Raw genomic sequence first — 140160 nt, forward strand, 5'->3', positions numbered from 1 at the left:
TTTAGCCAACACACACACACGTGGTTACGTTTAGCCAACACACACACGTGATTACGTTTAGCCAACACACACACTTGGTTACATTTAGCCAACACACACGTGGTTACGTTTCGCCAACACACACATGTGGTTGGGTTTAGCCAACACACACACACGTGATTACGTTTAGCCAACACACACACACGTGATTACTTTTAGCCAACACACACACGTGATTATGTTTAGCCAACACACACACGTGGTTACGTTTAGCCAACACATACATGTGGTTACGTTTAGCCAACACACACACGTGAATACGTTTAGCCAACACACACACGTGAATACGTTTAGCCAACACACACACGTGGTTACGTTTAGCCAACACACACACACGTGGTTACGTTTAGCCAACACACACACACGTGGTTACGTTTAGCCAACACACACACGTGATTACGTTTAGCCAACACACACACTTGGTTACATTTAGCCAACACACACGTGGTTACGTTTCGCCAACACACACATGTGGTTGGGTTTAGCCAACACACACACACGTGATTACGTTTAGCCAACACACACACACGTGATTACTTTTAGCCAACACACACACGTGATTATGTTTAGCCAACACACACACGTGGTTACGTTTCGCCAACACACACATGTGGTTGGGTTTAGCCAACACACACACACGTGATTACGTTTAGCCAACACACACACACGTGATTACTTTTAGCCAACACACACACGTGATTATGTTTAGCCAACACACACACGTGGTTACATTTAGCCAACACATACACACGTGATTACTTTTAGCCAACACACACACGTGATTATGTTTAGCCAACACACACACGTGGTTACGTTTAGCCAACACATACATGTGGTTACGTTTAGCCAACAAAAGCATGTAGTAACATTTAGCTAACTAAAGCACGTGTTAACATTTAGCTAACAAAAGCATGTGATACCATTTATCTAACTAATGCACGTGTTAACATTTAGCTAACAAAAGCATGTGATAACATTTAGCTAACTAATGCACATGTTAACATTTAGCTAACAAAAGCATGTGATAACATTTAGCTAACTAATGCACATGTTAACATTTAGCTAACAAAAGCATGTGATAACATTTAGCTAACTAATGCACATGTTAACATTTAGCTAACAAAAGCATGTGATAAGATTTAGCTAACTAATGCACATGTTAACATTTGGCTAACCAAAGCATGTGATAACATTAGGCTAACAAAAGGATGTAATCAAGTTTAGCTAACAAAAGCTTGTGGTTATGTTAAGCTAACCCACACATGTGGTTTGGTTAAGCTAACAAAAGCATGTGTTGACATTTAGCTAACACATGTGGTTAAGTTAAGCTAACAAAAGCATGTGGTTACGTTTAGCCAACAAAAGCACGTGGTTACATCTAGCCAAAGGCAAGTGGTCACATTTAGCTAACCCAGGTGGGCCCTGGGTTCCTCCTCCTTCCTCATCAAGATCTGAAATGGGATTGCAGAGTGGAGCAGTGTATTTCCAGCTGGTTACATAATCACCGGTGTTGGCTACTCATGAGGTTCCTCAGGGTTCTATGCTCGGTACTTTTTATTTCTGTAGGTTAAAGCTGTCTTCATTGTTTTGGGGGACAGCAGAGAGCCTGATTGTCCTTGACTGTCTGTACCCTGATATGGTGGTGTGTATTTGTGATGTTTAGATAATCTAAAGTTCTTTTGTCCTGTTGTGTCGCAGAGCTCCGTCTGAAGAAGCTGTTTGAAGAGAGGGAGAGTCTACAGGACCAGGTGAGGTTTGCTTTGGTTTCACAGACTCAGAGTTTTATTTAAATCCATGAAACCAGGATCTGTGACGTCATTGGTAACCACAAGTCACTCCTCTCTGTGCAGGTGAGGCTGCTCAAGTCCCAGCTGGACCAGAGACAGAAGAACAGGACGGACGGAGACCAGGATCCAGAGGGGGACGGTTTAGAGAACGGGATGGACTCTCATCTTCTGGACCTACAAAGTGGGCCTTCTTCTTTTGCGGTCATGTTTATCTATGGTTGTTGTTCCTCTTTGTCTTACTTGTCTTCTTTTTCATCTCCACAGCTTTGCTGATTTGTTTTTCTTCGTCATCTTCTTCGTCTCCCTCTTAGTCTTTGTTGATTTCTTGTCTTTGTCTCCTTGTCTTCTTTTTCATCTCCTTTTTGTCCTCATCTCGTCTTCGTCGCGGTTTCGCTCATTATTACTGTCTTTGTATTCTTCTTTGTTGTTCTTCGTCTTCTAAGCCTTCATCCTGAGCTTTATTTGTTGTTGTAATCTTCACTTTGTTTCTCCTTCTTCTTCTCACCTTGGTCTGGTTGGTCTTTGTTGATCCGTTTGTATTTTTCATCGTATCTTTTTCTTTGTCTTTGTCGTCTTAGTCGCCGCCTTGTTTTCTGTGGCTTCATCCTGACCTTTATATACCGTCGTCTTCTTCACTGTTTTGTCTTCATGTTTTCTTCTTCATCTCATCTTGGTCTTCTTCTTGATGTCAGTTTTTGAATCTTTTTCTCTGTCAGCGTTTTTGTCTTTGTCGTTGTTCATCTTCTGCCACTTTATCCCGACCCTTTGTTTATCGTCTTTATCTTGGTCCCTTCCTCGTCTTTGTTGTTTTTCATCGTATCTTTTTCTTCTTCTTCTTTGTTGTTGTTGTTTTATTTGACGTTTTATATGACGTCGTCTTCTCCATCTCATGTCGGTATTCTTTGATTGTTTTGTTGTCACCTTTGCTTTAACGTTCTACGTCTTTACATCTATGTTACTGCATCTTCATCTTATGTTCTTCTCCATTATCATTGTATCTTCTTTTTCATCTTCATGCTAACCTTTTTCTTCTTGGTCTGATTTTGTCTTCGTCTTTATTTCCGTCTTTTTCCTTCTTAATCTTCGTTGTCCTCCCCAGCTCCTTCTGAAACTCTCATTCTTTACCTTTCTCGTCTTCTTTTCATCATGTGACCTGTTTGATTGTGTCTTTTTCAGTCAGCGTCGGTACAGTGTGAAGTGACGTCGATATAAATGTAAAATGTAAAACCTCTGTGTTTTTTATTTTGGTGTTGATGTATTTTCAGGAGACGCCAACCGACAAATCAGTGACCTCAAGTTCAAACTGGTGAAATCTGAACAGGAAGTCACCACTCTGGAACAAAATGTAAGTGTCTGCGCTCAGCTTTGGTAGAAACGCAGGATAAAGTCAAATAAATTAAAATAATCAGAGTCAATAAAAGCGTACTTTGTCTTCAAGAATAAAACAGTGTCGTCGGTGTAAAACGAATGTTTTTGTTTATTCCACTGTATTTTCTCTGACTCAGGTGATCCGTCTGGAAGGTCAGGTGACTCGATACAAGGCGGCGTCTGAAAACGCGGAGAAGGTGGAAGATGAGCTGAAAGTGGAAAAGAGACGACTTCAGAGAGAAGTGAGGGGACGACCAGCGTCTGTCTAATGTTTTATTTTTACTGTTGTGTATCTCTTTAAATTAATGTATCTTTATTTAATTTATTTTATTTTTCATAATTTACACTTTCTGTCTTTAAATTGTGCTGGTAGAGATTTTTTTTTCTATTTTAATATTTTTTAATTGTATTTTTTGTATCTATTTAAATTGATAGATTTTTTTTAAATATTCATTTTCTGGTTTTTAAATCTAGCTGGTAAAGATGTTTGTTTATAAATGTATTTCGATTTAAATATTTTCATTTATTTATTTATTTATTTATTTTTCATTTTCTGTCTTTAAACCGCCCTGGTAGAGATATTTGTCTATTTTATTTTCTATTTTAATATTTTTTTAATTGTGGTTTTTGTAGCTTTTTGAGTGTAAACATCTTCTTTTTTAATTTCGATTTTCTGATTTTTACATCTGGCCGGTGAAGATTTTGGTTTACATACTCTTTTTCTATTTTAATATTTTTTTAATTGTATTTTCTTTTTTTAATTTATTTTTTAATTTACACTTGCTGTGTTTAAATTGCGCTGGTAGAGATTTTTGTCTGTATTTTTTTTCTATTTAAATACTTTTTAGATATATGTTTTGTATCTTTTTAAATTTATTTATTTTTTTAATATCTAATATCTAAATTGCGTTGGTAGAGATTTTTTTTTTTTTCTGTTTCAAAATTTTTTAATTGTATTTTTCCAACGTCTCTTTATTTTATGTTAAATTTTTAGTGTGTCACTTTTTGAAGACGTCTGCAGCAGAGGTCGACTGATTTTAACGGCCGATATAGTGACAGTGGTTTGGAGCAGGAAACCGCTGATTACCGATAACGTTGACTCTCGCAGATACTAAACAAACTGAATTTGTTATTCTCTCACCATTGACGATACGTTTTTAAGAGAAAGTGTTGCTCATTGCAGCCGTGTGCTGTAACCTTTAACAAGTCGCCACACACGCTTTTTCTCCCGGCGGTGCTTCAGTGGTGTAGTTGGCTCGTCAGTACGGCGGGACGAAGCCGACACATCGAGGCTTAACCTGACATTGTTTTCAATCGGTCTCAGACTTCACTCTTACCTTGACTTTACACATGTGGCGCTCCGTGCAGTCGCTCCCACGTGACCAGAGGTGGTTACAGCCACCGTCACTGTCCAAGCCTCGTAAAGTCTGATTAGTGCCAATTAAACTGATAAATCAGTCGACCTCTGGTTTGCAGCAAACGTCTTGTCCGTGGTTTTGTCCTGTGATGATCTCTGTTTGGTCTTTGTTGTCCTCGACGTTGACTCAAGTCTGTCTGTCCCTGTGGATGTAAACAAACATGTTGACGTATGTGCTCCATCTCCTGCAGCTCCGCTCCGCTCTGGATCGCATCGACGAGCTGGAGGTCAGCAACAACCACCTCTCCAAACGCCTGGAGAAGATGAAGGCCAACCGTAACGCCCTGCTGGCCCAGCAGTGACGCTCCGTCCCCCCTGGCGTCCCCAGAGGTCAAAGCGTCCCCTCGGTGGAACTGTTTGTGCCATGTTTTCATCTCCAGCCTGACGCACAGCACAGAGAGACAATCAGCGCTTGTTTCTGCTCCGCATGCAGCACCGGACGGGCGGAGTTAACCTGAGACCAACCAAAACCAGATGGCGTGTGACATATCAGTCAACATATCTATCAATCAATCAATCCGTCTATCAATCAATCATGGACAGTGTGTAATGTAGCTCTAAAGATCCCGGTGCCATGAACACAGCTCCCCATTGGGTGGAGTTCACCACCATCACTTCCTGTTTCATTTATGGTTTGTTTTGTTCTGTGTCGGAGGAGAAATCTCCCAGAATTCATCTCTGTCTCTTATCGGGTCTGAAAAGTTCTGTGGGAAGACTTATTACAGAAGAACGGCCGCACTCGTGCTAATTTAAAAAATGATAACAATTATTTTGTCATCTCGAGATAATTACGGAAAATGTGTTAAATTAATGTCGATTCTCCTGAAAACAAAAAGCTGATGCCTCGAGATAACGAAATGCTTTCCTCATAATTTCAACATGACAACGCTTATTTCCCTGAAATAACAAAATAAACCGATGTCGACATTATGAAGCTTGTTCTCCAAAGAACAGTTAGGAAAATAACAACATGACAAAGCTTATTTACTTTTTTTGGCAAAACAAAATAAGAAAAAAATAAACTCAAAACCTCAAGATAACAAAACTTTAACTCTCGATTTGTTTTCTCACAGTAACTAAAAGATTTCTTAGTATTACGAGATAAAGTTTGTTTCCCCGAAGAAACAAAACCATAATGACATTAACTCATGATCTCAAGATAAAGCTTGTTTCAAGATAACAAAGCTTTTTTCCTACAAATTACAAAATAAACGGGTAATCTCGAGATAGTAACTCTTGTTTTCTCGACATAATAAAATTAACGTGATCTTGAGCTGGCTCTTTTCAAAATTTTAAAATAATAACTCATAATGTCGAGATAACAAAGTTTTTTTCTCGAAATGATTTCCTCGTGATTTCAAAATAACAAGCTAATTTCCCCAAAGTGGAAAAAATACTTAACTGGTGATCTCGAGATAACGATGTTGTTGTTGTTGTTTTTTGGCAAAAAAACCTCAAAATCTCTTCGTCTCATCAGAGTGACGAAATAATAAAATCATTATCTGAAGATTGCGACATTAAAAGAATAAATTTTAAAAAATGGAAGCGTCGCTGTTGTCGGCCTCCGTACTGAAGTCCTCGCAGCGTTCATAATGAGTGGGCGATGAAGAGCGTGTGATGTCATCGACTGTAACGAGGCTGTGTAATGTCATCGACTGTAACGAAGCTGTGTGATGTCATAGACGATAACGAAAATCAGGATGAATCAGGTCGTTGTTTCAAGAGGACGAGCTAACGAGAACTCTTCGTCTGCAGACACTGTTCACATGACTGATGATGTCAGAGCCGCAGGTCAGCCGGACGACGTCACGTAAAGAACGGAGGATGACGTATACGCCCGCCACAGTGTCTTAGCATGTCCTGTCCTGCTGTGGTAAACTCCGCCTGCCTGGCCCGCCCAGGTGTGTCTAAACAAACACTACATCTGCCTCATCCACATTTAGCTCCTCCCATCTGTGTGAAGCGTGGCGCTACCTCCTCTCCGACACCTCAAAGTCTGGACCGGCGGAGAGTCGGCGTTTTTTAACTTTATTTGGGTTCTTGGTTTGTTTTTTTGTTTCGTCGTTCCTCAGTCGATTTTTTATGTTTTCACGTGGGACAGGTTTTTTCTCTCCGAGCCGAACTCCTCGTCGGCTCGTCTGTCGGACTCTGTGTGGTTTTAGGGTTAGGGGCCAATCATGTGTTTATGGTGGCGGTCAGGTGACAGAGGGGGGCGTGGCCTCGTGTGTTGGGCAGGTGGACATGTGCCTGAATCAGGAACATGAATCTCTTCATGGCACTCGGGATGTAAAAATCACCAGCTTGTAAATGTTTGAATATTCACGTCTGTACCGATTCATCATGAACGAATGAAAGTGCGACGAGTTTGAATCCAAAGCTACAAACATTTTGCTGTTTTAAAGGACAGACGGAAGTAAAGGCGCCGTCGTCAGCTCGCCAGAAAAAAATGTTGACTTTGTTTCTGAACACTCGGATACGTTATGTTTGCCGGTACGTTGCAACTTTACGTGTGGTTAGATTTAGGCGCCAAAATAAACACTTGGTTTGGTGACAGAAGAGCAGCTGGAGAACAACCGGGCGAAGGGTCCCTAAATCCACCTTTGTTGGTGACAGAAAAGCAGCTGGAAACACGGTGACAGGTCCCTGAAAGCCACCCGTGCGTGGTGGCAGAAGTGCAGCTGGAGAACAACCCGTTTGGTGACTCAAAAAGGGCTGGACTGGTGATGGGTCCCTAAAAACCATCAATGTTTGGTGACACGAAAGCATCCAAACATGTAGAAACGGTTGTCCCTAAAAAGCACCCACGTTCCGTGGCAGGTGGTTCACAACGGGACGAAGCGTCCTTAAATCCTTCTTCGTTGGTGACAGAAAAAAGCACCTGGAAACTCAACGAGTTGCTAAAAACACCAAAAAAAAAAAAAAAAATTGGTATTGAAATGTGGTGACAGGTCCCTGAGAACCATCAGTGTCCGTTGAACATGTTGAACAGCTCGTCACCTCAGAGACGCTGACACGTGAACCTTAGAAACCTAACGTGTCCGTGGTCAACAGAAATGTATGTACCGTGTCCCCCTGGCGGCGGGGCCAATGTGCGTCATTGATGTTTAAAGTTTTGGATTCAAACTCTTCACTGAAAAAAAAAGTTCTGCAATAACTGAATGTACGAGCCGTCGCTCAGCAGCGACCGGCAGTGACGTCTTATTTCCTCTACGTTCCAGAAGTCTGTCCGGGTGGTGGCTTTTATTTTGGCAAGGTGTGATGTCATCGATCAGCTGTTATTGATCAGGAGGAGCTCCTCATTAAACTCATGCTACATGTCACCACGACTCGTCTCTGTCTGACAGGATGTAGATTAAATTAAAGTCTCTGACATTAATCCTCAAATAATTATTGTTTGTTTCAGTTTGATCAAATCACTTTTTTTAGATCTCAGTTTTAGCCGATCAGTTGCAGAATAAAATATAAATATTTAAGGAGATATATTAATTATTCACCCTTTCTTTTCATTAATATTGTTATTTATTAAGAATATTTATTTTATACATTTAAATTAGAAAAATATTAAATCAGTTCAGCTCCTGAAATTGAAAATAATTTATGATTGACTTTTTAAATTTATGTTAGTCTGATTGTATTATAATATTTCACTGTATTCATCTTATATTACGTAATATTATTATTGTTGTTATTATTATTTAACATTTAAAATATATTTATTTAATGGGCCTACAGTATTTATATATTATCTTTTTATTTCATCACAAGAGCACATGATGTAATGAAGTGATTTAACTCTGATCATTTGTCTGCTTAAATTAATTCTGCACTCACTTCTTTCTTAAACATATGAAGTTGAATGTACCTCCACCACAGTGAGCTTTAATTAGGTACTAAATAATACAAATATTATTAATATATGATCAATATCAATGATGTCATCATCCATTGATTTATTTGATTATTTATGTTTAAAACATTTAAACTAAAATAATAAACCTTCTTTGATGTGTTTTAGATTCAAAATAAACAGCAGTGTTTATTCTGGTGAAATGTCCACCAGCGTCACACGGACTCACACAAAGCCTTGTGGGTATTGTAGTAGTCCGGTGGTGGTGGTCGGAGGGTCTGTCCCGCCCTCCTCTCCCTCCCTCGGCCCGGACACCAGCAGCAGCAGCAGCAGCAGCAGCAGGCGGACCGTCGGGAGGATGTAAGCCGCTCGCAGCGCTCCTCTCTCGGCTTCACTCTCTGTCACACTCCGCTCCACCGGCTCCACACCTCCCTCGGACTCACTCGGCTTTCTTCGGCTCTTCGGGTTCGTGCCTCGGATCAATGACCCGATGATGAAGGTGATCACAGATGAAGGTCTTCATCACTCCGTCTTTTCTTCCTCACACTTTACACAGCTGAATCCTTAATGAGGGATGACGTCATGGGTTTAAATGTTTTCAGGCTGGGAGAGTTTGGGCTGTTGTTGTTTGTGTTGTGTGTTGCCATGGTGACGTGAATCAGTCCAGAACTGTGTGAGACTGTTAATAAGGCGAAGCTCATTAATATTCAGACACTGCTGTGACGTGCTTCAACTTCACTCAGGTTATTGATATGTGATGATGTCATACTGTGGGTTCAACTGAGGAGGAAGGAAGGAAGGAAGGACAAGTGGAGTTTAAGGAGGAAGGAAGGAGGAGGGGAGAACAAGGAAGGAAGGACAAGTGGTGTTTAAGGAGGAAGGAAGGAGGAGGGGAGAACAAGGAAGGAAGGAAGGAAGGACAAGTGGTGTTTAAGGAGGAAGGAAGGAGGAGGGGAGAACAAGGAAGGAAGGAAGGAAGGACAAGTGGTGTTTAAGGAGGAAGGGAGGAGGAGGGGAGAACAAGGAAGAGGAAGGAAGGAAGTGAGTGAACAGTTGATTCAGGTAAAGTGTCGGAATCAGTACGGGGGACAGTTAGGGCCAAGATAACGATAAAAAGTCGTAAATCTATGAAAATAAATTTGAAATCTACGAGAATAAAGTCGAAATCTACGAGAATAAAGTTGTAAATCTACGAGAATATAGTTGTAAATCTATGAGAATAAAGTCGTAAATCTACGTGAATAAAGTCGAACTCTACGAGAATATAGTTGTAAATCTACGAGAATAAAGTCGTAAATCTATGAGAATAAAGTCGAAATCTACGAGAATAAAGTCGAAATCTACAAGAATAAAGTTGTAAATCTACGAGAATAAAGTCGAAATCTACGAGAATAAAGTCGAAATCTACGAGAATTAAGTTGTAAATCTACGAGAATAAAGTCGTAAATCTACGTGAATAAAGTCGAAATCTACGAGAATAAAGTCGAAATCTACGAGAATAAAGATGTAAATCTACGAGAATAAAGTTGTTAATCTACGAGAATAAAGTTGTAAATCTACGTGAATATAGTTGTTAATCTACGAGAATAAAGATGTAAATCTACGAGAATAAAGTTGTAAATCTACGTGAATAAAGTCGAAATCTACGAGAATAAAGATGTAAATCTACGAGAATATAGTTGTTAATCTACGAGAATAAAGTTGTTAATCTACGAGAATATAGTTGTAAATCTACGAGAATAAACTCGTAAATCTAATTTACATCTTTATTCTTGGAAGGACAGTAGGAAGGAAGGACAAAAGTAAGGACAGAAAGAAGGAAGGACAAAAGTAAGGACAGAAGGAGTGAAGGACAAAAGTAAGGACAGAAAGAAGGAAGGACAAAAGTAAGGACAGAAGGAGTGAAGGACAAAAGTAAGGACAGAAAGAAGGAAGGACAGAAGGAAGTACAGAAGGACAGAAGGAAGGAAGGACAAAAGTAAGGACAGAAGGAGTGAAGGACAAAAATAAGGACAGAAAGAAGGAAAGACAAACGTAAGGACAGGAGGAAGGAAGGACAAAAGTAAGGACAGAAGGAAGGACAAAAGTAAGGACAGAAAGAAGGAAGGACAGAAAAAAGGAAGGAAGGACAAAAGTAAGGACAGAAAGAAGGAAAGACAAAAGTAAGGACAGGAGGAAGGAAGGACAGAAGGAAGGACAGAAGGACAAAAGTAAGGACAGAAAGAAGGAAGGACAAAAGTAAGGACAGAAGGAAGGACAAAAGTAAGGACAGAAAGAAGGAAGGACAAAAGTAAGGACAGAAGGAAGGAAGGACAGAAGGAAGTACAGAAGGACAGAAGGAAGGAAGGACAAAAATAAGGACAGAAGGAAGGACAGAAGGAAGGAAGGTCAAAAGTAAGGACAGAAGGAAGTACAGAAGGACAGAAGGAAGGACTAAAGTAAGGACAGAAAGAAGGAAGGACAAAAGTAAGGACAGAAGGAAGGAAGGACAAAAGTAAGGACAGAAGTAAGGAAGAACAGAAGGAAGGACAGAAGTAAGGAAGTACAGAAGGAAGTACAGAAGGAAGGTAGGACAAAAGTAAGGACAGAAGTAAGGAAGTACAGAAGGAAGTACAGAAGGAAGGTAGGACAAAAGTAAGGACAGAAGGAAGGACAGAAGTAAGGAAGAACAGAAGGAAGTACAGAAGGACAGAAAGAAGGAAGGACAAAAGTAAGGACAGAAAGAAGGAAAGACAAAAGTAAGGACAGAAGGAAGGACAGAAGGAAGGAAGGTCAAAAGTAAGGACAGAAGGAAGTACAGAAGGACAGAAGGAAGGACTAAAGTAAGGACAGAAAGAAGGAAGGACAAAAGTGAGGACAGAAGGAAGGAAGTACAAAAGTAAGGACAGAAGTAAGGAAGTACAGAAGGAAGGTAGGACAAAAGTAAGGACAGAAGGAAGGACAGAAGAAAGGAAGGACAAAAGTAAGGACAGAAGTAAGGAAGAACAGAAGGAAGGTAGGACAAAAGTAAGGACAGAAGGAAGGAAGGACAAAAGTAAGAACAGAAGGAAGGACAGAAGAAAGGAAGGACTAAAGTAAGGACAGAAAGAAGGAAGGACAAAAGTAAGGACAGAAGGAAGGAAGAACAGAAGGAAGGACAGAAGTAAGGAAGTACAGAAGGAAGTACAGAAGGAAGGTAGGACAAAAGTAAGGACAGAAGTAAGGAAGTACAGAAGGAAGGTAGGACAAAAGTAAGGACAGAAGGAAGGAAGGACAAAAGTAAGGACAGAAGAAAGGAAGAACAGAGGGAAGTACAGAAGGACAGAAGGAAGGAAGGACAGAAGGAAGTACAGAAGGAAGGTAGGACAAAAGTAAGGACAGAAGGAAGGAAGGACAAAAGTAAGGACAGAAGGAAGGACAGAAGAAAGGAAGGACAAAAGTAAGGACAGAAGTAAGGAAGTACAGAAGGAAGGTAGGACAAAAGTAAGGACAGAAGGAAGGAAGGACTAAAGTAAGGACAGAAAGAAGGAAGGACAAAAGTAAGGACAGAAGGAAGGACAGAAGGAAGGACAGAAGTAAGGAAGTACAGAAGGAAGTACAGAAGGAAGGTAGGACAAAAGTAAGGACAGAAGTAAGGAAGTACAGAAGGAAGATAGGACAAAAGTAAGGACAGAAGGAAGGAAGGACAAAAGTAAGGACAGAAGGAAGGACAGAAGAAAGGAAGGACAAAAGTAAGGACAGAAGTAAGGAAGTACAGAAGGAAGGTAGGACAAAAGTAAGGACAGAAGGAAGGAAGGACAGAAGGAAGTACAGAAGGAAGGTAGGACAAAAGTAAGGACAGAAGGAAGGAAGGACAAAAGTAAGGACAGAAGGAAGGACAGAAGGAAGGAAGGACAAAAGTAAGGACAGAAGTAAGGACAGAAGAAAGGAAGGACTAAAGTAAGGACAGAAAGAAGGAAGGACAAAAGTAAGGACAGAAGGAAGGAAGAACAGAAGGAAGGACAGAAGTAAGGAAGTACAGAAGGAAGTACAGAAGGAAGGTAGGACAAAAGTAAGGACAGAAGTAAGGAAGTACAGAAGGAAGGTAGGACAAAAGTAAGGACAGAAGGAAGGAAGGACAAAAGTAAGGACAGAAGGAAGGACAGAAGAAAGGAAGGACAAAAGTAAGGACAGAAGTAAGGAAGAACAGAAGGAAGTACAGAAGGACAGAAAGAAGGAAGGACAGAAGGAAGTACAGAAGGAAGGTAGGACAAAAGTAAGGACAGAAGGAAGGAAGGACAAAAGTAACGACAGAAGAAAGGACAGAAGAAAGGAAGGACAAAAGTAAGGACAGAAGGAAGGAAGAACAGAAGGAAGTACAGAAGGACAGAAAGAAGGAAGGACAGATGGAAGGAAGGAAGGTAATGAGGAACTGACTCCACCTCCTTCTGCTCTGTGGTCCAGTATGAAGTCAGACAGGAAATGGCTCCTACTGGTCCTGCTGGCCTGGCTTCTCCTCTTCCTGTCCCTGCTCTGTCATTTCCTGGACCTCAGATCCTCCTTGCTGCCTCAATCCAGATCTGCCGCAGAGTCCCAACCCACCAGGTCCGAAACCCGCCGGCTGGCCTCTGTTCAGGGGGGGCTGAGGACCCAGAGATCAGCGGGGGAGTCAGTGGCGGACTGGAGGAGGAGGAGGAGGAGGAGGACTGAGTACAGGTCCAGGTCTCAGGACGTCCACATTTCCAGGTCTGAGGATGACTACAGGGCCAGGTCTGAGGAGTACTACAGGTCCAGGTCTCTGGAGCTGCTGCAGAGACTGTGGAGCGGGAACCTGACGGCGGGGATGCTGAGTCCTCGTCTCCAGAAAGTCCTGAAGGTGCAACTGAGCTCCAACAGGCACCAGGTGGTGCAGCGGGGTTCCAGGGGGGTCCGCAGGTCCGGCCCGCAGCTGTACTGTGAGCTGAAGAGGAGGACCAGGGTCCGGACTGTGGACGGGACCGAGGAGCCGTTTGCCAGTCTGGGCTGGGACCGCTTGGTGCCTTCACTGTCCCTGCAGGAGCTCCGGACATCTCAGTACCAGCGCTGCGCCGTAGTGACATCAGCCGGAGCCGTCCTCAACTCGTCTCTAGGGACGGAGATCGGTGAGTCCAGGTCTGGGTCCCTACTGTCCTTCATTCTTTCCTTCCTACTCTCCTTCCTTTTGTCCTTCCTTCCTACTCTCCTTCCTTTTGTCCTTCCTTCCTACTCTCCTTCCTTTTGTCCTTCCTTCCTACTTTCCTTCCTACTCTCCTTCCTTTTGTCCTTCTTAGTCTCCTTCCTTTTGTCCTTCCTTCCTACTCTCCTTCCTTTTGTCCTTCCTTCCTACTTTCCTTCCTACTCTCCTTCCTTTTGTCCTTCTTAGTCTCCTTCCTTTTGTCCTTCCTTCCTACTTTCCTTCCTACTCTCCTTCCTTTTGTCCTTCTTAGTCTCCTTCCTTTTGTCCTTCCTCCCTTCCTCCCTAGTCTCCCCCCATTTGTCTTTCCCTCTAACCTTCCCTCTTTTTCCTTATTTCGTCCTTTCCTGCTTTTTGTCCTCCCTCCCTACTGTCCCTTGTTTTGTCCTTCCCTTCTGCCTCCTTTCTTTTGTCTTTCCCGGTAACTTTCCTTCCTTCCTAACTTTCTTCCTTTTGTCCTTGCTTGCTTATGTCCTCACCACTTGTCCGTCTTCTTTCCTTCCTACCAACCTTAATGTCATTCTTCCTTCCCTCCTACCATCCTTTGGTAGTACCTACCTTCAGACCTTCCTTCCTTGTGTCCTCCCTTCCTACCCTCTTATCCTGGATGTGTGATGACCTTTAATGACCCCGTCAGGTGCAGTTTGTTTTTTCTGAACGCCAGAGGGAGCTGCTGTGTTGAAACTGTTCCTCTCCTCTTGGACTCAGACTCCCATGATGCAGTTCTTCGCTTCAACGCGGCGCCCACCAGAGGCTTCGAGAGAGACGTAGGGAACAAGACCACCATCCGCATCATCAACTCCCAGGTACAGACTCCGCCCACTCGCCTCACAACTGTGCCTCTAATTTGATTTCATATGAAGTCAACTCAAATTTATCGTTTCGCAGTTTGACATTTATCAACATTTATTTCATTAATTAAAAAACGTAAAATGTTCATGAAAATTAAAAATTAATATAAATTTTAAATATGAATTATAAAGTATTTGAAGATGTGACAAAATTAATGTCATTAAGTTCCAACGCCATGTAAATAACATTAAATTGTACAAATATGTTTTATTAATTATCATAAAATAACTAAAAATAATTATTTGTGTTTGTTAAAGCAAATTAAACTAAAATGAAAAACATATATTACATTAATATCAAATGTTAAGAAAAATTAAATAAAACCCAACTAAATTCTCCAAAATGTTTATTGTTAATTGACAAAATAAATAATTAAATAACTAATGAAATAAATAAATGAAAATAGGATGAAAAGAGACATTTAAAGAAATAAAACATTTACATATAACGAAAAGGACAAAAATAAAAAATGCACGTCAAAATATGTAAATACTCTATAAATAAATTGCGAATATTAAAAAATACAAAATAAATTAAAAAAACAATTAAAATTAAATGATTGAAGGTAAGAATAAATATAAATAAACAAACAAACAAAGTGACGTTGTGATTGTTGTGTGTTTATCAGATCGTGGCTCGGCCCAAATATAACTTCAGCAGCAGCTTGTTGTATGAAGACGTCATCCTGCTGGTCTGGGACCCGGCTCAGTACGACGCCAACCTCACACAGGTCACCGCCATTTTGTTATTCAACTTTGTTCTGCCGTTAAAGCTTCACTGAGACCGAGCATCATCACCGTCATCATCATCATCATCACCATCATCATCACCATCACCATCATCATCATCGTCATCAGCTGTTGTTGTTGTTTGGTGCTCAGTGGTTCCAGAGGCCGGACTTCGATCTGTTCTCGGCGTACATTGAGCGCCGTCGCCTCCGACCTGAGCAGCCATTTTACATCCTGCACCCACAGTTCATCTGGAGCCTTTGGGACCTGATCCAGGACAACACAGAGGACCCCATCCAACCCAACCCACCCTCCTCTGGGTTCACAGGTACCCTCTGTAGCACTAATCAGGGTCCACAGGTACCCTCTGCAGCACTAATCTAGACCCTCAACATTAAATGTAATTTAAATATTTAATTTATTTTTTAAATATTTAATAAATAAAAATATTTATAAAGTTTTGAGTGTTTATTAAACATAAATAAATGTTGAAAACATTACACCACAGTTATTGTTTCATTCAGTGAAATAAAATAAAAACAGAAAATGTGACTTTTAAATTTAATAAAGTGCAAATTTTAAAAGTTTTACTATGAATTTTTTTGTTGAAATATTAGGACACAAGAAATAAAGTCAACAACAGTCAACAACACTTTAACTCTAAAAAACAATTACATTTTCTGACTACATTTAATATTTACTTTGTGTATTCATGTCATGTAAACTTTAAAACATCTGCACATTAGTTTTTATATCATAAAACATATTGTATTTTTTTAAATAACATTGGTTGATTTAGTTATAATTACAAAAACGACTATTAAAACTAAAAATTCCATAAAACAGTTGGTTTTGTCGAGAAAATAAAAAATATTAAGTAAAATTTTTAGATTTAAATAAATTGTCAAAAACATTTTTAATTTAAAAGTAAAAAATGTAAAATTTAAAGAATAAAATCATATTATAAATATTACATTTATTTATTAATTTATTTAAATATTCTCCTCTGCAAGTAGTTGCAGAGGAGAATGTGATTTATTGTTTATAAACGAAGCAGAGAAAGTAATTAAACTTGTGTTTATCTCTGTTGTAACGAAGCTTCTTGGCAATAAATCTCAGACCGTTGGAAAGTCTGTTTATTTCCCACACATACTCAGCTCTGCTGCTCATCCCACAAATGCCTGTTCCTTACAAATGTGTCACCATTTAAAAGGGAAATAAACAGACTCTCCAACAGTCTGAGATTTATTGCCAAGAAGCTTCGTTACAACAAAGAGATAAACACAAGTTTCATTACTTTCTCTGCTTCATTTAGATAAATATATAAAATAAACTCGGTGAAGACGAGAGCGGAGAGCATCACACAAATTTATTTATTCAACTCAACAGAACATTTTTACAGCAACAGACGGACCAGAGAGCATAGAAAAATATTCACATTTTATTCAGTCAATCAATCAATCAATCAATCAATCAATCAGTTACAGAGATGTCCAGCTCTCGGCTGCGGTGACGTGTGATCAGGATATGAAGGGTTGAGTTAGGAAGTTTTGTGAGGTCAGTTACCTTGACCTTTGACCACCAAATTCTTATCAGTTTATTGTTGAGTCCAAATGAATGTTTGTGCCAAATTTCAGGAACTCACCTCAAGGCCTTCTTGAGATATCACATTTACAAGAATGAGATGGACAAGGTCACAGTGACCTTCAACCTCTAACTTCTAATTAGTTTATCGTTGAGTCAAGATGGCCGTTGGTGCCAAATCTGAAGAAATTCAAGGCCCTCTTGAGATATGGCACCCAAAAGAACAAGATGGATGACCTTGACCTTTGACCACCAAATTCTAATCAGTTTATCATTTAGTCCAAGTGGACGTTCTTGTCAAAATTTAAGGAACTTACCTCAAGGCCTTCTTGAGATATTGCACTCACAAAAATGAAACAGATGCAAGGTCACAATGACCTTCGACCACCAAATTCTGATTTATTCATTGTTGCGTCCGCGTGGATGTTTGTGCCAAATCTGAGGATATTGCCCTGGTGCGCTCTGTAGCGATCACGTTGATGAGGACGGACTCTCTGAAAATGCCTTCGTTAATAGCGAAGCATTTATTCTTATGTTTAAACATCAGGATGATTTTAATGTTTTATTTATTGTTTGTTGTTGTGTTCATGTTAATAAATGTAAACATGTCTGTGGCACATGTTTACATACGTGTCCACATGTCCGCACACGTCAGTGTGTTCATATTGTGGATGTTAACGTGTTTTCATCGCTGACTCACAGGGTGACATCGCGCTTACATCACAGTGGAGGCGGGGTCAGATGGTTTGGCGGGGTCTGTTTTGACGGCGCTGGTTCCCTCCATGTGGATGCTGCCCTGTGTGGTGAGCGGCGCCGGCTCAGCGGCGGTGGCGTGTCTGGAGCTGCTGTCACACGGTCGGCGGTTGAGCTGGACCACGGTGGTCTTTGAGGGCACGGCGGAGTGAGCGCTCTCCGTCAGCGGGTGTTTACAGCCGAGCAGGATCAGGAAGCAGCGGTAGAACTGAGGGACAAACGGGAGAAGGTTAATGATGCGTACAGAGACGTCGCCGCCGCACGCCACAAACCTGATCATTAAAGTTTCAAACCTTTAATAACATTTTAAATTCATATTTTAAAATAAAAAAATAAAATAAAAAACAAATATTTAAAGGTCATAAAAACATGTTCATCTCTTCACCAAAACATTCACGTTATTTTAAGCTATTTATCTTTTTGCAGATATTTTTATTTATTTACTGTATTTAAATTTAAACACCCATTATCCAAAGTATGTTTTATTTATTTTTGCAAATATTGTTATAGTTATTCATTTTTTAATTTAATTTGTGTGTATTTGTTGACGATGATGTCACTTCCTGTTTGTATTGACTTGATTTTATGGAGGCTAATTTTTTTCAATTTATTTATTTGTTTGTTTATTCATTTATTTATAAACATTTAGTCGAACATTTAATAATTTAACTTTTTATAATATTTATTTATTTATATTGTAATTTTCATAATCATGATTTATTTACTGAATATTTACATCATTTATTTTTGTCCTCTTGTTTCATTTCTATCTTTGTTCACTTTTTTATGCTCATTCTTTCTGTGTCATTTTATTTTCGTTACACTTTAATTTAATTTAAGTATTTTATAGTTTTCATGTTTTATTGAATTTTTTATTTGTAGTTTTAATTTATGTTTACTTCTCTTATTGTTATATTCTGTTTCTTTACATTTCTATTTCTCTCCTATCTTTATTTACAATTTCTATTTATTTTATTTTATTTTATTTTATTTTATTTCAAGCTCATTCTTTTTTAAATTTATTTATATAATACGTACCATTAATAAAATGTAATATTTTAATGTATTTTTTAAATTTTCCTGATTTATTTATAGATTAATTAAATGTTTAGTTTTCTTGTTTTTCCTCTGTCCCAGGTATCTTGCTGATGATGTCACTGTGTCGTGAGGTCAGCGTGTACGAGTTCATCCCGTCTCTGCGTCGCACCGACCTGTGTCATTACTATGAGCGTTACCATGACGCCGCCTGTACGCTGGGAGCGTACCACCCTCTGATGTACGAGAAGCTGCTGGTCCAGAGGATCAACATGGCAGACCAAGACCAGCTCAGGAGGAGGGGCAGGGTCACGCTGAGGGGGTTCAGTACGGTCCACTGTGGGTCATGATCCAGGTTTAACATCTTTTTATTTTATAACTTCTTAAATAAATTAAATCAACTTTAGTTTTTATTTTTGTCCCTGAACGCCTCATTAATCGTCACTGTGGTAACACTAATGAGACAGTGCGTTCACTGTCGGTTCACACCTGCTGTGTTTGTGACAGACACCATTCCATGCGTTGGTTAACCAGGACTGACAGGACCTTTGTGCGCTGGTTATTGTGACAAATTTAATGAGCGTCTCTGTGGAGACACTCAGCTTTGATAAATAACCCGCGGGCCCCTGAATGCATCACAAAGTCTGGAGCTTCGGACTGGTTCAGGCTCACACACTGGAAATAAAAACTTGGTTCATTAAAGTTTGTTTGGTCGAATAATAAAAATATTAGTTGACAGAAAAAAGAAGAGTCAGGAGGCTGGTGTCGGAGCTGAGGTTTCCGTTTGTCATTGAATCCATCACGTCTGCTTTGGTTGTCGTGTCATTAAAGGAGCTAAAAACAAACTGGAGTCTGTGTCTGACTTCACCTGTCAACACTTCCTGTTTACCTTAGCATCTCCGTCACCTACGGTAAACAATAATCTATAGTTTGTTTGTTTTCTAAACATTTTGTCTTTATTTTATCATGTTTTCTTTTTTCCTTATTTTCACAATTTTTATATTTTTTCTTATTTTAACATTTTTTTTAAAAATATTTTTTCTTATTTTGACATTTTTAAATATTTTTTCTTATTTTGACTTTTTTAAAAAATATTTTTCTTATCTCGACATGTTGCTAAGTTTTCTAAGTTTTTGTTTAAATATGACTTTTTTCTGTTGTTACATTGTTCTAAATTTAATCTGACCTTTTTTGATTTTTCAGTTTTTATTAAATTATTATTTTATTACATTTCTTTAACTCTCATCATTTCTCTGTTTCTCAGTTTTTTTCTTCATTTAATTTGTATTTATTTTATCAACTCAAAATGTTTGTCGTTTTCTCATTTTTCGTGTGGTGACGTCAGACCTGACGGTGCTGATACACATTCACCTGTTTGTTCATGAGGATGTAGATGACGGGGTTAATGACGGTGCTGCTCTTGGCGAGGATCGATGGGACAACGGCGGCGACGGGGCTGACGACTCCTTGCCGGCCGAAGGTGGCCATCATGGCGACGACACCATACGGCATCCAGCAGAGCAGGTAACACACCACCGTGGTGACGATCATGAACAGGATGTGGAACTCTCTGCGACGAGCTGCCGTGCGCCTGATATGACCCACCTGACAGGCGAAACACAGGTGAGAACCCAACAGGCTGAAGTTGAGGGATGAGGAAAACGAGTAAACATGAATAAAAATAATAAAATAAATATATAAATATTAGAGGAAATTTATAAAAGAAAAACATGTAAAAAAAAATAGGACACAAAATAAATAAAAATAAAAACAGGACATTTAAATAAAACCAAAAAAATTAATTAGAAAATACACATTTTAAATTCACAAAAATTATAAACTTATTAAAAATATTTAAGATTTTTTTTGACATATATAAAAAGAAAACAACAAAAAGATGCAACAAAGAGTAAACAATAGAAAAAATAAGAGATGAATAAAATAGAATGGAAATACAATAACAAATATAATAATAATAAAACACATAATAAACTTAATAATAAAGTGTAAACAATCAAATATCATTAAAAAGATCTACATTAAGTATGAAAAGAAAATGATAAAAGAATAGGATATACATAAAAAAATAAGTAAACAAACAGAAAAGAAATAACTGGAGTATTAAAGTAAACAAAATAATAAAAATTTAAAATAATAACAAATATATAATATTAAAATAATTATATATATTAAAATATGAGAAGAAAAAGAAAAAATAGATGAAGGCAAATTTAAAAAAACAAAATGGAAACAACCTGAGGAACTATAATGTAAATATAATAAATAATCTATTAGATGCTGTATTCTGATCGGTCAGTCGTGGCATTCAGCGGTCCGATATTACTGTGTAATGACCGTCCCTATCCCTTACGTAAAAGACAGAACAAAAACAACATAAATATAGAAAAATAAACACATTAAAGAAACAGAACATAAAAATAAAACAAACACAGAGAAATACACCTACAGGTATAACATGACCTCACCTGTTTGACGGCGTGCAGCAGGCGTCCGTAGCAGTACACCATGACGAGGACGGGGAGGCCAAGACAGAAGACGAACAGACAGACGATGTACGAGTGAGAGGCGGACGACCTCTCCGTCCACGTCACCGAGCAGCTGGTCCCCGCCCCCTCCAGACCGTAGCTGCTCCAGCCCAGCAGGGGGGGCACCGTCCAGCCCACTGAGTACAGCCACGCCGCGCCCACCGCCAGCAGCGGCTTCCTGTAGTCCGACACCCGCTTGTTGTACACCATCAGGGTGCTGTAGCGGTCGTAGGACAGGACGGCCAGGGAGACCAGTGACACAATTCCTGATGGAGACCGGACAGGAGGACATGTCTTTTTCTTTAAAGACAAACACAACAAACTAAATAACGTATTTAACGTCAAAATGAAAAACCTGAAAGTGTCTCGCAGACGGCAAGAGAGAGGACAAACTCAGGACGCAACTATGGTGATGAAGACAGGACGTGAGTGAGACAACAGGATGTAGGTGACGAGGACAGGACGTATGTGACAACAGGACGTGAGTGAGACAACAGGATGTAGGTGACGAGGACAGGACATGAGTGAGACAACAGGACTTAGGTAACAACAACAGGACGTAGGTGGCGAGGACAGGACCACAACAGGAAATAGGTAACGACAACAGGACAAAGGTGACTAGGAGAGGATGTAGGTGACTAGGGGAGGATATAAGTGATTGAGAGAGGATGAAGGTGACTGGCACAGGACGTAGGGAATGACAACAGTACATAGGTGACAACAATAGCATGTGGGTGACGAGAACATGATGTAGGTGAGGACAACAGGACTTAGATGACAACGACAGGATGTAGGTGTCGACAGAACGCAGGTGACGAGGACAGGTGACAACAGTACATAGGTGACAACAACAGAACGTAGGTGACAACAGTACGTAAGTGACATTAACAGGACGTAGGTGACAACGACAGGATGTAGGTGACAATGACAGGACGTAGGTGACAATGACAGGATGTAGGTGACAACAGGATGTAGGTGACAACAGGATGTAGGTGACGACGACAGGATGTAGGTGACAATGACAGGACGTAGGTGACAATGACAGGATGTAGGTGACGACAGGATGTAGGTGACAACAGGACGTAAGTGACATTAACAGAACTTAGGTGAGAATAACAGGATGTAGGTGACAACAGGACTTAGGTGACAACAGGATGTAGGTGACAATGACAGGATGTAGGTGACAATGACAGGACGTAGGTGACAATGACAGGATGTAGGTGACAACAGGACTTAGGTGACAATGACAGGATGTAGGTGACAATGACAGGACGTAGGTGACAACAGGATGTAGGTGACAATTACAGGATGTAGGTGACAACAGGATGTAGGTGACAATTACAGGATGTAGGTGACAACAGGACTTAGGTGACAATGACAGGATGTAGGTGACAATGACAGGACGTAGGTGACAATGACAGGATGTAGGTGACAACAGGACTTAGGTGACAATAACAGGATGTAGGTGACAATGACAGGATGTAGGTGACAATGACAAGACATAGGTGACAACAGGACGTAGGTGACAATTACAGGATGTAGGTGACAACAGGACTTAGGTGACAATGACAGGATGTAGGTGACAATGACAGGACGTAGGTGACAATGACAGGATGTAGGTGACAACAGGACTTAGGTGACAATAACAGGACTTAGGTGACAATGACAGGATGTAGGTGACAATTACAGGATGTAGGTGACAACAGGACTTAGGTGACAATGACAGGACGTAGGTGACAATGACAGGATGTAGGTGACAACAGGACTTAGGTGACAACAGGACGTAGGTGACAATGACAGGACGTAGGTGACAATGACAGGATGTTGGTGACAACAACAGGACTTAGGTGACAACAGGATGTAGGTGACAACAGGACTTAGGTGACAACGACAGGATGTAGATGACAACAGGACGTAGGTGACAACGACAGGATGTAGGTGACGAGGATAGGATGTAGATGACAATGACAGGATGTAGGTGACAATGACAGGATGTAGGTGACAACGACAGGATGTAGATGACAACGACAGGACGTAGGTGACAACGACAGGATGTAGGTGACAATGACAGGATGTAGATGACAACGACAGGACGTAGGTGACAACGACAGGATGTAGGTGACAATGACAGGATGTAGGTGACAATAACAGGACGTAGGTGACAATGACAGGATGTAGGTGACAATAACAGGACGTAGGTGACAATGACAGGATGTAGGTGACAATAACAGGACGTAGGTGACAATGACAGGATGTAGGTGACAACAGGATGTAGGTGACAATGACAGGATGTAGGTGACAATGACAGGACGTAGGTGACAATGACAGGATGTAGGTGACAACAGGATGTAGGTGACAACAGGACTTAGGTGACAATGACAGGATGTAGGTGACAACAGGACTTAGGTGACAATGACAGGATGTAGGTGACAATGACAGGATGTAGGTGACAATAACAGGATGTAGGTGACAACAGGATGTAGGTGACAACAGGATGTAGGTGACAACAGGACTTAGGTGACAATGACAGGATGTAGGGGACAACAAGACGTAGGTGACAACAGGACTCAGGTGACAATGACAGGAGGTGACAACAGGACTCAGGTGACAATGACAGGATGTAGGTGACAACAGGACTTAGGTGACAATAACATAATGTAGGTGACAACAGGACTTAGGTGACAATAACATAATGTAGGTGACAACAGAACTTAGGTGACAATGACAGGATGTAGGTGACAACAGGACTTAGGTGACAATGACAGGATGTAGGTGACAACGACAGGATGTAGGTGACAATGACAGGATGTAGGTGACAACGACAGGACGTAGGTGACAACGACAGGTTGTAGGTGACAATGACAGGATGTAGGTGACAATAACAGGACGTAGGTGACAATGACAGGATGTAGGTGACAATAACAGGACGTAGGTGACAATGACAGGATGTAGGTGACAATAACAGGACGTAGGTGACAATGACAGGATGTAGGTGACAATAACAGGACGTAGGTGACAATGACAGGATGTAGGTGACAATAACAGGACGTAGGTGACAATGACAGGATGTAGGTGACAACAGGATGTAGGTGACAATGACAGGATGTAGGTGACAATGACAGGACGTAGGTGACAATGACAGGATGTAGGTGACAATGGCAGGATGTAGGTGACAACAGGATGTAGGTGACAACAGGACTTAGGTGACAATGACAGGATGTAGGTGACAACAGGATGTAGGTGACAACAGGACTTAGGTGACAATGACAGGATGTAGGTGACAATGACAGGATGTAGGTGACAACAGGACTTAGGTGACAATGACAGGATGTAGGTGACAACAGGACTTAGGTGACAATGACAGGATGTAGGTGACAACAGGACTTAGGTGACAATGACAGGATGTAGGTGACAACAGGACTTAGGTGACAATGACAGGATGTAGGTGACAATGACAGGATGTAGGTGACAACAGGACGTAGGTGACAACAGGACTTAGGTGACATTAGTGTTGCACGGTATACTGTTACCAACGGTAGACCGCGGTACTTAAACATAACGGTACATATGATACCATAATGCTGGAGTACTGTAGTACTACGGTACCTCATGGAACCACTACTGTGGGATAAGTTCAAAGTCCAATCGCAAGAGGGTGAGTGTCCATGCGCCATCCAATAACGGTGCGCGCTGGCCACCTGGTACTCAATATGCAGCTGCAGTGATTTGTTTTCCACAGAGCTCTACAGTGCAAGCATTTTACTCGCATTTGCGACTAACAATAGTTTTGTGCAAGGAAAAGAAATCATTCAGGAGCACAATGTGCGAGTACAGATTTCAACCAGCAGCAGAAACAAAAGGTGAGTCCTGCCAGTTGTGGGTTGAACGAGGGTCACAGACAGGAATACGGCGGAGCACTATGGCCACCGCTGCAACGGTTTACCAGCAACCGAGAAGCCCGGCTCCAGGTCCAATAATTTCCTCTTCTTGGTGTCATGACTGCCCAGAACCTGAACAGCCGAGCCGTGGCGGCGCACAGGTATGTGACGTGTCAGAGGAGAAACGAGCCGTATTGGTACCGTGACAACACTAGATGACAATGACAGGATGTAGGTGAGTCAGAGTAGAAACAGCAGTTGTTTAGTAAACAGGAGGTCAAAGATGACAGCAGAGGGAGGTGTCATCCTGATCTCTGACCTCTGACTAACAGGAAGTAGAAACTCTGTGATGACACATAGAGTTCTACTGTCTTCTACTGTACCTCATGTTGTTAATGATCATTAATTATTCATTTAACCTGCTGACAGACAGACACACACACACACACACTCTCACACACACACACACACACAGTCACACACACACACACACAGTCTTCGTCCCACCTGCGGACGTCACCACGGCAGGTGTGACCGGGACTCACCGAAGCAGGAGTTGACGAAGCCGTACCACATGCAGCCGGTGCGGCCGTACAGCCAGCGGCTCCGCAGGCTGGAGGCGAAGCTGAGCGTCGTGCCGCACGCGCACACCAGCATGTCGCTGACGCTGATGTTGAGCAGCAGCATGTTGACGGGAGTCCGCAGAGACCGGAAGCGGCAGAACAGAACCAGAACCAGCAGGTTGTTGAGGAACCCGAACACCATGATGGAGCCCAGACACACCGACACCACGCGGTGCCCGCTCAGCGACAGACGCTCGTGCGGCGCGTCGCTCCAGTCCTGCTCCAGATGGGACAGCGGCGCGCCCAGGTTGAACGTCAGGTCGACGTCACTCACCTCGGAGAACATGACGGGCTGCTAAAAGGGCTGCTAAAGTCGGAGCCGCTTTTACGCACGGCACGGCGCAGTGTGGAGCGGAGCGCGCGGGTACGTCCTCTGTGGAGAGAGTGAAAAGCCAAGAGGAGCTACATGATGAAGAGGAGCTACATGATGAAGAGGAGCTACATGATGAAGAGGAGTCAGACTACCGCAGGAGAAGCGTCCTGCCGCTCCGTCCGTCTCCTGCTGTCCGCTCCATCCTCCGCCGCAGCAGCGGCGGCGGCAACAGACACCAGCTCTGATCGATATCAGGTAATCGATCACAGGATCGATAATCCGCTAATAAATTACTTCTTCTGTGATAAACGAGCCGCGCTCACTCTTCTTCTTCTCTGCTCTCACAGAACGGAAGTCTCTGTCCTCCTGCGTGCCGCCCAACTGTCGCTCCGCTCCACGCGCTCACATATAAGTAACCCCAACACTGAGCACGTGACGTCATCCGAGGAAGAAGAGGAGGGAGGAGACGATGAAGGGAACTAGGTAAGAAAAAAGAAGGCAACGGAAGAAAAGAGGAGGAGTGATGTAAGAAGGAAGGAGAGATAGAAAGAAAGAAAGAAAGAAAGAAAGAAGGGAAGGATGGATGGAAGGAAGGAGATGAAAAAGGAAGAAAGGAAACTAAAAGGGAAAGAGGTAATAAAGTAAGAAAAAAGTAAAGAAAGAAGGAAAGAAGGGAAGGGAAGAAGAAGAGATAGAAAGAAGGTAAGGAGACAATGAAAGGAAGAAAGGAAACCAGAAAAGAAGGGTGGAAAAAGAAGGAAGGAAAGAGGGAGGAAAGATGGAAAGATAGAAATTAAGAAAGTAAGGAGGTAGAAAAGAAGGAAAGAAATAAAGACAGGAAGCAAGGAAGCCAGAAAGTAAAGAATAGATAGAAAGTAGGAAAAGAAAGAGTAAATAATGATGAAGAGATAGGAAGGAAGAAATGAAACCAGAAGGGAAAGAGGGAGGAAAGAAGAAAGGATATAATAAAGGAAGGAAGGAGATATAGAGGAACGAAGGAAGGAGAGATAGAAAAGAAGCATGGAAGGAGGCTGGAAAGCAGGAAGGAGAGAAAAGAAGAAAGGAAGCAAGGAAACCAGAAAGTAAGGAAGGATAGATAGAAAGTAGGAAACAAAAGGAATTAGTAAATAAGGACAGAGAGATAGAAAGGAAGGAAGGAAACCAAAAGGGAAAGAGGGAGGAAAGAAGGGAGGAGGTAAGAAAGGAAGGAAGGAGTAAAGAAGGAAGGAGAGATACAAAGTAAGGAAGGAAAGCAATCAGGAATAATGGAGGAAAGAAGGAAGTATTTAGGAAAGGAAGAAAGGAAGGATAGAGGCAGAAAGGAAGGAAGGAGAGATAGAGAGGAAGAAACTCCGTACACACCGTACAAGAGGACCAAGGATTGATCCCTGAGGGACCCCATGTAACAGAACAACAGTCACTGACACATAAACACAAGCAGATAAATATAAATATATCAGGAAACACTTAAATCACACATCCCAGATCTGGATGAATTAAATATTCTGGATGAAAATCTTTATTGATTACATCATGTAATTCGTTGAGAACAAAATAATGTGAGAACAATCCATGGAAACCAAAATCATGAACTCATTCAGGACTGGATTCAGGAAAAATCACAGGCTGATCCAACTTGTGTGAATTTTCACAAGACAACTAATGATGTGGCTCAATAGTGTGTGTGGCCTCCACCTGCCTGGATACACTCCCTACAACATCTGGGCTCCTGAGGCCGGGTCCTGCACCAGGAGGAACCCAGGGCCCTCTGCATCAGGAGGAACCCAGGGCCCTCTGCACCAGGAGGAACCCAGGGCCCTCTGCATCAGGAGGAACCCAGGGCCCTCTGCACCAGGAGGAACCCAGGGCCCTCTGCACCAGGAGGAACCCAGGGCCTTCTGCACCAGGAGGAACCCAGGGCCCTCTGCACCACCATATGGTCTGACAGTGGGTCTGAGGATCTCATCATGGTACCTAACAGCAGTCAGGGTACCTCTGGCTAGCACGTGGAGGTCTGTGTGACCCTCCAAGGATCTGCCTCTCCAGACTATCACTGACCCACCAAACCGGTCATGCTGGATGATGTCACAGGCAGCATAACGTTCACCACGGTGCTCCAGACTCAGGGTGCCAGTGGTGGACCTGCCAGTTCTGGTGTTCTCTGGTGAATGATGGAGCTGCACGGTGCTGGGCTGTGAGCACAGGTCCCACTAGAGGACGTGGGGCCCTCATGCCACCCTCATGGAGTCTGTTTCTGACAGTGTGGTCAGAAACATGCACACCAGTAGCCTGCTGGAGGTCATGTTGTAGGGCTCTGGCAGTGCTCCTCCTGTTCCTCCTCACACAAAGGAGCAGATAGCGGTCCTGCTGCTGGGTTGATGCCCTTCTACGGCCCTGTGCAGCTCTCCTGGTGTAACGGCCCGTCTCCTGGTGTCTCCTCTTGACACAGTAAACCTTCTGGCCACTGTGCGTATGGATGTGCCATCCTGGAGTAGCAAAATATTTCAAAATAGGGGTTGTCTTGGTAACTGCCTCTCCTTTCCACCTGTTGTCTGTCCAGTGTGCACAACAGCAACACAATCGGTGTTGCTTCCTAACAGTACATGTTGACATCCAGGAGTTTGAGTGACTTTGAGTCACACTGTGATCATCATGCGTTCCCAAAGTGTGGCACCGAGTCTGAGACGAGTCACAGACTGAATGGAAGCATTAGAAAGTTTTTTCTTTGGTTTCAAACGTCACCGTGTTTCCTGCGTCTTCATCATGGATCAGTGGACAGGGGACAGGTGAGACCAGTAGGACATGTCCTCACCTTCATCATCATCATCATCATCATCAACACCATCAGTGTTAGCTTCATAGTACATTAATAAAAATTCACGTTAAAGCCGCTACAAGGAACTTTTAACTGGATATGCAAAAGTCTCTTGTTTCTGCTGATGTCTGTGCGTGACCTACAACAGCAAATGAGACCATCGGTGTGAAGATAAGCTATTTCTATATAGTGTATATCCATACCTTTAGGAAACTGTCTCCAGGTCCGCCCCAGGTCGCTTCCAGGACAAAACGATTTACGGCACTCAGACGGCACACGTCATCTTACCTAACTGCTTAAATTTATAGTGACTCTTATAAATAGTCGCTTTTCCTCCTCCTCGACCCGACGTCTGCGGGGAGTTAAAATAGCAGCAATTATCGGGTAAAAGTTCTGTGAAAGCACTGGACTCACCAACAGTCAGCCACGTCTCAGTCACACAGAGAAAATCCAATCCTCAGGAAGTCAGGAAATCCTTCAGGATAAACGTTTTGTTCGCTAGCGATCTAGCATTTACCAGCCCAATCCTGGCAGGAGCCGGCGGGTCCACGGCGTTAGCTGTCCGGGGAGCCACACACAGAGGCCGCAGGTCTCGGGGACGAGGAGAGCAGGGGCCGCGGGGCTGGAACACCTCATCCAGGCCGACGACAGGTACCAGCCAGGCGTCGACAGGGTCCAGCGAGTGCCGAGAAATAAAGAGGCGAGGCACCGCTCCATACTCAGTCCAAGAAGCCATGGAAGTGCTTGCCAAACAGGCCTTCAGCCTTACCAGCCGACCGCTGTGTTTACCCCGGCGGCGGTGGCGCTTACGCCGGAGAGGTGGAGCTGGGGCGCGGCAGAGGTGAGCTGGGATCCCCGATAGGAGCGGGGACAAAGTTTTCCCGTCTTGTTGTTTCATTCATCCCCAAAACAAACACATGTGCGAGCCAGGTAAGCGTCTTTACGACAATATGCGCTAGAGCTCATGGGAAATGTAGGCTTCATTCCAGCAAAACACTACCGCTTTTGTCCACAGGGTCGCCAAAATCAACTCAAAATGAAAGTTCCTTGTAGGAGCTTTAAATAATTGATGTTAAACCTCAGTAAATAAACAAACGTGGTGGTGACAGTGAACCCACCGTGACCTCGACACTCCTGTCAGTGCTGCGGGCCAGTGTGACACTGTTGCAGCCCAACGCCTGCAAGGCATCATGGGAGACGGGGGGACAACAAGGCAGCTGGCGTCAGACATGAAGAGGAAGAGTGTGATGAGTGAACATGAAACAGAGTCAAGTCTTCATTTCGACAGAAACCTCATCACATCATTTAAATAATAATAATAATAATAATAATATAAAAATACTAAACATAAAAAATACCAAAAAATATAATATAATGGAAAACACTGTTACCTCAATAAAGGAATGCAGAGCAGCGACTTGTACTCATTTCAAAGTCGAGGCAAGAGGTTGAAACGCTGCCGTTAACTCCGTAATATAAGGAGGCAGGAGGGGTGGATGGTTGCAACAAACCCGACGTTCACCCGGGAGCCCGCTGTTCACTTCCTGTGTGTAATTTTATTTATAAAGCCCAATATCACAAATCACAATTTGCCTCACAGGGCTTTACAGCATACGACATCCCTCTGTCCTTATGACCCTCACAGCTGATCAGGAAAAACTCCCCAAAAAACCCTTTAACGGGGAAAAAAACGGTAGAAACCTCAGGAAGAGCAACTGAGGAGGGATCCCTCTTCCAGGACGGACAGACGTGCAATAGATGTTAAAGGGTTTTTTGGGGAGTTTTTCCTGATCAGCTGTGAGGGTCTTAAGGACAGAGGGATGTCGTATGCTGTAAAGCCCTGTGAGGCAACTTGTGATTTGTGATATTGGGCTTTATAAATAAAATTGATTGATTGATTGATTGATAGAGCAGCACAGAGATGCTTTCACAGAAACACCGGAAATGACACAACACGCTTACCGCAGCACGTCAGCACGTCTGTCCTCCCAAGCCAAGCAAGACTTAGACAGTCGTAGTTACAGTGCAGCGTAACTTTGATTGAGACTTCACAATAACAAAGACACTGTGTGCATTTAGACACGAGAAACAGCGAAACTCCATCATATCAGAAGCTAAAAGTTCAGTTCTGTTTCCTCTGTCATGTTTATAACAACAATTTTCTGTTTTAATATTTGTTGCAGTGACATTCTGTAAAATATGAACAGAGCAGAGCTGCTGTCTGACTCCACATTCAAGCTAAAAGTTTAGTTTCTTTTGTAAAGTTTTTAACTGAAGTTTTTAGTTTTAATATCTGTGACAGTGGCATTCAGTAAAATGTGAACGTGGCAGAGATCAGAGCCGCTGTCCGATTCCACATTTAAGATAAAAGTTTTGTTCTGTTTCCACCATCAAGTTTGTCAATGCAGTTTTTAGTTTTGATATTTGCCACACTGACATTCTGTGAATTGTGAACGTAGCAGAGAGCAGAGCAGAGCTGCTTTTATTTGCTGAATCCCATGTGTACATAGCAGTGTGCTTTTAAAGGGAATGGGAAATGACACTCCTGATTGGTTGAATTGGTTGGTTGAAACACACCTATGATTAATGAAGAGACTAAATATAATCCCTTTGCCCCGTGCACCTCCAGATTATGCGCCATTTAAGAAGCAACATGGATTTGGCCACGCCCTAAATTCACATTGTTCAGTGAAAAAAAAAAGTTTTATTCTATAAAAACTTTAAACGAAAACAGAGCAACAATCTAAAAACCCAGCCCGTGTCTGTTCCCTGAAGTATCCGTGGTGTCTCTGGTCTCAGGACTCAGTAAAGGAGAAAACACTCAACATGGCCGACGTCCCCAAGGAGCTCCATCTGGAGACCACAGCTGTCACCACCTCCAGCTTCAGACCACAGCTGGAGGTCAAACAGTCATTCCACTTATTTTCCTCCTACTTTAATACTTGTCCCTGCAACACGTCCTCACTCCGACCTCGTGCTGTGTCCACGTTTGGTCATGGACGTGGTTTGGTTTAGGCAACAAAAACACATGTTCAGGTTTAAATAACAAACATCAAAGGAAGTGAGCCGCGGGCTGCTGGGTGAACGTACAGGGTTTGTTGGACCCGTCCCCTTCCCCTCCCGCCCCTTATGGACTTCCTATTTCCTTATATCACAGTTTTACTGGCAGCATGTCTAACTGATGCCGTCCAGCAGCGTATCTTGTTGCCAAACAGGTGCCGATCAGCGGCGTCTCATAACACTGTGAAAGGTGGTTTTTGGCATCACTGTCTGATGCCGAAATCACCGACGGTATTTGACGACTTCAGAATGAGAACAGGGTGTCCGTCTGTGGTTAACGGAATCAAACACACACTCCATTCGTTTTAATGTGCCCACTTTTATTTCTTTGACTTTACCTTTGCAGGGTGATCGGTGCGAACAGGAGAACGACACATTAACCTGAATGCAGAAACAGAGTTGGAGTGTGAGCGTGGTGGAGTGTGACAGTTAGAGAAGACGACACGTGACTCAGTGTGGCTGCAGGGAAACATTTCACACCAGAGACAAATTAAAATGGGAAACAGCTGATGTTCAGACAGATCGCTGCTGCTCCACACGGTTATTAATAAATGAAACGTATTTAACCCTGCACACGCTGCAGTCAGCTTCATGATGACCAGGGACTGTCAAACGTAACATCTAATGCTGTCCATGTTTTAAATTTTATATCAGCAGCTGCAGCACAAACAGGACAAAGCGACACTCTTCCTCTTCTTCTTCTTCTTCTTCTTCTTCTTCTTCTTCTTCATGTTTGTTACGGCGTCTTTTATCAAAGTCAAGTGAAAGACGAGCTGCTCTCTCAGATCAGCCTGCAGGAAGATCACACTTTATGTTTTCGCACTTCCTGTGATGAGTGGCGCCTCAGCTGCCTGACAAGCACAACATCTGCTTTTAGATCAGCTGATTTTTAATATAACTGAACATGTTTGATATAACTGAACTATATACTATACTATACTATATATAACTGTTCAGTTATTTTTTTTCACTTTGAAGCTGCTGTGTGTCTCAATGTACGAAAACAGACACAAATTAAATTCTCTACGTACAAAAGTCAAAATATTTAAATTAAAATTAAAAAATCAAGCCAAATTTATTTAAACAGTCCAGAAAAAAGTCAATTAAATTCTTTTTTATATAGTTCGAAAGCATAAGACCTAATATTTTTTTAAAAAGGCCAAAAGTTTTAATCAAGAAAAGTCAGATCATGTTTTTATGTAGCTCAGAATCACAAGTCAAAATATATAAAAAAAAAAAAAACAACAACAAAATTTGTAATTTAGAGATAGTTTTTGTTTGGGCATTTTGTCTTTAATGGACAGGACAGCTAAGTGAGAAAGGGGGAGAGAGAGAGGGGATGACATGCAGCAAAGGGCCACAGGCTGGAGTCGAACCCAAGCCGCTGCAGCAACAGCCTTGGCTTTAAATAAAGGCCCCATGTCCTCAAGACGTCACTGCGTTTCCTGTTGGGACAGTGACGTCAAAGCAGGATTTTTAGGCTCAACATGATCTTTCCCAAACGATAATAAAGTTATTGTTAACCACAGCGTTGTTGTTGTTGTTGTTGTTGTTGAAGTGTAAAGTTTTAATGTATCTGCCACACAGTAACGCACAAATGTAACATATAAAATTCATATATTTATACTACACAAAAAGCTAAATATCGACACAGTGTTGACCTCGGTGAAGCCGACACACCTGACCGTCCTCTCTGTCTTACAGAGCTGTAACGATGGAGGCAAAAGGAGGTGCAGATCCTTCAGGTCTAGATATGATAGAAACTCGGCCGTCATCACGATGTCCTGGAATAATTAAAGACAGCTCCCCTTCTGATGGATTACACGGTATGTGTGAGTTTGTCGTGGTGATTTGACTTTTCTTGGAGCTACAGATGTAGAGTTTGTCCTGTGGGTGGCGCCAGAGGAAAGGTCACGGGGTTGTTAATATGAAAACAGTTGATCCTCTCAGGAGCAGGAGTGTGATCAGGAACATTTACGACAGTCTCACTGTAGATATTTGATATTTTAACCATGACTCATCACAGTTTTGTCTCCTCAGGTGATTCCTCACTTGAGCTTCGTCCCAACAAGGAGCCTGAAATCTCAGAGTCTGAAGTTATCGTCGCTGTGAAACCACGCCGGCAGATAATCTTCATCTGATCCCCCTGAGATGGTGTTTATCATCTCTGCAGAATCCGTGGGCCGCTGATTCAACCCACTGATTCATGCACATATAATCTGTGGAGAAATAACGGAAGTGAAGAGCAAAGAAGTACAAAAATACCGTGAAACTTCACTTAATAGCTTCACTGACTGAAGTCAACAGGCCTGTATTTGAGACAGGCCTTTAATTGCTGTCACACAAACTGCTGCTCAGCAAAGATCAGGAAATACAGTCAAAGTGTTTTTAAACCAGTCTGAATATTAGTTCTTTAAGAATTAGGCTCCAGATAACATATAAATTATGAGTCATTAATTTGGTCTAACTCTGACAGACGGAGCATCAGAGAGAGTTACAGCACTGGGAACACTGACACAAAACCACTTTGTCCTGTTAAAACAATCCTCACAACTTGGATTCATTTTTATGGATGAACCTTTTGACCTGAGGACCCCGACAGACTGAAGGAATATGAATAACCTACAGGGTAATCCAGGAATGGACACATCATTTGAGGTAGACAACAACCCGGGTTTAAACATCCAAAGAACTTGTATAAAGAAAATGAACTGCTTGGCAACCAGACCAGGCCTCTAATTGAGACGGGCCTTTATTTGTCAACATGTGTCTGGTTAAAGGGACTGGGTGTTAAACTGGGACGAGGCTTTTAATGGAAATTTTACAGTAATCAGTGAAATAATGGAAGTGCAGTTAGGAACAAAAATAATCAGGGTTTAAAGGGTTTTATTTAGTCTGTGCACTACTTCCTGGTTCTGTGGGTTCCTTTAAAATATAATGTTTGGAATCAGCTGTTCCATCGATGTTTTTTCTGGATTTCTTCAGTAATGACTCATTTTATTTTATTTTTCTTAAAAAAAGAAGAATCTGAATCAGACTCTAAATGTGTTATTTGGATTTGAAATAGTTTTTGGCCCCAGAAGAAGAAGAATGAAATGAGTGGATGTCCCCACAGTGTCTCATGACAGGGGACAATACTGTGTGAACATGGACGTTGAATTTGTCCTCCAGTCCAGACCCTGGATCATTGTTGAACCACATCAGTGTGACAGGACTCATCAGTCAGGAGGAACTCTGTAAAACCTAAAAGCATCAAAGAGCGTTCACACATCAAGAGTCGTCCTCTCAGACAGAAGCTTCTGTGGCAGCAGACTCCAAACTTTGACACCATGTTTTCTTTTTCATTTTACCTGCCGACTTTAAATGTGCACGGCTTAAATGTTACCTAATGAATGCAGAGTGACAGGAAGTCAAAAGAAGTTTCAGCTGAAATCCTGATGTGAATGTGAACATCCAAATGTTGATTGTTAGAAGTTTGAAGAAACTGCAAATGAAGACTGTCGGTTAAATTCCACTGACACATGTTGTTGTACCTTATCCTTAATAAATTAATAAACACACAGCAGCCTCAGTCATTCAGCTTGTATTATGTGTGTGTGTGTGTGTGTGTGTGTGTAATGCAGCTCCTCTATGTCAGGGGTTCTCCACCTTTTGTAAATCAAGGCCCACTTCTGATTGTTAAAAACCATTCGAGGAGCACCTTCCAATATAAACGTAGAAAGAAAGAAAGAAAGAAAGCTACCAGTTTACTGTTCTGTCCATAGTTAAAGCACAGAGTCAAATCAGGATGGAGAGGTTTAAAGTTTTCAAAGGATCCAGATTTAGAAGAAATTTCAACCTGAAGCACTTTTTTTTCTCTGCTCACATTTAAAGGAAATACTTCACCACTTTTCAACCAGCTCTCCAGACAGTGAGGGTCGTATGTGGAGATGAAGTGTGGTAAAGTTTCCTCCATCTAACCAGTGCTTAGATACACCACCGTGGACACAGAGAGTATAGAAGAGTTGTATGCTGTAAAGCCCTGTGAGGCAAATTGTGATTTGTGATATTGGGCTTTATAAATAAAATTGATTGATTGAATTGAAGAGTAAAGAGACAGATCAAGAAACAGACCCTCCCTGTTTTTTGTTTGATTTAACATACTACACTATGACTTCTTTTTGCCACAGATGTTTTTAATACAATATACGATATTTCTTTAACAGTTTTTTTTCATGCTATACAATAACTTCTTTTGCACATGATTGATTGATTGATTGATTGATTTTATTTCTTTAAGTGTCTTGCACCAAGTGGTGCCCAGCCCATAAGGGCTTATAAGACACTGAACAGAACAACAGCCTGGATGGCCACATGACAGATCAATAACAAAAGTCCACAAAAGGAAAAGCAAACATTTGAGGACAGCCAAATTCCACAACAGAAACATCTTATAATGTTGGGTACAACGTTCACTGTCTCAAGCACCAAGCATTTTCTATAAATCTAAAGGTCTCCTCATCAAAAAGCCAACGCAACATCTCACCTTCAGACAACCAAAATAAATCAGCGTTTTTCCACTGATTTTTTTCAAAAAGGTGGTTTCTTAAATCACAGTATGATGGGCAATGAAACAGAAAGTGATATTCATCTTCGACAACATCAACATCACAAAGAACACAATTCTTTCGACATGGCATGTAACGACTTTGATCAACATAACATATAAATTTTTTTTAAAACTTTTTCGACGTAGTATTCTATGAGGTTTTGTTTACATTTGTCAGTATAACTTTTTATTAGTGTTTTTTTAAATTACTATGTAACGATATTGCACGATTATGGTATGACTTTTTTTCATGATTTTGGACGACATGCTATACTATGACTTTTTTTTCCACGATTTTAGATGACATGCTATTCTATGACTTTTTTTTTCCACGATTTTGGACGACATGCTATACTATGACTTTTTTTCATGATTTTGGACGACATACTAGACTATGACTTTTTTTCATGATTTTGGATGACATGTTATACTATGACGTTTTTCCATGATTTTGGACGACATGCTATACTATGACTTTTTTTCATGATTTTGGACGACATGCTATACTATGACTTTTTTTTCCACGATTTTAGATGACATGCTATACTATGACTTTTTTTTTCCACGATTTTGGACGACATGCTATACTATGACTTTTTTTCATGATTTTGGACGACATACTAGACTATGACTTTTTTTCATGATTTTGGATGACATGTTATACTATGACGTTTTTTCATGATTTTGGACGACATGCAATACTATGACGTTTTTTCATGATTTTGGACGACATACTAGACTATGACTTTTTTTCATGATTTTGGACGACATGCCATACTATGACTTTTTTTCATGATTTTGGACGACATGCTATACTATGACTTTTTTTCATGATTTTGGACGACATACCATACTGTGATGTTTTTTCATGATTTTGGACGACATGGACAAACATCATAGTATAGCATGTCGTCCAGAATCATGGAAAAGTAGTCATAGTATAACATGTCATCCAAAATCATGAAAATACGTCATAGCATAGCATGTCATCCAAAATCATGAAAAAAAAACGTCATGGTATAGCATGTCATCCAAAATCATGAAAAAAAGTCATAGTATAGCATGTCGTCCCAAATTAAGAAAATACGTCATAGTATTGCATGTTGTCCAAAATCATGGAAAAAACGTCATAATATTGCATCTCGTTGAAAATCATGAAAATACGTCATAGTATAGCATGTCGTCCAAAATCATGTAAATACATCATAGTATGGCATGTCGTCCCAAATTAAGAAAAGACGTCATAGTACAGCATGTTGATGAAAATCATGAAAAAAAATGTCATAGTATTGCATGTCGTCCCAAATTAAGAAAATACGTCATAATACAGCATGCCGTCCAAAATCATGAAAAAAAGCCATAGTATACCATATTATCCAAAATCATGGAAAAAACGTCATAGTATAGCATGTCGTCCAAAATCATGAAAATACGTCATAGTATAGCATGTCGTCCAAAATCATGGAAAAGGAGTCATAGTATAGCATGTGGTCCAAAATCATGAAAATACGTCATAGTATAGCATGTCGTCCATAATAAAGGAAAAAATGTCATAGTATAGCATGTCGTCCATAATAAAGGAAAAAAACGTCATAGTATAGTATGTCGTCCAAAATCATGGAAAAGTGGTCATAGTATAGCATGTGGTCCAAAATCATGAAAATACGTCATAGTATAGCATGTTGTCAAAAATCATGGAAAAGTAGTCATAGTATAGCATGTCGTCCAAAATCATGAAAATACGTCATAGTATAGCATGTTGTCAAAAATCATGGAAAAGTAGTCATAGTATAGCATGTCGTCCAAAATCATGAAAATACGTCATAGTATAGCATGTTGTCAAAAATCATGGAAAACTAGTCACAGTTTAGCATGTCGTCAAAAATCATGAAAATACGTCATAGTATAGCATGTCGTCCAAAATCGTGAAAAAATGTCATAGTATAGCATGTCGTCCAAAATCATTGAAAAGTAGTCATAGTATAGCATGTGGTCCAAAATCATGAAAATACGTCATAGTATAGTATGTCGTCAAAAATCATGGAAAAGTAGTCATAGTATAGCATGTCGTCCATAATAAAGGAAAAAACATCATAGTATAGCATGTCGTCCAAAATCATGAAAATGCGTCATAGTATAGCATGTCGTCCAAAATCATGGAAGAGTAGTCATAGTATAACATGTCGTCCAAAATCATGAAAATACGTCATAGTATAGTATGTCGTCCAAAATCATGGAAAAGTAGTCATAGTATAGCATGTCGTCCAAAATCATGGAAGAGTAGTCATAGTATAACATGTGGTCCAAAATCATGAAAATACATCATAGTATAGTATGTCGTCCAAATCATGGAAAAGTAGTCATAGTATAACATGTCGTCCAAAATCATGGAAGAGGAGTCATAGTATAACATGTCGTCCAAAATCATGAAAAGGAGTCATAGTATAGCATGTGGTCCAAAATCATGAAAATACGTCATAGTATAGTATGTCGTCCAAAATCATGGAAAAGTAGTCATAGTATAGCATGTCGTCCAAAATCATTGAAAAGTAGTCATAGTATAGCATGTGGTCCAAATCATGAAAATACGTCATAGTATAGTATGTCGTCAAAAATCATGGAAAGTAGTCATAGTATAGCATGTCGTCCATAATAAAGGAAAAAACATCATAGTATAGCATGTCGTCCAAAATCATGAAAATGCGTCATAGTATAGCATGTCGTCCAAAATCATGGAAGAGTAGTCATAGTATAACATGTCGTCCAAAATCATGAAAATACGTCATAGTATAGTATGTCGTCCAAAATCATGGAAAAGTAGTCATAGTATAACATGTGGTCCAAAATCATGAAAATACATCATAGTATAGTATGTCGTCCAAAATCATGGAAAAGTAGTCATAGTATAGCATGTCGTCCATAATAAAGGAAAAAACATCATAGTATAACATGTCGTCCAAAATCATGGAAGAGGAGTCATAGTATAACATGTCGTCCAAAATCATGAAAATACGTCATAGTATAGTATGTCGTCCAAAATCATGGAAAGTAGTCATAGTATAGCATGTCGTCCATAATAAAGGAAAAAACATCATAGTATAACATGTCGTCCAAAATCATGGAAGAGCAGTCATAGTATAGCATGTCGTCCAAAATCATGAAAATACGTCATAGTTTAGCATGTCTTCCATAATAAACGAAAAAACGTCATAGTATAGCATGTCGTCCAAAATCATGGAAAAGTAGTCATAGTTTAGCATGTCATCCATAATAAAGGAAAAAACGTCATAGTATAGCATGTCGTCCATAATAAAGGAAAAAACATCACAGTATAGCACATCGTCCAAAATCATGGAAAAGTAGTCATAGTTTAGCATGTCCTCCATAATAAAGGAAAAAACGTCATAGCATAGCATGTCGTCCATAATAATGAAAAAACGTCATAGTATTGCATGTCGTCCAAATTCATGAGAAAACGTCATAGTATAGCATGTCATCCATAATAAAGGAAAAAACGTCATAGTATAGCATGTCGTCCAAATTCATGAGAAAACGTCATAGTATAGCATGTCGTCCATAATAAAGGAAAATACGTCATAGTATAGCATGTCGTACAAAATCATGAAAAAAGTCATAGTATAGTATATCGTCAAAAATCATGAAAAAAAAGTCATAGTATAGCATGTGGTCCAAAATCATGAAAAAAAATCATAGTATAGCATGTGGTCCAAAATCATGGAATAAAGTCATAGTATAGTATGTCGTCCAAAATCATGAAAAAAAAGTCATAGTATAGCATGTGGTCCAAAATCATGAAAAAAAAAGTCATAGTATAGCATGTGGTCCAAAATCATGAAAATACGTCATAGTATAGCATGTCGTCCAAAATAATGAAAATACGTCATAGTATAGCATGTCGTCCAAAATCCTGAAAATACGTCATAGTATAGTATGTCGTCCAAAATCATGGAAACGTAGTCTTAGTATACCATGTCGTCCATAATAATGGAAAAAAAGTCATAGTATAGTATATCGTCCAAAATCATGAAAATACGTCACATTATATCATGTCGTCCAAAATCATGGAAATGTAGTCATAGTTTAGCATGTCGTCCATAATAAAGTCAACAACGTCATAGTATAACATGTCGTCAAAAATCATGAAAATACGTCATAGTATAGCATGTTGTCCAAAATCATGGAAAAGTAGTCATAGTATAGCATGTCGTCCAAATTCATGAGAAAACGTCATAGTATAGCATGTCGTCCATAATAAAGGAAAATACGTCATAGTATAGCATGTCGTCCAAAATCATATAAAAAAAAGGCCACAGTATAGCATGTCGTCCAAAATCATTTAAATATGTCATAGTATAGCATGTCGTCGAGAATCATGAAAATACGTCATAGTATAGCATGTCGTCCAAAATCATGAAAAAAGTCATAGTATAGCTTGTCGTCGAAAATCATGGAAAAGTAGTCATAGTATAGCATGTCGTCCAAAATCATGAAAAAAGTAATAGTATAGCATGTCGTGGAAAATCATAAAAATACGTCATAGTACAGCTTGTCGTCGAAAATCTTGGAAAAGTAGTCATTGTATAGCATGTCGTCCAAAATCATGAAAAAATATTCATAGTATAGCATGTCGTCCAAAATCATGAAAATACGTCATAGTAAAGCATGTCGTCCAAAATCATGGAAAAGTAGTCTTAGTATAGCACGTCGTCCGAAATCATGAAAATACGTCATAGTATAGCATGTCGTCCAAAATCATGAAAAAAAGTCATAGTATAGCATGTCGTCGAAAATCATGGAAACACGTCATAGTATAGTATGTCGACCAAAGTCATGTAAAAAGTCATAGTATAGTATGTCGTTCAAAATCATGAAAAAAAAGTCATAGTATAGCATGTGGTCCAAAATCATGGAAAAAAAAGTCATAGTATAGCATGTCGTCCAAAATCATGGAAAAAAAGGTCATAGTATAGCATGTCATCCAAAATCATGAAAAAAAAGTCATAGTATAGCATGTGGTCCAAAATCATGAAAAAAAAAGTCATAGTATAGTATGTCGTTCAAAATCATGAAAAAAAAGTCATAGTATAGCATGTGGTCCAAAATCATGAAAAAAAAGTCATAGTATAGCATGTGGTCCAAAATCATGAAAAAAAAGTCATAGTATAGCATGTGGTCCAAAATCATGGAAAAAAGTCATAGTATAGTATGTTGTCCAAAATAATGAAAATACGTCACAGTATATCATGTCGTCCAAAATCATGAAAATACGTCATAGTATAGTGTGTCGTCCAAAATCATGGAAACGTAGTCATAGTTTAGCATGTCGTCCACAATAAAGGAAAAAACGTCACAGTATATCATGTAGTCCAAAATCCTGAAAATACGTCATAGTATAGTTTGTCGTCCAAAGTCATGGAAACGTAGTCTTAGTATAGCATGTCGTCCATAATAATGGAAAAAAAGTCATAGTATAGTATGTCGTCCAAAATCATGAAAATACGTCACATTATATCATGTCGTCCAAAATCATGGAAATGTAGTCATAGTTTAGCATGTTGTCCATAATAAAGTCAACAACGTCATAGTATAACAAGTCGTCCAAAATCATGAAAATACGTCATAATATAGCATGTTGTCCAAAATCATGGAAAAGTAGTCATAGTATAGCATGTCATCCAAATTCATGAAAATACGACATAGTATAGCATGTGGTCCAAAATCATGAAAAAAAGTCATAGTATAGCATGTGGTCCAAAATCATGAAAAAAAAGTCATAGTGTAGTATGTCGTCCAAAATCATGAAAAAAAGTAATAGTATAGTATGTCGTCCAAAATCATGAAAAAAAGTCATAGTATAGCATGTGGTCCAAAATCATGAAAAAAAAGTCATAGTGTAGTATGTCGTCCAAAATCATGAAAAAAAGTCATAGTATAGTATGTCGTCCAAAATCATGAAAAAAAAAGTCATAGTATAGCATGTGGTCCAAAATCATGGAAAAAACGTCATGGTATAGTATGTCGTCCAAAATCATGAAAAAAAATCATAGTATAGTAGGTCATCTAAAATCATGAAAAAAAAGTCATAGTATAGTATGTCGTCAAAAATCATAAAAAAAAAAATAATATAGCATGTCTTCCAAAATCATGAAAAAAAGTCATAGTATAGTATGTCGTCCAAAATCATGAAAAAAAAGTCATAGTATAGCACGTCGTCCAAAATCATGAAAATACATCATAGTATTGCATGTGGTCCAAAATCATGAAAATACGTCATAGTATAGCATGTCCTCCAAAATCATGGAAAAGGAGTCATAGTATAGCATGTCGTCCATAATAAAGGAAAAAAACGTCATAGTATAGCATGTCGTCCAAAATCATGAAAATACGTCATAGTATAGCATGTCGTCTATAATAAAGGAAAATACGTCATAGTATAGCATGTTGTCGAAAATCATGGAAAACTAGTCATAGTTTAGCATGTCGTCCATAATAAAGGAAAAAACGTCATAGTCTAGCATGTCGTCCAAAATCATGAAAAAATGTCATAGTATAGCATGTCGTCCAAAATCATGGAAAAGTAGTCATAGTATAGCATGTCGTCCAAAATCATGAAAATACGTCATAGTATAGCATGTCGTCCAAAATCATGGAAAAGTAGTCATAATATAGCATGTCGTCCATAATAAAGGAAAAAACATCATAGTATAGCATGTTGTCCAAAATCATGAAAATGCGTCATAGTGTAGCATGTCGTCCAAAATCATGGAAAAGTAGTCATAGTATAGCATGTCGTCCAAAATCATGAAAATACGTCATAGTATAGCATGTCGTCCATAATAAAGGAAAATACGTCATAGTATAGCATGTTGTCGAAAATCATGGAAAACTAGTTATAGTTTAGCATGTCGTCCATAATAAAGGAAAAAACGTCATAGTCTAGCATGTCGTCCAAAATCATGAAAAAATGTCATAGTATAGCATGTCGTCCAAAATCATGGAAAAGTAGTCATAGTATAGCATGTCGTCCAAAATCATGAAAATACGTCATAGTATAGCATGTCGTCCAAAATCATGGAAAAGTAGTCATAATATAGCATGTCGTCCATAATAAAGGAAAAAACATCATAGTATAGCATGTCGTCCAAAATCATGAAAATGCGAAATAGTATAGCATGTCGTCCAAAATCATGGAAAAGTAGTCATAGTATAGCATGTCGTCCAAAATCATGAAAATAAGTCATAGTATAGCACGTCGTCCAAAATCATGAAAAATAGTCAGAGTATAGTATGTGGTCCAAAATCATGGAAAAAAAGTCATAGTATAGTATGTGGTCCAAAATCGTGGAAAAAAGTCATAGTATAGTATGTCGACCAAAATCATGAAAAAAGTCATAGTATAGCATGTCATTCAAAATCATGGAAAAGTAGTCATAGTATAGCATGTCGTCCAAAATCATGGAAAAGTAGTCATAGTATAGCATGTGGTCCAAAATCATGAAAATACGTCATAGTATAGCACGTCGTCCAAAATCATGAAAAAAAGTCAGAGTATAGTATGTGGTCCAAAATCATGGAAAAAAAGTCATAGTATAGTATGTGGTCCAAAATCATGGAAAAAAGTCATAGTATAGTATGTCGACCAAAATCATGATAAAAAAGTCATAGTATAGTATGTGGTCCAAAATCATGAAAAAAAAGTTATAGTATAGTATGTTGTCCAAAATAATGAAAAAAAGTCATAGTATAGTATGTCGTCCAAAATCATGAAAAAAAAGTCATAGTATAGTATGTAGTCCAAAATCATATAAAATAGTCATAGTATAGCATGTGGTACAAAATCATGAAAAAAAGTCATAGTAAAGCATGTCGTCCAAAATCATATAAAAAAGTCATAGTATAGCTTGTGGTACAAAATCATGAAAAAAAGTCATAGTATAGTATGTCGTCCAAAATCATGAAAAAAAACTTATTTTATAGTATGTCATCCAAAATCATGAAAAAAAACTCATAGTATAGTATGTCGTCCAAAATCATGAAAAAAAGTCATAATATAGTATGTCGTCCAAAATCATGAAAAAAAAGTCATAGAATACCATGTGGTCCAAAATCATGAAAAAAAATAGTATAGTATGTCGTCCAAAATCATGAAAAAATAGTCATAGTATAGTATGTCGTCCAAGATCATGAAAAAAAAAAGTCATAGTATAGCATGTGGTCTGAAATCATGAAAAAAAGTCATAGTATAGCATGTGGTCCAAAATCATGAAAAAAAGTCATAGAATACCATGTGGTCCAAAATCATGAAAAAAAATAGTATAGTATGTCGTCCAAAATCATGAAAAAATAGTCATAGTATAGTATGTCGTCCAAGATCATGAAAAAAAAAAGTCATAGTATAGCATGTCGTCCAAAATCATGAAAAAAAGTCATAGTATAGCATGTGGTCCAAAATCATGAAAAAAAAGTCATAGTGTAGTATGTCGTCCAAAATCATGAAAAAAAGTCATAGTATAATATGTCGTCCAAAATCATGAAAAAAAAGTCATAGTATAGTATGTCGTCCAAAATCATAAAAAAAAAAATAGTATAGCATGTCGTCCAAAATCATGAAAAAAAGTCATAGTATAGTATGTCGTCCAAAATCATGAAAAAAAAGTCATAGTGTAGCACGTTGTCCAAAATCATGAAAATACATCATAGTATTGCATATGGTCCAAAATCATAAAAATATGTAATAGTATAGCATGTCATCCAAAATCATGGAAAAGGAGTCATAGTATAGTATGTCGTCCAAAATCATGTTAAAAAAGTCATAGTGTAGCACGTTGTCCAAAATCATGAAAATACATCATAGTATTGCATATAGTCCAAAATCATAAAAATATGTCATAGTATAGCATGTCATCCATAATAAAGGAAAAAATGTCATAGTATAGCATGTCGTCCATAATAAAGGAAAAAAACATCATAGTATAGTATGTCGTCCAAAATCATGGAAAAGTGGTCATAGTATAGCATGTCGTCCATAATAAAGGAAAATACGTCATAGTATAGCATGTCGTCCAAAATCATGAAAAAATGTAATAGTATAGCTTGTCGTCCAAAATCATGGAAAAGTAGTCATAGTATAGCATGTCGTCCAAAATCATGAAAATACGTCATACTATAGCATGTCGTCCAAAATCATGGAAAAGTAGTCATAGTATAGCATGTCATCCATAATAAAGGAAAAAACATCATAGTATAGCTTGTGGTCCAAAATCATGGAAAAGTAGTCATAGTATAGCATGCCGTCCAAAATCATGAAAAAACGTCATAGTATAGCATGTGGTCCAAAATCATGGAAAAAAGTCATAGTATAGTATGTCGTCCAAAATCATGAAAAAAGTCATAGTATAGTAGGTCATCCAAAATCATGAAAAAAAAGTCATAGTATAGCATGTCGTACAAAATCATGAAAAAAAGTCATAGTATAGTATGTCGTCCAAAATCATGAAAAAAAAATCATAGTATAGCATGTCGTCCAAAATCATGAAAATACGTTATAGTATAGCAGGTCGTCCAAAATCATGAAAATACATCATAGTATAGCATGTCGTACAAAATCATGGAAAAGGAGTCATAGTATAGCATGTCGTCCATAATAAAGGAAAAAACATCATAGTATAGCATGTCGTCCATAATAAAGGAAAAAAACGTCATAGTATAGTATGTCGTCCAAAATCATGGAAAAGTGGTCATAGCATAGCATGTCGTCCAAAATCATGAAAATGCGTCATAGTATAGCATGTCGTCCAAAATCATGGAAAAGTAGTCATAGTATAGTATGTCGTCCAAAATCATGAAAAAAAGTCATAGTATAGTAGGTCATCCAAAATCATGAAAAAAAAGTCATAGTATAGCATGTCGTACAAAATCATGAAAAAAAGTCATAGTATAGTATGTCGTCAAAAATCATGAAAAAAAAATCATAGTATAGCATGTCGTCCAAAATCATGAAAATACGTTATAGTATAGCACGTCGTCCAAAATCATGAAAATACATCATAGTATAGCATGTCGTACAAAATCATGGAAAAGGAGTCATAGTATAGCATGTCGTCCATAATAAAGGAAAAAACATCATAGTATAGCATGTCGTCCATAATAAAGGAAAAAAACGTCATAGTATAGTATGTCGTCCAAAATCATGGAAAAGTGGTCATAGCATAGCATGTCGTCCAAAATCATGAAAATGCGTCATAGTATAGCATGTCGTCCAAAATCATGGAAAAGTAGTCATAGTATAGTATGTCGTCCAAAATCATGAAAAAAAAGTTATAGTATAGTATGTCATCCAAAATAATTTAAAAAAGTCATAGTATAGCATGTCGTCCAAAATCATGAAAAAAAGTCATAGTATAGTATGTCGTCCAAAATCATGAAAAAAAAGTCATAGTATAGCATGTCGTCCAAAATCATATAAAAAAGTCATAGTATAGCATGGGGTACAAAATCATGAAAAAAAGTCATAGTATAGTATGTCGTCCAAAATCATGAAAAAAAAGTCATAGTATAGCATGTCGTCCAAAATCATGAAAAAAAGTCATAGTATAGTATATCGTCCAAAATCATGAAAAAAAAGTCATAGAATACCATGTGGTCCAAAATCATGGAAAGAAATCATAGTATAGTATGTCGTCCAAGATCATGAAAAAAAAGTCATAGTATAGCATGTGGTCCAAAATCATGAAAAAAAAGTCATAGTATAGTATGTCGTCAAAAATCATAAAAAAAAATAATATAGCATGTCGTCCAACATCATGAAAAAAAGTCATAGTATAGTATGTCGTCCAAAATCATGAAAAAAAAGTCATAGTATAGCATGTCGTCCAAAATCATGAAAATACGTCATAGTATAGCACGTCGTCCAAAATCATGAAAATACATCATAGTATTGCATGTGGTCCAAAATCATGAAAATACGTCATAGTATAGCATGTCCTCCAAAATCATGGAAAAGGAGTCATAGTATAGCATGTCGTCCATAATACAGGAAAAAATGTGATAGTATAGCATGTCGTCCATAATAAAGGAAAAAAACGTCATAGTATAGTATGTCGTCCAAAATCATGGAAAAGTGGTCATAGTATAGCATGTCGTCCAAAATCATGAAAATACGTCATAGTATAGCATGTCGTCCATAATAAAGGAAAATACGTCATAGTATAGCATGTTGTCGAAAATCATGGAAAACTAGTCATAGTTTAGCATGTCGTCCATAATAAAGGAAAAAACGTCATAGTCTAGCATGTCGTCCAAAATCATGGAAATACGTCATAGTATAGCATGTCGTCCAAAATCATGGAAAAGTAGTCACAATATAGCATGTCGTCCATAATAAAGGAAAAAACATCATAGTATAGCATGTCGTCCAAAATCATGAAAATGCGTCATAGTATAGCATGTCGTCCAAAATCATGGAAAAGTAGTCATAGTATAGCATGTCGTCCAAAATCATGGAAAAGTAGTCATAGTATAGCACGTCGTCCAAAATCATGAAAAATAGTCAGAGTATAGCATGTCGTCCAAAATCATGGAAAAGTAGTCATAGTATAGCATGTCGACCAAAATCATGAAAATAAGTCATAGTATAGCACGTCGTCCAAAATCATGAAAAAAAGTCAGAGTATAGTATGTCGTCCAAAATCATGGAAAAAAAAGTCATAGTATAGTATGTCGACCAAAATCATGATAAAAAAGTCATAGTATAGTATGTCGTCCAAAATCATGAAAAAAAAGTTATAGTATAGTATGTTGTCCAAAATAATGAAAAAAAGTCATAGTATAGTATGTCGTCCAAAATCATGAAAAAAAAGTCATAGTATAGTATGTCGTCCAAAATCATATAAAATAGTCATAGTATAGTATGTCATCCAAAATATTTTAAAAAAGTCATAGTAAAGCATGTCGTCCAAAATCATATAAAAAAGTCATAGTATAGCTTGTGGTACAAAATCATGAAAAAAAGTCATAGTATAGTATGTCGTCCAAAATCATGAAAAAAAACTTATTTTATAGTATGTCGTCCAAAATCATGGAAAAAAACTCATAGTATAGTATGTCGTCCAAAATCATGAAAAAAAGTCATAATATAGTATGTCGTCCAAAATCATGAAAAAAAAGTCATAGAATACCATGTGGTCCAAAATCATGAAAAAAAATAGTATAGTATGTCGTCCAAAATCATGAAAAAAAAGTCATAGTATAGTATGTCGTCCAAGATCATGACAAAAAATAGTCATAGCATGTGGTCTGAAATCATGAAAAAAATTCATAGTATAGCATGTGGTCCAAAATCATGAAAAAAAGTCATAGTATAGCATGTGGTCCAAAATCATGAAAAAAAAGTCATAGTGTAGTATGTCGTCCAAAATCATGAAAAAAAGTCATAGTATAATATGTCGTTCAAAATCATGAAAAAAAAGTCATAGTACAGTATGTCGTACAAACTCATAAAAAAAAAAATAGTATAGCATGTCGTCCAAAATCATGGAAAAAAGTCATAGTATAGTATGTCGTCCAAAATCATGAAAAAAAGTCATTGTATAGCATGTCGTCCAAAATGATGAAAATACGTCATAGTATAGCACGTCGTCCAAAATCATGAAAATACATCATAGTATTGCATATGGTCCAAAATCATAAAAATATGTCATAGTATAGCATGTCATCCAAAATCATGGAAAAGGAGTCATAGTATAGCATGTCATCCATAATAAAGGAAAAAATGTCATAGTATAGCATGTCGTCCATAATAAAGGAAAAAAACGTCATAGTATAGCATGTCGTCCAAAATCATGGAAAAGTGGTCATAGTATAGCATGTCGTCCATAATAAAGGAAAATACGTCATAGTATAGCATGTTGTCGAAAATCATGGAAAACTAGTCATAGTTTAGCATGTCGTCCATAATAAAGTAACAAACGTCATAGTCTAGCATGTCGTACAAAATCATGAAAAAATGTAATAGTATAGCTTGTCGTCCAAAATCATGGAAAAGTAGTCATAGTATAGCATGTCGTCCAAAATCATGAAAATACGTCATACTATAGCATGTCATCCAAAATCATGGAAAAGTAGTCATAGTATAGCATGTCGTCCATAATAAAGGAAAAAACATCATAGTATAGCTTGTGGTCTCAAAATCATGGAAAAGTAGTCATAGTATAGCATGCCGTCCAAAATCATGAAAAAACGTCATAGTATAGCATGTGGTCCAAAATCATGGAAAAAAGTCATAGTATAGTATGTCGTCCAAAATCATGAAAAAAAGTCATAGTATAGTAGGTCATCCAAAATCATGAAAAAAAAGGCATAGTATAGTATGTAGTCCAAAATCATGAAAAAAAAAATAGTATAGCATGTCGTCCAAAATCATAAAAAAAAGTCATAGTATAGTATGTCGTCCAAAATCATGAAAAAAAAGTCATAGTATAGCATGTCGTCCAAAATCATGAAAATACGTCATAGTATAGCACGTCGTCCAAAATCATGAAAATACATCATAGTATAGCATGTGGTCCAAAATCATGAAAATACGTCATAGTATAGCATGTCATCCAAAATCATGGAAAAGGAGTCATAGTATAGCATGTCGTCCATAATAAAGGAAAAAAACGTCATAGTATAGTATGTCGTCCAAAATCATGGAAAAGTGGTCATAGCATAGCATGTCGTCCAAAATCATGAAAATGCGTCATAGTATAGCATGTCGTCCAAAATCATGGAAAAGTAGTCATAGTATAGTATGTCGTCCAAAATCATGAAAAAAAAGTCATAGTATAGCATGTGGTCCAAAATCATGAAAAAAAAGTCATAGTATAGTATGTCGTCCAAAATCATGAAAAAAAATAGTATAGTATGTTGTCCAAAATCATGACAAAAAAGTCATAGTATAGTATGTCGTCCAAGATCATGAAAAAAAAAGTCATAGTATAGCATGTGGTCCAAAATCGTGAAAATACATCATAGTATAGCATGTCGTCCATAACAAAGGAAAATAGGTCATAGTATAGCATGTCGTCCAACATCATGAAAATACGTCATAGTATAGCATGTCGTCCAAAATCATGGAAAAGTAGTTATAGTTTAGCATGTCGTCCATAATAAAAGAAAAAACGTCATACTATATCATGTCGTCCAAAATCATGAAAATACGTCATAGTATAGCATGTCTTCCAAAATAATGAAAATACATCATAGTATAGCATGTCGTCCAAAATCATGAAAATACGTCATAGTATAGTATGTCGTCCAAAATCATGGAAACGTAGTCATAGTTTAGCATGTCGTCCATAATAAAGGAAAAAACTTCACAGTATATCATGTCGTCCAAAATCCTGAAAATACGTCATAGTATAGTATGTCGTCCAAAATCATGGAAATACGTCACAGTATATCATGTCGTCCAAAATCATGGAAATGTAGTCATAGTTTAGTATATCGTCCATAATAAAGTCAACAACGTCATAGTATAACATGTCGTCCAAAATCATGAAAATACGTCATAGTATAGAATGTTGTCCAAAATCATGGAAAAGTAGTCATAGTATAGCATGTCGTCCAAATTAATGAGAAAAAGTGATAGTATAGCATGTCGTCCATAATAAAGTAAAAAACATCATAGTATAGCATGTCGTCCAAAATCATGAAAATACGTCATAGTATAGTATGTCGTCCAAAATCATGGAAAAGTAGTCATAGTTTAGCATGTCATCCATAATAAAGGAAAAAACGTCATACTATAGCATTTCGTCCATAATAATGAAAAAACGTCATAGTATAGCATGTCGTCCAAAATCATGAAAAAACGTCATAGTTTAGCATGTCGTCCAAATTCATGAGAAAACGTCAGAGTATAGCATGTCGTCCATAATAAAGGAAAATACGTCATAGTATAGCCTGTCGATTATAATAAAGGAAAAAACGTCATAGTATAGCATGTCATCCAAAATCATGACAATACGTCAGAGTATAGCATGTCGTCCAAAATCATGAAAAAAAGTCATAGTATAGCATGTCGTCCATAACAAAGGAAAAAAGGTCATAGTATTGCATGTCGTCCAAATTCAGGTGAAAACATCATAGTATAGTATGTCGTCCAAAATCATGGAAAAGTAGTCATAGTATAGCATGTCGTCCAAAATCATGAAAATACGTCATAGTATAGCATGTCGTCCAAAATCATGGAAAAGTAGTCATAGTATAGCATGTCGTCCAAAATCATGAAAAAAGTCATAATATAGCATGTCGTTGAAAATCGTAAAAATACGTCATAGTACAGCTTGTCGTCGAAAATCATGGAAAAGTAATCATGAAAAAATATTCATAGTATAGCATGTCGTCCATAATCATGAAAATACGTCATAGTATAGTATGTCGTCCAAAATCATGGAAAAGTAGTCATAGTATAGCATGTCGTCCGAAATCATGAAAATACATCCTAGTATAGCATGTGGTCCAAAATCATGAAAATATGTCATAGTATAGCATGTGGTCCAAAATCATAAAAAAAAATAGTATAGTATGTCGTCCAAAATCATGAAAAAAAGTCATAGTTTAGTATGTCGTCCAAAATCATGAAAAAAAAGTCATAGTATAGCATGTCGTCCAAAATCATGAAAAAAAAGTCATAGTATAGTATGTTGTCCAAAATCATGGAAAAAAGTCATAGTGTAGTATTTCGTCCAAAATCATGAAAAAAAAGTCATAGTATAGCATGTCGTCCAAAATTATGAAAAAAAAGTCAAAGTATAGTATGTTGTCCAAAATCATGGAAAGAAAGTCATAGTATAGCATGTCGTCCAAAATCATGACAAAAAAGTCATAGTATAGTATGTCGTCCAAAATCATGAAAAAAAGTCATAGTATAGTATGTCCTCCAAAATCATGAAAAAAAGTCATAGTATAGTATGTCATCCAAAATCATGAAAAATAAGTCATAGTATAGTATGTCGTCCAAAATCATGAAAAACAGTCATAATATAGTATGTCGTCCATAATCATGGAAAAAAAGTCATAGTATAGTATGTCGTCCAAAATCATGAAAAAAAATAGTATAGTATGTCGTCCAAAATCATGAAAAAAAAGTCATAGTATAGCATGTCGTCTAAAATCATGGAAAAAAAGTCATAGTATAGTATGTCGTCCAAAATCATGAAAAAAAAGTCACAGTATAGCATGTCATTGAAAAAAATTGAAACACGTCATAGTATAGTATGTCGACCAAAATCATGAAAAAAGTCATAGTATAGTATGTTGTCCAAAATCATGAAAAAAAGTCATAGTATAGCATTTCGTCCAAAATCATGAAAAAAAGTTATAGTATAGCATGTCGTCCAAAATCATGAAAAAAAAGTCATAGTATAGCATGTCGTCCAAAATCATGAAAAAAAGTCATAGTATAGTATGTTGTCCAAAATCATGAAAAAAAGTCATAGTATAGCATTTCGTCCAAAATCATGAAAAAAAATCATAGTATAGCATGTCGTCCAAAATCATGAAAAAAAGTTATAGTATAGCATGTCGTCCAAAATCATGAAAAAAAAGTCATAGTATAGCATGTCGTCCAAAATCATGAAAAAACGTCATAGTATAGTATGTCGTCCAAAATCATGAAAAAAAGTCATAGTATAGTATGTCATCCACAATCATGAAAAAAGTCATAGTATAGCATGTCGTCCACAATCATGAAAAAAAAGTCATAGTATAGCATGTCGTCCAAAATCATGAAAAAAAGTCATGGTATAACATGTCGTCCAAAATCTTGAAAAGAAGTCATAGTATAGCATATCGTCCACAATCATGAAAAAAAAGTCATAGTATAGCATGTCGTCCAAAATCATGAAAAAAAGTCATAGTATAGCATGTCGTCCAAAATCTTGAAAAGAAGTCATAGTATAGTATGTCGTCCAAAATCATGAAAGAATGTCATAGTATAGTATGTCGTCCAAAATCTTGAAAAAAAAGTCATAGTATAGTATGTCATCCACAATCATGAAAAAAGTCATAGTATAGCATGTCGTCCACAATCATGAAAAAAAAGTCATAGTATAGCATGTGTTCCAAAATCATGAAAAAAAGTCATAGTATAGTATGTCGTCCAAAATCATGAAAAAAAGTCAAAGTATAACATGTGGTCCAAAATCATGAAAAAAAAGTCATAGTGTAGTATGTCGTCCAAAATCATGAAAAAAAGTCATAGTATAGTATGTCGTCTAAAATCATGAAAAAAAAGTCATAGTATACCATGTGGTCCAAAATCATGAAAAAAATCATAGTATAGTATGTCGTCCAAAATCATGAAAAAAAGTCATAGTATAGTAGGTCATCCAAATTCATGAAAAAAAAGTCATAGTATAGTATGTCGTCCAAAATCATAAAAAAAATTAGTATAGCATGTCGTCCAAAATCATGAAAAAAGTCATAGTATAGTATGTCATCCAAAATCATGGAAAAGGAGTCATAGTATAGTATGTCGTCCATATCAAAGGAAAAAACGTCATAGTATTGCATGTCGTCCAAATTCAGGAGAAAACATCATAGTATAGCATGTGGTCCAAAATCATGAAAAAAAAGTCATAGTATAGTATGTCGTCCAAAATCATGAAAAAAAGTCATAATATAGTATGTCGTCCAAAATCATGGAAAAAAAAGTCATAGTATAGTATGTTGTCCAAAATCATGAAAAAAAAGTCATAGTGTAGTATGTCGTCCAAAATCATGAAAAAAGGTCATAGTATAGCATGTCGTCCAAAATCATGAAAAAGAAGTCATAGTATAGCATGTGGTCCAAAATCATGAAAAAAACGTCATAGTATAGCATGTGGTCCAAAATCATGGAAAAAAGTCATAGTATAGTATGTCGTCCAAAATCATGAAAAAAAAGTCATAGTATACCATGTGGTCCAAAATCATGGAAAAAAGTCATAGCATAGCATGTCGTCCAAAATCATGGAAAAACTTCATAGTATAGTATGTCGTCCAAAATCATGAAAAAAAGTCATAGTATAGTATGTCGCCCAAAATCATGAAAAAAAAATAGGATAGCATGTCGTCCAAAATCATGAAAAAAAGTCATAGTATAGTATGTCGTCCAAAATCATAAAAAAAAAGTAGTATAGTATGTCGTCCAAAATCATGAAAAAAGTCATAGTATACCATGTCGTCCATAATAATGAAAAAAAAGTCATAGTATAGTATGTCGTCCAAAATCATGGAAAAAAAGTCATAGCATAGTATGTCGTCCAAAATCATGATAAAAATGTCATAGTATAGCATGTCCTTCCAAAATCATGAAAAAAAAGTCATAGTATAGCATGTCGTGCAAATTCTTGAAAAAAAGCCATAGTATATTATGTCGTCCAAAATCATGAAAAAAAGTCATAGCATAGTATGTGGTCCAAAATCATGAAAAAAAGTCATAGTATAGCATGTCGTCTAAAATCATGAACAAAAAGTCATAGTATAGCATGTCATCCAAAATCATGAAAAAAAAAATAGTACAGTATGTCGTCCAAAATCATGAAAAAAAAGTCATAGAATAGCATGTGGTCCAAAATCATGAAAAAAAAGTCATAGTATAGCATGTGGTCCAAAATCATGGAAAAAAGTCATAGTATAGTATGTCGTCCCAGATCATGAAAAAAAGTCATAGTATAGCATGTGGTCCAAAATCATGAAAAAAAAAGTCATAGTATAGCATGTCGTCCAAAATCATGAAAAAGTCATAGTATAGTATGTCGTCCAAAATCATGAAAAAAAAGTCATAGTATAGTATGTTGTCCAAAATCATGGAAAAAAGTCATAGTGTAGTATGTTGTCCAAAATCATGGAAAACAGTCATAGTATAGTATGTCGTCCAAAATCATGAAAAAAAAGTCATAGTATAGCATGTGTTCCAAAATCTTAAAAAAAAAGTCATAGTATAGCATGTGGTCCAAAATCATGAAAAAAGTCATAGTATAGCATATGGTCCAAAATCATGAAAAAAAAGTCATAGTATAGCATGTGGTCCAAAATCATGAAAAAAAAGTCATAGTATAGCATGTGGTCCAAAATCACGAAAAAAAAGTCATAGTATAGCATGTCGTCCAAAATCATGGAAAAAAGTCATAGTATAGTATGTCGTCCAAAATCATGAAAAAAAAGTCATAGAATAGCATGTGGTCCAAAATCATGAAAAAAAAGTCATAGTATAGCATGTGGTCCAAAATCACGAAAAAAAAAGTCATAGTATAGCATATCATCCAAAATCATGAAAAAAAAATAGTATAGTATGTCATCCAAAATCATGAAAAAAAGTCATAGTATAGCATGTGGTTCAAAATCATGAAAAAAAACGTTATAGTAGAGTATGTCGTCCAAAATCATGAAAAAAAAGTCATAGTATAGTATGTTGTCCAAAATCATGAAAAAAAAGTCATAGAATAGCATGTGGTCCAAAATCATGAAAAAAAAGTCATAGTATAGCATGTCGTCCAAAATCATGAAAAAGTCATAGTATAGTATGTCGTCCAAAATCATGAAAAAAAAATAGGATAGCATGTCGTCCAAAATCATGAAAAAAAGTCATAGTATAGTATGTCGTCCAAAATCATTAAAAAAAAAATTAGTATAGTATGTCGTCCAAAATCATGAAAAAAGTCATAGTATAGTATGTCGTCCAAAATCATGAAAAAAAAGTCATAGTATAGTATGTTGTCCAAAATCATGAAAAAAAAGTCATAGCATAGTATGTCGTCCAAAATCATGATAAAAAAGTCATAGTATAGCATGTCGCCCAAAATCATGAAAAAAAAGTCATAGTATAGCATGTCGTGCAAATTCTTGAAAAAAAGCCATAGTATATTATGTCGTCCAAAATCATGAAAAAAAGTCATAGCATAGTATGTGGTCCAAAATCATGAAAAAAAGTCATAGTATAGCATGTCGTCTAAAATCATGAACAAAAAGTCATAGTATAGCATGTCATCCAAAATCATGAAAAAAAAAATAGTACAGTATGTCGTCCAAAATCATGAAAAAAAAGTCATAGAATAGCATGTGGTCCAAAATCATGAAAAAAAAGTCATAGTATAGCATGTGGTCCAAAATCATGGAAAAAAGTCATAGTATAGTATGTCGTCCCAGATCATGAAAAAAAGTCATAGTATAGTATGTGGTCCAAAATCATGAAAAAAAGTCATAGTATAGCATGTCGTCCAAAATCATGAAAAAGTCATAGTATAGTATGTCGTCCAAAATCATGAAAAAAAAGTCATAGTATAGTATGTTGTCCAAAATCATGGAAAAAAGTCATAGTGTAGTATGTTGTCCAAAATCATGGAAAACAGTCATAGTATAGTATGTCGTCCAAAATCATGAAAAAAAAGTCATAGTATAGCATGTGTTCCAAAATCTTAAAAAAAAAGTCATAGTATAGCATGTGGTCCAAAATCATGAAAAAAGTCATAGTATAGCATATGGTCCAAAATCATGAAAAAAAAGTCATAGTATAGCATGTGGTCCAAAATCATGAAAAAAAAGTCATAGTATAGCATGTGGTCCAAAATCACGAAAAAAAAGTCATAGTATAGCATGTCGTCCAAAATCATGAAAAAAAAGTCATAGTATAGCATGTCGTCCAAAATCATGAAAAAACGTCATAGTATAGTATGTCGTCCAAAATCATGAAAAAAAGTCATAGTATAGTATGTCATCCACAATCATGAAAAAAGTCATAGTATAGCATGTCGTCCACAATCATGAAAAAAAAGTCATAGTATAGCATGTCGTCCAAAATCATGAAAAAAAGTCATGGTATAACATGTCGTCCAAAATCTTGAAAAGAAGTCATAGTATAGCATATCGTCCACAATCATGAAAAAAAAGTCATAGTATAGCATGTCGTCCAAAATCATGAAAAAAAGTCATAGTATAGCATGTCGTCCAAAATCTTGAAAAGAAGTCATAGTATAGTATGTCGTCCAAAATCATGAAAGAATGTCATAGTATAGTATGTCGTCCAAAATCTTGAAAAAAAAGTCATAGTATAGTATGTCATCCACAATCATGAAAAAAGTCATAGTATAGCATGTCGTCCACAATCATGAAAAAAAAGTCATAGTATAGCATGTGTTCCAAAATCATGAAAAAAAGTCATAGTATAGTATGTCGTCCAAAATCATGAAAAAAAGTCAAAGTATAACATGTGGTCCAAAATCATGAAAAAAAAGTCATAGTGTAGTATGTCGTCCAAAATCATGAAAAAAAGTCATAGTATAGTATGTCGTCTAAAATCATGAAAAAAAAGTCATAGTATACCATGTGGTCCAAAATCATGAAAAAAATCATAGTATAGTATGTCGTCCAAAATCATGAAAAAAAGTCATAGTATAGTAGGTCATCCAAAATCATGAAAAAAAAGTCATAGTATAGTATGTCGTCCAAAATCATAAAAAAAATTAGTATAGCATGTCGTCCAAAATCATGAAAAAAGTCATAGTATAGTATGTCATCCAAAATCATGGAAAAGGAGTCATAGTATAGTATGTCGTCCATATCAAAGGAAAAAACGTCATAGTATTGCATGTCGTCCAAATTCAGGAGAAAACATCATAGTATAGCATGTGGTCCAAAATCATGAAAAAAAAGTCATAGTATAGTATGTCGTCCAAAATCATGAAAAAAAGTCATAATATAGTATGTCGTCCAAAATCATGGAAAAAAAAGTCATAGTATAGTATGTTGTCCAAAATCATGAAAAAAAAGTCATAGTGTAGTATGTCGTCCAAAATCATGAAAAAAGGTCATAGTATAGCATGTCGTCCAAAATCATGAAAAAGAAGTCATAGTATAGCATGTGGTCCAAAATCATGAAAAAAACGTCATAGTATAGCATGTGGTCCAAAATCATGGAAAAAAGTCATAGTATAGTATGTCGTCCAAAATCATGAAAAAAAAGTCATAGTATACCATGTGGTCCAAAATCATGGAAAAAAGTCATAGCATAGCATGTCGTCCAAAATCATGGAAAAACTTCATAGTATAGTATGTCGTCCAAAATCATGAAAAAAAGTCATAGTATAGTATGTCGCCCAAAATCATGAAAAAAAAATAGGATAGCATGTCGTCCAAAATCATGAAAAAAAGTCATAGTATAGTATGTCGTCCAAAATCATAAAAAAAAAGTAGTATAGTATGTCGTCCAAAATCATGAAAAAAGTCATAGTATACCATGTCGTCCATAATAATGAAAAAAAAGTCATAGTATAGTATGTCGTCCAAAATCATGGAAAAAAAGTCATAGCATAGTATGTCGTCCAAAATCATGATAAAAATGTCATAGTATAGCATGTCGCCCAAAATCATGAAAAAAAAGTCATAGTATAGCATGTCGTGCAAATTCTTGAAAAAAAGCCATAGTATATTATGTCGTCCAAAATCATGAAAAAAAGTCATAGCATAGTATGTGGTCCAAAATCATGAAAAAAAGTCATAGTATAGCATGTCGTCTAAAATCATGAACAAAAAGTCATAGTATAGCATGTCATCCAAAATCATGAAAAAAAAAATAGTACAGTATGTCGTCCAAAATCATGAAAAAAAAGTCATAGAATAGCATGTGGTCCAAAATCATGAAAAAAAAGTCATAGTATAGCATGTGGTCCAAAATCATGGAAAAAAGTCATAGTATAGTATGTCGTCCCAGATCATGAAAAAAAGTCATAGTATAGCATGTGGTCCAAAATCATGAAAAAAAAAGTCATAGTATAGCATGTCGTCCAAAATCATGAAAAAGTCATAGTATAGTATGTCGTCCAAAATCATGAAAAAAAAGTCATAGTATAGTATGTTGTCCAAAATCATGGAAAAAAGTCATAGTGTAGTATGTTGTCCAAAATCATGGAAAACAGTCATAGTATAGTATGTCGTCCAAAATCATGAAAAAAAAGTCATAGTATAGCATGTGTTCCAAAATCTTAAAAAAAAAGTCATAGTATAGCATGTGGTCCAAAATCATGAAAAAAGTCATAGTATAGCATATGGTCCAAAATCATGAAAAAAAAGTCATAGTATAGCATGTGGTCCAAAATCATGAAAAAAAAGTCATAGTATAGCATGTGGTCCAAAATCACGAAAAAAAAGTCATAGTATAGCATGTCGTCCAAAATCATGGAAAAAAGTCATAGTATAGTATGTCGTCCAAAATCATGAAAAAAAAGTCATAGAATAGCATGTGGTCCAAAATCATGAAAAAAAAGTCATAGTATAGCATGTGGTCCAAAATCACGAAAAAAAAAGTCATAGTATAGCATATCATCCAAAATCATGAAAAAAAAATAGTATAGTATGTCATCCAAAATCATGAAAAAAAGTCATAGTATAGCATGTGGTTCAAAATCATGAAAAAAAACGTTATAGTAGAGTATGTCGTCCAAAATCATGAAAAAAAAGTCATAGTATAGTATGTTGTCCAAAATCATGAAAAAAAAGTCATAGAATAGCATGTGGTCCAAAATCATGAAAAAAAAGTCATAGTATAGCATGTCGTCCAAAATCATGAAAAAGTCATAGTATAGTATGTCGTCCAAAATCATGAAAAAAAAATAGGATAGCATGTCGTCCAAAATCATGAAAAAAAGTCATAGTATAGTATGTCGTCCAAAATCATTAAAAAAAAAATTAGTATAGTATGTCGTCCAAAATCATGAAAAAAGTCATAGTATAGTATGTCGTCCAAAATCATGAAAAAAAAGTCATAGTATAGTATGTTGTCCAAAATCATGAAAAAAAAGTCATAGCATAGTATGTCGTCCAAAATCATGATAAAAAAGTCATAGTATAGCATGTCGCCCAAAATCATGAAAAAAAAGTCATAGTATAGCATGTCGTGCAAATTCTTGAAAAAAAGCCATAGTATATTATGTCGTCCAAAATCATGAAAAAAAGTCATAGCATAGTATGTGGTCCAAAATCATGAAAAAAAGTCATAGTATAGCATGTCGTCTAAAATCATGAACAAAAAGTCATAGTATAGCATGTCATCCAAAATCATGAAAAAAAAAATAGTACAGTATGTCGTCCAAAATCATGAAAAAAAAGTCATAGAATAGCATGTGGTCCAAAATCATGAAAAAAAAGTCATAGTATAGCATGTGGTCCAAAATCATGGAAAAAAGTCATAGTATAGTATGTCGTCCCAGATCATGAAAAAAAGTCATAGTATAGTATGTGGTCCAAAATCATGAAAAAAAGTCATAGTATAGCATGTCGTCCAAAATCATGAAAAAGTCATAGTATAGTATGTCGTCCAAAATCATGAAAAAAAAGTCATAGTATAGTATGTTGTCCAAAATCATGGAAAAAAGTCATAGTGTAGTATGTTGTCCAAAATCATGGAAAACAGTCATAGTATAGTATGTCGTCCAAAATCATGAAAAAAAAGTCATAGTATAGCATGTGTTCCAAAATCTTAAAAAAAAAGTCATAGTATAGCATGTGGTCCAAAATCATGAAAAAAGTCATAGTATAGCATATGGTCCAAAATCATGAAAAAAAAGTCATAGTATAGCATGTGGTCCAAAATCATGAAAAAAAAGTCATAGTATAGCATGTGGTCCAAAATCACGAAAAAAAAGTCATAGTATAGCATGTCGTCCAAAATCATGAAAAAAAAGTCATAGTATAGCATGTCGTGCAAATTCTTGAAAAAAAGCCATAGTATATTATGTCGTCCAAAATCATGAAAAAAAGTCATAGCATAGTATGTGGTCCAAAATCATGAAAAAAAAGTCATAGTATAGCATGTGGTCCAAAATCATGAAAAAAAAAGTCATAGTATAGCATGTCATCCAAAATCATGAAAAAAAAATAGTATAGTATGTCATCCAAAATCATGAAAAAAAGTCATAGTATAGCATGTGGTTCAAAATCATGAAAAAAAACGTTATAGTAGAGTATGTTGTCCAAAATCATGAAAAAAAAGTCATAGTGTAGCATGTGGTCCAAAATCATGAAAAAAAAGGTCATAGTATAGTATGTCGTCCAAAATCATGAAAAAAAAGTCATAGTATAGCATGTCGTCCAAAATCATGAAAAAAAGGTCATAGTATAGCATGTCGTCCAAAATCATGAAAAAAAAAGTCATAGTATAGTATGTCGTCCAAAATCATGAAAAAAAAGTCATAGTATAGCATGTCGTCCAAAATCATGAAAAAAAAAGTCATAGTATAGTATGTCGTCCAAAATCATGAAAAAAGGTCATATTATAGCATGTCGTCCAAAATCATGAAAAAAAATCATAGTATAGCATGTGGTCCAAAATCATGGAAAAAAGTCATAGTATAGCATGTGGTCCAAAATTATGAAAAAAAAGTCATAGTACAGCATGTCGTCCAAAATCATGAAAAAAAAATCATAGTATTCCATGTCGTTCAAGATCATGAAAAAAAAGTCATAGTATAGTATGTTGTCCAAAATCATGAAAATACGTCATAGTATAGCATGTCGTCTAAACTCATGAAAAAAAGTCATAGTATAGCATGTCATCCAAAATCATGAAAAAAAAATAGTACAGTATGTCGTCCAAAATCATGAAAAAAAAGTCATAGAATAGCATGTTGTCCAAAATCATGGAAAAAAGTCATAGTATAGTATGTTGTCCAAAATCATGAAAAAAAAGTCATAGTATAGTATGTTGTCCAAAATCATGAAAAAGTCATAGTATAGTATGTCGTTCAAAATCATGAAAAAAAAGTCATAGTATAGCATGTGGTCCAAAATCATGAAAAAGTCATAGTATAGTATGTCGTTCAAAATCATGAAAAAAAAGTCATAGTATAGTATGTTGTCCAAAATCATGAAAAAAGTCATAGTATAGCATGTGGTCCAAAATCATGAAAAAAAAGTCATAGTATAGCATGTGGTCCAAAATCACGAAAAAAAAAGTCATAGTATAGCATGTCGTCCAAAATCATGGAAAAAAGTCATAGTATAGTATGTCGTCCAAAATCATGAAAAAAAGTCATAGTATAATATGTCGTCCAAAATCATGAAAAAAAAAAAATAGTATAGTATGTCGTCCAAAATCATGAAAAAAAAGTCATAGTATAGCATGTCGTCCAAAATCATGGAAAAAAGTCATAGTATAGCATGTGGTCCAAAATCATGAAAAAAAAAGTCATAGTATAGCATGACATCCAAAATCATGAAAAAAAAATAGTATAGTATGTCGTCCAAAATCATGAAAAAAAGTCATAGTATAGTATGTTGTCCAAAATCATGGAAAAAAGTCATAGTGTAGTATGTTGTCCAAGATCATGAAAAAAAAGTCATAGTATAGCATGTGGTCCAAAATCATGAAAAAAAAGTCATAGTACAGCATGTCGTCCAAAATCATGAAAAAAAAGGTAATAGTATAGTATGTCGTCCAAAATCATGAAAAAAAAGTCATAGTATAGCATGTGGTCCAAAATCATTGAAAAAAGTCATAGTATAATATGTCATCCAAAATCATGAAAAAAAGTCATAGTATAGCATGTCGTCCAAAATCATGAAAAAAAAGTCATAGTATAGCATGTCGTCCAAAATCATGAAAAAAAGTCATAGTATAGTATGTTGTCCAAAATCATGGAAAAACGTCATAGTGTAGTATGTGGTCCAAAATCATGGAAAAAAGTCATAGTATAGCATGTCGTCCAAAACCATGAAAAAAAGTCATAGTATTGTATGTTGTCCAAAATCATGGAAAAACGTCATAGTGTAGTATGTTGTCCAAAATCATGGAAAAAAGTCATAGTATAGCATGTCGTCCAAGATCATGAAAAAAAAGTCATAGTATAGCATGTGGTTCAAAATCATGAAAAAAAAAGTCATAGTATAGCATGTGGTTCAAAATCATGAAAAAAAAGTCATAGTATAGCATGTCATCCAAAATCATGAAAAAAAAATAGTATAGTATGTCGTCCAAAATCATGAAAAAAAGTCATAGTATTGTATGTTGTCCAAAATCATGGAAAAACGTCATAGTATAGTATGTTGTCCAAAATCATGGAAAAACGTCACAGTGTAGTATGTCGTACAAAACCATGAAAAAAAGTCATAGTATTGTATGTTGTCCAAAATCATGGAAAAACGTCATAGTATAGTATGTTGTCCAAAATCATGGAAAAACGTCACAGTGTAGTATGTCGTCCAAAACCATGAAAAAAAGTCATAGTATTGTATGTTGTCCAAAATCATGGAAAAAAGTCATAGTATAGTATGTTGTCCAAAATCATGGAAAAACGTCATAGTGTAGTATGTCGTCCAAAACCATGAAAAAAAGTCATAGTATTGTATGTTGTCCAAAATCATGGAAAAAAGTCATAGTATAGTATGTCGTCCAAGATCATGAAAAAAAAGTCATAGTATAGCATGTGGTTCAAAATCATGAAAAAAAAAGTCATAGTATAGCATGTGGTTCAAAATCATGAAAAAAAAAGTCATAGTATAGCATGTCATCCAAAATCATGAAAAAAAAATAGTATAGTATGTCGTCCAAAATCATGAAAAAAAGTCATAGTATTGTATGTTGTCCAAAATCATGGAAAAACGTCATAGTGTAGTATGTCGTCCAAAATCATGGAAAAAAGTCATAGTATAGTATGTCGTCCAAGATCATGAAAAAAAAGTCATAGTATAGCATGTCGTCCAAAATCATGAAAAAAAGTCATAGTATAGCATGTGCTCCAAAATCATGAAAAAAAGTCATAGTATAGTATGTTGTCCAAAATCATGAAAAAAAAGTCATAGTATAGCATGTCGTCCAAAATCATGAAAAAAAAGTCATAGTATAGTATGTCGTCCAAAATCATGAAAAAAAAAGTCATAGTATATTATGTCGTCCAAAATATTGGGCTTCACAACTAAAATTGAAAATGGAAATGGTGCTGTGTGTGACCCTACGCTGGTTTGTTTTCTGACTCCTCTCTCCTGAAATAAGAAGTGAACCACAACTACAAACATCACAGAGCAAGAAACAAACCCTAAAGAGACTAAAGACAAACTTTTTGTTAAAGTATCAAACAAAGCCAACTCACAGCTTCTTCAAACAGTCCAAAGTGTTGAAGACGAAGAGAGAAAAGGCTCCGACACAGGTGAGCTGTTACCTGGAGTGAGTCATGAAGCAGGACAGGCAGGAAGGGCGGGAACAGGAGTAGACTTTCACAATAAGATGTTGTTGAGATCTACAGTGTGACAGAGTATTTCAGTGACGTATGGCTCAACAATATTTCATCCATGTGATGCAGCAGAGTTTGGACACATCCTGTCTTCTTTCAGTGTTTAGTCAGACACTAGTTGTCTCTATAAGGAATCACAACTTTCCACTCTGGTTGACTCCTTTTTCCGCTCACTTGTTTAAAGCTCTTTTTCCTCTTTAGATGAGTGACATGTGTCTAATGTAAATATGTTGTGTATATGTTGTGTGTGTGTCTCTGTGTCTCTGTGTGTGTGTGTGTGTGTGTGCATTGTGAAGGAGCTACAGCTCACATTTCATTGTGCTGTAAAACAACAAATAAATGAAGCTGGTCACCTTGTTTTATCAGACTCAGTAGAAAAAGTAGAGTCAGTCTGAAGTTTGTAAAGTTTGACATCAGTGAGACACAACAAACAATGATGAGTCAGCAGTATAAAGTCTTTATTCACACACAGTCAGGGACAATGTGTTCAGAAGTTCAGTGTCATAAACAATGATTGATTTGATCATCCATCATTTACATGTTGCCTTTACAGATATGTCGGGGCTGCAGACAGCAAACATGGACACAGAGAGAGACAGAGAGGGGTGGGACATAAAGCAAAGGTCCCCCACCAGAATCTAACCAGGGACACATGGTGGGACAGAACTAACATCAGCTGTGTGACATCCTGTACACACTCAACTGATGTGTTCAGCAGTGAGAAGGTTTCTCTAACAGGAGGAGACTCTCACTCCTACAGAGAACACAGAGACACTGAGGAACCAGGCCAGAAGAACCCAAACCCAGGATAAAGAGGTTCAGTGAATGTGGTGTTGAAGGTGTGGAGGTGGATCAGTGTGTCAGAGGAGACTCTGAAGAAGGACAGAGTGCCAGCTGGACAGTCCACATACACTGCTACTCTACCAGAGGAGGAGGACGAGGAGGAGGAGGAGGAGGAGGAGGAGGAGAGCTCTGTTCCTCTGTCATTGTGCCTGACAGAGTAACGACCATCATCAGAGCAGTTCAGACTCCAGGACTGATGATTCCATCCAAACACACAGTCATCACTGTCTCCTCTCCTCCTGATTCCTCTGTAACTCACTGATAAACGAGCCTCTCCCGTCCACTCGACCTCCCAGTAACAGCGACCAGTCAGACCAGTTCTACACAGCAGCTGAGGCCACCAATCAAATCTGTCTGGATGATCAGGATATGACTGAACCTCCTCCACACGTGTCACCTTCCTGTTGTTGTCAGACAGTTTGAGCTTTCTGTGTACTGTGTTTGTGTTGATGGTGAGTTCACAGGAATCTGATGGAGAGAAGAAGACACAATACAGCTGCAGTTATTCATCTATCATCTGTTCATTGATCACTTCCTCCAGGAGGTTGCCATCACAACACTGAACTCAAATTCATCCAATCACCACAACTTTACCACAAATGTGACTTTTTAAAAACAGGTCAGATCTCATTTCATTGTGGAGCTGCGTGCAGCGTATTGATTCTGTCTCTCTGTTATCATGAGACTCCTGCTGCAGGTCTGCAGTAGAAAGACACAAACACATTTAAACTTGGTGCTACATGACCAGAGAGAACAGGGGAAAGGACTGTGGGATTTGCTTTTGCTCTGTTGTTGTTTCTTTGTTCCATGGCCCCGGTGGTGGAGCTTTACCCTGACTTTTTTTGAGAGCGACATATATTCATTTAACTTAATAAAAAATGGAACTGGAAAACCAGGATATCCAAATTATTTTTTAGCACTGAATAATTTTATTACAAATAATATGAATCAAATTGCTGATGATTTTAATGACTACTTTCTCAGCGTTGGTCCTGGTTTGGCGAAAGAAATTGCAAAAACTGAAGGTGGAAAAATCTTTGAAAAAATCCTTGAAAATACAACCAAGAGTATTACCAAGTCAATGTTTATAAGGGGAACAGATGAGAGAGAAATCTTGGACACTGTCAAATCATTTCAGAGCAAGAAATCCACAGACTGCAACAAAATTGATATGGATCTGATTAAAGAAATCATCGAGTGTGTGGTGAAACGGTTTACATATATCTGTAACCTGTCTCTAAAAAATGGAGTTTTCCCTGACAAAATGAAAACAGCAAAAGTCATACCAATATACAAAACTGGAGATAAACACCTACTCACAAACTATAGACCCATATCATTACTCCCACAGTTCTCCAAGATACTGGAAAAAATATTTTATACAAGACTAAATGAATTCATCACAAAAAATAATATACTATGTGAACAGCAATATGGTTTCAGATCCAAAAGAACAACTGCCCATGCAATAATTGTATTTGTTGATTCAATAACAACACCAATTGAAAATAAAGAATATGCAGTAGGTGTATTTCTTGACCTGAAAAAAGCTTTCGACACTGTTGATCACAACTTATTATTAAAAAAGTTATTCAAATATGGAATTAGAGGGGTTGCTTTAACATGGGTAAGTAGTTACCTGAAAAACAGAAGTCAGTATGTTCATATTTATAACGTCAACTCTAATCTGATGGATGTCACATGTGGTTCCACAGGGATCTGTTCTGGGACCATTGCTGTTTATATTATACATCAATGACATATGTGTAATCTCCAAAATAATGAAAACAATATTATTTGTAGATGACACCAACTTATTGTGCTGTGGTAACAACTTGGAACGGCTTCTGGATGATGTGGAAAATGATTTAAAAAAACTAAAGAGTTGGTTTGACTACAATAAACTAACTCTGAACTTAAGCAAAACTAAATTCATAATATTTGGAAATCGTGCAACCTCCACAAGCAAAAAACTCACAATAAATGATATAGAAATAGAAAGAGTATCTGAAATAAAATTTCTTGGAGTAATAATTGATAATAAACTATGTTGGAAACCACACATCAATTATATTAAAAATAAAATATCAAAATCAGTCGCAATCCATTACAAAGTTAAAGATCTCGTGTGTCAAGAGTCATTGTACCTTCTGTACTGCTCATTTGTACTTCCATACATAACTTACTGTGTGGAGGTGTGGGGAACACGTACAGTACCAACACCAAATCAATATTTACACTACAAAAAAAAGCGATAAGAATAGTAAACAAAACTACCTACAGTGAACCATCAAACCCACTCTTTATCAAACTAAAAACACTCAAATTTAAGGATTTAGACGACCTCAAAACTGCACAGATTATGTATAAAGCTAAAAATCAGTCATTGCCACAAAATATTCAGAATTTGTTCCGAGCAAGAGACAAGCACCATAACTTGAGAGGATCTGACATGTTCAATAAACCCCCGGTAAGAACTTATTCCAAATATCACAGCATCACAGTCAAAGGAGTCAAAACATGGAATGAATGTACAGACGAAATGAAAAACAGCCGCGCTATAAACAAATTTAAAAGATTGTTCAAAAACAGTAGACTGCATGAATGTGAAGCACAGCTGGCATACTAAGTACCTTCCTTCCATGGGTATCCAATCCACATTACAACTAGGTTTTCTCATATCACTTACAGTACATATAGCCTAGTTAGAACCAGAAGTATTCCAACTCGCATTTGTGATTGTATTTCTTTGATTCTGTATGTATGCATACTATTATGCATCTCTGAATCTATATTTATCTGTAGCAACATTACTTGAAATAAGGCGTAGGTCAAGATAAGTGCATCACTTCTACCTACTCCTTTTCGAACACTAAATATTTACCTCTGTTACTAGGATTGATTTTTTGTTTGTTTGTTTTTTGTTTTTCTTGTATGACTGATTACGTTATTGATCACCTACGTTTTGTTCTATTTTAACTATGTTCGAAATAAAGATTAAAAAAAAAATTCACTTTTTATTCTGTTTTCTTTCCCTCAAAACATCTCTCGCTCTCTCGCTCTCTCTCTCTCTCTCTATATATATATATATATATATATATATTTATGTGTATATATTGATATACTGTAAATATATACAGTACAGGCCAAAAGTTTGGACACACCTTCTCATTCAATGCGTTTTCTTTATTTTCATGACTATTTACATTGTAGATTCTCACTGAAGGCATCAAAACTATGAATGAACACATGTGGAGTTATGTACTTAACAAAAAAAGGTGAAATAACTGAAAACATGTTTTATATTCTAGTTTCTTCAAAATAGCCACCCTTTGCTCTGATTACTGCTTTGCACACTCTTGGCATTCTCTCCATGAGCTTCAAGAGGTAGTCACCTGAAATGGTTTCCACTTCACAGGTGTGCCTTATCAGGGTTAATTAGTGGAATTTCTTGCTTTATCAATGGGGTTGGGACCATCAGTTGTGTTGTGCAGAAGTCAGGTTAATACACAGCCGACAGCCCTATTGGACAACTGTTAAAATTCATATTATGGCAAGAACCAATCAGCTAACTAAAGAAAAACCAGTGGCCATCATTACTTTAAGAAATGAAGGTCAGTCAGTCCAGAAAATTGCAAAAACTTTAAATGTGTCCCCAAGTGGAGTCGCAAAAACCATCAAGCGCTACAACGAAACTGGCACACATGAGGACCGACCCAGGAAAGGAAGACCAAGAGTCACCTCTGCTTCTGAGGATAAGTTCATCCGAGTCACCAGCCTCAGAAATGGCAAGTTAACAGCAGCTCAGATCAGAGACCAGATGAATGCCACACAGAGTTCTAGCAGCAGACCCATCTCTAGAACAACTGTTAAGAGGAGACTGCGCCAATCAGGCCTTCATGGTCAAATAGCTGCTAGGAAACCACTGCTAAGGAGAGGCAACAAGCAGAAGAGATTTGTTTGGGCCAAGAAACACAAGGAATGGACATTAGACCAGTGGAAATCTGTGCTTTGGTCTGATGAGTCCAAATTTGAGATCTTTGGTTCCAACCGCCGTGTCTTTGTGAGACGCAGAAAAGGTGAACGGATGGATTCCACATGCCTGGTTCCCACTGTGAAGCATGGAGGAGGAGGTGTGATGGTGTGGGGGTGTTTTGCTGGTGACACTGTTGGGGATTTATTCAAAATTGAAGGCACACTGAACCAGCATGGCTACCACAGCATCCTGCAGCGACATGCCATCCCATCCGGTTTGCGTTTAGTTGGACCATCATTTATTTTTCAACAGGACAATGACCCCAAACACACCTCCAGGCTGTGTAAGGGCTATTTGACCAAGAAGGAGAGTGATGGAGTGCTGCGGCAGATGACCTGGCCTCCACAGTCACCGGACCTGAACCCAATCCAGATGGTTTGGGGTGAGCTGGACCGCAGAGTGAAGGCAAAGGGGCCAACAAGTGCTAAACACCTCTGGGAACTCCTTCAAGACTGTTGGAAAACCATTTCAGGTGACTACCTCTTGAAGCTCATGGAGAGAATGCCAAGAGTGTGCAAAGCAGTAATCAGAGCAAAGGGTGGCTATTTTGAAGAAACTAGAATATAAAACATGTTTTCAGTTATTTCACCTTTTTTTGTTAAGTACATAACTCCACATGTGTTCATCCATAGTTTTGATGCCTTCAGTGAGAATCTACAATGTAAATAGTCATGAAAATAAAGAAAACGCATTGAATGAGAAGGTGTGTCCAAACTTTTGGCCTGTACTGTATATATATATATATATATATATATATATACATATATATATATATATATATTCCAAATGTCACACGTACACGTTATCACACGAGCCAGGGCATGATGGAGGAATCCCAGAAAAGCTGTCCTTCAATGTACAACTTATCCACAAACAGGGTGGCCCATTCACCCCTCTGTCTGAGGATAGGATACAGTACTCCGCTCGTTAATTCCTTTTGGAAATTGGTCATTCATTACAAAAGTAGTCCCGTTCAGCTCCCAACCCTTGATCTTAACCAGTTCTTTCTCCTGGAAATGATGGAGGTAGAAAGTTATTTTGTTTACGGTCTCAGTCAGGAGTTTTCAGAGTGAAGAGCAAGATTTTTCAGAGATATTTTGGGGGCTTAATTACATTTATTTGATAGGACAGTTGTAGCGTGAAAGGAGGAGAGAGAGGGGGAACGACATGAAGCAAAGAGTCAAGGGTTTGAATTGAACCTGCGGCTGCTGTGGCAAGGACACGGTCTTTGTACATGGAGCAACTGCTCTACCAGGTGAACTAGTGGGCACCCCAAACATGAGGTTCTTGACGAGTGCTTCGCAGCTGTCTGTAGTGTTGTCAGGGATGTCGGAGAAGATTAGATTATCATGCATGCTTGATGTTTGAATGTCAAGAAAAGTTTCTTTCAGTATTTTGTTTCCTTTTTGAATCATGTCCATCTGAGAAGTGAGTAGTTAGACTGAGGTGCAGAGGTCTATGTTTTCTCTCTGGAGACTGCGTATTAGTTGGTGAGAACATTTGAGACTCGATTTCAGGAATCTGAGAATACTGTCCCTAATATTTTTGGTGTGTTGGACATTAGTGTCAGTGGATGAATGTTGTCTTCTCCTTTTCACCTGTTTGGGTCAGGTGGTCCAGGTTGTTGATTTCTCCCCCCATTGTGCACTGGTGGTAAAAGTGATTGATGAATCCTTCTAAGTCCTCCACATTAAATGGCATATGGTATCATGTTGTGTTGGTTGGGTGTGATGCAGTGTACCGGTCAAGTTGTTTTATGATATTTTGGCACAAAAGCAGCAGAAGTGTTGAATCCGATCTAGCAGCAGAGCACTGCCATGTTGAATGACAGTCTCACCACCATAGTCTTGTGATCTCAGCACATCTCAATCCTCCTCAGCCTCCTATCTTTAATCAAGAGCCTGGTTTGTGCAACAATCTTATCTTAATTACAGACAAGAACAAAAATCCACAGACGTCTGGTATCAAACGATCTCGTATTAAAGTGAAACACTTCTCTAAAATATGTTTCTGAAAACATTTGAGGTGAGTTAGTGAGCTCATGAAAATGTTGAAGCACAATCTGTAGTTGGAGCAACAGCCTGAGAGCCAGAGAATAAAGATGTGAGCTGAGAGATGAGCAGGGAGATCTGGGCGCTGGTCAGATGGAGGGAAGTTTACCACAGTTCACTGACACAAACTACCCACATTGTTATGATACAAAACTGGTTGGAAATCAGCTGAATATCCCTTTAACGGGTTTAATGACAGACTGGAGACGTTTTGGTGTCAGTGTGAGCTCATTAGGACAGTTTAACGGCTCGGTGTCAGATGTTACTCACTGCTGCTGTGTTAGCTCGTGCTAACTGAGCAGAGACAGCAGCAGGAGGAGAGCGACTCACTGAGGCGGTCCTTCAAAGCTGCGTCCAATGGCAGCAACAGCTGTCAGCCCCCACCCTTCCCCCCACCATCAAAAACAAATCCTAATTCTGTCAGATACACTGAATGCTCATAACAACAGGCTCCTAATCCAAGACAGCATCACAACTAGTTTGTAATATTCACTTGCCCCCGCAATTTCATCGTATAAAAACACCTCAAAGTTGCAACATGCAGTACAGTTTGTTAGAAAAGCTGACACAGTTTGAAGATGCTTTGTTTTCATGAATCAATTAAAAACACACTTACACTTCCTCACACCTGGTCTCAACCATCGGACTCCACCAGGCTCCACCCTGAAAGAAGGAGGGGGGTCAGAGCAGCACTTCCTCTTTCAGCATGCACACATGGACATTACATCACTCTCATACACACACTGTTATACAATGATAAAGGAACAGTCCACAAGGTTGATAACACACTTGAATGTAGCGTCTGAGTTCCTTTAACATGCAGAGATCTGTCCAAACTGCATCAATTATTACCAACAGGCAATTATCATTTTTGTTCCTGGAGATGTTCTCCTTGGAGACCTCCTACACAAATATCTCCTTTTTATGTTCCACCAGTGTTCATACCTGAGAGTGTCCAGTCTCCAGTGTGGATCCTTCAGTCCAGCAGACAGCAGCGTCACTCCTGAGTCTCCTGGATGATTGTAGCTCAGGTCCAGCTCTCTCAGATGGGAGGGGTTGGAGCTCAGAGCTGAGGCCAGAGAAACACAACCTTCCTCTGTGATCAGACAGCCTGACAGACTGCAAACACACAAAACAACACACATGGCAGATCATCTGAGGGTCCTGCTGTGTCACTCAAACACAAGAAGAAACTGTCTCCAAATCAATAACTGATCAATACAATGACTGAATCAGAGAGTTAACTGTAACCATGTCATTGTGATCTGAATGTTAAAGAGTCTACAGTCATGCTAGCAGCTCTGTGAGGATGGACTTAGACACAGAGGTGCTTTGAGCTACATGCTAACATCAGCATGCTAACATGCTCACTATGACAATGCTAGTGGGTTAATGTTTAGTATTCATGTTTTGCAGGTATCTTGTTTGTTGCTAGTTTGCTATTCAGTCCCTCCAGGACTTTGCAATATTTTTTGTAACTGTTACTGCCAGAAATGCTTCATTTCACTGCAACTTCTCCAAACATTGTGATGTGGGGGCAAATAAAAATTGCAACAATAGTTGTGATGTTGTCTTGGATTTAAAGCCTGCTAGCATTTAGTGTTTCTCAGCTGTTAAAGGACCATGTTGGTGAGTCACTGTCTTCCTGCCTCATCTGCCTGGTGAGTATGAGCTAACACAGCAGCAGTGGCTAACATCTGATACAGAGCCATTAAATTGTCCCAACAATCTCATGCAAACACCAAAACGGCTCAACTCCGTCATTAAACCAGAGCTTGAAGAACCCTCCTGTGAACACTTGGCTGTATGTTTGTTTATTGTTCAGGTACATTTTGCTCCAGAAATTTTACAATAGTGACATTTACATAGGGCGTCTATCCGAAGTGCTTTACACAGATTTTAATGCCACCTCCTCTGCCTCTGGTGGCGGATGAGGTACAGAGCAGGTGACAGCTGCTCAGGGTCAAATTCTGATTTAGAATAAATCTCCCAAATCATCTGGGTTATTTAATAATTCAGAAACAAAAGGAAATCATAAAAGTCTTTGTGGAAAACAATTTTCTGAGTCTAGAAACTACTGATCAATCAATCAATCAATCAATCAATTTTATTTATAAAGCCCAATATCACAAATCACAATTTGCCTCACAGGGCTTTACAGCATACGACATCCCTCTGTCCTTATGACCCTCACAGCTGATCAGGAAAAACTCCCCAAAAAAACCCTTTAACGGGGAAAAAAAACGGTAGAAACCTCAGGAAGAGCAACTGAGGAGGGATCCCTCTTCCAGGACGGACAGACGTGCAATAGATGTCGTACAGAACAGATCAGCATAATAAATTAACAGTAATCCGTATGACACAATGAGACAGAGAGAGAGAGAGAGAGAGAGAGAGAGAGACAGAGAGAGAGAGATGCAGGTAATGACAGTAGCTTACAACAACATTAATGAAAGTAATAATATTATAGTTATAGTTCTGGCTACTGTGGTACAATATGTTGAAAGTATGTATTAATATCTGACAGTATACATGTGAAGTTTAGTTAAAGGTCCTTTGACAGATCATATCAGCAGACACAACACAGGTTAGCTGTTTATCCACTGATGTAAATCAGATTTAAAAAGCTCTTTAATGGGTTAATGAATCCTGACCTGAGAGTTTCCAGAGCACAGTGTGGACTCTGCAGTCCAACAGAAAGAAGCTTCACTCCTGAATCCTGCAGGTTGTTGTTACTCAGGTCCAGGTGTCTCAGACTGGAGGACTGGGAGCTGAGAACTGAGGACAGAGCTTCACAGCTTCTCTTTGAGAGGTTACAGCCACTCAGTCTGGAGAGGAAATAATGAACAAGACAAATGATATTTGTGTTGAAATGTTAAGTGTGGACTTGTGGTGACACAGTTTATATGATCTCTTCTCAGCACAGGTTAAAATCATTGCTGTTTTACTCTAAACATGTTGGAGACGTGACAACTAACCACGACTGAAGGACAAATAAACAGACGTCCAGTAATCAAAGTCACAAAAACATAACTGAGCCTCTTGATCTTAACAAAGCTGAGGACTGAGGACAGAGCTTCACAGCTTCTCTCTGACAGGTTACACAAACTCAGTCTGAACAGACAACAGTAAGGAAACAAGTTATTTTTCCTCCTGTTGAAAGACAGCAGCAGTATTTATTGATGAATAAATCCCACTTACAGAGCTTTGTTGGAGGCTTTGACCACTGGCAGCAGCCTCAGAAGAGCTTCCTCTGAAGCAGAGTATTTCTTCAGGTCAAACACGTCCAGATCTTCTTCTGATGACAGTAAGATGAAGACCAGAGCTGACCACTGAGCAGGAGACAGTTTATCTGTGGAGAGACGTCCTGAACTCAGGTACTGTTGGATCTCCTTCACTAGAGAACGATCATTCAGTTCATTCAGACAGTGGAACAGATTGATGCTTCTCTCTGCAGACAGATCCTGGTTGATCTTCTTCTTGATGTACTGGACTGTTTCCTGATTGGTCTGTGAGCTACTTCCTGTCTGTCTCAGCAGACCTCGTAGGTGTTTCTGATTGGTCTGCAGTGAGAGACCCAGGAGGAAGCGGAGGAACAAGTCCAGGTGTCCATTTGGACTCTGTAAGGCCTTGTCCACAGCACTCTGGTAGAAACGTGTTGATTTTCCTCCGAACACTTCAGACCACCAGGATGTTGTTGTTTGTTGTTCTGCCATCAGATTGACTCCAGAGTTGATGAAGGTCAGATGGACATGAAGAGCAGCCAGAAACTCCTGAACACTCAGATGGACGAAGCAGAACACCTTGTCCTGGTACAGTCCTCTCTCCTCTTTAAAGATCTGTGTGAACACTCCTGAGTACACTGAGGCTGCTCTGATATCGATGCCACACTCTGTCAGGTCTGATTCATAGAAGATCAGGTTGCCTTTCTGCAGCTGATCAAAAGCCAGTTTTCCCAGAGACTCAATCATCTTCCTGCTCTCTGGACTCCAGTGATGATCTGTCTCAGCTCCTCCATCATACTTCATGTTCTTCACTTTGGTCTGAACCACCAAGAAGTGGATGTACATCTCAGTCAGGGTCTTGGGCAGCTCTCCTTCCTCTCTGGTCTTCATCACATCCTCCAGAACTGTAGCAGTGATCCAGCAGAAGACTGGGATGTGGCACATGATGTGGAGGCTTCGTGATGTCTTGATGTGGGAGATGATTCTGCTGGCCTGCTCCTCATCTCTGAATCTCTTCCTGAAGTACTCCTCCTTCTGTGGGTCAGTGAACCCTCTGATCTCTGTCACCATGTCAACACAGTCAGGAGGGATCTGATTGGCTGCTGCAGGTCGTGTGGTTATCCAGAGGCGAGCAGAGGGAAGCAGTTTCCCCCTGATGAGGTTTGTCAGCAGCACATCCACTGAGGTGGACTCTGTAACATCAGTCAGGATCTCATTGTTGTGGAAGTCCAGAGGAAGTCGACACTCATCCAGACCGTCAAAGATGAACACAACCTGGAACTCTTCAAACCTGCAGATTCCTGCTTCTTTGGTTTCAGTAAAGAAGTGATGAACAAGTTCCACCAAGCTGTACTTTTTCTCTTTCAGCACATTCAGCTCTCTGAAAGTGAATGGAAATGTCAACTGTATGTCCTGGTTGGCTTTGTCTTCAGCCCAGTCCAGAGTGAACTTCTGTGTTAAGACTGTTTTCCCAATGCCAGCCACTCCCTTTGTCATCACTGTTCTGATTGGTTCATCTCTTCCAGGTGAGGCTTTAAAGACGTCTTCTTGTCTGATGGTTGTTTCTGGTCTGTCTGGTTTCCTGGATGCTGTTTCAATCTGTCTGACCTCATGTTCATCATTGACCTCTGCAGTCCCTCCCTCTGTGATGTAGAGCTCTGTGTAGATCTGATTCAGAAGGGTTGGGTTTCCTGCTTTAGCGATCCCCTCAAACACACACTGGGACTTCTTCTGCAGGTTAGATTTGAGTTTACGTCGACACACAGCAACAGTTCCTGAATAAACAAACAACAAATGATATCAGTGAGTGGATCCTACAGAAAATCAGAGAATTGAAACACTGAAGTGTGTCTGCAGAATTTGTAAATGTGAACTCCTCCCATGTTTCCTCCATTTCCTCTTTCCATCCTGTTCAGTCTTTATAGAAATCCTCTTACTGCTCTGCAGACAGTCAGCCAGCTCCTCCTGCTTCATTCTCCTCAGGAAGTGCAGTGTGATCTTCAGAAATGCCTCTCTGCTGCTCCTCCTCTGCTCTTCATCCTCACCCTCCAACACCTCCTCATCCTCCCTCTGACTCTCTAAGCATTCTGGGTAATCTGGACTCAGAACCTTCTGGATCTTCTTCAGCTCGTTCTTCACAAAAGTGAGGATGTTCTCCTCCAGCAGCTGGAACAGAATATTATATGAATGACACAATCAAACATCAGATCCATGTTGGACACACTGACAATCCACTGGTGTAAAAAGTGCAGCATGGAGATGACTGTGAACAGAATAGATGTCAAAGTAGTTGTTGTACATGTACAGACCATAAATATGGAGTCCAGGTGTGTTTGATGCTGCTGGGCAGACTGACCACTGGGAACCTCTGAGCTCTCCTGGTCCACTCTGTGGAGGAACCATCAACAATCAGCTCACATTATGTCTGTCCACACAGAGACACTGTCCACACAGAGACACTGTCCACACAGAGACAAACACTGTCCACACAGAGACACTGTCCACACAGAGACACTGTCCACACAGAGACAAACACTGTCCACACAGAGACAGACACTGTCCACACAGAGACAGACACTGTCCACACAGAGACAAACACTGTCCACACAGAGACAAACACTGTCCACACAGAGACACTGTCCACACAGAGACACTGTCCACACAGAGACAAACACTGTCCACACAGAGACACTGTCCACACAGAGACAAACACTGTCCACACAGAGACAGACACTGTCCACACAGAGACAAACACTGTCCACACAGAGACAAACACTGTCCACACAGAGACACACACTGTCCACACAGAGACACTGTCCACACAGAGACAAACACTGTCCACACAGAGACAGACACTGTCCACACAGAGACAGACACTGTCCACACAGAGACACTGTCCACACAGAGACAAACACTGTCCACACAGAGACAGACACTGTCCACACAGAGACAGACACTGTCCACACAGAGACAGACACTGTCCACACAGAGACACACACTGTCCACACAGAGACAAACACTGTCCACACAGAGACACACACTGTCCACACAGATACAGACACTGTCCACACAGAGACACTGTCCACACAGAGACACACACTGTCCACACAGAGACACACACTGTCCACACAGAGACAGACACTGTCCACACAGAGACAAACACTGTCCACACAGAGACAAACACTGTCCACACAGAGACAAACACTGTCCACACAGAGACAGACACAAGGTCAATCATCATTCAGCTCATGTTTTATAAGAACACTGAATCAGATCATTCCCTCTGATAACCAAGTGTTGTTAGTACAGCTGATCCCACTGAGAATCCACCGTCTGGTCTGCGGCTCTCTGCAGCTTTTAGGTCATCGACTCCAGTTCAAACTCCTTCTCATCACATTGAAAATTCTCAGTGTCAGCACTGAGATTGGGGAGTGATGATCCACTCCCTCCTCAGGGATCTTTGACTCTGAGTCTACAGTTACTGCTCAGTACTGCCAGGTAACAAACAGCCAACTTACTGCTTCTACAAAACAACCTCACACTCTGAGACAAAAGCTCTCACCTTCTCAGGTTTGTGACACAATAGTAGTTAAAACATCAATGTTATATTCAGCTTACTGTTGTCCAGCTTTAAATGAAATAGGTCTATCCATTGAGCGGTCACTTTTGAAGGACACACAGCTGGGTGCAGGTGAGTCTGGTCTCTGATGGATCCTGAAGGACAAACAAACAAAGAGGATTTTTTTACCTTCCAGCCACAGAAGCTTCTGGAGAAACTACCAGCTATCAACAAGAAAAGTTCAGTCAGGTTCAGGTGGAACGGATCATAATGTGAATTCAGAATGAGTACAGAGCTGATATGTAGATATCGTAGGCTCTGACACCGTCACTCCCTATAAGGACACACCAGGATCAGCACAGCAGAGACTGGGGTGTGATGATACAGGTCTACAGGCAGCCTCCAGGTGGAGCTGCAACACACTGAACAAACAAAACTCTGGTTGGTGCAACCATGTCTGTATTAGTAAGTACATTTGTGACACAGTGGGCCTCATGCTGCAACATTATCTGAAATGTATCTCATATTGTCTCTTCATTTAAAATCTGAAGGGAATGAGATATACAGCTGAGTATCATCAGCATAGGAATAAAAATGTCATGCTCTCTAATGATATTTCCCTGAGGCAACATATACAGATCAAAAAGAGTGGGTCCCAGAGTGGACCCCTGGGGGACACCACAAGTGACCTCAATTTTAGAAGACACTGACTGACCCAGGGACACAACGTAGTCTCTTCCTGTCAGAAAAGACTTGAACCAGGTTAGAACTGTGCCTGATATGATCAGACTGGAATGGAGCCGGTTGAGAAGGACGCTGTGATCAGTGGTGTCGAAAGCTGCCTTTAAGTCAAGGACAAGAACGGAAATCTGTCCTCCATCAAGTTTCATTCCAACATCGTTTACAACTTTTACTAGTGCTGTTTCAGTCCTGTGATGGGAACGAAAGCCTGACTGAAATTGATCAGAAATACAGTGTGAATTCAAATAACTGTTTAGCTGTAGGGACACCAGCCTATACTCATGAAAGGTGGATTTGAAATAGGTCTGAAGTTTCTTAAAACCTGAGGGTCTGTACTAGAATTCTTTAGAAAGAGTTTGACAGCAGTGGTTTAAAGAGCTGTATGGAAAGTACCACTGCGCAGAAACTGAGTTACACTTTCATGTACAACATCCTCAAGACAACTAAACTAAATACTTGCTTGAAAAAGCAGGCAGTGATTTGGTCAAGATCACGAGTTGAGCTTTTGAGATCAGTTTCCTGAGCTGAGGTTTGCTGACAGTAGAAAATGTGTTCCAGCTATAAGAGAGAGGGGGGAGCTGTTTCTCGTAGTCAAAGTAATCAGTAACTAACGTTGTCAAATAATTATAGTGGATTAAAAAGTGCAATATTTCCCTCTGAAGTGGCAAGACTTTAAATACTCAAGTAAAGTTAAAGTTCCTTAAATTTGTTCTTAAGTACAGTACAGTTCCATTTCAGCACTGGTCTGCAGAGAGACAGCTCTGAAATGTAATAATCCATCCTTTTTGTATCTTATCCTCTTGAGGGTTGCGGGGGGGGTGGAGCCTATCCCAGCTGACACTGGGTGAAAGGCGGGGTTTACCCTGGACAGGTCACCAGACTATCATAGAGACAGACAACCATTCACACTCACATTCACAATTTAGAGTCACCAATTAACCTGCATGTAACTCTTTCACTAACAAAACTAATTCTGTGGAGGATACATTTAGTGTGAGTGTTCAGATAAAATCTAAAAACAATTTACCTTGGTTTAATGTAAATTTATGTTTTATTTAAGTGGATAAAAGCAACACCGCCATCTCACAAATGATGGGCAGAGGAGGTGATGGCACACCTCAAATTGGAGCACCTTAGATTTACCCTGCAGGGTTGCACTAGGAGGTATTATAATGTCTGGCAGCCTTTAATTTTTAGTTTGCTTTAACATAGATGGCAGATTGTGACAGCCACCCCCCCCCACCCCTTTCTCTTTTCCCCGAGTGTCTGGGCCACGTAGGTGGTGGGTATGTCTAGTAGGGTTGTCTAAAGTATCATTACTCTGAAAAGTATCGATACTCAAACAGTGTATCCGGATACAAAACTAATTTACAAAAGCATCAATACTAACAGTGCACGCCACCTTAGCGCCTGTCAGGTGCATGGCGACAGGTCTGACAGCTGTGCAGGCAGCGTCTGGCAGGCACAGAGCCCTCGCTGCAATAATAATAATTAATAATTTTTTTCTAGAGTCTGTATGTGAACTCAGGAAAAAAAAATTGACAAGGAAACTGGATATTGCTCCATTAGATAGAACAGACCAGGTTTTTGAACTGGTAGAAACAAATGTGTCACAAGTACAAAAAATGATCAGCTCCTTAAAAAGCTACAAAAGTAGAGATGCTTCTCATTTGTTAAGTTTGTTAAGTCACACAAAGATATTTTATCTTGTCTTATTACTCATTTAATTAATTTGTCTTTTAAAGGGCCAGTGTGTAAAATGGGTTGAAAACCGTTGGAAACAGTGACATCAGTGGTCAAATTCTAGATTGCAGGGCTCACTCGCTCAATGCAATGGACGACTTTGAACGCGATTTTGAAGAGTTTCTTGTAGCGGACACAGACCCAGAGCCATACCTGTTTGAGCCGGAGCATACAGATGAGGAACTCCATGTGTTTGATGCTGAGCGGGTCAGAAGAGAGGCTGAATGCACAGAATGGGATTCGGTGCTACTGCTGCCATCGTTGGGGAGATATATCATCAGGAGGAAAAGCGCCGCAGAGAGTGCATCACAAGGAGTGAAGTTGCGTCTTCTTTTCCTCGCAGATGACGGTTCGGGTTCATTCTCTCCTGTTGCGTGGTAAGTGTGGTCCATTCGCAAACTTTATAACTAAAAAAACTTTTCACTACTCTCTATCGATGAACTACTAACACTCTGCTGTTTTCTCCTCCTTCTTCCTTCCTTCCACTGTCTTCGTTGGTTTATTTATACACACAAAACGCGTTCTCTGGCTGGCTGGATTGTCCACTCGGGCTGCCGTACATACATGGCGGCGCAAGATGGCGACCTCTCTAAAGCAAGGCCCTTGCTATATATATATATCTATGTAAAAGCATAATTATAAGGCTACGAAAACCAAACAAATTTTATTTTATAGCGATCATACACTTCTATAAACATATTAATGGGTAGAATATTCAGATTCAGATTCAGATTGACAATAAACCATGCCAAATATTACACACTGGCCCTTTAAATTTAGCCTTTTTCCTGAGGACTGGAAATGTGCCATTGTCACACCTGTTTTTAAATCTGGAGACCGCCTTGAAGCTAGTAACTACAGACCTATAAGCATACTGCCAGTACTCTTAAAAGTTGCTGAGAAGGTCGTCATCGAACAACTGACTACATTTCTTAACACTAGCAATTTTGTTCTATATCATATGCAATTTGGTTTTAGAGCCAATTTCATTTTCATTTATTTTATTTATTCAAACAGGTTAAAAAACCCCCAAAAAACAATAAAACAAAAAATAAAATACATAAAATGTTTAGACAAAAAATCACTAATTGAAGAGACAACTCTAGAACAACACAAATAACCATTCCATGTTCAAAGGGTGTAGGATGAAGTTAATAAAAACGTATCTAGTCCTACCCCTTTTTTTGTTTTGTTTATATCATTTATCAATCATAGCATGTAGAAGACAAAAACAGAAGAAAAGAAAGCGTATCAGCCAAACAAGGCACATTGTTCATTGGTTACAAATTCATGTGTCCAGATCCATCTTCTATCCATTCAAAATGTTGTTTGTAAAGATTTGTTTGAACTTGCTTAGTGATATACATGTTTTCATTTCTTCACTTCAGCTGTTCCACAGATTAACTCCTTTTACTGATATACAGTGAGTTTTTGAGTTAGTTATTTTTAACCTGGAAATCCAGATGCCCCGCCCCTAGCAAATTCTAATTTGCACTGCATGGGAATCTGGCCCCGATGAGCAGAGCCCGGTGAATCGCCTATCGGACCAATCAGATCAGTGTATCTGACGGAGGCGGGCTCTGGGCGGGCGTAACATGATGAGGACAGCGCTGCGCCACAGGTGTCGAAAAGTAAACAGCCAAGATGGCAGCTGCCGAAGGACCGCGTCCATTCAATTTAGCTTTGGAAAAAACGCTATGCCAACTACGCTTATCTTTCTCCTTGAGAGAGGAACAGAAGACTGCCCCAGAAGCCTTCGCTTCCAGGAAGGACGTTTTTGCCATTTTGCAGACAGGATATGGCAAACAAATGGGCCTTAGTACAATGAATATGTCACCTTGTTTTTTGCTCTGATTGGCCATCGTGCTATCCAGTTGTGTGCGGCAGAATTTAATATGCCTCAGTTAGTGCCGCCCCTTGGGTAGGAAGGGTGTATTGGTGAGGGCCAGACTCAAAATCTTTCTAGATTTGAGTCTGGATTTCCAGGCTAGTTTATTTTCCCTTAACTGAAACAACTTTTGGATGCTATGTGGTAACTGATGCTGTTTTGCTTTGTGCATGATTTGAATGGTTTTGAGGTCGACCAAATCCTTGAATTTTAGTGCTTTCAGTTTGATGACGAGTGGGTTTGTTGGTTTTCTGTGGGTGCTTGTATTCACAATTCTTATTGCTCTTTTTTGTAGTCTGAATATTATTTCCGTGTTTGTTTTATATGTGTTCCCCTGACTTACTTCTACACAGTAGGTAATGTATCATATCATTCCACTGAGACTGCTACCTTGCATTTAACAGAGCAAATTAAGTCACAGCTTGACAGCCAACGAGTAGCCGGTGCTGTATTTTCAGACCTGCATAAAGCATTCGATACAGTCAACCACAGTGTCTTAATATCGAAACTTTATAAATTTAACTTTTCTCCTAAAGTGCTGGCTTGGATGTCTTCATATTTATCAAACAGGAGGCAATGTGTTAAAGTTTGTGATGCACAGTCCAGTTACATGAAGTGCACTATGAGTGTTCCACAAGGATCAGTATTGGGTCCTTTATTATTTAGTCTTTATACTAATGATCTTGCTGAACAGTGTGCTGATGTAGATCTACAGATGTACGCAGATGACACTGTTGTATATGTACATGCTAAAACAGCTGACTTGACTGCGCTGGAAAGGATCACTCTTTGGCTCCTGGAAGAAACCCTCGCTGACATGGGGAGAACATGCAAACGCTGCACAGAAGGGCTCCCTCCTGGGATTGAACCAGGAACCCTCTTGCTGTGAGGCAACAGTGCTAACCACTGCACCACCGTGCCACCCTGTAATAATCCAATCAGTTTAATTACTCTAAAACATAATCTAAATTCAATTATATGATATTCATGCATTATTTAAATGTTCCTCAAATATAAAACAGAATTTTCTTTGTGTTCAACAACAATTTGTGGACATTAAAAATTAAATGTTTTTCTCTTATCTTGATGACAGTGCTCTCAACCGCTCATAAACCTTTTTATAAAAAGGTGAATATTGGGTCAAACCAGGACTAAAACTCAGCATATGAACTCTTGAGTAATGTCCAACATCATGTTTTGTGAGGTCACAGTGACCTTTGACCACCAAATTCTAATCAGGTCATCTTTGAGTCCAAGTGGACGTTTGTGCCAAATCTGAAGAAATTCCCTGACAGTGTTTCTGTGATGTCATGTTCACGGGAATGAGACGTACAGACGGAAGGACAACCCAGAGACGTGATGTCTCCGGCCACAGCTGTTGACGGAGTGGAGGCATTAAAAACAGAGAATATTGGATCAAACACCAGAGAAGAAGAAGACGAAGAAGAAGAAGAAGAAGAGCGATGCTAAAAATAAACATAGCGTTTAAAAATAACTTCTCTGGATAAATAACAGTGAAAACATGAATCAGTAAAATTATAATGTTATTAAGAGCTCACCTCTCTGCAGCAGAGGGCTGATGGACTTTAAAATTAATGAGTCGCTCATTTGACATGTCGCTCTTTAAGGACACACAGCTGGGTTCAGGTCCAGGTCCAGGTCCAGGTCCAGGTCCAGCAGAGTCTGGTCTCTGATGGATCCTGATGGACACATGAATTCATTATGAACACAACACACACAGAGAGGTTTGAGTGCTGAGCTGTGACATGGAGAAGAGTCATGGACAGTTAGAGATCCTCATCTCACCTCTGAGCTTTGGTCTGGCTGTCATGTTCCCCACACAGAGTGGTTTTAGAGGGAGGGACTCCCTCCTCTCTGTCCTCACACCGATTCATGCTGCTCAACTCACACACACTTTCATCTGGAGAGGAAACACACATCATTCATCTGCACATCAACTCAAATCCTCCTTTACATCATTTCTCCTGTCAAAAGATCAGCTGCTGTTATTTTCTCTTTCATATCAGTGTCAGCTGAATGCAGTCAGACAGCAGCTGCTCTACTTCTACTATCACTCCACTAGATGGAGTCATCCAGCTGCAGCCCAGCACACACACCATGCATGGAGCACCATTTACATTTGAATCCTCTGTCTCATTTCATTCTGTCACATCCACCCTTTTCAATGTGGAGATGAGACGCCTCAAGTGCTGAGAAAAACTCCATCATGATGTCAGTGACGTAAAACGCTGCGGCAACAAACTAACAGACATGTGGAAACATTGAAACTAGGGGTGGGCAATATGGCTGAAAAGTATATCACGATATAGTTGGTTCATATTGATCGATCACGATAATTATCGATACATTTTTTTAACCTATTTGAAATAAGGACCAGGAGAAAAAAAATACATTTTAACACATTTATTCAAACTTTCTCCTGATTTCACAGTCATCAGTCAAGGCACACAGAGGAAAATGTAATATCAACACAACCATTAGAAAACAGGACCAGCAACCAAACTGACTTTACAAATACATTATATTTACTGCCCGTGAACTCTACCAAAGCAACTCGCCCACCAAGAGGTGGAAAGAATGAATGAATGAATGAAAATGAAAGTAAAAAACTTGCATATAAGGAGCCATTTTATTTCACTGTAACAGTGCTGGTGTGCTGAACAAGATCTGAATGATGAGTACATATTTCACACAGAATCTGAATCTGCACACTGCCTTTGAATCGTCCCCCTCTTGAAGTCGAATCTTTTAATTCTCTCTTTCTACAAATCTTTATTGTATTCTTTCCATATTTCACCCACTTGTTGGTGAACCTCCATTAATCGCACAATTTAAATATGAAAAGTCTCATTGACTGACCGCCACCTGTGTGTATGTGGAGAAGGAGAGGGGCGGAGGGAACGGAGCTGTGGAAACATCCTACAGTCCCACATGCTATCATGACATAATAAATAACTTATTAGAAGGATATAGATAGAGAAAGGCAATGTTTAGAGAGCAAGCCCAAATAAGCAACTCCACTTTAGAAACAAGCGCAAAAAACTGCAACCCGCAACTACCAATATTTGTAAGCGACTCTACAAAAAGCCCAAAGTCGCAGCTCATAAGCGGACCTGTGTTCACACACAAGGATGGCACAACCAAACCTGACGTTGTTAGCTGTTTGTGTGACACTGTTACTAGGGTCCTAAGGACAGAGGGATGTCGTATGCTGTAAAGCCATGTGAGTAGGGATGCACATTTTGAAAAAATTTTCTGACTGACAACCAACGCTCGTTAACCAATTAATAACCATTAACTGATAAGATTAAAATGCGCTATTGAGTGTCTGTGACCCATCAAAAAAGTACCGTTACAACAAATGCTTTTTTTCACAAGGGGTTTATTTTTAAATATGCAGATAAGGGCATTAACAATAACATCTAACATACAGTGGTAATTTCTTAAAATGAAATAGCAAATAGTATAGCCTGCCTATATCTCCCGTGTATCATATATCTTATAACTTATTAAAATAAATAGCAACAGCCAACAGATTAGTAAAACTGAAACACACATGAATGCTCTCGGCGGCGGCGCTGTTAAAAAAAACACACACACACAAAAAATCTCTTTCTTTTTTTTAAACGAAAATTTCAGTCCTCAAAATAAAATAATCAGGCCAGGCCTACGTACCTCAGTCCTCTGTCAGACAGCTCGTTTTGATTAAGAAAGAGCAACATGTCAACATGCTCTGGAGTTAGCCACAGCGGAGAACACCCGCTCAGACGGCACAGATGTCCCGGGAACACAGAGGTAGCGCCTCTAGTGGCCAGCCTCGGGAAGCGCGTTTGTTGAATTTTCCACCAATCAAGAGGATTAGTATCCAGTGAGGGTAGATTGTCTCTCATATAGGTGTCCACCTCTGCCTTTGGATCATCACCTTGTTTAGGGGTGCTGTAGTCATCTCCCAGGAGCAACATCATGGCACTGCCTGGGCGGCACCGGACTCCAGCCTGGGCAGCAGACACCGCTGTCTCCGCGTCCTCACCCGAAGCGCCACCTGTCTCATCACCTCCACAAGCAGCACCAGCGACAGGCTCATCTTCAGTGGCTACTTCCACAGCAGCACAGATTTCCAATAGTTTTGCTTTTGCGGCTTCTTTTCTCCCTTGGTGAAAAAAACCTGAGATATTTATGGCGTGGGTCCAGGACACAGGCGATCAGGGCTGGCCTGGCCACCAACTCCTCCGTACCAACCTGTGGTGAACAGTATTATAGCCTAATTAATGTCCCTCTTATTTCATAACGGAACATAGCATAATAATAATGATAACAATTACTATTATAGCTAAATAGCTTACCCCCATCCGGTCACACAATAATAATAATAATAATAATAATAATAATAATAATAATAATAATAATAACTTTATTTGTATAGCCCTTTTCAAAACAAAGTTAAAAAGTGCTTAATAATAAAAATAAAAACAGATTAACAATGACTGCCGGACCTTCGCCTTGAACTCTCTCACTCTCTGGCCGTCATCTTCAGCTCTCGTCAGGTGTTTGTTTAGCAAGCTGAAGGTGATGGGATAAATGTTGGAAACTGACACCTCCTTTTCTGTGGACATGACGGTGGTCGCACATTAACACCGGCGCAATCTCCTCCATTATCTGCCAGTACTCGTCTCGGATCTCAAGGGTTCTGGCTTCTTGCAGTTTTGTAACTGTTCGGTCGGACAGAACAGCTGTAACTGCCCACCGTTGTTCCAGGAGTCTTGCGAACATGTCACACACCGAGTTCCATCTTGTTTTACATGACTGGAAAAGTTCGTGTTTTGGAAGCTGCATTTGTTCTTGTTTGGCCTCCAGTGCTTTGCATGCAGGAGTGCTGTGGTTGAAGTGTCTGACAAGCCGCCCAGCTGCAACAATAACATGATGCACAAAAATGTTGAGTCCATCATTTACCGCCAGCTGCAGTGTATGCGCAAAACAGGGGACTCAGTCCCAGTTCACCCATCTGAGAGAGTTGGCAGTCACAATGTTGCGCGTGTTATCGTGGACGCATGCAGACACTTTCCCACTGAGTCCCCATGTCTCCACCGCATCATTTAGTTTAGCTGCGAGGTTGTCAGCTGTGTGTCTGCTTGGCATATTCTGTGTTAGCAGGACGGCAGATTTAACTTTCCAATCCTCATCGATGTAGTGACATGTAACTGTCACATAGCTCTCCGTTGTGAGCGCGGTCCAGCAGTTGGTTGTAATGAGCCACGAACTTTGTGCTTGCAAGCTGCGCTTTAAGTTCTTTTTTTCTCTCTTCATAACGGGCTTCAAGTCGACGGGTAATGGTCGGTCTTGATCGATTTGGTAATTAGGCTCGATATAGCCCAGTAGCTCCTGAAAACCCTCGCCACTGACCACGCTGATAGGCAAAATGTCCTTCTCCACCATCGAACAAATTTTCTGAGTTATCTGCTCAGACCGCCGCGCGTCGCATCTTCTCCCCGCTATCATGGAGAGCAAAGTTGACTGTAGTCCTCCATCATCTGATGCTTGTGGATGTCTGCTTTGCAAGTGGTATTGCATTGTGCTCGTACTACTGCTATATTTCAGTGTTGCACTGCATATTTTGCAAATAACATCATCGTTCTTTCGGTCAAAATGGTCCCACACATTACTCCTTTTTGCTCAACTCATTTTTGCTGCGAATTCCTAAATATGGCAGACTGCACGAGTCAGTAGTCTGCACGTGTCGGCACGCCCCCATGAGTTGACTGACACGTGGCAAAAAAAAAAAAAACCCAAAAAAAACAAAAAAAAAAAAACGATAGTCGGTTAACGGTTAAACGGTTAATCATGTGCATCCCTACCTGTGAGGCAAATTATGATTTGTGATATTGGGCTTTATAAATAAAATTGATTGATTGATTGATTGATTGATTGATAGGTTACCAGGGAGCAAGTGAATGTGTTCATGCAACCAACCTTGCACAGCCCGACTCCGAGGGTAACTTCCGTGGCTTCCCTTGTGTTTTTTCCTGACTGAATACAGTAACTTTATCACAAGGCTGTAGCCATGGAGTCAACACTGGGGGGGGGACAAAATCTGCACGCCCCCCCACCCCCCCAAACACACACACACCCTTACTTCCTGCCATTGAAATTCTAAAGTAAAATATGTACAAATTCACTAACACATGCGATACGTTTCCTTTTTCCTGAATGTCTAAGTGCATTAGACTAGGGACACAGAAATATACCATGTTGCTTGCACAGATTTCCTGCTCCAGCTTTGGTTTTTCTCCTCGTGCTCAAATTGCTTCTGTGCGCTCGTGGAATTTCTGCTCTCAGATTTCTGCTCTGCAATTGGATTTTTTTGTGTAACAACCCTGTCAAAATCTAGCCTGGTGAAACCATCCTACTCTCGCAAGCTCATATTCTATTTTGCTTTGCAGATCAGTCTGGCCATGCAATCATAAAGGTGCATTCTGGCATCGGTTAAAGCTCACCGGGCCAATCACAACCGTTTATCACTTTGGGGTGGGCACGTCATCAGAATAGGAGGGACAAGGAGCGGAGTGAATGCATTTCGTAAACAACCAACATGGCTACTGATTTTGAAACTACAATGGTAAATGTCTTGAACGACCTGGAATGTACATTTTCTTTAAAAGCAGAACAAACGGCTGCACTGGAAGCTTTTATTGAACAAAGGACGTGTTTGTCGTCCTTCCTACAGGGTTTGGTAAAAGTTTAATTTACCAACTGGCTCCATTGATGGGGAAAAAGATGGGACTCAGTGAAAACCCAGTGGCTATTGTTGTTTCTCCACTAGTTGCTCTCATGGAGGAGCAGGTCAGGGAAGCGACCAAGCTGGGAATCGCAGCCATGCAACTCGGAGTCCACAGTGAGGAGGAAATTCACAAAGACGACAACACTCTTTCCCAGACATCATCACAGCTCCTCTCCGCTGCAGCTTGCTGGTCTGTTTACAGTGGCGTTGTGCCAGCTTACGTCACACATTTGATTTACTCTGATTAGTTTTCCGTCCTTCCAATTGCGTGAAGGGGCACTTTGGGTGACATCCGTTGATACCGCCCCTTGGGAATAGAGGAAATGTACACTCTGTGTCTAGACCCATTCGCGTCTTGCAAATTGGGTCTGGCAACACCAGGCTAGAGCTTTGAGGGACAATATTACAAAATCTGGATGTCAAATCAATAAATAATGCTCTCAAACTGATAGACCACTCTCTTGAACAAAGATAGGGATAAAGCTCCAAGCTCCATACGGCCCCAGCCATCACAGTCAATCAATCAATCAATCAATTTTATTTATAAAGCCCAATGTCACAAATCACAATTTGCCTCACAGGGCTTTACAGCATACGACATCCCTCTGTCCTTATGACCCTCACAGCTGATCAGAAAAAACCCCTTTAGTCCTCTGAGGTTTCCTCTAAGCTGGCTGTGACTGTGGGGAGCAAGACATGTATAGTCGATCCATGCACTCGGGTGTCGATCAACCAATAGGCGAAAAGTTCACCCCATGACACACTTTGGACAGCCCCCTCATTTGCATTTACATTTCTTCATGCAGAAAGGCATGAAGAAATGTAAATGTGAAAAGAATTCAGGAAGGAATGTAAATGTACAAAGAATGTATGAGGGAATGTAAATGTGTAAATTGTATTAAATGTGTGAAGGAGTGTAAATATACAAAGAAAAGACGCATTTTATCAGTTAATTAAAGCCTACATTTATTTTTTATGCATTTTTGGTGCAATTTAATGGCATATTTATTGACTCATTTATTTATGTATGTATTTATTTTTAATTTTGGCAGTTGCGGTCCTCCATAGTGAACATGTAGATATCACCATGAAACATCCCCAGATGATTACTTACCGTAAGGCAAGTTTGTTTTTGTTATTACAACTCTAACATTCTATGTTTAAATATGCAAATGATGCATCATCTAATCAAACATGCACTCATTTGCATACATTTCCAAAACAAAAATCTTTACATTGGATGAAGTCAGGTTTAAAAACGTTGTTTCATTTTGTTGTCACATTATAGTTAGATATTTATACAGAGTTACATTTGGATATCTATTTTTATCACTCCATAAATCAAAAAATAAAAAAACAAACAAACAGTGTTTGGCCATATTTGTAGGAATAACAAGTTCTGTAAATCAGGCTGTGAATGATACATGAACAAACCCCTCGGTAAAAACCTTCAGGATGTAAAAAGGAATAACACTGGAAGCTTTGGTTTGTGTTAGTCACACTGAAGAAAAGATTTATTACTCAGAATATGATCAAAACTCATGCTGAGAAAATGGCCTTTAAACATATGTATTGTTAAGTTTCAGACATGTTTTAGACCAATGATAAGACACTAGTGTCAAATGTTTGACTGATAGATATCATCATGACACCTCACCAGCTGATTACTGACATTAAAACTATTATCATCATTGTTTTATTTAAATATGAACATGGGACATGATCTAATTAAAGGTGTGCTTTTTGCATTAATCTCCAGAGTGCAGGTCTGAACTAAAATCAACCTACATGTGTATTTTGGATGATTTATTCCCACTAGTCAGAAAGAAAACATGTTATGGAAGCAACAAACTGCACCTGTAGAGTCTCGTCTTTACATATTAAATACACTTCACTTTCTTTAAACAAAAAACTCTCGACACAATAAACTCGCTGAAACAACACTTTGTCCTTTAATTAGAGCCAAATGACACTTTGTTCTCCAGGAAACCTTCAATCATTAAGAAGCTGCTGATAAAATCTCAAACTGGACCTCCAACAAACGAGCAAAGGCCAAATGTTACAGCAGGCTCTCACTGTGTCCCGTGAACGCAGCATGAGGGCCTTGAACGCGTTAAAGGGTTTTTTTTGGGGAGTTTTTCCTGATCAGCTGTGAGGGTCATAAGGACAGAGGGATGTCGTATGCTGTAAAGCCCTGTGAGGCAAATTGTGATTTGTGATATTGGGCTTTATAAATAAAATTGATTGATTGAATGCAGCGTGATGACGTCTCTAGCAGCTGTTGGAGCAGCGCCAGCTTGTGACGCAGTTCAACATTTACGGTGTGTGCTGACAAACAACCGGTTGAGTCCCTGCTAAGCTCCTTCCTGCTGTCTCCACATCAGTCCTGTAGTATAAATCTACTGACGGAACATTCACCGACACTACCTGCTGCTCTCAGCCGCCTTAAGAGGCTCAGACAGCGGCAGAGCAGCGGCTCGTCTCCGCCTCCTCCACAGACTCTCTGTTAGACAAGTCACACTCGTGTTAGATTAAAGTCCTGCTGTCTCTAGACCAACTAAACTAACGGCAGCCTGTGTGAACGAGTCAAAGGCTTTTAAACGGCTTATATTACCTTCAGCTGGAGGTGCAGGTGGAGGAAACAAGCTGCGTCACCACCATCCTTCAAAGTGAAAGTAAAGTTTACACAGGAAGGAAACAGTTGGAGAGGCGCGGGACTGTTAGACACGAGTCATATCCGTTAACAGTTTGTCTGCCAGCTTCAGTTAGCTGAAAACTAATCTGTAAAGGTTTGAAGAAGAACAACAAACACTGACATAGTTTACAGGTCCCACTGTTTATCCTGTTGGACACTTAATGTGTTTATACATGGACTCACACAGCCTGAGGACTTTTCTCTGAGCTCATCTCTGTGTTTGATTGGAGCACATTTGTCCACATTCAAGTCACTAAATGTCTTTTTCCTCTGATTATTACAGTGTCTGCAACATGCAGATATTTAGTTACTGTGCAACACTTTGATCGCATTTGATTTACACCTTCTTTTCTTTGTATTTATTTACTATGTTTTACTCTTCCATGTCAGAGAGAGAGGTCTTCTGTCCAGAGTGCAGGAAGCGACTGATGCCGTCCAAAATGGAGAGTGATTTTGAGATCAGACGACACTGATGCAAGTGACGGAGAGGCAGCCCAAACACACACACCATGCTCAGTGACAGGTATCGCTGGCTGAAAAATACTTTGATCAGACCAGTGTGGATTGTTCTGGTCCTGATGTCACAGATGACGCAGTGTCTCTTCACACGCCACTGGAGTTTTAATACGTGTTCAATGTTGGTCTGTGGGACGATCACTGTCAGAGCCCATTGTCCTTGTGTTTGCGCTGGTTTTTGTGTTGTTGTAATACCACTAGTGAACATTGTGTGGCAGCTGCGTACAAATTGGGCCTTATTCAGATCAAATGCAGCCAGGTGTGTTGCATATGGGGGAAGCACAGAGCTTTTTGGCCGTGGTCATGGCGTCAGGGAAGAAGATAGTGAAGCAGTAATGCGATGAAGCTACCTTACTGTGCTCGACAGTCTCTGAGGACCAGTTGTATTGAACGTAAGTAATAAACACAAGAAAAACAAGAGTGAGGTTCACTGGAGGCCTCCCTTTGCCTCTCTTTGGCTGTGCACGTCCAAGTTTTAATTATATTATGTGACTGAATCTGTGATTCTTTGGCAGACGTACAGAGGACACTCCAGGTGTCAGAGCTCTGACCTGTCAGCTGATCCATTGACTCCGTTATAACTCTTATTATTCTGTTCTATCACTTTTCTTAAATAACCCAAAAGACAACTTGATCCTTTCACTCTGTGTTTGTTCACTTCTGCCACCACAATCTGGGGCCTCGTACAGGATTAGACGACTGATCTGGACTCTGTTGGAAGACAGAAGCTGGATTAGATATTGAGATTCCTCCAGTGACCAATATGTTTCTGTACAATCATTCCACTTAGAAACAATATGGCTTTTTTCGGAGTAGGCTCGGCCTTTATCCACTTTGCGGGGTATGATATGATTTTGAGAATTTGTAATGATGTATTACCAGTGAAATATTTTTTCCATATGACCTTCATCTTCTTTTTCATGTTATTTTGACTGACTTCCACATGACACTGTGGCCTCCCACGTCAGTTATTTTAGAAACTCCCACACAGCTAACATGTACTGTGACTTGACGCATACTCGTAGAAACAGCACACTATAATTGACACATGACACTGACAACAGAAATTGTTCAGTATTTGTTACTGTGGCGATCCTTATTATCACAACCACACTTCCTCATAGGTGCTGACAGTAATAACAGTCATCATATAACGGTATGTTATGTAGAAGCTTCACTGGTCAGAGCGATTTGCTGATCATAATGTTACTAGCTGATTCTTTACATAACACCGTTAGCTAGTTGTTCTTACCTGGGGTGCTGGCACAGCAGCGCTCTTCAAGACATGTTTCTTCCTCTGTCCTGGGCTTGTAGGAACATAATCGTCCTTGCTGAAATGCGCACTACACACATGAAGCTTTTTTATCCTTGCCACTTTGGTTTCAATGTTCAAACCTACCGCAAGAAGCCAAAGTTGCCTAATAGCAATGTCCATGACAGGAAAGCAGTGAAATGTATACGGCGAATCAGACAGGTTTTTGTTGCTACAGCCCAGAAAATCACAAGTCCGCACCATTTTTATATATTTTCTTGTGTAACAATATAAATCTCTCTTTGGGAAGCAAAATGTTTTATTTGTGTGACCCCAGCAAACTGTCCAGAACCACCTACTTCATCACCAGAATCAGGTCTGAACTCTGCTCACAGGACACAGTAGGGGAAAAGTCACTGTTGATGCACGACACAGCTCATGAGTATGTCATTCAACTTCATGTCAAAAAATCAGAACTATCCCTTTAAATAGGGACTGTGCATCAGTGCAGGCTTCTGATGAGCCCAGCAGGAAGCGCAACATCACAATGGAGGAAACAACGTACAAATGTGAGAGTTCCGTCTTTCTACTTTGTAAAATATTTTAGATCAAACACACACATTTGTTTCCTCACACTGACTTTACAGTCTCAAACAAACTCACAGAATGTTTGGTGTCAAAAGATGAAAACCTACATGTCCATATGCTTCAGTAAACCATTTAAAACTGAATAAACATGTCCTCCTCCCATTCTCATGATTTTTAAAGAAATATATAATCATGTGTTCAAAGGGACAGAAGAAGAAACAAAGCAGTTAATTAATCGCTGAATTAAAAATGAGTCTTTTCAGTAAAAAGAGGAATGCTGCAAAGCAGGATGGGAGTAAGATTGCCCAGATTAATGAATGAAGTTCATCTGTGAATGTGTGAACTGTGTCTAGAAAATATGAACAAGTGAATTACTTTGATTACACTGCACTGTAACTCTTATCTGACTTATTAAACTTTATTTTTAATTTATCTAATTTTAATTCATATTTGAATTTTTTTTTTAGTAGCCTGTTGCTCTATTTTGCTTTCACAAAGCATCTGTCGGTATCCATGGTTACATCTCTTTCCTTCTTCCGGCAGAGTGGCGAGGGCGTCCCATGGTTTGGCTTCTCTTTTATACACTTCCCCTTAATCAGGAGTGCCCTCCGCAGCTGTGAGTGTAACTTGATTTGGAGTGAGAGTGGACATGGAGTGGTTTGGGATTGGGCCATAGAGACAGACAACCATTCACACTCACATTCACACCTGTGGACAATTTAGAGTCACCAGTTAACCTGCATGTCTTCTGGAGGAAACCCACGCTGACACGGGGAGAACATGCAAACTCTGCACACTGATATAGAAATGATGATGAAACAATTATTTCAGAAACGTGACCAGAATCAGTAAAATCTGTTTAAAACTCATTTCAGCTCTAAGTTTGACTTTTCTCTGTCTCTCTTGTGTTTTGTGACAGCTGTGGAGCTTTCTGTCTCCAGGGCTGCAGACCTGTTTGGAGGATCATCAGCAGCATGAGACACCTGGGCCAGGTATGTGTCTCATGCATATAAACCAGAGCAGCAGCCAGTCTTTGGGCACGTCTCCTCTCACCACATACCTCTGTGTTGTGACTTTAGTTTCCTTTGGTTTACATTTTCACTCCTCCTCTCCCGACACTACTGACCTCACAGATTCCTCCGTCTATCTGCTCCACTTGTTTTGATCATTTTGTGCTTTACTTCGAGCTTCACCTTCAGGTCTTAAAGCTTCACCTCACTTGAGTAACAAAACACATGTCATTCATCTAAAGAGGAAAATGAGCTTTAAACAAGTGAGTGGAAAAAGGAGTCAGCCAGAGTGGAAAGTTGTGATTCCTTATAGAGGCAACTAGTGTCTGACTAAACACTGAAAGAAGACAGGATGTGTCCAAACTCTGCTGCATCACATGGATGAAATATTGTTGAGTCACCTTGAAAATAAATATGTGGTATAAAGTACTGCAACATGTGCTGTATGTCTAGAGCCATATGTCACTGAAATACTCTGTCACACTGTAGATCTCAACAGCGTCTTATTGTGAAAGTCTGCTCCTGTTCCTGCCCTTCCTGCCTGTCCTGCTTCATGACTCACTCCAGGTACCAGCTCACCTGTGTCGGAGCCTTTTCTCTCTTCGTCTTCAACACTTTGAAGAAGCTGTAAGTTGGCTTTGTTTGATACTTTTGTTTTTAGTCGACTTATTAAGTGATAACTTGAGCATTTTTCAGTCTGGACTCTATTTCTCTGTGTATCTGTGTCTAAGACAGTGGTTTCCATCTGGTCCAATCACAGGCTCCAGATTTCTCCTCAGTCATCAGTTCAGGGTCCACACAGTTTCATATATTCAGCGTCATACTTGTGTTTGGTCATGTCGTCCAGTTAGTCTGCTGTCTCTGTCAAGTAGCTGTCTGTTAGTCACTCAGTACGTTTACATGCACAGATTAATCGAGCTATGCTCAAAATTCGATTGTGGCGTCTAATCGGACTTCTGTCCTTGTCCCAGTTCATATGCAACTGAGAAAATCAAATTACTGACGGGAACGTGTCCTCCTCCTCAACACTAGGTGGCGATATGCGTCGTTTCAGCGGGTTAATACCGCCCCCTTTCCGGTTGACCTATTACGTGACTTAGTAATAAACAACCGGAGTCAGGCGGCAGACCGGCATTTTCGAACAATAGCAAGATGGATAATCGAACAGCTTTGTTCATCTCGTACGTAATGTACGTGTTACTGATTGTGCAGATAAGGTGCACGCTATCCCTCGCGGTCACGGTGATTTTGAGAGGCAGACAAGAACGCTGTATGCTGTTGGAGGGCTACAACAATAGCATGTCTCGTCTGTTCCAGGGTCATATACCGGCGTGGGGGGTGTTGAGCATGCGCACATGCATTGTCTAGTTTAACTCCGATTAAGGCGTATACATGCCAGAGAAAATCAAATTCCAATCGCATTATCTGGGTGTCTTAATCGGAGTTGGAGTACTCCGATAATAGTCAGAGTAACGTGTTTACATGCACTTCAGTTGTCCAGTTATAGTCGGATTAAAACAATAATTTGTTTTTTTCAAGTGTCATGTAAACGAACTGACTCACTCTACAGCAGGGAACAGCTCTTCAAAATAAAAGGTCTGTGACAGACATTCACTGCACTTCAACATAAAGTGTGTTTTTTACAAACTTGGCACATTGGCGAGTCACTTGTGGTCCAATTTTGAACCATGACCCACTGGTTGGGAACCACTGGTCTAAGAGACTGATGTGAACAACAGTGTTTGACACTGGTCCAGTATTTAGTGAGCGGCCGGCAGCCGCACAGCGAGCTGTAATGTAAACATATGGGGCAACTGATCACCGTCACTGTGTCCATTTAAAGTTAGTTTTGACACAGAGCAGCTCAGATTGTTTATATAAGTCAGTACATTTTCATGACGACAGAGAAAATGATTTATTGTGTCAGACTTTTAAAATCCCTGTAAACATGTCAGTGTGAGTGAAATGGTCCTGCAGTGAATGTGTCACAGTGGGACTAACACACCCAGATCATGTGACTCCTGCATGTATACAGTCAATCAGACCCAAACTGGCCGAGGCGCTCTGAGCATGCTCCACAGTTTCCGCCCCGGGCTTTGACCCGGAAGTCCAATAGCATTAAATGTGTAAGAGAAGAAGAAGCCGGTAACAACATGGAGAAATCTACATCCAGAGCCGTGACTTTTTGGACGGACCAAATGTACAGAGCTGTAAAGTTGTCCACCATGGTAGCAGTTAGCTGCTAGCTAACCGTAGCTAACTTGTTTGTCCATTGTTTGGTCTGTGACGTAATAGGTCAACAGGAAAAAGGTCCAATACTAACAAGCTGAAAGGGGGCATATCTCCACCTATCGTAGCGGAGTCGCACATACTTGGCTCAATAAATGGATTCCCCTCCCGTGCTTGTATACTGGGACAAGGACAGTAGGCCAGTTAGATGTCCTCGTCCAGCTGGGACTGTAGCTCCTCATTTTGTCTGCACAGGTCAGAAATGTACAAACATGAACCAGTCTTTACAGCATCAGTATTTTCCCTCTGTGGGCCTACAGGGTCACAGCACCCACAGGAACACCAGCAGTCTCCCAGCTTCACGTCCTGCAGCAGCTGGTTCACCCTCCGCTGCCTGTGGTCCTTCTCTTTCTCTTTATCTGCTGTTCATCCGTTTACTGCAGCTCAAATAAATACAGGCGGCAGTCAAATCCAAAGGCCTGATCCACATGACTGAAATCAGCTGAATATTCATCCATGACACTGAAGATCTTTTAGACAACACTAAACTATGTTTTCTGTACTCCAACACAACAAACTATTTCTGCTACTACTCACTCTCACTCCAACTCTAACTCAAGTTTTCACAGACGTCTTCCTGCAACAAGTCACATCTCACAAGATTTCAAAATAAAACTTCACTTGATGAGACAATAACAAACAGATCAGATCAAGTGAAAGGTAAAGACACACTTCAGACACTTATAACAACAATCTGCTCAATACTGGACCAATTTCAAAACCTGTTGTTGACATCAGTCACTTAGACACATACACATGGGAAAATAGGGTCCAGGCTGAAAAGAGTTATCCTTTAAGTTGTGTGCTGTGACCATATCTCCTTTATTGTTCCCAAAAAAAAACTAAACCTGAGAAAAGAAACAATAATGAAAACTGAATGTGTCAGTAACAGTGAAGAAAATACAAGCCTCCACCAAAGTCCACTGAAGACAGTCTCATATTTCAGCTGATGACGTCACTTTCCCAGCAGCCCTCTGTGAAGCTGTTGGAGCAGTTTTACAGGTTTAAATGTCACACCACGCCTCAGCTCAGCTCTGTTCTTTCAGTCATAAACTGACTGTAAATGTCTGTCAGTGTTTGTTCTGTGGTCCAGACGCAGCTACAGATTTATAATCAGTGTTTCATCAGGTGTGTTTCTCCTCTCTGTAACTGAACCATCAGATATTTGGAGCTCTGATAAACGTCCAGAGAGTTAAGAGTCGCTGCAGACGACTGATTTCACATCAGATGAAAGCTGCTCAGTGTTTCTGAGAGTGAGACACATGATGGAGTTTTTCTCAGCACTTGAGGCGTCTCATCTCCACATTGAAAAGGGTGGATGTGACAGAATGAAATGAGACAGAGGATTCAAATGTAAATGGTGCTCCATGCATGGTGTGTGTGCTGGGCTGCAGCTGGATGACTCCATCTAGTGGAGTGATAGTAGAAGTAGAGCAGCTGCTGTCTGACTGCATTCAGCTGACACTGATATGAAAGAGAAAATAACAGCAGCTGATCTTTTGACAGGAGAAATGATGTAAAGGAGGATTTGAGTTGATGTGCAGATGAATGATGTGTGTTTCCTCTCCAGATGAAAGTGTGTGTGAGTTGAGCAGCATGAATCGGTGTGAGGACAGAGAGGAGGGAGTCCCTCCCTCTAAAACCACTCTGTGTGGGGAACATGACAGCCAGACCAAAGCTCAGAGGTGAGATGAGGATCTCTAACTGTCCATGACTCTTCTCCATGTCACAGCTCAGCACTCAAACCTCTCTGTGTGTGTTGTGTTCATAATGAATTCATGTGTCCATCAGGATCCATCAGAGACCAGACTCTGCTGGACCTGGACCTGGACCTGGACCTGGACCTGGACCTGAACCCAGCTGTGTGTCCTTAAAGAGTGACCAGTCTATATGTCGCTTCATTAATTTTAACCAACAGCAACCTTGTGCTCAAAAGAGGTAAACTGTACGCATTTTTGCTATCTAACAGCTTTCATTTCACACTTGTATCATTTTACAAGGTTTTAGAACATTTTTCAGGTCTGACCTTGTAATATTGTCATTTAACTTCCACATGACCAAGGTGCTTATTTAGACATGAGACAAACCAGCCTGTTCTCATTCCCAAGTCGTCTAATTCCACTGTCAATCAGTGACTTCAGCATCTGACATCAATGCAAAAAGGCACCTTTGGTGGTACAATACTCTGACGGATGGCGTCAGTTTGAAATGCCGCCAATAACAAAGTAATACAAGGAGCTGGGAAGTCCCTATAGGGCAGATGGGCGGGTCCAACAAACCCCAGACTTTCACCCAGGAGCCCGTCGTTCACAATCTGTGTAAATGTTGTTGTTTAGTCACTTTTTCATCCGATGTAGCAATTTTATTTTATCTTTTATTTTTCTATTATTATCTTTAATTCTTATTTTTTTATTTTATTTATTTTTCTCATTAATCTTATTCTATTTAATGTCTTTGATTTTGTCTTGTGCTGCTGTAATACTTGAATTTCCCCCCAGGGGGATCAATAAAGTATATCTTATCCTATTATCCTAACCATATATGGAAAAGAGACATTTTATAGTAAATTACTGGAGGACAATAGAGAAAACATGAAAAATACATGGAAAGTAATAAATAGTTTACTGAAAAATAAGACATCAGAATCAGAATATCCTAAATACATTATGAAGAGTAGCAACCTGTGTATAGACAAAAAGGAAGACATTGCTAGAGAATTTAATGATTTTTTTTTGTTAACATGGGACCAAAACTAACTGAGGATATTATTGAACCACAACATACAGAAGGGATGGAAGAACTAGTAATGATAAAAATAATAATATACAGACTATGTTTCTTAATGCTGCTAGTAAATCTGAAAACAGTTCAAAACTGTAAAAGCAAAATATTAACAGACTGTGATGGTATTGATATGTCATTAATAAAGGAAACTATTGATTGTGTGGTCAAACCTCTGACACATATTTGCAATACTTCCTTTAAAACAGGGATATTTCCAGACCAAATGAAGGTGGCCAAAGTAATACCATTGTTCAAAACAGGTGATTAAAATGAAATATCAAATTACAGGCCAGTCTCACTACTTCCGCAAATTTCAAAGATTCTGGAAAAACTTTTTGTTAAAAGATTGGATAGTTTTATGGATAAGCACAATATTCTGACTGACCATCAATATGGTTTCCGACAAAACCAGTCTACTGGACTTGCATTAATGAAATTAGTGGACAAATTAACCACAGCCATAGACAAAAAGGAAATTACAGTAGGAATTGTTATTGATCTGAAAAAAGCCTTTGATACCATAAACCATAAAATCCTAATGAGAAAACTGTTCAAATATGGTGTCAGAGGAGTGGCCCATTCTTGGCTTTGCTCTTACTTAAGTAACAGAATGCAATATGTTTCAATTGATCAAAATGTTTCAGACTCCCTGGAAATCCTCTGTGGTGTACCACAGACACCATTTTTTCTATTCTGGGAGTAACTTAAAAGACATTGTTAAAACTGTTGAACAGGAAATAAAACTAGTCAAGAAATGGTTTGATGTAAATAAGTTGTCCTTAAATACAAGCAAAACAAAGTTTTTATGATCTTTGGAAACTGCAAGATTAATGAGGTTAAAGAATTGATTATGTGGAAATAGAAAGAGTGAATGAAACAAAATTGTTGGGTGTCATACTGGAGAGTAAATTGAGCTGGAAAATGCATATTAATCATGTAAAATCACACACACACTCAATCAGTCTTTATTTTACAGAGCCATACAAATCATCACAAGATCACAGTACAGAGAGCACACTAATGGTTTAGTTGTAAAATTAAGAGCACTTAAATTCCAGGATTTAGTAGATTGCAAGATTGCGCAGATAATGTATAAAGTTCACAACAACTTGTTGCCGAGTAAAATTGTAAATATGTTTGAAAAAAAAGATTGTAAGTATGAACTTAGAGGAATATGTATATTTAAAAAAATAAAAGCTAGGACTAATATTAAATGGATGTCCATCTCTAAAAAGGGGGTGAATTTATGGAACAATCTTGAGGATGAATTGAAATTATGTGAGACAGAGCAAAGATGATTGATACATACAAGCAAAATGTTTGATTTTTGGGAATTAAGTATTTTAAGTGTTGTGTGTTTGTTGCTGCGGAAAATTGTTGACTGGTGATGTGTAATCAGTTGGTATTGTTGCCTTTGCATTTCAACTCGAATAGGAAATGGTGTAAATTATGAATCTTCACAAAATATATTTTGTCTGCTAGTTGTAACTAGGTGAGAAGTTAGGCGTCATAAGCTTATAGCTTCAGCCTACACCTTTTTCGGTTAAAATTATGAGAGATACTGCGTTGTGCTGCATTGTGCTTTTTGTTGAATGACCGAAATAAACATAAACATAAAGATAAACCATGATGTTGTGTTTTTCTGAACCTAACCACATGCTCTTGTTGCACAAGGAAATAAATGTAAATACGAGGTGTTTAACTGACATTGTAAGTTTATTTTGAAAAAGACTGTATGTGTCTAACAAGCAGAAACTGTACATTTGCTGTGAAAATGGAAGTGTATTTTGAAAAGACACAATGCATGTGACAGGCAGAAATTGACACGGCATCACAGAACATCAACAAAAAGGAAGGATACCTAGTGCGTCATGTGTAGATGTGAAAGTGCGCCGACATAACTGATATTTGACAAGTTGGGATGAGAACATGGTGGACAAACATATTAAATCACCATCAGATTAACATAAAGGAGTGTATCTCTAAAAGTGTCCAACTGTCCATGACTCTTCTCCATGTCACAGCTCAGCACTCAAACCTCTGTGTGTGTTGTGTTCATAATGAATTAATGTGTCCATTAGGACCCATCAGAGACCAGACCCTGCTGAACTTGGATGTGGACGTGGACTTGGACCTGAACCTGAACCTGAACCTCATCCTAAACCTAAACCTGGACCTGGACCTCTTTTTAAACGCTATGTTTATTTTTAGCATTGCTCTTCTTCTTCTTCTTCTTCTTCTCTGGTGTTTGATCCAATATTCTCTGTTTTTAATGCCTCCACTCCGTCAACAGCTGTGGCTGGATTCTCTGGGTTTCCTTCCGTCCGTACGTCTCATTCCCGTGAACATGACATCACAGAAACATTCATCTTCTAACCGCTTCATCCTCTTGAGGGTCGCGGGGGGGTGGAGCCTATCCCAGCTGACATCGGGCGAGAGGCAGGGTTCACCCTGGACAGGTCGCCAGACTATCGCAGGGCTGACACATAGAGACAAACAACCATTCACACTCACATTCACACCTACGGACAATTTAGAGTTATCAATTAACCTAGTCCCCAATCTGCATGTCTTTGGACTGTGGGAGGAAGCCGGAGCACCTGGAAGAAACCCACGCTGACACAGGGAGAACATGCAAACTCCGCACAGATGGGCTCCCACGCCCGGGATCGAACCGGCAACCGGCTGTGAGGCAAGAGTGCTAACCACCACACCACCGTGCCGCCCCATCACAGAAACACTGTCAGGGAATTTCTTCAGATTTGGCACAAACGTCCACTTGGACTCAAAGATGACCTGATCAGAATTTGGAGGTCAAAGGTCACTGTGACCTCACAAAACATGATGTTGGACATTACTCAAGAGTTCATATGCTGAGTTTTAGTCCTGGTTCGACCCAATATTCACCTTTTTATAAAAAGGTTTATGAGCGGTCGAGAGCACTGTCATCAAGATAAGAGAAAAACATTTCATTTTTAATGTCCACAAATTGTTGTTGAACACAAAGAAAAATCAGTTTTATGTTTGAGGAACATTTAAATAATGCATGAATAGCAGATAATTGACTTTAAATTGTGTTTTAAAGTAATTATACTGATTGGATTAATAAATTTCAGAGCTGAAGAAATATTAGTTGGTCCATTGGTCCAAATTACTGTAATTTCAGTGACTTTGTGTCTCTCTGCTGACCAGTGCTGAAATGTTACTGAGTACATTTACTCAAGTACTGTACTTAAGAACAACTTTGAGGAACTTTAACTTTACTTGAGTATTTTAAAATCTTGCTACTTCAGAGGGAAATATTGTACTTTTTAATCCACTGGTATTATTTGATAACTTTAGTTAGTATTTAGTTGTCTTGAGGATGTTGTACATGAAAGTGTAACTCAGTTTCTGCGCAGTGGTACTTTCCCCACAGCTCTTTAAACCACTGCTGTCAAACTCTTTCTAAAGAATTCTAGTACAGACCCTCAGGTTTTAAGAAACTTCAGACCTATTTCAAATCCACCTTTCATGAGTATAGGCTGGTGTCCCTACAGCTAAACAGTTATTTGAATTCACACTGTATTTCTGATCAATTTCAGTCAGGCTTTCGTTCCCATCACAGGACTGAAACAGCACTAGTAAAAGTTGTAAACGATGTTGGAATGAAACTTGATGGAGGACAGATTTCCGTTCTTGTCCTTGACTTAAAGGCAGCTTTCGACACCACTGATCACAGCGTCCTTCTCAACCGGCTCCATTCCAGTCTGATCATATCAGGCACAGTTCTAACCTGGTTCAAGTCTTTTCTGACAGGAAGAGACTACGTTGTGTCCCTGGGTCAGTCAGTGTCTTCTAAAATTGAGGTCACTTGTGGTGTCCCCCAGGGGTCCACTCTGGGACCCACTCTTTTTGATCTGTATATGTTGCCTCAGGGAAATATCATTAGAGAGCATGACATTTTTATTCCTATGCTGATGATACTCAGCTGTATATCTCATTCCCTTCAGATTTTAAATGAAGAGACAATATGAGATACATTTCAGATAATGTTGCAGCATGAGGCCCACTGTGTCACAAATGTACTTACTAATACAGACATGGTTGCACCAACCAGAGTTTTGTTTGTTCAGTGTGTTGCAGCTCCACCTGGAGGCTGCCTGTAGACCTGTATCATCACACCCCAGTCTCTGCTGTGCTGATCCTGGTGTGTCCTTATAGGGAGTGACGGTGTCAGAGCCTACGATATCTACATATCAGCTCTGTACTCATTCTGAATTCACATTATGATCCGTTCCACCTGAACCTGACTGAACTTTTCTTGTTGATAGCTGGTAGTTTCTCCAGAAGCTGCTGTGGCTGGAAGGTAAAAAAATCCTCTTTGTTTGTTTGTCCTTCAGGATCCATCAGAGACCAGACTCACCTGCACCCAGCTGTGTTTCCTTCAAAAGTGACCGCTCAATGGATAGACCTATTTCATTTAAAGCTGGACAACAGTAAGCTGAATATAACATTGATGTTTTAACTACTATTGTGTCACAAACCTGAGAAGGTGAGAGCTTTTGTCTCAGAGTGTGAGGTTGTTTTGTAGAAGCAGTAAGTTGGCTGTTTGTTACCTGGCAGTACTGAGCAGTAACTGTAGACTCAGAGTCAAAGATCCCTGAGGAGGGAGTGGATCATCACTCCCCAATCTCTGCTGTGCTGACACTGAGAATTTTCAATGTGATGAGAAGGAGTTTGAACTGGAGTCGATGACCTAAAAGCTGCAGAGAGCCGCAGACCAGACGGTGGATTCTCAGTGGGATCAGCTGTACTAACAACACTTGGTTATCAGAGGGAATGATCTGATTCAGTGTTCTTATAAAACATGAGCTGAATGATGATTGACCTTGTGTCTGTCTCTGTGTGGACAGTGTTTGTCTCTGTGTGGACAGTGTCTCTGTGTGGACAGTGTGTGTCTCTGTGTGGACAGTGTCTGTCTCTGTGTGGACAGTGTCTCTGTGTGGACAGTGTCTGTCTCTGTGTGGACAGTGTCTCTGTGTGGACAGTGTCTCTGTGTGGACAGTGTGTGTCTCTGTGTGGACAGTGTGTGTCTCTCTGTGGACAGTGTGTGTCTCTGTATGGACAGTGTCTCTGTGTGGACAGTGTTTGTCTCTGTGTGGACAGTGTCTGTCTCTGTGTGGACAGTGTCTCTGTGTGGACAGTGTCTGTCTCTGTGTGGACAGTGTTTGTCTCTGTGTGGACAGTGTCTCTGTGTGGACAGTGTCTGTCTCTGTGTGGACAGTGTCTGTCTCTGTGTGGACAGTGTCTCTGTGTGGACAGTGTGTGTCTCTGTGTGGACAGTGTCTCTGTGTGGACAGTGTTTGTCTCTGCGTGGACAGTGTCTGTCTCTGTGTGGACAGTGTTTGTCTCTGTGTGGACAGTGTCTCTGTGTGGACAGTGTCTCTGTGTGGACAGTGTCTCTGTGTGGACAGTGTTTGTCTCTGTGTGGACAGTGTCTCTGTGTGGACAGTGTCTCTGTGTGGACAGACATAATGTGAGCTGATTGTTGATGGTTCCTCCACAGAGTGGACCAGGAGAGCTCAGAGGTTCCCAGTGGTCAGTCTGCCCAGCAGCATCAAACACACCTGGACTCCATATTTATGGTCTGTACATGTACAACAACTACTTTGACATCTATTCTGTTCACAATCATCTCCATGCTGCACTTTTTACACCAGTGGATTGTCAGTGTGTCCAACATGGATCTGATGTTTGATTGTGTCATTCATATAATATTCTGTTCCAGCTGCTGGAGGAGAACATCCTCACTTTTGTAAAGAACGAGCTGAAGAAGATCCAGAAGGTTCTGAGTCCAGATTACCCAGAATGCTTCGAGAGTCAGAGGGAGGATGAGGAGGTGTTGGAGGGTGAGGATGAAGAGCAGAGGAGGAGCAGCAGAGAGACATTTCTGAAGATCACACTGCACTTCCTGAGGAGAATGAAGCAGGAGGAGCTGGCTGACTGTCTGCAGAGCAGTAAGAGGATTTCTATAAAGACTGAACAGGATGGAAAGAGGAAATGGAGGAAACATGGGAGGAGTTTACATTTACAAATCCTGCAGACACACTTCAATGTTTCAATTCTCTGATTTTCTGTAGGATCCACTCACTGATATCATTTGTTGTTTGTTTATTCAGGAACTGTTGCTGTGTGTCGACGTAAACTCAAATCTAACCTGAAGGAGAAGTTCCAGTGTGTGTTTGAGGGGATCGCTAAAGCAGGAAACCCAACCCTTCTGAATCAGATCTACACAGAGCTCTACATCACAGAGGGAGGGACTGCAGAGGTCAATGATGAACATGAGGTCAGACAGATTGAAACAGCATCCAGGAAACCAGACAGACCAGAAACAACCATCAGACAAGAAGACATCTTTAAAGCCTCACCTGGAAGAGATGAACCAATCAGAACAGTGATGACAAAGGGAGTGGCTGGCATTGGGAAAACAGTCTTAACACAGAAGTTCACTCTGGACTGGGCTGAAGACAAAGCCAACCAGGACATACAGCTCACATTTCCATTCACTTTCAGAGAGCTGAATGTGCTGAAAGAGAAAAAGTACAGCTTGGTGGAACTTGTTCATCACTTCTTTACTGAAACCAAAGAAGCAGGAATCTGCAGGTTTGAAGAGTTCCAGGTTGTGTTCATCTTTGACGGTCTGGATGAGTGTCGACTTCCTCTGGACTTCCACAACAATGAGATCCTGACTGATGTTACAGAGTCCACCTCAGTGGATGTGCTGCTGACAAACCTCATCAGGGGGAAACTGCTTCCCTCTGCTCGCCTCTGGATAACCACACGACCTGCAGCAGCCAATCAGATCCCTCCTGACTGTGTTGACATGGTGACAGAGGTCAGAGGGTTCACTGACCCACAGAAGGAGGAGTACTTCAGGAAGAGATTCAGAGATGAGGAGCAGGCCAGCAGAATCATCTCCCACATCAAGACATCACGAAGCCTCCACATCATGTGCCACATCCCAGTCTTCTGCTGGATCACTGCTACAGTTCTGGAGGATGTGATGAAGACCAGAGAGGAAGGAGAGCTGCCCAAGACCCTGACTGAGATGTACATCCACTTCCTGGTGGTTCAGACCAAAGTGAAGAACATGAAGTATGATGGAGGAGCTGAGACAGATCATCACTGGAGTCCAGAGAGCAGGAAGATGATTGAGTCTCTGGGAAAACTGGCTTTTGATCAGCTGCAGAAAGGCAACCTGATCTTCTATGAATCAGACCTGACAGAGTGTGGCATCGATATCAGAGCAGCCTCAGTGTACTCAGGAGTGTTCACACAGATCTTTAAAGAGGAGAGAGGACTGTACCAGGACAAGGTGTTCTGCTTCGTCCATCTGAGTGTTCAGGAGTTTCTGGCTGCTCTTCATGTCCATCTGACCTTCATCAACTCTGGAGTCAATCTGATGGCAGTACAACAAACAACATCCATGCTGCCTAAAGTCTTCAGAGACAAACCTAAACTCACACATCTCCACCAGAGTGCTGTGGACAAGGCCTTACAGAGTCCAAATGGACACCTGGACTTGTTCCTCCGCTTCCTCCTGGGTCTCTCACTGCAGACCAATCAGAGACACCTACGAGGTCTGCTGACACAGACAGGAAGTGGCTCAAAAACCAATCAGGAAACAGTCCAGTACATCAAGAAGAAGATCAACCAGGATCTGTCTGCAGAGAGAAGCATCAACCTGTTCCACTGTCTGAATGAACTGAATGATCGTTCTCTAGTGGAGGAGATCCAACAGTACCTGAGTTCAGGACGTCTCTCCACAGATAAACTGTCTCCTGCTCAGTGGTCAGCTCTGGTCTTCATCTTACTGTCATCAGAAGAAGATCTGGATGTGTTTGACCTGAAGAAATACTCTGCTTCAGAGGAGGCTCTTCTGAGGCTGCTGCCAGTGGTCAAAGCCTCCAACAAAGCTCTGTAAGTGGGATTTATTCATCAATAAATACTGCTGCTGTCTTTCAACAGGAGGAAAAATAACTTGTTTCCTTACTGTTGTCTGTTCAGACTGAGTTTGTGTAACCTGTCAGAGAGAAGCTGTGAAGCTCTGTCCTCAGTTCTCAGCTCCCAGTCCTCCAGTGTGAGACACCTGGACCTGAGTAACAACAACTTGAAGGATTCAGGAGTGAAGCTGCTGTCTGCTGGACTGGAGAGCCCACACTGTACTCTGGAAACTCTCAGGTCAGGATTCATTAATCCATTAAAGAGCTTTTAAAATCAGATTTTCATCAGTGGATAAACAGCTAACCTGTGTTATGTCTGCTGATATGATTTGTCAAATCAATCAATCAATCAATCAATTTTATTTATAAAGCCCAATATCACAAATCACAATTTGCCTCACAGGGCTTTACAGCATACGACATCCCTCTGTCCTTTGGACCCTCACAGCAGATAAGGAAAAAGTCTCCCATTAAAAACCCTTTAACGGGGAAAAAAAACAGTAGAAACCTCAGGACGAGCAACTGAGGAGGGATCCCTCTTCCAGGACGGACAGACGTGCAATAGATGTCATACAGAACAGATCAACATAATAAATTAACAGTAAACCGTATGACACAATGAGACAGAGAGAGAGAGAGAGAGAGAGAGAGAGAGAGAGAGAGAGACAAGGAGAGAAGGTGCCCGGTGTATTATAGGGGGTCCTCCGGCAGACTAACTAGGAGCTGGTACAAGGCAAGTCTGAGCCAGCCCTAACAATGAGCTTTATCAAAGAGGAAAGTCTTAAGTCTAGTCTTAAATGTGGAGACGGTGTCTGCCTCCCGGACCGTAACAGGAAGATGATTCCACAGGAGAGGAGCCTGATAGCTGAAGGCTCTGGCTCCTGATCTACTTTCGGAGACTTTAGGGACCACGAGTAACCCTGCATTCTCAGAGCGCAGTGTTCTGGTGGGATAATATGGCACTATGAGCTCTCTAAGATATGACGGAGCTTGACCATTTAGAGCTTTATAAGTTAACAGTAGGATTTTAAATTCAATTCTGGATTTTACAGGGAGCCAGTGCAGAGAAGCTAAAACAGGAGAAATATGATCTTGTTTCTTAGTTCCTGTTAGTACACGTGCTGCTGCATTCTGAATTAGCTGGAGAGTTTTTAAGGACTTACTAGAGCTACCTGATAATAGAGAGTTACAGTAATCCAGCCTTGAGGTAACAAAAGCGTGGACCAATTTTTCTGCATCTTTTCGGGTCAGGATAGGCCTAATTTTCGCAATATTACGCAGATGAAAAAATGCAGTCTGTGAGGTTTGTTTTAAATGAGAATTAAAAGACAAATCTTGATCAAATATTACTCCGAGGTTTCTTACGGTAGTGCTAGAGGCCAGAGCAATGCCATCTAGAGAAACTATGTCATCAGATAAAGAGTCTCTGAGTTGTTTGGGGCCAAGAACAATAACTTCAGTTTTGTCTGAATTTAACATCAGGACATTGGTGCTCATCCAGGTTTTTGTGTCTTTAAGGCAGTTATGGAGTTTAGTTAATTGATTACTTTCTTCTGGCTTCATAGATAAATACAACTGTGTATCATCCGCATAACAATGGAAATTTATAGAGTGATTTCTAATGATGTTACCTAAAGGAAGCATATATAGAGTAAATAGGATTGGTCCGAGCACAGAACCTTGCGGAACTCCAAAACAAACTTTAGTACGTAAGGATGATTCATTATGAACGTGAACTAACTGAAAACGATCAGATAAATAAGATTTAAACCAGCTTAGTGCAGAACCTTTTAGGCCAATTAAGTGATCCAGTCTCTGCAGTAGAATTTGATGGTCAATTGTGTCAAACGCCGCACTAAGATCTAATAAAACAAGTACAGAGACAAGTCCTTTGTCTGAAGCAATCAGAAGGTCATTTGTAATTTTAACTAGTGCTGTCTCAGTGCTATGATGCACTCTAAATCCTGACTGAAATTCCTCAAATAAATTATTATCCTGGAGAAAATCACACAGCTGGTCTGCGACTACTTTCTCAAGGATCTTTGACATAAAGGGAAGATTAGATATTGGTCTATAGTTGGCTAACACCTCTGGATCCAGGGTGGGCTTTTTTAGTAGAGGTTTAATTACAGCTACCTTAAAAGACTGTGGTACATAGCCTGTTAATAAGGATATATTGATCATATCTAATATATGAGTGTTAACTAAAGGAAAGACCTCCTTAAGTAGCCTAGTTGGGATGGGGTCTAAGAGACACGTTGATGATTTAGATGAAGAAATCACTGCGGTCAATTCTTGAAGAGAAATTGGGGAGAAGCAATCTAAATATATATTAGGTCTTACAGCTGTGTTTGAGGTTAGATAGGTACTATCTGAGGACAGGAGGTCATGAATTTTGCCTCTAATAGTTAGAATTTTGTCATTAAAAAAGCTCATAAAATCATTACTGCTAAGGGCTAAAGGAATACAAGGCTCAATAGAGCTTTGACTCTCAGTCAGCCTGGCTACAGTGCTGAAAAGAAACCTGGGATTGTTCTTATTGTCTTCTATTAATGCTGAGTAATAGTTTGCTCTGGCATTGCAGAGGCCCCTCTTATACGTTTTGAGACTGTCTGCCCAGATTAAACAAGATTCTTCCAGTTTGGTTAATCGCCAATTCCTTTCAAATTTTCGCGATATTTGTTAACTTACGGGTTTGAGAGTTATACCAAGGAGCAAACTTTCTTTGCTTTGTTAACTTCTTTTTAAGAGGAGCTACAGAGTCAAGTGTTGTTCGCAGCGAGCCTACGGCCCTATCGACAAAATGATCAAAGTCGGTACAGGAAACCTCTGTTACTGAGGGACTTGGTATTGAATTTAACGACGGAGGAATCTTTCATTCATTCATTCATCTTCTAACTGCTTCATCCTCTTGAGGGTTGCGGGGGGGGCTGGAGCCTATACCAGCTGACATCGGGCGAGAGGCAGGGTTCACCCTGGACAGGTCGCCAGACTATCACAGGGCTGACACATAGAGACAAACAACCATTCACGCTCACATTCACACCTACAGACAATTTAGAGTTATCAATTAACCTAGTCCCCAATCTGCATGTCTTTGGACTGTGGGAGGAAGCCGGAGTGCCCGGAGAGAACCCATGCTGACACGGGGAGAACATGCAAACTCCGCACAGAAGGGCTCCCACGCCCAGGATCGAACCGGCAACCCTCTTGCTGTGAGGCGAGAGTGCTAACCACCACACCACCGTGCCGCCCCGACGGAGTAATCTTTTCCTTAAATTTTGCGACAGCACTATCTGATAAACATCTAGTATAGTAACTGTTGCTGAGTGGCATGTAATCGAGTAAAAAGAAATCAAAATTAATCAGATAATGATCCGATAGTGAGGGATTCTGTGGAAAGACTGTTAGGTTATCAATTTCAATTCCATACGTCAGAACTAGATCGAGGGTATGGTTAAAACAGTGAGTGGGTTCATGTACACCCTGACTGAAGCCAATGGAGTCTAATAATGAGATAAACGCGGTAGCCAGGGAGTCATTATCAACGTCGACATGAATGTTAAAATCGCCTACAATAATAACTTTATCTGATTTAAGAACTAAACTGGATAAAAACTCTGAGAATTCGGATACAAATTCAGAATACGGGCCAGGAGCACGGTACACTATAACAAATAAAAGTGGCTGCGAGGTTTTCCAGGTCGGATGTAAAAGACTAAGAACGAGGCTTTCAAATGAATTATAATCTAGTTTAGGTTTAGGGCTGATTAACAGACTAGAGTTAAAAATGGCTGCAACTCCCCCTCCTCGGCCGCTGCCTCGAGGAATGTGGGTATTATTATGACTGGGAGGAGTGGACTCATTGAGACTGACATATTCATCTTGACACAGCCAGGTTTCAGTGAGACTGAGTAAATCAATATGATTATCCGATATTAATTCGTTTACTAACACTGCTTTAGACGATAGAGACCTGATATTTAACAGTCCGCATTTAATTCTCCTGTTTTGTCTTTCTGTCACAGAAGAGGTTTTAATTTTTATGAGGTTGTTATGCACAACTCCTCTTTGTTTAATTTTAGATTTAAATAATTTAGGTGGTCGGGGGACAGACACCGTTTGTATAAAACTATGAAAACTATGGCTGGGTAACTGAACTAGAAGCTCAGAGAGGCGTATAGGACTGCGTCTCCGAGTCCTGGTCTCAACTCTGGGTTGTCAGGGATTTGATTTACTAATAAAGTTTACCAGGTTCCTAGAAATGAGAGCAGCTCCATCCAAAGTGGGATGAATGCCGTCTCTCCTAATAAGGCCAGGTTTTCCCCAGAAAGTTTGCCAATTATTAACGAAACCCACATCGTTTGCTGGACACCACCTGGACAGCCAGCGATTAAATGATGACATGCAGCTAAACATGTCATCACTGGTCAGATTTGGGAGGGGTCCAGAGAAAACTACGGAGTCCGACATCGTTTTTGCATATTCACACACCGAGGCAATATTAATTTTAGTGACCTCCGATTGGCGTAACCAGGTGTCATTGCCACCTACCTGAATAACAATCTTACTGAATCTACGTTTAGCTTTAGCCAGCAGTTTTAAATTTGACTCAATGTCGCCGGCTCTGGCCCCAGGGATACATTTGACTATGGCCGCTGGTGTTGCTAACTTCACGTTTCTCAGAATAGAGCTGCCAATAACCAGAGTTTTATCCTCAGTGGGTTTGTCGCTGAGTGGGGAAAAGTGGTTGGAAACGTGAACAGGCTGGTGGTGAGCTGTAAGCTTCGGCTTGGAGCTGTGCCTCTGGCGAACGGTTACCCAGCCTCCCGGCTATATGGGTGTTACCGGAGGACTGCTAGCAGAGGCTATGCTATGTGGCTCCGCACCGGCTACAGGGGGCTGGCTAACTACCACAGCTACTGAATGGTTTTCCATGGTGCGGAGCCGCGCTTCTAATTCACTAAGCCTCGCCTCCAACACAGCAAATAAGCTACACTTGTTACAGTTACCACTGTCGCTAAAGGAGGCAGAGGCATAACTGAACATTTGGCACACCAGGCAAGAAAGAGCAGAGGGAGAAGCCATCGCTAACTGTAAAGCTAATGTAGCTACCAAGGCTAGTAACGTGCAAACAACAGCTAAGAGATTAGCGAGAAAGTCGTAGAAAGGAGGAGAGTGCTTAAGTGCTTAAACAGAGCTAGTGTGGGTTAAGACTTGAAGTAGACGTTAAAGCAACTGAAGTGAGAAAGCAGGCTAGCAGAATTCACTAGAGCAGTACAGAGACACTGTCAAAGAAACACCGGAAATGACACAACTTGCTTACCGCAAAATTCATCAGTAGTTTCTAGACTCAGAAAATTGTTTTCCACAAAGTCTTTTATCATTTCCTTTTTGTTTTTGAATTATTAAATAACACAGATGATTTGAAAGATTTATTGTAAATTATAATCTGGACCGGGACGGCTGTGGTTCAGGAGGTAGAGCGGGTCGTCCACTCATAACAGGGTTGGTGGTTCCATCCCCACCTCCTCTGCCATCACTGTGTCAGTTTGTGAATAAGCAGTAAACACTGTGTAAAGCACTTTGGATAGAAGCGCTGTATAAATGTCACCATGTTACAATGTTTGGAGCAAAATGTACCTGAACAATAAACAAACATACAGCCAAGTGTTCACAGGAGGGTTCTTCAAGCTCTGGTTTAATGACAGAGTGAGGCCGTGTTGGTGTCAGAGTGAGAATGTTGGGACAGTTTAACGGCTCTCAGAAAAGTTGCAGTGAATTGACTCATTTCCAGCAGCAACATTCCACTAACACCATGAAATCCTGGAGGGACTGATTAGTGAACTAGCAACAAACAAGATACCTGCAAAACATGAATACTAAATGTTAACCCACTAGCATTGTTAGTGTGAGCATCTAAGCATGCTTAAGTTAGCATGTAGCTCAAAATGCTCCTGTGTATTAGTACATCCTCACAGAGCTGCTAGCATGACTGTAGACTCTTTAACATTCAGATCACAATGACATGGTTACAGTTAACTCTCTGATTCAGTCATTGTATTGATCAGTTATTGATTTGGAGACAGTTTCTTCTTGTGTTTGAGTGACACAGCAGGACCCTCAGATGATCTGCCATGTGTGTTGTTTTGTGTGTTTGCAGTCTGTCAGGCTGTCTGATCACAGAGGAAGGCTGTGTTTCTCTGGCCTCAGCTCTGAGCTCCAACCCCTCCCATCTGAGAGAGCTGGACCTGAGCTACAATCATCCAGGAGACTCAGGGGTGAAGCTGCTGTCTGCTGGACTGAAGGATCCACACTGGAGACTGGACACTCAGGTATGAACACTGGTGGAACATAAAAAGGAGATATTTGTGTAGGAGGTCTCCAAGGAGAACATCTCCAGGAACAAGAATGATAATTCTTGTTCCTGCCTGTTGGTAATAACTGATGCAGTTTGGACAGATCTCTGCATGTTAAAGGAACTCAGACGCTACATTCAAGTGTGTTATCAACCTTGTGGACTGTTCCTTTATCATTGTATAACAATATGTGTATGAGAGTGATGTAATGTCCATGTGTGCATGCTGAAAGAGGAAGTGCTGCTCTGACCCCCCTCCTTCTTTCAGGGTGGAGCCTGGTGGAGTCCGATGGTTGAGACCAGGTCTGAGGAAGTGTAAGTGTGTTTTTAATTGATTCATGAAAACAAAGCATCTTCAAACTGTGTCAGCTTTTCTAACAAACTGTACTGCATGTTGCAACTTTGAGGTGTTTTTATACGATGAAATTGCGGGGGCAAGTGAATCTTACAGACTAGTTGTGATGCTGTCTTGGATTAGGAGCCTGTTGTTATGAGCATTCAGTGTATCTGACAGAATTAGGATTTGTTTTTGATGGTGGGGGGAAGGGTGGGGGCTGACAGCTGTTGCTGCCATTGGACACAGCTTTGAAGGACCGTCTCAGTGAGTCGCTCTCCTCCTGCTGTCTCTGCTCAGTTAGCACGAGCTAACACAGCAGCAGTGAGTAACATCTGACACCGAGCCGTTAAACTGTCCTAATGAGCTCACACTGACACCAAAACGTCTCCAGTCTGTCATTAAACCCGTTAAAGGGATATTCAGCTGATTTCCAACCAGTTTTGTATCATAACAATGTGGGTAGTTTGTGTCAGTGAACTGTGGTAAACTTCCCTCCATCTGACCAGCGCCCAGATCTCCCTGCTCATCTCTCAGCTCACATCTTTATTCTCTGGCTCTCAGGCTGTTGCTCCAACTACAGATTGTGCTTCAACATTTTCTAATCAGTGCTGATCAAATATGAACCAAGATTCAGTGACTGTGTTGCCTATTTCTCACCTCAAATGTTTTCAGAAACATATTTTAGTGAAGTGTTTCACTTTAATACGAGATCGTTTGATACCAGACGTCTGTGGATTTTTGTTGCTGTCTGTAATTAAGATAAGATTGTTGTGCAAACCAGGCTCTTGATTAAAGAACAGGAGTGAAGTATTAGTAAAGCAGTTATTAACAGCTGATGAAGCCATGAATTAATGCTTATAAAGCCTTAATGAAGGACATATATATTATAACAGGGCAGTCAAACCCAGAGAAATAATGAGCAGCTAAATGTGTATCTCAGTCAACAGTGATCACGCTGTAACATTAACTGAGACTGGAATAAACTGGGATAATATCACACAACTGAAGGATTTCTTCAGTTTTATCAGCAACAGATTGCTCGTTGTTGAACTGGAAAGTTGCTGTTTAATGTCTGCAATGTGACTGATTTAACTGTAGATATGCAGATATGATACCTGTAAATGTTTACTGTATTTACAACATGTCAAACCTTTATTCTGATAGAGCAGGCCAACACACACAGCAACAGGAAACATGTAGCGTCCTCTTTGTTGGTAGTTGCCTAGCAACAGTGTTCATGTAAGGAGCCCAACATGTCATTAGTGGATGTATTCTTGTGCTGCAAATGTGACTTTATCAGTTTAATCTGAAGGAATTAATAGCACCATTAAAATAATGAGTGATGGACTAGTTAGCCTCCTGCTTCTGACTCATGAAGGTGACATCGTTTTGTCCTCCAGCACACTGACGGGAGGCCAATGAGCTATACAGCTACTATTATGCTGAATGTAGCTAGCTATGATAGTAAAAAGTGCGGGCGCTGGCATGTTTATTAACTGTGCTTTCATTCTAAAAGTTGTAAAGAAACCAAGAGATGTACATTTAATAAAGCCCTGGAGAGCAGGAGTGGATGAACCTGGTGAAAGAGTGACCACCTGTATGGGACGCTCTAAGAAATATAGCCAGCACACCCACAACAAGGCAGGGATCATTTCATTGGCCAACGCTACATCTGGCATTCTATTGGTTGGGGGATTTTGCCAGAGTTGTTGGACAACAAGTTGGAGAGCAGAGCAGAGATCTGAGAGCAGATGATTGAGGAACGAACAGAAGGAACCTGAGTGTGAGGAGTAGAGCTCAAGCTGGAGCGCAGGAAATCCCTGAAGGCAACAGTATATCTGAGTGAAAGCACACAGTTTGAGCAGAAGCAGAGCAAATCTAAATGCTAGCAGGGGCTGTTTGATTTTTGAGGGAGAGAAAAAACAAAACCTGAATCAATGAATTTTGCTCTCAAATTAAAGACCATGTTGTTGATTAAAGATAGAAATAAAGCTCCACAGCTGGCACCATAATGTTTCCTGTGTCAAAACAGAGAGAAACAGAGCAAAAACAAATCCCACAGTCCTTTTCCTCTGTTCTCTCTGGTCATGTAGCACCAAGTTTAAAAGTGTTTGTGTCTTTCTACTGCAGACAGCCCAGTTTTATGAAAAGACCATCTTTCCAGCAGTGAAATACTTCTTTAATAACCGTTGGGTAAGGTTAGCTGTGTGATGCTAACAGTTAGCCTGTCACTGTGTGTGTGGTGACTGTGTCAGAGGCGTGGAGCTCACACTCCTGCAGCAGGAGTCTCATGATAACAGAGAGACAGAATCAATACGCTGCACGCAGCTCCACAATGAAATGAGATCTGACCTGTTTTTAAAAAGACACATTTGTGGTAAAGTTGTGGTGATTGGATGAATTTGAGTTCAGTGTTGTGATGACAACCTCCTGGAGGAAGTGATCAATGAACAGATGATAGATGAATAACTGCAGCTGTATTGTGTCTTCTTCTCTCCATCAGATTCCTGTGAACTCACCATCGACACAAACACAGTAAACAGAATCCTCAAACTGTCTGACAACAACAGGAAAGTGACATATGTGAGGGAGGTTCAGTCATATCCTGATCATCCAGACAGATTTGACTGGTGGTGTCTTCAGCTGCTGTGTAGAACTGGTCTGACTGGTCGCTGTTACTGGGAGGTCAAGTGGAGAGGAGAGGTTTACATATCAGTGAGTTACAGAGGAATCAGGAGGAGAGGAGACAGTGAAGACTGTGTGTTTGGAATGAATCATCGGTCCTGGAGTCTGTGGTGCTCTGATGGTGGTCGTTACTCTGTCTGGCACAATAACAGAAGAACAGAGCTCTCCTCCTCCTCCTCCTCCTCCTCCTCCTCTGGTAGAGTAGCAGTGTATGTGGACTGTCTTGCTGGCACCCTGTCCTTCTTCAGAGTCTCCTCTGACACACTGATCCACCTCCACACCTTCAACACCACATTCACTGAACCTCTTTATCCTGGGTTTGGGTTTGGATTCTGGCCTGGTTCCTCAGTGGTTCTGTGTTCTCTGTAGGAGTGAGAGTCTCCTCCTGTTAGAGAAACCTTCTCACACTGAACACATCAGTTGAGTCTGTACATGATTGTACCTTTACACCTGCTCTTAGGATTATGGTTCTTTACACATCTCACTACACTGATGAAGGTAAGTTTTATTTGTTTTAGCCATGGCAAGGGAAGCAACACTTGGGCTTGTTGCATGAGCTTCTTTCTTACAATTTAAGATGTGATGTCTGAAAAGGAGGTGATGACAAACTTTACAAACACATTCAAGTCCTGTGCTAGACTTCTGTGAACATTTTGACAGCATTGTCCATGAAATTCATTTCTTCACAGTTCTTGGAAGCCCTCTCTGTATTATGTATTTTCACTTCAATACAATGATCACCATCTGTGGAATACTTCTTATTAATAGCCAACTTTTTCTCCTTACAATTATCCTCATCTATGGCATACCTCTCTTTACTTGCCAAAATTCTCCATATGAGAAACAGCACAGTTTTCTGTACATTCTTGTGCAATGTCATTGACTTCATTTACATTTTGTGTTGTTAAAGTTCTACCACTGGGTGGACAGGAGAAATTGAAATATCTTTCTGCATGTCTTTGAATGCCTTTGACTATTGCACTGCGCACTGGAAACAAAGTCCTGCATCTCATCACAAGCAGGTGGTATTTCACAAGTCACATATCGGTCCACAAACTCTGCAATAACGTCATCATCATTTTTGTCAGCTCAAGGAGTATTTTTCACCCAGAAGATTGCATGTGTCTGAGGTAAACCACAGGCTTGAAATTCCATCTGGTAAAAATAATCACGTACTGTAGGTTTAGCTGGTGACATATTGACTTCTCTCAGAAAGATACAGAAGTTATGATCAAACATTTGAGCAGCTCTAAAAGGATTTCACAAGACCACATCTCTGAGACTAGTTCAATTGATAAAGATTCCTGTTCACACCCATCTGCTTAAGGAGACTCAGTCAATCACTTCTTTCCTCCTCTGATCAGCAGAAAAAGCAAAACCATGCTGGGAATGCTAGTTGTCTGACCTTGCAAACAGAGCCTTCTGACCCCTTTGCCAAAATTATGGTGTACCTTGGATTGGTTTGAGTAATGTTGATCTATAAACAGGTTTCATAATGTTCTGAAGAGAATCCTGATTTGTGAACTTCTCTTCAGTAATGTTAGCATGACGGCTTGAGCTACATCCCTTTCTCAAAGCAATTGACACATTTGACATGATTTGGTGAAGTTCATATAGATATTGTACAAAGATGTATTCAAGATTCCTTGCTAACTTAACCTCAGCATCAAGAATGCTTGCATTGAAATACTTGCAATACTTATCAAAAACAATTTTTCTATGGCAGGTATAGCAAATCCAGATTGTACCTTTAGCTTTGTTCTTGAGATTTCAATACATAGTACACATCTCACTGCACTGATAAAGGTAAGTTTTAGTTGTTTCAGCCATGGCAAGGGAGGCAAGGGAGAGCTTTATTCTTGCAATGCTTGATGTCTGAAAAGGAGGTGATGACAAACCAAAAAAACTATATTCAAGTCCTGTGCTAGACTTCTGTGAATTTTGACAGCATTGTCCATGACCTTCATTTCTTCACAATTTTTTATAATCACTTTCTGCATTTTGTATTTTTACTGAAATAAAATAATCAAAATGTGTGGCAAACTTCTCTTTTATTGCCATTTTTTCTTCATGGTGATCCTTATTCATAGAATAGTTTGTGTAAAAGCCTGTTAGAAGTCATAACATACCAAAAAACTGTGAAAAGCAAACTGAGTGAGTTAAGTATGTCAAATGAATTGTAAGAACAAATAAATATTTGCAAAAGTCACAGTAAAGTATGTTGAAAATAGTGTGTCAGTGTATCCAAGAACTGACAAGAAAACTCATGGAACAGCATTTCAAAGAATGATAGTATCCACCTCCACACCTTCAACACCACATTCACTGAACCTCTTTATCCTGGGTTTGGGTTCTTCTGGCCTGGTTCCTCAGTGTCTCTGTGTTCTCTGTAGGAGTGAGAGTCTCCTCCTGTTAGAGAAACCTTCTCACTGCTGAACACATCAGTTGAGTGTGTACAGGATGTCACACAGCTGATGTTAGTTCTGTCCCACCATGTGTCCCTGGTTAGATTCTGGTGGGGGACCTTTGCTTTATGTCCCACCCCTCTCTGTCTCTCTCTGTGTCCATGTTTGCTGTCTGCAGCCCCGACGTATCTGTAAAGGCAACATGTAAATGATGGATGATCAAATCAATCATTGTTTATGACACTGAACTTCTGAACACATTGTCCCTGACTGTGTGTGAATAAAGACTTTATACTGCTGACTCATCATTGTTTGTTGTGTCTCACTGATGTCAAACTTTACAAACTTCAGACTGACTCTACTTTTTCTACTGAGTCTGATAAAACAAGGTGACCAGCTTCATTTATTTGTTGTTTTACAGCACAATGAAATGTGAGCTGTAGCTCCTTCACACTGCGCGCACACACACACACACACACACACACACACACACACACACACAACATATACACACATTTACATTAGATAATAAATATAGTTACATATATGGAAATGATGAAATAACCAGAATCAGTAAAATCTGTTTAAAACTCATTTCAGCTCTAAGTTTGACTTTTCTCCGTCTAATCCGTCTCTTCTGTCTTCATGTCTCTCTTGTGTTTTCTGACTGCTCGTCTGCTTGGTGCTCTTTGCTGCTGTGGAGCTTTCTGTCTCCAGGGCTGCAGACCTGTTTGGAGGTTCATCAGCAGATGGAGTCACACCTGGGCAAGGTATGTGTCTCCTACATATAAGCCAGAGCAGCAGCTAGTCTTTGGGCACATCTCCCCGCACCACACAGCTCTTTGTTTTACATTTTTACTCCTCCTCCTCCTTCCCTGTCACTACTGAACTGACTGATTCATCGGTTTATCTGCTTCCATTATTTTGATTATTTTATAGCAAACTTTATTCATTTAGAAGTTTTTCCACTTTTTTGTGATCAAACATTTGAGCAGCTGCAACAGAATTATTCTCAGAGACCAGTTCAAATTATCAACAATTCTATTCATACCTTCTTTCTTAAAATGACCCTCAATCCCTCCCTTTCTCCTCAGATCAATAGAAGGAGCAAAAACATGTTGGAATTCCAAGTAGTCTTGCCATAGGAAAGAGATGCCTTTTGAACGCTTTGCCAAAAGTTTTGTGTTCCTCGGATTGGTATGAGTAACTTTTATCCATCATCAAATTCAGAGATGTAGTCCAGATTTCTTGCAGCCCATCATCAACATTAAGCATGCATATACAAAATTATATACACAGTGTGAATTTCTCTTTAAAATATATATCTTCCACCTAGAAAAGAGTTTGAACAAATGTTTCTTCATTTGTTTCATCCAGTAGAACTTTGATAGGACTGTTCTGCTGGACCAACAGAAAACACACAACTGAAGTACTGACCACAGACGTCTTGGGCCACATCAGCTGGTTTTAAACACATGTCCATCAACATACTATGCTGGTATCCATCAAAGACAGATTTGTCATTGTTGTGTTCATCTGTTATTTCCTCAGGAATCTCAACATCAGAGCAACATTTTGAGCAGTGAGTTTACCAAAAGAATTTTTTCTATAGCAGGTATGGCAAATCCAGATTGTACCTTTACACCTGCTCTTAGGATTATGGTTCTTTACACATCTCACTACACTGATGAAGGTAAGTTTTATTTGTTTCAGCCATTGCAAGGGAAGCAACACTTGGGCTTGTTGCATGAGCTCTTTCTTACAATTTAAGATGTGATGTCTGAAAAGGAGGTGATTACAAACTTTACGACCACATTCAAGTCCTATGCTAGACTTCTGTGAACATTTTGACAGCATTGTCCATGAAATTCATTTTTTCACAGTTCTTGTAAGCCCTCTCTGTATTTTGTATTTTCACTTCAATACAATGATCACCATCATACTTCTTATTAATAGCCAACTTTTTCTAGATAGAATTATCCTCATCTATGGCATACCTCTCTTTGCTTGCCAAATTTTCTCCATATAAGAAACAGCACAGCTTTCTGTACATCCTTGTGCAATGTCATTGACTTCATTCACATTTTGTGTTGTTAAAGTTCTACCACTGGGTGGACAGGAGAAACTGAAATATCTTTCTGCATGTCTTTGAATGCCTTTGACTATTGCACTGCGCACTGGAAACAATGTCCTGCATCTCATCACAAGCAAGCGGCATTTCACAAGTCACATATCGGTCCACAAACTCTGCAATGACATCATCATCACATTAGTCAACTCTATAATAATAATAATGATGATAATAATAATAATAATAATCAAGTACTTTGCCAATAGGTTTAGCTGGTGACATATTGACTTCTCTCAGAAAGATACAGAAGTTATAATCAAACATTTGAGCAGCTCTAAAAGGATTTCACAAGACCACATCTCTGAGACCAGTTCAATTGATAAAGATTCCTGTTCACACCCATCTACTTAAGGAGACTCAGTCAATCACTTCTTTCCTCCTCTGATCAGCAGAAAAAAGCAAAACCATGCTGGGAATGCTAGTTGTCTGACCTTGCAAACAGAGCCTTCTGACCCCTTTGCCAAAATTATGGTGTACCTTGGATTGGTTTGAGTAATGTTTATCTTTAAACAGGTTTCATAATGTTCTGAAGAGAATCCTGATTTGTGAACTTCTCTTCAGTAATGTTAGCATGACGGCTTGAGCTACATCCCTTTCTCAAAGCAATTGACACATTTGGCATATATATACAGTACAGGCCAAAAGTTTGGACACACCTTCTCATTCAATGCATTTTCTTTATTTTCATGACTATTTACATTGTAGATTCTCACTGAAGGCATCAAAACTATGAATGAACACATGTGGAGTTATGTACTTAACAAAAAAAGGTGAAATAACTGAAAACATGTTTTATATTCTAGTTTCTTCAAAATAGCCACCCTTTGCTCTGATTACTGCTTTGCACACTCTTGGCATTCTCTCCATGAGCTTCAAGAGGTAGTCACCTGAAATGGTTTTCCAACAGTCTTGAAGGAGTTCCCAGAGATGTTTAGCACTTGTTGGCCCCTTTGCCTTCACTCTGCGGTCCAGCTCACCCCAAACCATCTCGATTGGGTTCAGGTCCGGTGACTGTGGAGGCCAGGTCATCTGCCGCAGCACTCCATCACTCTCCTTCTTGGTCAAATAGCCCTTACACAGCCTGGAGGTGTGTTTGGGGTCATTGTCCTGTTGGAAAATAAATGATCGTCCAACTAAACGCAAACCGGATGGGATGGCATGTCGCTGCAGGATGCTGTGGTAGCCATGCTGGTTCAGTGTGCCTTCAATTTTGAATAAATCCCCAACAGTGTCACCAGCAAAACACCCCCACACCATCACACCTCCTCCTCCATGCTTCACAGTGGGAACCAGGTATGTGGAATCCATCCGTTCACCTTTTCTGCGTCTCACAAAGACACGGCGGTTGCAACCAAAGATCTCAAATTTGGACTCATCAGACCAAAGCACAGATTTCCACTGGTCTAATGCCCATTCCTTGTGTTTCTTGGCCCAAACAAATCTCTTCTGCTTGTTGCCTCTCCTTAGCAGTGGTTTCCTAGCAGCTATTTGACCATGAAGGCCTGATTGGCGCAGTCTCCTCTTAACAGTTGTTCTAGAGATGGGTCTGCTGCTAGAACTCTGTGTGGCATTCATCTGGTCTCTGATCTGAGCTGCTGTTAACTTGCGATTTCTGAGGCTGGTGACTCGGATGAACTTATCCTCAGAAGCAGAGGTGACTCTTGGTCTTCCTTTCCTGGGTCGGTCCTCATGTGTGCCAGTTTTGTTGTAGCGCTTGATGGTTTTTGCGACTCCACTTGGGGACACATTTAAAGTTTTTGCAATTTTCCGGACTGACTGACCTTCATTTCTTAAAGTAATGATGGCCACTTGTTTTTCTTTAGTTAGCTGATTGGTTCTTGCCATAATATGAATTTTAACAGTTGTCCAATAGGGCTGTCGGCTGTGTATTAACCTGACTTCTGCACAACACAACTGATGGTCCCAACCCCATTGATAAAGCAAGAAATTCCACTAATTAACCCTGATAAGGCACACCTGTGAAGTGGAAACCATTTCAGGTGACTACCTCTTGAAGCTCATGGAGAGAATGCCAAGAGTGTGCAAAGCAGTAATCAGAGCAAAGGGTGGCTATTTTGAAGAAACTAGAATATAAAACATGTTTTCAGTTATTTCACCTTTTTTTGTTAAGTACATAACTCCACATGTGTTCATTCATAGTTTTGATGCCTTCAGTGAGAATCTACAATGTAAATAGTCATGAAAATAAAGAAAACGCATTGAATGAGAAGGTGCGTCCAAACTTTTGGCCTGTACTGTATATATATATATATATATATATATATCTTTATTTCAGACTCAGGGTCCATAGTGAGACATACATGGACATAACAGCAAACATATAACATAGAATAAAAAAGAATACAACTAAAGATATAAAAATAGAGATTAAATTGACATGATTTGGTTAAGTTCAGATAGATATTGTACAAAGATATATTCAAGATTTCTTGCTCACTTAACCTCGGCATCGAGAATGCTTGCATTGAAATACTTGCAAACGGTACATTTCTCTTTGCAAGTACATCTTCCACCTGGGAATAGAGTTCAAGCATACTTTGCTTCATTTGATTTTTATCCAGTACTATCTTGACAGCACAGTTCCCTTCAGCTGGAGCAATAGAGAATGCACTCAGAGTCCTCTCAGGCCACATCAAGTGGTTGCAAACACATGTCCATCAACATACCATGCTGTTATTCATCAAAGAAAGATTGTCATTGTTTTGTTTATCTTTTATTGCCCTAGGACACTTGACATCAGCAACATTCACAGCCATACAGTTTTCTGGCACTTCAGTTTTCTGTAATGGATTACACCAGTCATAGTCAATTGAAATGTGTTGTGCTCTTGCAAATATGCCAAAGCATTAAGATTTTTAATTTTTATCCATTCATTTATTGATATCTTAAAAGTAACACAGGCCATGTTGTTGTTGTTGTTAAATTTGTCTTGGTGAAGCCACTGTTACCTGTTGAGTTTTACTTGTCCTAATTCATATTAATAGGAGGCTCTGTGGGGTAGGGCTGCCACTTTTACTAACCTGTGATCTCCTGTTTGTTTGTTGTTGTTGTTTTGTTTTTGTTTTTCCCCGTGTCATTGGGGAATTAGGTATGCATATACATATACTATTTTGGTTATTTTGGCCAGGGCTCTCCCCTATTTTCTCTTAGTTCCCAGACAGGCAATGAAAGGGTGAAAAATCAACACCTGACTCCTCATTCTCCTCATCTCAATCATAGTGTACTCCATGAAGCAAAATTTAAAAAAAAAAAAAAAAAAAAACTGCTAAGAAAATCATGGTAAAATATTTCAAACAAAAAACAGACAATATTATGAAATATTTTTCATGATTTTGAAAGACATGCTGTACTACCCATTTTTTTCATGATTTTTGACGATGTACGATACTGTGACGTTTTTTCATGATTTTTGACGACAAACTATACTATGACTTTTTTTCATCATTTAAGACGACATGCTATACGATAACGTTTCTTCCATGATTTTGGAAGACATGCTATACTATGACGTTTCTTTCATGATATTAGACGACATGCTATACTATGACGTTTCTTTCATAAATTTGAACGAAAAGCTACACTATAACGTTTCTTCCATGATTTTGGATGACATCCTATACTATGACGTTTCTTTCATGATATTAGACGACATGCTATACTATGACTTTTCTTTCATGATATTAGACAACATGCTATACTATGACTTTTTTTTTCAAAATTTTGGACGACAAGCTATACTATGACTTTTCAAAATTTGGAGGACATGCTATACTATAACGTTTCTTTCATAATTTTGGACAACGTTCTATACTATGACATTTTTTTCATGGTTTTGGACAACATGCTATACTATGAAATTTTTTAATAATTTTGCACGACATGCTATCCTATGACGTTTTTTCAAGGTTTTGGATAACATGATATACTATGACATTTTTTCATGATTTTGGACGACATGCTATACTATGACTTTTTTTCATGGTTGTGGACGACATGCTATATCATGAAATTTTTAGATGATTTTGGACGGCATATTATACTATGAAGTTTTTTCATGATTTTGGACGACATACTATACGATAACGTTTCTTTCATACTTTTGGAAGACATGCTATACTATCATGTTTTTTTCAAAATTTTGGATGACATATACTATGACTTTTTAAAATCATTTTCGAAGACATACTATACTATGAAATTTTTTCGTGATTTTGGACGACATGGAATACGATGACTTTTTTTCATAATTGTGGACAACATAGTATACTATAAAATTTTTTCATGGTTTTGGACAACATACTATACTATGACATTTTTTGGTGATTTTGGACAACACGCTATACCATGACATTTTTTCACAGTTTCATGATTTTGGACGACATGCTATACTATGACGTTTTTTCATGTTTTTTGACGAAATCCTATGCTAATAAATTTTTACATGATTTTGGACAACACGCTATACCATGACATTTTTTCACAGTTTTGGACGACATGCTATACTATGACAGTTTTTCATGTTTTTGGATGACATCCTATGCTAATAAATTTTTACATGATTTTGGACGACATGCTATGCTATGACATATTTTCATGTTTTTGGACGAAATCCTATGCTAATAAATTTTTACATGATTTTGGATGACATACTATACTATGACATTTTCACATGATTTTTGATGACATACTATACTGTGACATTTTTACATGATTTTGGACGACATGCTATGCTATGACTTTTTTCATGTTTTTAGACGAAATGCTATGCTATGAAATTTTTTCATGATTTTGTACGACATGCTATACAATGACTTTTTTCAATAATTTTAGATGACATGCTATACTATAATGTTTCTTTCATGATTTTGGACGACATGCTATACTGTGACATTTTTTTCATAATTTTGGACGACATGCTATACTATAACGTGTCATGATTTTTGACGACATACTATACTATGACATTTTTACATGATTTTGGACAACATTCTATAGTATGATGTTTTTATATGATTTTCGTCCAAAAATCATAAAAAAAAGTGATAATTTTGTAGGTAATCCACAATCATTTTAAAAAGCCATAATATAGCATGTCGTCCAAAATCATATAAAGAACTTAATGTATACCATGTCATCCAAAATAATTTTAAAAAGTCATAGTATAGCATGTCATCCAAAATCATGTAAACAGATGTTATAATATAGCCTGTCGTCCAAATACGTTTAAAAAAAAAGTCATACTATAGTATGTCGTCGAAAATCATTTAAATGAGTCATAGTATAGTGTGTCGTCAGAAATCATATAGAAAAAGTCATACTATAGCGTGTCAGCCAAATACATTAAAAGAAAATTGTAGTATAGCATGTGGTCCACAATTATTTAAAAAAGTCATACTATAGTATGTCATCCAAAATCATTTAAATACGTCATAGTGTAGTGTGTCATCATAAAATCATGAAAAAATAGTCAAAGTATAACATGTCGTCTGCAATCATGAAAAGTAGTCATAGTATAACATGTCGTCCAACATAATATAAAATAGTCATAGTATAGCATGTTGTCCAAAATCTTAAAATAATCATAGTATAGCATGTCATCCAAAATCATTAAGAAAAAGTCATAGTATAACATGTCATCCAAAATCATGAAAAAACTCATAATATAGCATGTGGTCCAAAATCATGAAAGAGTAGTCATAATATAGCAGCAGAAAAAATGTAATGGTATAGCATGTCGTCCAAAATAATTAAAAAAAACGTCATAGTATAGCATGTCATCCAAAATAATTTAAAAAAATGTCATAGTATAGCATGTCATCCAAAATCATGAAAAAGTAGTCATGGTATCGGATGTCATCCAAAATCATGAAAAAAAGTCATGGTATAGCATGTCGTCCAAAATTATGAAAAAGTAGTCATAGTATGACATGTCGTCCAAAATCATGAAAAAAGCCATAGTATAGCATGTCGTCTGAAATCATATAAAAAAAGTCATAGTATAGCATGTCGTCCAAAATCATGAAAAAAAGTCATAGTACAGTATGTCGTCCACAATCATGAAAAAAAGTCATAGTGTAGCATGTCGTCTGAAATCATGAAAAAGTAGTTATAGTATAGCATGACGTCCAAAATCATATAAAATAGTCATAGTATAGTATGTTGTCCAAAATCATGAAAAAAAGTCATAGTGTAGTATGTCGTCTGTAATCATGAAAAAAAAGTCGTAGTATAGCATGTCTTCTGAAATCATGAAAAAATGTCATAGTATAGCATGTCGTCTGAAATCATATAAAAAAGTCATAGTACAGCATGTCGTCCAAAATCATGAAAAAAAGTCATAGTATAGCATGTCGCCCAAAATCATGAAAAAAAGTCATAGTATAGCATGTCGTCTGAAATCATGAAAAAATAGTCATAGTATAGCATGTCGTCTGAAATCATGAAAAAAAGTGTTAGTATAGCATGTCGTCCAAAATCATGAAAAAAAGTCATAGTATAGCATGTCGTCTGAAATCATATAAAAAAGTCATAGTACAACATGTCCTTCCAAAATCATGAAAACAAGTCATAGTATAGCATGTCGTCCAAAACCATGAAAAATAGTCATAGTATAGCATGTCGTCTGAAATCATGAAAAAGTATTCATAGTATAGCATGTCATCCAAAATCATATGAAATAGTCATAGTATAGCATGTCGTCCAAAATCATATAAAAAAGTCATAGTATAGTATGTCGTCCAAAATAATGAAAAAAAGTAATAGTAAAGCATGTCGTCCAAAATAATAAAAAATTAGTCATAGTATAGCATGTTGTCCAAAATTATATAAAAAAGTGATAGTATAGCATGTCGTCTGAAATCATATAAAAAAAGTCATAGTATAGCATGTTGTCCAAAATCATGAAAAAAAGTCATAGTATAGCATGTCGTCTGAAATCATCAAAAAAAAGTCATAGTATAGCATGTCGTCTGAAATCATGAAAAAAAGTGTTAGTATAGCATGTCGTCCAAAATCATTTAAAATAGTCATAGTATAGCATGTCGTCCAAAATCATATAAAATAGTCATAGTATAGTATGTCATCCAAAATCATGAAAAAAAGTCATAGTATAATATGTCGTCCACAATCATGAAAAAAAGTCATAGTATAGCATGTCGTCCAAAATTATGAAAATACGTCATTGTATAGCATCTCATCCAAAATCATATAAAATAGTCATAGTATAGCATATCGTCTGAAATCATGAAAAAGTATTCATAGTATAGCATGTCGTCTGAAATCATATAAAAAAATTCATAGCATAGCATGTCGTCGAAAATCATGAAAAAAAAAGTCATAGTATAGCATGTCGTCCAAAATCATTTAAAAGAGTCATTGTATAGCATGTCATCCACAATCATGAAAAAAAGTCATAGTATAGTATGTCATCTGAAATCATGAAAAAAAGTCTTAGTATAGCATGTCGTCCAAAATCATAGAATCGTCATAGTATAGCATGTGGTCCAAAATCATGAAAAAAAGTCATAGTATAGTATGTCGTCTGAAATCATGAAAAAAAGTCATAGTATAGCATGTGGTCCAAAATCATGAAAAAAAAGTCATAGTATAGCATGTGGTCCAAAATCATGGAAAAAAGTCATAGTATAGTATGTTGTCCAAAATAATGAAAATACGTCATAGTATAGCATGTCGTCCAAAATCATGAAAAAAAGTCATAGTATAGCATGTTGTCCAAAATCATGAAAAAAAGTTATAGTAAAGCATGTCGTCTGAAATCATGAAAAAATACTCATGGTATAGTATGTCGTCTGAAATCATGAAAAAAAGTGTTAGTATAGCATGTCGTCCAAAATCATATAAAATAGTCATAGTATAGTATGTCGTCCAAAATCATATAAAATAGTCATAGTATACAATGTCGTCTGAAATCATGAAAAAGTATTCATAGTATAGCATGTCGTCTGAAATCACAAAAAAAAAATTCATAGCATAGCATGTCGTCCACAATCATGAAAAAAAGTCATAGTATAGCATTTCGTCTGAAATCATGAAAAAAAAGTCACAGTATAGCATGTAGTCTGAAATCATGAAAAAGTAGTTATAGTATAGCATGTCGTCCAAAATCATATAAAATAGTCATAGTATAGTATGTCGTCCACAATCATGAAAAAAAAGTCCTAGTATATCATGTCATCTGAAATCATATAAAAAAAGTCATAGTATAGCATTTCGTCTGAAATCATGAAAAAAAAAGTCATAGTATAGGATGTCGTCTGAAATCAAGAAAAAGTATTCATGGTATAGCATGTCATCCAAAATCATGAAAAATAGTCATAGTATAGCATGTCGTCTGAAATCATGAAAAAGTATTCATAGTATAGCATGTCGTCCAAAATCATATAAAAAAGTCATAGTATAGCATGTCGTCTGAAATCATATAAAAAAAGTCATAGTATAGCATGTTGTCCAAAATCATGAAAAAAAGTCATATTATGGCATGTCGTCTGAAATCATGAAAAAAAGTCATAGTATAGCATGTCGTCTGAAATCATGAAAAAAAGCGTTAGTATAGCATGTCATCCAAAATCATTTAAAATAGTCATAGTATAGCATGTCGTCCAAAATCATAAAAAATAGCCATAGTATAGTATGTCGTCCAAAATCATGAAAAAAAGTCATAGTATAATATGTCGTCCACAATCATGAAAAAAAAGTCATACTATAGCATGTCGTCTGAAATCATGACAAAAAGTCATAGTATAGCATGTCGTCCAAAATCATGAAAAAGTCATACTATAGCATGTCATCCAAAATCATATAAAATAGTCATAGTATAGCATGTCGTCTGAAATCATGAAAAAGTATTCATAGTATAGCATGTCGTCTGAAATCATTTAAAAGAGTCATTGTATAGCATGTCGTCCACAATCATGAAAAAAAGTCATTGTATAGTATGTCATCTGAAATCATGAAAAAAAAAATAGTATAGCATGTTGTCCAAAATCATATAATCGTCATAGTATAGCATGTCGTCCAAAATCATGAAAATACGTCATAGTATAGCATGTGGTCCAAAATCATATAAAATAGTGATAGTATAGCATGTCGTCCAAAATCATGAAAAAAAGTCAAAGTATATTATGTCGTCCACAATCATGAAAAAAAAGTCGTAGTATAGCATGTCGTCCAAAATAATGAAAAAAAGTCATAGTATAGCATGTTGTCCAAAATCATGAAAAAAAGTCATAGTATAGCATGTCGTCTGAAATCATGAAAAAATAGTCATAATATAGCATGTCGTCTGAAATCATGAAAAAAAGTGTTAGTATAGTATGTTGTCCAAAATTATATAAAATAGTCATAGTATAGCATGTCTTTTGAAATCATGAAAAAGTAGTCATAGTATAGCATGTCGTCTGAAATCATGAAAAAAAGTGTTAGTATAGCATGTCGTCCAAAATCATTTAAAATAGTCATATTATAGCATGTCGTCCAAAATCATATAAAATAGTCATAGTATAGTATGTCGTCCAAAATCATGAAAAAAAGTCATAGTATAGTATGTCATCCACAATCATGAAAAAAAGTCATAGTATAGCATGTCGTCCAAAATAATAAAAAAAAGTTATTGTATAGCATGTCGTCTAAAACCGCATAAAATAGTCATAGTATAGCATGTCGTCTGAAATCATAAAAAAGTAGTCATAGTATAAGCATGTCGTCCAAAATCATATAAAATAGTCATAGTATAGCATGTCGTCCAAAATCATATAAAATAGTCATAGTATAGCAAGTCGTCTGAAATCATATAAAAACATTCATAGCATAACATGTCGTCCACAATCATGAAAAAAAGTCATAGTATAGTATGTCGTCCACAATCATGAAAAAAAAGTCATAGTATAGCATGTCGTCTGAAATCATATAAAAAAAGTCATAGTATAGCATGTGGTCCAAAATCATGAAAAAAAGTCATAGTATAGTATGTCGTCCAAAATAATGAAAAAAAGTCATAGTATAGCATGTCGTCTGAAATCATATAAAAAAGTCATAGTACAGCATGTCCTTCCAAAATCATGAAAACAAGTCATAGTATAGCATGTCATCCAAAATCATGAAAAATTAGTCATAGTATAGCATGTCGTCCAAAATCATATAAAAAAGTCATAGTATAGCATGTCGTCCAAAATCATATAAAAAAGTCATAGTATAGCATGTCGTCTGAAATCATATAAAAAAAGTCATAGTATAGCATGTTGTCCAAAATCATGAAAAAAAGTCATAGTATAGCATGTCGTCTGAAATCATGAAAAAAACATCATAGTATAGCATGTCGTCTGAAATCATGAAAAAAAGTGTTAGTATAGCATGTCGTCCAAAATCATATAAAATAGTCATAGTATAGCATGTCGTCCAAAATCATATGAAATAGTCATAGTATAGTATGTCGTCCAAAATCATGAAAAAAAGTCATAGTATAGTATGTCGTCGACAATCATGAAAAAAAAGTCATAGTATAGCATGTCGTCTGAAATCATGAAAAAAAGTCATAGTATAGCATGTCATCCAAAATCATTTAAAATAGTCATAGTATAGCATGTCGTCCAAAATCATTAAAATACGTCATAGTATAGCATGTCGTCCAAAATCATATAAAATAGTCATAGTATAGCATGTCGTCTGAAATCATGAAAAAAAAGTCATAGTATAGCATGTCGTCCAAAATCATATAAAAAAGTCATAGTATAGCATGTCATCCACAATCATGAAAAAAAGTCATAGTATAGCATGTCGTCTGAAATCATGAAAAAAAAGTCTTAGTATACCATGTCGTCCCAAATCCTTAAAAAAAGTCATAGTATAGCATGTCGTCCAAAATCATGAAAAAAAAAGTCTTAGTATACCATGTCGTCCAAAATCATGAAAAAAAGTCATAGTATAGCATGTCGTCCAAAATCATGAAAAAAAAGTCTTAGTATAACATGTCGTCTGAAATCATGAAAAAAAAGTCATAGTATAGTATGTCGTCTGTAATCATGAAAAAAAAGTCATATTATAACATGACGTCCAAAATCATATAAAAAAGTGATAGTATAGCATGTCGACTGACATCATATAAAAAAAGTCATAGTATAGCATGTTGTCCAAAATCATGAAAAAAAGTCATAGTATAGTATGTCGTCTGAAATCATGAAAAAAAAAGTCATGGTATAGTATGTCGTCTGAAATCATGAAAAAAAAGTCATATTATAGCATGACGTCTAAATTAGTGAAAAAAAGTCATAGTATAGCATGTCGTCCAAAATAATGAAAAGAAGTCATAGTATAGCATGTCGTCCAAAATCATGAAAAGAAGTCATAGTATAGCATGTCGTCTGAAATCATGAAAACAAGTCATAGTTTAGCATGTTGTCCAAAATAATGAAAAAAAGTCATAGTATAGCATGTTGTCCAAAATAATGAAAAAAAGTCATAGTATAGCATGTCGTCCAAAATAATGAAAAAAAGTCATAGTATAGTATGTTCTCCAAAATCATGAAAAAAAGTCATAGTATAGCATGTTCTCCAAAATCATGAAAAAAAGTCATAGTATAGCATGTCGTCTGAAATCATATAAAAAAGTCATAGTACAGCATGTCGTCCAAAATCATGAAAAAAAGTCATAGTATAGCATGTCATCCAAAATCATGAAAAATAGTCATAGTATAGCAGGTCGTCTGAAATCATGAAAAAGTATTCATATTTTAGCATGTCGTCTGAAATCATGAAAAAGTATTCATAGTACTGCATGTCGTCCAAAATAATGAAAAAAAGTCATAGTATAGCATGTCGTCCACAATCATATAAAATAGTCATAGTACAGCATGTCCTTCCAAAATCATGAAAACAAGTCATAGTATAGCATGTCGTCTGAAATCATATAAAATAGTCATAGTATAGCATGTCGTCCAAAATCATATAAAATAGTCATAGTATAACATGTCGTCTGAAATCATATAAAAAAATTCATAGCATAGCATGTCGTCCACAATCATGAAAAAAAGTCATAGTATAGTATGTCGTCTGAAATAATATATAAAAAAAGTCATAGTATAGCATGTCGTCTGAAATCATATAAAAAAGTCATAGTACAGCATGTCCTTCCAAAATCATGAAAAAAAGTCATAGTATAGCATGTCGTCCAAAATCATAAAAATACGTCATAGTATAGCATGTCGTCCAAAATCATATAAAATAATCATAGTATAGCATGTCGTCTGAAATCATGAAAAAGTAGTCATAGTATAGCATGTCGTCTGAAATCATATAAAAAAATTCATAGCATAGCATGTCGTCGAAAATCATGAAAAAAAAGTCATAGTATAACATGGAGTGCAAAATCATTTAAAAGAGTCATTGTATAGCATGTCGGCCACAATCATGAAAAAAAGTCATAGTATAGTATGTCGTCCACAATCATGAAAAAAAAGTCATAGTATAGCATGTCGTCTGAAATCATGAAAAACAGGTCTTAGTATAGCATATCGTCCAAAATCATGAAAAAAAGTCAGTGTAGTATATCGTCCACAATCATGAAAAAAAAGTCATAGTGTAGCATGTCGTCTGAAATCATGAAAAACAGGTCTTAGTATAGCATATCGTCCAAAATCATGAAAAAAAGTCAGTGTAGTATATCGTCCACAATCATGAAAAAAAAGTCATAGTATAGCATGTCGTCTGAAATCATGAAAAAAAGTCATAGTATAGCATGTCGTCTGAAATCATATAAAAAAGTCATAGTACAGCATGTTGTCCAAAATCATGAAAAAAAGTCATAGTGTAGCATGTCATCCAAAATCATGAAAAAAAGTCATAGTATAGCATGTCGTCCAAAATCATGAAAAAAAGTCATAGTATAGCATGTCGTCCAAAATCATGAAAAAAAGTCATAGTGTAGTATGTCGTCCACAATCATGAAAAAAAAGTGTTAGTATAGCATGTCGTCTGAAATCATGAAAAAAAGTCATAGTATAGCATGTCGTCTGAAATCATATAAAAAAGTCATAGTACAGCATGTCGTCCAAAATCATGAAAAAAAGTCACAGTATAGCATGTCATCCAAAATAATATAAAAAAGTCTTAGTATAGCATGTCGTCTGAAATCATATAAAAAAATTGATAGCATAGCATGTCGTCCACAATCATGAAAAAAAGTCATAGTATAGTATGTCGTCTGAAATCATATAAAAAAAGTCATAGTATAGCATGTCGTCCAAAATCATGAAAAAAAGTCATAGTATAGCATGTCGTCTGAAATCATATAAAAAAGTCATAGTACAGCATGTCCTTCCAAAATCATGAAAAAAAGTCATAGTATAGCATGTCGTCCAAAATCATATAAAATAGTCACAGTATAGCATGTCGTCCAAAATCATAAAAATACGTCATAGTATAGCATGTCGTCCAAAATCATATAAAATAATCATAGTATAGCATGTCGTCTGAAATCATGAAAAAGTATTCATAGTATAGCATGTCGTCTGAAATCATATAAAAAAATTCATAGCTTAGCATGTCGTCGAAAATCATGAAAAAAAAGTCATAGTATAACATGTCGTGCAAAATCATTTAAAAGAGTCATTGTATAGCATGTCGGCCACAATCATGAAAAAAAGTCATAGTATAGTATGTTGTCCACAATCATGAAAAAAAAGTCTTAGTATAGCATGTCGTCCAAAATAATGAAAAGAAGTCATAGTATAGCATGTCGTCTGAAATCATGAAAACAAGTCATAGTATAGCATGTTGTCCAAAATAATGAAAAAAAGTCATAGTTTAGCATGTGGTCCAAAATAATGAAAAAAAGTCATAGTATAGCATGTTGTCCAAAATAATGAAAAGAAGTCATAGTATAGTATGTGGTCCAAAAACATGAAAAAAAAGTCATAGTATAGCATGTTGTCCAAAATAATGAAAAAAAGTCATAGTATAGCATGTTGTCCAAAATAATGAAAAAAAGTCATAGTATAGCATGTTGTCCAAAATAATGAAAAAAAGTCATAGTATAGCATGTGGTCCAAATTAATGAAAAAAAGTCATAGTATAGCATGTTGTCCAAATTAATGAAAAAAAGTCATAGTATAGCATGTTGTCCAAAATAATGAAAAAAAGTCATAGTATAGCATGTTGTCCAAAATAATGAAAAAAAGTCATAGTATAGTATGTCGTCCAAAATAATGAAAAGAAGTCATAGTATAGCATGTCGTCTGAAATCATGAAAAAAAGTCATAGTATAGCATGTTGTCCAAAATAATGAAAAAAAGTCATAGTTTAGCATGTGGTCCAAAATCATGAAAAAAAGTCATAGTATAGCATGTTGTCCAAAATCATGAAAAGTAGTCATAGTATAGCATGTGGTCCAAAATCATGAAAAAAAGTCATAGTATAGCATGTGGTCCAAAATCATGAAAAAAAGTCATAGTATAGCATGTTGTCTGAAATCATATAAAAAAGTCATAGTATAGCATGTCGTCCAAAATCATGAAAAAAAGTCATAGTATAGTATGTCGTCCACAATCATGAAAAAAAAGTCATAGTGTAGCATGTCGTCTGAAATCATGAAAAAGTATTCATATTTTAGCATGTCGTCTGAAATCATGAAAAAAAGTCATAGTATAGCATGTCGTCCACAATCATATAAAATAGTCATAGTATAGCATGTCGTCCAAAATCATATAAAATAGTCATAGTATAGCATGTCGTCTGAAATCATGAAAAAGTAGTCATAGTATAGCATGTTGTCCAAAATAATGAAAAAAAATCATAGTATAGCATGTCGTCTGAAATCATATAAAAAAGTCATAGTACAGCATGTCCTTCCAAAATCATGAAATCAAGTCATAGTATAGCATGTCGTCTGAAATCAAGAAAAAGTATTCATACTATAGCATGTCATCCAAAATCATGAAAAATAGTCATAGTATAGCATGTCGTCTGAAATCAAGAAAAAGTATTCATAGTATAGCATGTCATCCAAAATCATATAAAATAGTCATAGTATAGCATGTCGTCCAAAATCATATAAAAAAGTCATAGTATAGCATGTCGTCCAAAATCATGAAAAATTAGTCATAGTATAGCATGTTGTCCAAAATTATATAAAAAAGTGATAGTATAGCATGTCGTCTGAAATCATATAAGAAAAGTCATAGTATAGCATGTTGTCCAAAATCATGAAAAAAAGTCATAGTATAGCATGTCGTCTGAAATCATGAAAAAAAAGTCATAGTATAGCATGTCGTCTGAAATCATGAAAAAAAGTGTTAGTATAGCATGTCGTCCAAAATCATTTAAAATAGTCATAGTATAGCATGTCGTCCAAAATCATATAAAATAGTCATAGTATAGTATGTTGTCCAAAATCATGAAAAAAAGTCATAGTATAATATGTCGTCCACAATCATGAAAAAAAGTGTTAGTATAGCATGTCGTCCAAAATCATTTAAAATAGTCATAGTATAGCATGTCGTCCAAAATCATATAAAATAGTCATAGTATAGTATGTTGTCCAAAATCATGAAAAAGTCATAGTATAGCATGTCGTCTGAAATCATGAAAAAAAGTCATAGTATAGCATGTCGTCCAAAATCATGAAAATACGTCATAGTATAGCATGTCATCCAAAATCATATAAAATAGTCATAGTATAGCATGTCGTCTGAAATCATGAAAAAGTATTCATAGTATAGCATGTCGTCTGAAATCATATAAAAAAATTCATAGCATAGCATGTCGTCGAAAATCCTAAAAAAAAAAGTCATAGTATAGCATGTCGTCCAAAATCATTTAAAAGAGTCATTGTATAGCATGTCGTCCACAATCAAGAAAAAAAGTCATAGTATAGCATGTCGTCCAAAATCATGAAAATACGTCATAGTATAGCATGTGGTCCAAAATCATATAAAATAGTCATAGTATAGCATGTCGTCCAAAATAATGAAAAAAAGTCATAGTATAGTATGTTGTCCAAAATCATGAAAAAAAGTCATAGTATAGCATGTTGTCCAAAATCATGAAAAAAAGTCATAGTATAGCACGTGGTCCAAAATCATGAAAAAAAGTCATAGTATAGCATGTTGTCCAAAATCATGAAAAAAAGTCATAGTATAGCATGTCGTCTGAAATTATGAAAAAATACTCATGGTGTAGCATGTCGTCTGAAATCATGAAAAAAAGTGTTAGTATAGCTTGTCGTCCAAAATCATATAAAATAGTCATAGTATAGCATGTCGTCCAAAATCATATAAAATAGTCATAGTATACAATGTCGTGTGAGATCATGAAAAAGTATTCATAGTATAGTATGTCGTCTGAAATCACATAAAAAAAATCATAGCATAGCATGTCGTCCACAATCAGGAAAAAAAGTCATAGTATAGTATGTCGTCCACAATCATGAAAAAAAAGTCATAGTATATCATGTCGTCTGAAACATATAAAAAAAGTCATAGTATAGCATTTCGTCTGAAATCATGAAAAAAAAGTCACAGTATAGCATGTCGTCTGAAATCATGAAAAAAAGTCATAGTATAGCATGTCGTCTGAAATCATATAAAAAAGTCATAGTACAGCATGTGGTCCAAAATAATGAAAAACAAGTCATAGTATAGTATGTCGTCTGAAATCATGAAAAAGTATTCATAGTATAGCATTTCGTCTGAAATCATGAAAAAGTATTCATAGTACAGCATGTCGTCCAAAATAAGGAAAAAAAGTCATAGTATAGCATGTCGTCCAAAATCATATAAAATAGTCATAGTATAGCATGTCGTCCAAAATAATGAAAAAAAGTCATAGTATAGCATGTCGTCCAAAATAATGAAAAAAAGTCATAGTATAGCATGGCATCCAAAATAATTAAAAAAAGTCATAGTATAGCATGTCATCCAAAATAATGACAAAAAGTCATAGTATAGTATGTCATCCAAAATAATTAAAAAAAGTCATAGTATAGCATGTCGTCCAAAATAATGAAAAAAAGTCATAGTATAGCATGTCATCCAAAATAATTTAAAAAAAGTCATAGTATAGCATGTCATCCAAAATAATATAGAAAAAGTCATAGTATTGCATGTCATCCAAAATAATGACAAAAAGTCATAGTATAGCATGTCATCCAAAATAATATAAAAAAGTCATAGTATAGCATGTCATCCAAAATAATTTAAAAAAAGTCATAGTATAGCATGTCATCCAAAATAATTTAAAAAAAGTCATAGTATAGCATGTCATCCAAAATAATATAAAAAAGTCATAGTATAGCATGTCATCCAAAATAATTTAAAAAAAGTCATAGTATAGCATGTCATCCAAAATAATTTAAAAAAAGTCATAGTATAGCATGTCATCCAAAATAATATAAAAAAGTCATAGTATAGCATGTCATCCAAAATAATTTAAAAAAAGTCATAGTATAGCATGTCATCCAAAATAATTTAAAAAAAGTCATAGTATAGCATGTCATCCAAAATAATTTAAAAAAAGTCATAGTATAGCATGTCATCCAAAATAATGAC

At 38.5% G+C, this 140160-nt stretch overlaps 6 protein-coding genes, 1 long non-coding RNA gene and 1 pseudogene across 16 annotated transcripts in view; 5 read left to right on the plus strand and 3 right to left on the minus strand.

Moving 5' to 3' along the window:
• Positions 1 to 7762, plus strand: part of lrrfip1b (leucine rich repeat (in FLII) interacting protein 1b) — a 32860-nt gene extending 25098 nt beyond the window's left edge. Inside the window, exons 15-19 of one of the 5 annotated variants that reach the window (XM_078165764.1) lie at positions 1738 to 1787; positions 1890 to 2007; positions 3092 to 3171; positions 3332 to 3436; positions 4803 to 7762. In XM_078165764.1, coding sequence (XP_078021890.1) covers positions 1738 to 1787; positions 1890 to 2007; positions 3092 to 3171; positions 3332 to 3436; positions 4803 to 4913 — 464 coding nt within the window. In that variant the 3' untranslated portion in view covers positions 4914 to 7762. Of the gene's footprint in view, positions 66 to 1737; positions 1788 to 1889; positions 2008 to 3091; positions 3172 to 3331; positions 3437 to 4802 lie in introns of those variants that run through there. The other 4 variants (XM_078165765.1, XM_078165763.1, XM_078165766.1 and 1 more) reach the window with 4 other exon arrangements.
• Positions 7763 to 8683: 921 nt separating this feature from the next.
• Positions 8684 to 19425, plus strand: LOC117249972 (beta-galactoside alpha-2,6-sialyltransferase 2-like). Its single transcript, XM_033615905.2, has 6 exons — positions 8684 to 8957; positions 12881 to 13557; positions 14337 to 14434; positions 15109 to 15210; positions 15362 to 15536; positions 18683 to 19425. Exons 2-6 carry the CDS (start codon positions 12882 to 12884, stop codon positions 18928 to 18930), a joined length of 1299 nt encoding a protein of 432 aa, XP_033471796.1. The 5' UTR covers positions 8684 to 8957; position 12881; the 3' UTR covers positions 18931 to 19425.
• LOC117249974 (pinopsin-like) lies at positions 16559 to 26332 on the minus strand. The gene is made up of 4 exons (XM_033615908.2): positions 25550 to 26332; positions 21067 to 21392; positions 19952 to 20185; positions 16559 to 17753 (listed from the first exon to the last, which is right to left on the minus strand). The coding sequence occupies exons 1-4, from the start codon at positions 25911 to 25913 to the stop codon at positions 17508 to 17510; spliced, it is 1170 nt and encodes a 389-aa protein (XP_033471799.2). The 5' UTR covers positions 25914 to 26332; the 3' UTR covers positions 16559 to 17507.
• Positions 26333 to 33200: 6868 nt separating this feature from the next.
• LOC144461898 (uncharacterized) lies at positions 33201 to 35380 on the plus strand. The gene is made up of 2 exons (XR_013490481.1): positions 33201 to 33655; positions 33810 to 35380. It is a non-coding gene; the product is annotated as an uncharacterized LOC144461898 (long non-coding RNA).
• A 29729-nt stretch (positions 35381 to 65109) lies between these two features.
• Positions 65110 to 92321, minus strand: LOC117250004 (NLR family CARD domain-containing protein 3-like). Of its 6 annotated transcripts, XM_078165739.1 has the most exons (12): positions 92164 to 92269; positions 86450 to 87013; positions 84560 to 84674; positions 84313 to 84453; positions 78441 to 78536; positions 77132 to 77210; positions 76760 to 76988; positions 74800 to 76597; positions 74253 to 74426; positions 72544 to 72717; positions 72215 to 72261; positions 65110 to 65979 (listed from the first exon to the last, which is right to left on the minus strand). In XM_078165739.1, the coding sequence occupies exons 3-12, from the start codon at positions 84646 to 84648 to the stop codon at positions 65423 to 65425; spliced, it is 3384 nt and encodes a 1127-aa protein (XP_078021865.1). In that variant the 5' UTR covers positions 84649 to 84674; positions 86450 to 87013; positions 92164 to 92269; the 3' UTR covers positions 65110 to 65422. The 6 variants fall into 6 exon arrangements, with proteins under 6 accessions (XP_078021865.1, XP_078021864.1, XP_078021866.1 ...); XM_078165738.1 differs by lacking the exon at positions 86450 to 87013 and having other exon boundaries at positions 92164 to 92321; XM_078165740.1 differs by lacking the exons at positions 84313 to 84453; positions 86450 to 87013 and having other exon boundaries at positions 92164 to 92321.
• On the minus strand, positions 87026 to 93327 carry LOC144461950 (E3 SUMO-protein ligase ZBED1-like; annotated as a pseudogene).
• A 5441-nt stretch (positions 93328 to 98768) lies between these two features.
• On the plus strand, positions 98769 to 108649 carry LOC117249996 (NLR family CARD domain-containing protein 3-like). The gene is made up of 6 exons (XM_078165761.1): positions 98769 to 99584; positions 99691 to 99837; positions 105066 to 105161; positions 106232 to 106310; positions 106454 to 106682; positions 106845 to 108649. The coding sequence occupies exons 1-6, from the start codon at positions 99448 to 99450 to the stop codon at positions 108647 to 108649; spliced, it is 2493 nt and encodes an 830-aa protein (XP_078021887.1). The 5' UTR covers positions 98769 to 99447.
• Positions 108650 to 114691: 6042 nt separating this feature from the next.
• Positions 114692 to 120754, plus strand: LOC144461951 (stonustoxin subunit beta-like). The gene is made up of 4 exons (XM_078166005.1): positions 114692 to 114699; positions 114832 to 115001; positions 115291 to 115341; positions 117867 to 120754. Exons 1-4 carry the CDS (start codon positions 114692 to 114694, stop codon positions 118415 to 118417), a joined length of 780 nt encoding a protein of 259 aa, XP_078022131.1. The 3' UTR covers positions 118418 to 120754.
• Positions 120755 to 140160: the final 19406 nt, after the last annotated feature.

This window comes from Epinephelus lanceolatus, chromosome 24, assembly GCF_041903045.1.
Source record: "Epinephelus lanceolatus isolate andai-2023 chromosome 24, ASM4190304v1, whole genome shotgun sequence".
In the NCBI taxonomy this organism is placed as follows: Eukaryota; Metazoa; Chordata; class Actinopteri; order Perciformes; family Serranidae; genus Epinephelus; species Epinephelus lanceolatus.

Excerpts from the sequence above, each read along its gene's own strand:
- LOC144461951 (XM_078166005.1), top strand. Across the intron at positions 115,002-115,290 it reads ACACTGGAGACTGGACACTC|TCAGGGTGGAGCCTGGTGGA; the intron begins AGGTATGAACAC and ends CCCCTCCTTCTT. Across the intron at positions 115,342-117,866 it reads GAGACCAGGTCTGAGGAAGT|ATTCCTGTGAACTCACCATC; the intron begins GTAAGTGTGTTT and ends TCTCTCCATCAG.
- LOC117250004 (XM_078165738.1), bottom strand. The coding sequence starts at position 84,648 with ATGAATCGGTGTGAGGACAGAGAGGAGGGAGTCCCTCCCTCTAAAACC. Across the intron at positions 77,211-78,440 it reads TCATTTAAAGCTGGACAACA|AGTGGACCAGGAGAGCTCAG; the intron begins GTAAGCTGAATA and ends GTTCCTCCACAG. Across the intron at positions 72,718-74,252 it reads TGTGCTCTGGAAACTCTCAG|TCTGTCAGGCTGTCTGATCA; the intron begins GTCAGGATTCAT and ends GTGTGTTTGCAG.
- LOC117249974 (XM_033615908.2), bottom strand. The coding sequence starts at position 25,913 with ATGTTCTCCGAGGTGAGTGACGTCGACCTGACGTTCAACCTGGGCGCG. Across the intron at positions 21,393-25,549 it reads CTTCGTCAACTCCTGCTTCG|GAATTGTGTCACTGGTCTCC; the intron begins GTGAGTCCCGGT and ends GGTCTCCATCAG. Across the intron at positions 20,186-21,066 it reads TGCTGCACGCCGTCAAACAG|GTGGGTCATATCAGGCGCAC; the intron begins GTGAGGTCATGT and ends TTCGCCTGTCAG.
- LOC117249996 (XM_078165761.1), top strand. The coding sequence starts at position 99,448 with ATGATGTGTGTTTCCTCTCCAGATGAAAGTGTGTGTGAGTTGAGCAGC. Across the intron at positions 99,585-99,690 it reads AGCCAGACCAAAGCTCAGAG|GATCCATCAGAGACCAGACT; the intron begins GTGAGATGAGGA and ends TGTGTCCATCAG. Across the intron at positions 105,162-106,231 it reads TCATTTAAAGCTGGACAACA|AGTGGACCAGGAGAGCTCAG; the intron begins GTAAGCTGAATA and ends GTTCCTCCACAG.
- LOC117249972 (XM_033615905.2), top strand. The coding sequence starts at position 12,882 with ATGAAGTCAGACAGGAAATGGCTCCTACTGGTCCTGCTGGCCTGGCTT. Across the intron at positions 15,211-15,361 it reads ACGACGCCAACCTCACACAG|TGGTTCCAGAGGCCGGACTT; the intron begins GTCACCGCCATT and ends TTTGGTGCTCAG. Across the intron at positions 15,537-18,682 it reads ACCCTCCTCTGGGTTCACAG|GTATCTTGCTGATGATGTCA; the intron begins GTACCCTCTGTA and ends CCTCTGTCCCAG.